At 45.0% G+C, this 144,179-nt stretch overlaps 1 protein-coding gene across 1 annotated transcript; it reads right to left on the reverse strand.

The window, feature by feature from the left end:
• Nucleotides 1-30,338: 30,338 nt before the first annotated feature.
• On the reverse strand, nucleotides 30,339-77,648 carry DNMT1 (DNA methyltransferase 1). The gene is made up of 34 exons (XM_073622546.1): nucleotides 77,076-77,648; nucleotides 69,338-69,380; nucleotides 67,874-67,981; nucleotides 64,082-64,283; nucleotides 63,804-63,876; nucleotides 62,637-62,727; nucleotides 62,354-62,397; nucleotides 61,771-61,819; nucleotides 61,610-61,693; nucleotides 60,715-60,824; nucleotides 60,510-60,628; nucleotides 60,271-60,363; nucleotides 59,667-59,818; nucleotides 59,391-59,578; nucleotides 59,077-59,254; nucleotides 49,894-49,991; nucleotides 49,659-49,809; nucleotides 48,676-48,791; nucleotides 47,762-47,963; nucleotides 47,484-47,614; nucleotides 47,195-47,368; nucleotides 46,861-47,085; nucleotides 44,967-45,159; nucleotides 44,508-44,598; nucleotides 44,283-44,402; nucleotides 43,505-43,787; nucleotides 43,284-43,425; nucleotides 42,602-42,768; nucleotides 40,814-40,991; nucleotides 40,135-40,330; nucleotides 39,885-40,048; nucleotides 38,094-38,210; nucleotides 30,837-30,927; nucleotides 30,339-30,636 (listed from the first exon to the last, which is right to left on the reverse strand). The coding sequence occupies exons 1-34, from the start codon at nucleotides 77,123-77,125 to the stop codon at nucleotides 30,602-30,604; spliced, it is 4,458 nt and encodes a 1,485-aa protein (XP_073478647.1). The 5' UTR covers nucleotides 77,126-77,648; the 3' UTR covers nucleotides 30,339-30,601.
• Nucleotides 77,649-144,179: the final 66,531 nt, after the last annotated feature.

Below are 144,179 nucleotides of genomic sequence, written 5' to 3' on the forward strand. Positions count from 1 at the left end.
ACAGAAAAACACAGAATTGTTGACATTTTTGCAGATTTATTAAAAAAGAAAAACTGAAATATCACATGGTCCTAAGTATTCAGACCCTTTGCTCAGTATTTAGTAGAAGCACCCTTTTGATCTAATACAGCCATGAGTCTTTTTGGGAAAGATGCAACAAGTTTTTCACACCTGGATTTGGGGATCCTCTGCCATTCCTCCTTGCAGATTCTCTCCAGTTCTGTCAGGTTGGATGGTAAACGTTGGTGGACAGCCATTTTTAGGTCTCTCCAGAGATGCTTAATTGGGTTTAAGTCAGGGCTCTGGCTGGGCCATTCAAGAACAGTCACGGAGTTGTTGTGAAGCCACTCCTTCATTATTTTAGCTGTGTGCCTAGGGTCATTGTCTTGTTGGAAGGTAAACCTTCGGCCCAGTCTGGGTTCGTGAGGTCCTGAGCACTCTGGAGAAGGTTTTCATCCAGGATATCCCTGTACTTGGCCGCATTCATCTTTCCCTCAATTGCAACCAGTCCCTGCAGCTAAAAAAGCACCCCCACAGCATGATGCTGCTACCACCATGCTTCACTGTTGGGACTGTATTGGACAGGTGATGAGCAGTGCCTGGTTTTCTCCACACATACTGCTTAGAATTAAGGCCAGAAAGTTCTATCTTGGTCTCATCACACCAAAGAATCTTATTTCTCACCATCTTAGAGTCCCTCAGGTGTTTTTTTTAGCAAACTCCATGCAGGCTTTCATGTGTCTTGCACTGAGGAGAGGCTTCTGTCGGGCCACTCTGCCATAAAGCCCCGACTGGTGGAGGGCTGCAGTGATAGTTGACTTTCTACAACTTTCTCCCATCTCCCGACTGCATCTCTGGAGCTCAGCCACAGTGATCTTTGGGTTCTTCTTTACCTCTCTCACCAAGGCTCTTCTCCCCCGATAGCTCAGTTTGGCCGGACAGCCAGCTCTAGGAAGGGTTCTGGTCGTCCCAAACGTCTTCCATTTAAGGATTATGAAGGCCACTGTGCTCTTAGGAACCTTAAGTGCAGCAGAAATTTTTTTGTAACCTTGGCCAGATCTGTTCCTTGCCACAATTCTGTCTCTGAGCTCTTCAGGCAGTTCCTTTGACCTCATGATTCTCATTTGCTCTGACATGCACAGTGAGCTGTAAGGTCTTATATAGACAGGTGTGTGGCTTTCCTAATAAAGTCCAATCAGTATAATCAAACACAGCTGGACTCAAATGAAGGTGTAGAACCATCTCAAGGATGATCAGAAGAAATGGACAGCACCTGAGTTAAATATATGAGTGTCACAGCAAAGAGTCTGAATACTTAGGACCATGTGATATTTCAGTTTTTCTTTTTTAATAAATCTGCAAAAATGTCAACAATTCTGTGTTTTTCTGTCAATATGGGGTGCTGTGTGTACATTAATGAGGAAAAAAAATGTAATATAACAAAGAGTGAAAAATTTTAGGGCATCTGAATACTTTCCGTCCCCACTGTATGTACTCCATCTGGTCTTGTTCACGGTGTTTGAGAATCAGACCATTGTTTTCTGATTTAGTCCTTTGATCGTTCCACCGAAAATTCACACTGCAAAACGGCGATGACCTTCTCCAAAATGAGGTCCTTTTGGCTGTTGAGCCTTTCGTAATAGCGCAGCTTGCAGTCGTAATCGTGCTTCTGTAGGATGTACACCATCTCCATCATCTCACCCTTGCTCATGGGGGTTGCTTTGTGCCTCCTACGAGCTCCACCACCGTGGGGCTGCCTGGAATCCGCCATATCCACCATGTTGTCCCTCCGGAATGTTCCGCCATGTGTGTTGCATTCAGAAGAGAGATGGTCACACCCCAGCGTCATGACGCACTGAGAGTGGAGTTTCACGCATGCGCAGTGTATATAAAGCCAGAACGCACTGTCGATGGAACGGCCATAGGAACGATCTTGGAGGACGAATGATCGCCAACGCAAGAAAGGAGCCATAAAACGAAGGGACAATTGGAATTTTGGGCATAAGTGGGTAGTTGTCAGGGCTGGGCTCAGCCCTTCCTTCTCTGAGCTGGCCGTTCAGCTGTCTGCTAATTGCCAGCTCCCATCTCTCTCCACAATTACCCAGCTGTTGTTGATTCTGCTCGTCAGTCCTGCCTACTTAAAGCCGTCTAGCTCACTTGATCTCTGCCTTCGCCTTGGTCACATCACAAGAAACCATCTCCTGCGTTCCTGTTTAAAGACCGTCTTTGCTGACATTCCTTCTGGCTCCTTATCCTGCTTGCTGTTCCTCTACTTGGATCCCTGACTTCTGGCCTGGCTGATTACCCGATCTGGTTGCTGAACTCTGGCTTGGCTGACTACCCGATCTGATTACTGGACTTTGGTTATGCTTTGACTATGCTTACTCTATTTATCATTTTATTTTTATTAATAAACAAGTGTGATTTTACTGTACTTCTGTATCAGTCTGGTTTATGGTTTCTGACAGTAGTGGCCTTTACTGCTTAGATTGAGGCCTATATTGGGACCAGCTTATGAGTTAAGCCAAACATTATGGTTTGTCTTGTGTTCTGTCATATCATTTATCATGACGGATAAATTTACCTCGTATGATTTTCTACCCCATTTCATTGACCTGTACCGGGAGCTGCCTTGTCTCTGGAAGGTCAAGAGTAGAGACTACTCCAATAACATATTGAGGAAGGCAGCTTTGGAGAAATTGCTCGAGTTGGTGAAACCAGGGTACCCTAGGGCAGACATCAACTATGTCAAGACAAAAATTTCAAACCTGAGGAGTACTTTTAAAAGGGAGCTGAACAAGGTCATGGACTCAGAGAGATCTGGAGCAGCAGCAGATGACCTATATGTCCCCAGGCTGTGATATTACAACAACCTGCGTTTTTTGACTGACCAGACAGAGCCCAGGCCATCGCTGTCTACGCTCCCTTCTACATCTGCTGAGGCCACAGCTCCTGAGGTCCACACAGGTCCTGCTGCATAGGATGAAGATGTGGAGGAGCTCAGCTTGTAGCATTGTTGAACATATTTATATCCAAAAATACAATGATTAAAAACTAGACGTTATTGTTAAAATATTTCTGCCAAAGTGGTTTCCATATCAATAGACAGTAGTGACCAAAAATGATTTGAACAAGAATGAAAAATGCTGGGGTCAGAATGATAGTCTTTTCTATTTCTCCACATTCAATTTGCAACAGTGAGATCAAAATTGTGTGTGATTGATGACCAAACCCTAAATAAGATTCTGATTATGTCCCATTTTAATACACAGGAAAGTGTCAGTCTGGAAGAGCCAGCGGCCAGCAGTCAGAAGGAGTCGCAGATCCCTCCCCTATGCCCTCCTGCTAAAAGGGCCAGGAAGAGCAGGAATCTGGAGGAGGCCACAGCTTCCTTCCTCAGCCAGGCCCCTACTGCGCTCCGTACAGACCGAGATGAGGCTGAGGGATTTGCTGTGGTGACGGCAAATAAATTAAGGCAGATGGCCGGTGAGCAAAGGAGCAGGTGTGAGGAACTCATCCTGCAGCTCCTCAACAAGGGGGTGAGGGGCCAAATTTCAGAAAACACACACCTGTGTGATTTTGTGGCCCTACATCCACCACCTCCACAGCCAACCCACACACCACAGCCACCCCACCCACCACAGCAGCATGGCGGTCAGTGGCAATACCAGCCACAAGACCCCCAACAAGCCCGCTGGACTAGGGATTTTCACCCCTTCACCACTTAGCAATTTTTATTTTTTTGTTATTTAATAATTATTTTATTTGTTATATTTTCTATAGTTTTGAATGCATAGAATGCACTTTTTGGTTAAGTTCTTTGTAATTGGATGGCAGATAGCATCTCTAATTTAATTTTTTTGTGTAGAATAATACTTGGGTATGTGTTTTACTTCAAATGACAGTTATTTTTAAAAAAATACAATGTAAAATTAACAAGGGACACCAACATAGTTAAAAACTCTGGGATAATGGTGTTGTGGCAACTTGCCCAAAAAAAACAAGCATAATAATAATATTCTTGATATCACTAGAAAACAAAAGCTTTTTAAAATATGTTTGCCATAACTCCATCAGTATCACCAGCAAAGTAGCTTCGTCATTATCCCATTAACCCCTTGCCTACAGGGCACTTATATCCCCTTCCTGCCCAAGCCATTTTTCAGCTTTCAGTGCTGTCATACTTTGAATGACAATTGCGTGGTCATGCTACACTGTACCCAAACAAATTTTTTATCATTTTCTTCACACAAATAGAGCTTTCTTTTGGTGGTATTTAATCACTGCTGGGTTTTTTATTCTTTACTAAAAAAAAAAAAAGATCAAAAAATTTTGAATAAAAAAAATTGTACTTAGTTTCTCTTAGTAAATTTTGTAACTAAGTAATTTTTCTCCTTCACTGATGTGCGCTGATGAGGCGGCACTGATGAGGAGGCACTAATATGCCGTACTTATGGACACTGATAGGCTGCACCGGTGGGCACTGATAGGCGGTACTGATGAGCATTGATGGGTGGCATTAATGGGCATTGATCCACAGCAGTGATGGGCATTGATGGGCAGCACTGATAGGCGCCACTGATAGCCAGCACTAACTGGCATTGCTGCCACTGGTGGGCACTGATTGGTGACACTGTTGGCACTATATTGTAATCACGGCATTGATGATCAGTTCCCTGATTACATGTGTAAATGTCCCCCTGCGTGGAGACTCTGTCAGAGTGAGGGGAGGAGTGCCGATTACCGGCATCACCATGTTTACATGTGACCGGCTGTGATTGGACACAGCCAATCACATGGTTAAAGAGCCGTGGACGTGGCTCTTTACAGAGATCGGGGTCACTCCTTGTCCTAGCAACACTGCGCGAGTGCTTGAGAGTGGCCGTTCTGGGTTGCCGTCATATGATGTCGTCTCAGAACGAGAGCCGCACCACCTCACCGTCATTTGACGGTGGGCAGGCGGCAACTAGTTAAAGAAGAAGTGAATGTGCGCTGCATTTTAACATTTCATAATTTGCCGTGTCACGAATGTTAATTCTCCATTACGAACGCAAGTTTACAAGACCGACCGCTTCCGGCTTGTTCCTTGCTTCCAATCATGCGTGTTTGTACTTTGTGTATTGTGTACTGACAATACGAAAATCAGACAACAGACCATTGTCCACCGAAAATTTACAAGCCCGCAATCCAATATTTGTTGGCCGAAAGTTGGACAATTGTCAGAAGGAGTGTACTGTTAGATTTTAGGACAACAGTCTGTCAACAGACAATCCCCTGCTAACAATCGGATCGTGTGTACGAGGCTTTACAGAATAGACACTGGTGGGTGATTTACTAAAAAGAAGGCGCTGCACCAGTTCATACATTAATAGGTGCGCCGGAAAAGTCATTAATTGAACATGCGAACCGGCTTAATTTTTTCCGATCTTGATCTTTAAAGGTGACCATACACTGCAATCAGTTCAGTCAGTCAGATCTTAAATAAATTAGATTTAGTGCAAGAGCCTGTTTGATTTCCTATAATTTGAATTAATTGTTCAAGTGCGTCTTCCTATTACCTATTTTGCCTAAATATCGAGTTGTACAGAGATTGGCCAGTCAGATTGCATAGTGCATGACCATCTTAAGTGCCAAATTTGGAATGTAGATGTGCCATGACCCACTTGTATTTCCTAAATGATATATGGGCATTATACAAGGCACATGAAAACCCACCTTTTTTCAGGACGTGCTAGAGTGATCAGGAATCTTCAAACTACGGCTCCCCAGCTGTTGCGGAACTACACATCCCATGAGGCATTGTAACACTCTGACATTCACAGACATGACTAGGCATGATGGGAATTGTAGTTTCTGAACAACTGGAGGGCCGTAGTTTGAAGACCCCTGTGCTAGACCATTATTATGCCTCCAGAATTGGGAGTGCTGCATCAACCCAACTTCTCTCTGCTGGTGGACACAAGAACCTACATCTATAGATATATCTATATATAGAGAGATATATAGATATATCTATATTTACACACACACTGAAGCAGGAAGCAATATACATTGGCCCGGAAATGAATCTGTACACAGGAAGTAGTTGTGTGTTTTGAGGCCAAATCATTTAGACATACACACATGACCCACACAAACACCACCCCATGTAAAAATAAATAAAAAATGATCTTAATTTGCAAATAAGGATCATCTCTAACCCAGAGAACAGTGAGCTGGGCATGGTGGTGGTAAGAAATTAGCAGCAGTACAAGCAACTTCCTGGAAGGGTGTGATGTCATTCATATACACAGCGGCCGTGCATCTAGCTGTAGGAACCCAATTTTTATGGAAATTAATAGTAAAACAGATGCAGATTTCCAGGACTGGACTAACAAATGTTTATAGTGAAAGGCAACTGGTGTTTTCTATTAAACAAGGTCTAAATAGGCCATTGACATGTATCACAGTTGAACTTAGGAATATGTCTTTGGAAAGTTAAGCTAAATTAAATCCTTTCTTATTTTTGCTTGGGGATAGAGTGCAGAGGGATTAGAAGTCGTGTCAGTTTTTTGGGATGTCTGCACCCCTGATAGGGTGAAGACACCTCCCAAATGTTGCCACTTTCTCAAATTTATTCACTTCCTGTCACATAGCCAAACAGCAAGTGAGGGTAAAACCCTACCAATGTCTTTCCTTGGGGACACACAGGTCAAGCTAAATAGCTTCCCCATTAGGTCAATTGCACTCTAGCATTTTGCTCTGTACACCCCAAATTATTAGGTATCTTGGAATTTGGGGTTTATTTACTAAAGGCAAATCCTGCACTACAAGTGCACTTGGAAGTGCAGTTTCTGGAGATCCGAGGGGGACATCCAAGGAAGATAAAAAAACAGCATCTTTGCTTTTACATGATTGGATGATAAAATCACCAGTGCTTCCCCTCAGATATACAGCGAGTGCACTTGTATTGCAGAGTGGATTTGCCTTTAATAAACCCCCAAATACTTTAGCACTATGTTGTGTACACCCAAAATTATTGAGTGCAATTTGCCTAATGGGGATGCTAGTTTGATTGACCTGTGTGTCCCCAAGGAAAGACATTGTTAGGGTTTTACCCTCACTTCCTATTTGGCTATGTGACAGGAAGTGAAGGCAATTTTCAGAAAAGGGTCACAAAGTCCAACCTAAAAAAGACAAGCAGGGGTTCTAACACTCACTTGGTTTCCCTCAAATGCCCACAATTAGAATAGGATTGTCTTGAGCTATATTTTAGCTCAGTGCTCTAAATCAGTGGTTCTCAACCCTGTCCTCAAGTACCCCCAACAGGCCATGTTAGCAGGTTTTCCTTCATCTTGCTTTAAATCACAGTCAATGGCTTGGTATTTTGGACAGCTATTTTAGCTAAGATAAATTCCCAAAACATGTCCTGTCAGGGTTACTTGAGGACTGAGGCTGAGAACCACTGCGCTAAAATGGAAAATTGAATACTTACCTCTCTGTAATTTTCCTTTCCTGGTGCCTATCCATGGCAGCATAGGCACAATCCATGCATAAGCTGCCATGAAGGCACCAGGAAAGTAGCTTTTAGACAAATCACACTTTTTTTTGTTTTGCATTGCCAATCAGCCTAGTTAAGCTGCAGCTGGGAAATCATATGCATGAAAATTGTTTGGGGGGGGGGTGAAATGCATTACTTGGATTGAGCATGGATCTGCAAAACAAATGATTAACAAAACACATAAAACATAAAAATTTGCTACAAATGTTATTGGTCAACAAAACAGGACTTGGAAAAGAGCAAGGAAAGCAAAAAACACAGGTATGTTAATTTGAGACACTAAAAGAATATGGTTTTGAGGTCTGACCATTTTGTAGAAGAAATGAACAGAAGTTAAAAGGACTGCGCCCACAAATTGACAGTCTCTTAAGGATTTAAACATTTTAGTCACAGCATCTTGAGGGAGATTTTGCAAAATCAAAGTGAAACTAACAACCTACAAACATTGACAACATCGAAAATATTTCAGTGAACCCCCCCCAAAAAAAAGAAACAAAAGTAAAATATACATATCTGTTTTGCAAAGACATAACAAACAAAATACAAAGAGTTACAAACTCTATAAGGGGACACACACACGCTGCAAGTGCACCCAATGTAAAGACAGAACGTCAAAGTGGGTACACCTGTTAAAGATGTCCATAAATTACTAACCCAAAAAACAGTCCCTGATCATGCCCAGAACAACCCAAATGCAGCTAGTACAAAATAAGTCACCCCCTGTCCAAAATTAAGCATATCATCCAGCATCCTACAAAATTACAGATGGGAGAAACACCCCCCAGTCCAGGGGGGCAAAAAAAGAGCCTAACATGAGCAAAAGTTATACAACAAATACCATTGCAGTCTATGGGAATTGACTTGTTAATTTTGCTAGTCCCCACTTGGCTGGCTTATATTCTATTTATTGGCCTTAAAATGGGTATGGGGGTCCAGGTCCCACCCGGAGGGACAAATATATGTGTCACCAATTTGGACAACCCCAAAAACGAAACAAGGAGAAGTGCCTTTAAAAATGCAAAATTGCTCAACAGCTAGTAACTTGGCTTGGCTTACTCTACCTGTAAAGTGGTGCATCTGTAGCATGTATCCAAAATGCTGCTTCAAAGATGTACGGCTTTAGAGAAAACTTACAAATCTGCAAGATTTTAACCTAAAACAAAAAATAGCCTACACCCCCCAAAACATACAAGGCCATTTGGGTCTGTTAAGGCTTAAAATGAGAACCCCCACGTGAAAAATACCACCCCAAACTAAAAAAATATTGTCCCCCTCCCACACACTAACAAACCCCTAGCCAAACACACAGCAAGCCAGCCCATGAAAGGGGGGTGGATGCTTGGGGGCAGGAGGGGCTCGGGCACCCCAAAAGTCAGCCACCTTGTTCCCATATACAGGGGGACAAGGGCCTCGTCCACACAACCCTAGGCTGGGGTTGTGGGAGCTGCAGACAGGGGGCTTTACGGAATGTGGAAAGCCCTTTTAAACTAGTGGGTACAAGGTGCTTTGTGGTTGGTATTGGGCTGAGCCCAACATGTCCCAAAGGCAGCCAGCTCTGTTGAGTACATGTGGCCTTGTTCAGGAGGGGGTTGGGCGATCGCTCTTCTCGCCCCTTTCCTAGCTGGCCCTGTTGTATGCTCTGAAAAAGGATGTGGTTTGGATTGGTGAAGGCAGCTCACAGCCTTTTGAGAATGGAGTGGAGTGTGGCGTTCCCCTTTAAAAGCAAAAGCTAGCCCAAAGAAATCATATGCATTAGAGGAGGAAGGTTGAATGCCCTTTTAGAAGGAGCTAGAGGAGTGAGAGTCTTTTTACATAATTTTAACAAGGTGCATTTCACATGTTGGCAACGTAACTTGCTAACACGACCTGTGTGCAAATCTCCTTAAAAAAATACATGAACCAACGTAAAAAAAAAATTGTTTAGAGGTGCGCCCGTTCAAATGCATGTACGTTGCTTAACATTTACTAAGATTTTGGCTGTGCAGTGAACAAACGCATGTGAACTAGCACAAGAGCCGTTTGCGCATGCGCACTGCTTACATTGATCTCATGCAGTTCTAAATATACTTGCAGGCACAGCAGGCTTTCTCTGAAAAAGTTACTTTCTCATTCAATATTGGGCATATTTGTTACTTGGGCAGTTGTTACTAAACTTCCTCACATCGCCCCATAATATTGGCACCTCCATCTTCTGTCAATATAGATTTGGAGATGCCGTGCGCCATGTCCATAGTGATGCACAGATTGCATTCTCCCGTGCACCGAGATCGATATAGTAAATGGGGGATTCGCGCTTTGTTATTGTCATATGGAAATGTGCGTTGCACCGTGCCGTGCGCCTCTACTGATGGCGCACGGCTTTCGTAAATCACCCCTATAGTGCAGTAGATCTATCTTACAGAGGAGAAGGTTTGCAAGATCGTTTCCTCGGTGGGAAGAACAAAAGTTTTACCGGAGGTATCTTCAACAGATCAGGCCGACCCTAGGGCCTCTGCCTTATGATTGTAGCAATTCCAGGAGTTGTGTGGGCCCAACTTCATTCCAGAAGACTTCAACGTTCTTTGCTGGAGAGTTATGACCGACTGGATACAAGCATGTTGCTTCCAAAGGAAAATTCTCTGCTTCTCTCTTGTGAGAAGATCCATAATCCTCCCCATGCAGGATTACTTTGAATGCCAATTTCTGAGGTTGGGGGCCCATTCAGACAGTGTGCAAGCACAAAGGGTCCGGGAGAGAGGAATTTTGTAGAGCAGTCCCCCAATTACAAAGTTGCTAGCGGTGGGAGAAGCATTGTTATCATGTAAACAATGCATTATGGGGAAAGATGTGTTAATCCTTTCAGATAATGCTACAGTGGTGGCATACTTCAACAGGTGGGGGGGATTACGGTCTGGCACCCTCATATCTCTGGTGCAGGAAAATCTCACATGGCAAAAACAGCACTTTAAGGGGCTGTGGTTAGTCCATATCAAACCTACTTTGAATGTTCTAGCATAGTACCTGAGCACGGAAACTGAATGGAGATCACCGTAAAAATAAGAAGGTGCTACACATGGACTTTTTCACCTCCAATCAAAACAGGACGAGGAGAATTATTTATCGCTGTACAATTTCCTTTAGATTTACCAAAACGATGGAAACGATATACGTCGGCAGAAGGGCATGTACAGGCATATTAACGTACCTGTACGTTGCCCTTTAAGAAGCGGCCCGCCACGAGCTCCGTGTGATCGCGGGTCCCGCGGACTCGATGTCCGCAGGGATACCCGCGATCGTCTCACAGAGAGGAAGAACAGGGAAATGCTGATGTAAACAAGCATTTCCCTGTTCTGTCTAGTGACACTGACACTGATCACCGCTCTCTGTAATCGGGAGCGGTGATCAGTGTCGTGTCACATATAGCTCATCTCCCCGCCCTCCCACAGTTAGAATCACTCCCTAGGACACACTTAACCCCTACAGCGCCCCCTAGTGGTTAACCCCTTCACTGCCAGTCACATTTACACAGTAAGTCAATGCATTTTTAATCGCACTGATCGCTGTATAAATGTGAATGGTCCCAAAATAGCACCAAAAGTCTCCGATCGGTCCGCCATAATGTTGCAGTCACAATAAAAATCGCTGATCGCCGCCATTACTAGTAAAAAAAAATAATTAATAAAAATGCCATAAAACTATCCCCTATTTTGTAGACGCTATAACTTTTGCGCAAACCAATCAATAAACGCTTATTGCAAATTTTTTTTACCAAAAATATGTAGAAGAATACATATTGGCCTAAACTGAGGAAACATAGGATTTTTGTACTCACTGTAAAATCCTTTCCTCTGAAGTTCATTGACGGACACAGCACCTTTAATCTGGACCTTAGGGTTATAGCGCCACCTTCAGGAGAGGACTAGGCAGAACATGTAAAAACAGCAAAACTGCACAGTACCGCCCAGGGGGTCCTACTGGCTATAACCCCACACTCTGCTTCCAGCAGCTCAGTTCGTCAACACAGCACCTTTAATCTTGACCTTAGGGACGTCCCCAAGAAGTGTAAAAAACGAGGGGTGGGAACAGAAAGAAAATAAACTCCACCCATAACAAAAATAACTCCTCAACAGAGGAGTTGCAACCTTAAACAGCCCCCTTCAAAACCTTGTGGCCGAAGCACACATCCGAAGATGCGCTCACATCAACCTTGTAAAATTTAGTGAAAGTGCGAACGGACGACCAGGTCGCCACCTTACACACCTGGGAAATGGACGCTTGATGTTGGAAAGCCCAGGAAGCCACAATCGGCCTGGTAGAATGTGCTGTGACAGGAAAGGGGGGCAACCGCCCCCTTATGGCATAAGCCTGAACCACAATCTGTCTGATATACCTAGAAATGGTGGCCGATGAGACCCCCAGGCCCTTTTTTGGACCAGCCACCGATACGAACAGGGAGTCCGACCTCCAAAAAGGAGCTGTAGCAGACAGATACACCCGCAGAGCCCAGACCACGTCCAAAGAATGCAAAGCCACCTCTTTGGGATGTGACGACTGAAGACATAAGGACGGAAGCACAATGCCCTCATTTAGATGAAAGGCCGAAACAGCTTTTGGAAGAAAACGAAGGCTGCGGGCGCAGCACCGCCTTATCCTTGTGGAGGATCAAGTAGGGAGACTTGCATGACAAGACCGCCAACTCAGAAACCCTCCTTGCAGATGTAATAGCCACTAGAAAGACTACTTTCTGAGAGAGTATCAATAAGGGAATCTCCCTAATGTTTTCAAACGGCAGTTTCTGAAGCACCGAGAGCACCAGATTCAAATCCCACGGAGGCAGCAGTGGTCGAACCAGAGGGGCCACATGTCGAACCCCCTGAACAAACGTACTCACCAATGAATGAGTCGCCAAAGGTCGCTGAAAAAAGACAGCCAAAGCTGATATCTGCCCCTTAATTGTGCTTAATGCAAGTTTCTGATCCACTCCTCGCTGCAAAAACAACAGGATCCTGGAAACTAAAAATGTACGTGGACGCCACACCAGAAGAGGATTTCCGTGCCCTCAGCATAGTGGAGATTACCGAATCCAACAGTCCTCGGTCCCTTAGCACCTGGCTTTCAACAGCCATGCTGTTAAAACCAGCGACGGTAAAGTAGGATGAAGTATTGGAACTTGCGACAGAAGGTCCTCCCGTATTGGCAGCCGCCAAGGAACATCCACCACCATTCTGACTATGTCAGCGTACCAAGGACGTCAAGGCCAATCTGGTGCAATCAGAATCACCGGAATCCCCTCGGCCTCCACTCTGCGTAGCAAACGGGGTAAGAGTCTGAGCGGGGGAAGGCATAAATCAGCCAATAATGCCCCCATGGAGCCACCAACACGTCTGGCGCGTCCGCCCAGGGGTCTCTTGACCTGGCCACAAACCTCTGTACCTTCCGATTGAGCCGAGAGGCCAAGAGATTCACATCTAGTGTGCCCCACCTTAGGCAAATGAGCTGAAATACTTCCAGATGCAGCGACCATTCCCCTGGTCCAGCAGCTGACGACTGAGGTAGTCCGCCTGCCAGTTTTCTAAGCCCAGAATGTATACCGCCAACAGAGCCGGCACGCGTCGCTCTGCCCACTGCAGGATGTGAGTGACCTCTAGCGCTGCAGATGAGCTCCCTGTCTCTCCTTGATGGTTGACATACGCCACCGCCGTGGCGTTGTCTGACTGGATCCTGACCGGATGCCCCTGTAACCTCTGTGACCATGTGGAGAGGCACCACCTGATAGCCCTAAGCACCAGCACATTGATCGGCAGGCGGGATTCTGCGTCCAGCGACCCTGCGCCGACTGTACGCCTCAAACTCCCCCCCAGCCGGTCAGGCTGGCGTCCGTTGTGATCACTGTCCAATGAAGAGGAAGGAACGACTTCCCGGTCCGAAGGACCAGAGACCTCAGCCACCAGAGAAGGGAATCCCTGACTAGCTGGCTCACCCGAATTTGACAATCCAGGGATGTCGGAGATTTGCCCCATTTGGACAGGATCTCTTTCTGCAAGACTCGAGTGTGGAATTGAGCATACGGTACTGCCTTGAAAGTGGCTACCATGAGACCCAAAACTCGCATGCAAAAACGCAGCGACGACCACCTGTGCGACATCAATAACTTCACCACAGATTGAAGAGTCTGCAACTTGTCCGAAGGGAGAAAGATTCTCGCCTCTGAGGAGTCCAGAATCAAGCCCAGGTATGAGGGTACCAACATCGTTTTCTGGAGGTTCAACACCCAACCAAACTCCCGGAGAGTCTGTATGGTGATCGCCACATCCTCCCTTAATTCTGAGGCAGAAGCTGCTCTCAGGAGGAGGTCGTCCAGGTAACCCACAATTGCGATCCCTCGTCGTCTTAGCAATGCCAGAATTGGGGCTAGCACCATGGTGAAGACCCTTGGCGCCGTCGCTAGGCCAAAAGGGAGAGCTACAAATTGGTAGTGCTCGTCCCCGACTGCAAATCATAGAAACCTCTGGTGCCTGACGCATATGGGGACATGCCAGAAATCCCCCTGATGGAGTGCAGCGACCACGGAACAAACCAATTCCATCCTGAACCTTTGCACTTTCACGAAGCCGTTGAGGGCCTTGAGATCCAGGACCCCTTCCTTTTTTGGGACTACAAACAGTTTGGAGTAGAATCCCTGAAACCTTTCCGGCGTTGGTACAGGTACTATCACCCCGCGCAGGTCCTGTGCTGCCACAAACAGGGCCTCCCAACGAGCCGGAAGAAGATGAAGGTTGGAGAGAAAAAATCTGTTTTGCGGACAAGAAACTCTATCTTGTAGCCTGACGAAACCAGTTCACAGACCCACTGGTCGGAAAGGAGGGAGGTCCACCATACTGCAAACTCCCGAAGGCAACCCCCCACCTGAGAGTCGGGCAGGGGAAAACCTTCATGCGGCAACAGATTTGCTTGCAGGCTTGTCTGGCTTGCGAAACCAGGGACGCTTTTGTCCCTCATCGGGCACCTTGTCGGATTAGGAACGCTTACCTGCCGACCCGGGCGGACGAAAAATCCTCTTCTGAGCGGAAAAGGAGGGCCCCTGCCTACGGCGTGGCTCCTTACCCTTTCTGGACTGTGGGAGCAAAGTACTCTTTCCCCCAGTAACATTTTTAATAATGTCATCCAGCGAGGCTCCAAATAGCCTCTCCCCTTGAAAAGGCAAATCCGCCAGCGCTTTCTTAGAAGCCTGGTCCGCAGACCAGCATTTAAGCCAAATCAGGCGACGCAGCACCATAGCTGATATTGAGGCTCTAGAAAGCAAAGGGGCCATATCCAGGGCCGCATCACAGACATACTTCAGGCCATGCACCAACTGGTCTGCCAGTTCCACGCAGACCGGGGAAGCCTGTTCCTTCTCCAACTCGCGGTGCAACAACTTAGCCCATTCATTAAGGGTCTGTGACACCAGGGCCGTGGCTAAAACTGGCCGCAATGCTGACCCCACCACCGTAAACATGGACCGGGCAACCGCCTCGGCCCTTCTGTCGGCAGGGTCCTTGAAAGCAGGGGACCTTTCCACCGGAATCGTGGTTAACTTATTTAACCTGGATACCGGGGGGTCAACAACCGGAGATGTCCATTTTTTCAGGAAACTCTCCTCAAAGGGGTAACGCACCGCCATTCGTCTCGGGACTGAAAAGGCCCCCTGCGGGCTTCCCCACTCCTTGTAAATAAACTTATCAAAATAAGTTAGGTAGGGAAACACCTTAGCAGTGCGGGCCGGCTTGTGGGACCCAAAAGGTACCGACACCTCTGCAGATGCCCCCACCGTATTCTCTATCTTTAGGGTATCCCCCACCGCTGTGATAAGTGCTCCTACTAGCGCTCTTTCCTGCGCTGACCTGGACATGGAGTCATTCTCACTGTCCGAACAGTCCTGGTCTGCATCCTCTGAAACTTCAGAACAGGGGCCACCTTTCACAGCGGGACCCGAGTCTGAGTCAAAGCTGTCCCTAGAAGACGGTAGGGGGAGGGAGCGTTTTTTATCCCCCTTGCGCCCGCACGCCGCCTCCACCCTGGCAACAAAGAACTCCAGGACCACCGACAGAGCGTCCATAGGATCAGCAGGGGAAGGGGAACCGGTTGCAATAACAGGGATGTCTGGGGAAGAAGCACCAGCTTCTGACGCCATGCTGACCCACTCTCGCCTGTCACCACTAGGGACCTAAGGCAAGCCACAAAAAATGCCCACCCTCCTAGCTGCCACAGACTGAGGGGCCCCCCGCAGGACTCACCACCCTGAGCCCTGAGGTGTTCTGTGTCAGTTTTGCGCTGTTCCAGGCTGATCCAGCCGCCCAGCGCTAGAGTAAAACAGCGCTAGAGTAAAACAAACCTGAGGCTACTAAAAAATGGCCGCTGGCTGCCTCAGCAACAAAAGTCTGAAAGCGTTGGGAAAATGGCCGCGGTTAAGAAACTGGCTGCAGCTACAAGAAAATGGCCGCGACTACCAGAAAATGGCTGCGGTTCCTGCGGCGGCCAGTCCCCACATGGCAACACACAGACACTCCAAAAATGGCCCAAAAACAGGGAGAAAACGAGCGGACCACCAACCGCCCAGCGGAGCCCCCTGCCAGGACCCAGAGACCCCCGGCCAGGTACGTGCACCGCACCCCCTATGCCCAGTCACACAGCGACCCCTCAGCATGGGGAGGAGGGAAAGGGACAGGGACAGAGGAAAGGGAGATAGAGAGACCCCCTAGTCGACCTCCCAGGGAATGCCCAGCTGCTCCATCCTGCCGAGACAGGTGGGACCATACTTACCCCTCCTGCGGGGACTGCTGGACGCATTCCACGGACAGTCCCATCACCCCAGCAGTACGGGGTGGCTGTCGGCCACAGCACACTGTGACACGGACAGCAGTAGCCCGGTCATATGTGTGCCCTGGAGCATATAGCTCACAGGCCGCCCCTAGACCAGACGGGGCATGTCGCGGCTGACCCAGCGCGTAGCTAAGGTCTGCACACGCTCGATGGCCAGGCTGGGGAGACTACCAGGATCTATATTATCCAGCCTGTCACCCAGCCCGGCTGTTGATTGTATATCACAGGAATCAAAAAGCAGAAAAAAGAAAAAATTCCAAGGACCATTGGTCCCCATAGGGAGCCAGGTCCTTCTCCTATACTAGGCAGAAAAAAACTGAGCTGCTGGAAGCAGAGTGAGGGGTTATAGCCAGTAGGACCGCCCCCTGGGCGCTACTGTGCAGTTTTGCTGTTTTTACATGTTCTGCCTAGTCCTCTCCTGAAGGTGGCGATAAAACCCTAAGGTCACGATTAAAGGTGCTGTGTCCGTCAATGAACGAAAGAGAAAAATTTTTTTTTAATATATTTTTTGGGGATATTTATTATAGCAAAAAGTAAAAAATAATGCGTTTTTTCAAAATTGTTGCTATTTTTATGTTTATAGCGCAAAAAATAACCACAGAGGTGATCAAATACCACCAAAAGAAAGCTCTATTTGTGGGGAAAAAAGAACATCAATTTTGTTTGGGAGCCACGTCGCACGACCGCGCAATTGTCATTTAAAGCAACGCAGTGCCGAATCGCAAAAAGTGCTCTGGTGTTTTGCCAGCCAAATGGTCCAGGGCTGAAGTGGTTAATTTCTATTTTAAAATGAATGGGTTGTTTTACAAGGTGAGGGTTTGCAATCACTTTAATAATAGTGAAGGCCAGAGTAAACTCCAGGCCAGACTGAGGAAAGGCCAAAATGAACCCACAACATATAAAGGATGAAACATTTGAGCCTTGCACCGGGCCAAATAAGCCTTTCATTTATGGTGGTACACCTTCCTACAGGTCAGCTTCCTTACCCTGAGACTCTACCCTATACATACTTTCCCTGCAGATCAAGACACGTGTCTTCCCTTCTTTTGATAACGTTTACCGAATACATTTGATTATTACACAATTGTAAACTGACATAAAATTGTAATTTGCATTTGATGAATTTTGTTATTTTGCCAACATTCAATAAAAAATGGGTTTAGACACCGATGTTTCCAACGCGCCTAAACGTGGTACCGGCGTTTAGGCGCGTTTTCGTTTAGAGGCGTTTTTAAAAGGTGCTCTATTTTATTTGAGGGTCTCAAAAAGTTATCTTAAATAAACTCTCCTAGACGCGAACGTGGCTAAACGGACGTTTTTAAACGCCGGTTTAAAGCAGTCAAGAAAAATGTTCATAAGAGGTTGCCTGAGCGTCCCGTGTACATTAGGCCTAAATCAATCCATCACTTCTTCTTTCAATGTGTAATCACAGGCTGGGGGAGGAAGAAGACCTGTAGTGTCATTTGTCTGGTAGAGCAGAAGACTTGATTGTTTCTGCTGAAGTTAAAGTGGTTGTAAATACTTTTCATTGGCAGTCCAAGGGCATTACATACTTAGGCGTAACCATACCGGCTAACCTTTCACTTCTCTTTACACTGAACTACATCCCCCTCCTCTCCTGACTCCATAAAGATCTTTCCTCTTGGGGGGGACAAACCCATACCCTGGTTTGGACGTATAAACACCCTTAAGATGGACACATTACCTAAATTGCTCTACCTGTTTCAGACCATTCCGACCGTAATACCCAAATCCTTTTTCTCTACTCTGCGCTCTCTTTCCATCCGCTTTCTGTGGAATAAAGGATTATCGAGAATCAAATTTAAGTTACTCACCCGGCCAAAATTGCAAGGTGGTACAGGTCTACCTGATTTTGAGCTTTATTACAAAGCCACATTAATGGCACGTATCCTTGATTGGTTCCCACGACCTTCCCAAAAAGCTTCGGTTATGGTTGAACAGGATATGTCCCCCGTTGATCTCAGGGCTTTACTTTGGGGCTACAAACGTAACTTATCAGCTTTGGCTGATTCATCACCCCTAACTACAGCTGCCCTTGTACTTGGGTCCGAAGATAGGATCTCGCATAGACCTCTCTTATACCAATTTCCCTTATCACCATTTTTCGATAATCCTGCCTTTCCACAAGGTATAGGGGCTTACGTTATTGGCTCTTTCTCCTGCTCCTCATGGCCCCAAGCACACTCCTTCGTTCGGGTGGACAATGGAACACCAAATATAACTCCAGAAAATCGAGACTGGCTCACTTCTATACACCTTTCCACCTTTACCAAACATCTTTTTACTTCCTCCCATGTCCATCACCCCTTGACTGACTTTGAACACCTCAGCTCTCTGCAATAACTACCTAGACACTTGCTATCACATATCTACAGTCTTATTCAATCTCTTACACAGAAAGACCTACCCACCTACACTAGAGTATGGTCGGCAGACCTGGGAAAGACCATTTCCAGAGCGGATTGGCAAGCCGCGTTCCATTTCACACATAAGTCCTCAATCTCAAGCTACTCTCAAGAAAAAAATGTTAAGGTCATGGCGAGATGGTATAGGGACCCCGCCTCTCTACGGAAAAATTTCCCCTCAACTTCATCTATTTGTTGGCGTTGTTCTCTAACAGGGTCGTACCTGCACATCTGGGGGGAGTGTGATCGGATCCGGCCCCTCTGGAATCAGGTATCCCAGGTTTATGAAAAAATCTACGATGACCCTCTGCACTTGACCCCTGAAATAGCCCTCCTATCTATTCTGCCAGGTTCAATAGCCTCTCAAAAGCGCAATCTGCTACGTTTCTTTCTGTCTGCGGCTCGCCAACTCATACCCTTCTTTTGGAAGACAGCGACTATCCCCTCACTGTCTCTCTGGACTTCCACCATGAATGATATTATGCATATGGAGGAGATGCTGGCGCTTGACAATGACACCTACGAGAAATTCACAATATTATGGTCGGTCTGGCGACGCTTCTCCTCCTCGGATACGCTGTCTTCCTTGCTTACTGCCTCCCAGATTACAGCTTCCCCCACAAATTTGAATACCCGCTGATCTCTTGACCATGTCTAAGGATCTGGGGTCCTTCCTCCTCAACCCCAGCCAGTGGACCCCCCCCCCCCCCCCTCCCCCCTTTTCTGTTTTCTTTTTTCCTACTTATTTTCTTTTCTGATCTTCTATCCTGATACTTGACATGATTTATCTATATTATAATTTACTTAATAACCATCAGCTTAGCTATGGGCGGTAGCCATTTTGTTCGCTAGTTGTTCTCTCAATATGCCATATTTTATGTCAATTGTATTATTTCTTTTGTTGCTTTATAACAATAAAAACATTTTCAACTCTAAAGCGGTTGTAAACCTCACATGAAATATGAGTAAAGCATATCCCTCTATAGTGTGCGCTTGTCTCAATCCAGAGCACTTAGACCCCATTCACACAGGGGCAACACGACTTGCAGGTCGCCTCAGCGAGGCGACCTGCAAACGAATGCCCGGGCGACTTGCAAAACGACTTCTGCATAGAAGTCTATGCAAGTCGCCCCAAGTCGCCCCCGAAGTCGTACAGGAACCTTTTTCTAAGTCGGAGCGACTTGCGTCGCTCCCCTTAGAACGGCTCCATAGTACAGAACGGGAGGCGACTTGTCAGGCGACTAGGTCGCCTGACAAGTCGTCCCTGTGTGAATGGGGTCTAAGTGTCATTTCTGTCTGCTGCCTCGTTCCTCTCCCCTGTGTAAATTCTGCATTTTTAATGTATGTAGGGGAAAGACAGCTGTGCATCTCCTGAGGCCAGTCACTTCACTGGGTATAGGTAAGGGTTTACAACCACTTTAAGGCTGTACCAGGTTGCAGATCAGTGTAAGAGCCTGTGTTGAGAGGCTTTTGCTCATTTCAGAAGTGCTCTTTCCCTTAAGTGTTGCAAATTGATGTTAAATAATGCTGCATTTGTCCATCAAAACCTGATACTATAGGCCCATAAAGCTGACCAGGTATTGTATTTATTGCATAGTTACATTGGTCCAGCGTGGACCAACAGAAGTATGCAAATTCCATACTTGTGGGACCACTGTTGAAGCCGAGAAACTATGTATCCGCGGCAGTCTTCGAGGCCCAGCAGCTGCCCTCCTGCATCATGAACATGTGAGCTGCCACTCACAGAATGCTACGTATTTTTCCAGCCCAGCATAAATTCATTTTTTTAAGCAAGCTTTTTGCAAACTTTTCAGCCGGCTTCAAAAAAGGCTTTGTTGAACACACTAAAGCAAACTTTAGGCTCACTTTGGAGATCTAAAGTCACTAAAAATGGAACCATAAAGATTCCTTGCTGTGCCCTTGTGTTAAAGGCCAAGTACACCTTTTAATAAATGCACATGATTTTTTTGCAGGAATAAAAAATATGCATTACCCATTATCATAATTTGCACATATACTATATTACCCACCCTGGGGTGGGTGTGTTGAAGCATGTTACACCATATATACACGGGTGTAACATGAACTTGGCATTTAAGAACTGCCCATTCAGAAAATTTACTAGATGAAGTAATGGCAACCAGTAAAATGACCTGTGTCAGGTCTAAGGGAATATAAGGGATGGGTTCAAATGAAGAATTCTGCAATACAGAAAGTAGCAAGCTGAGGTCCCATGGAGTCTTAACCAGCGGAACAATACAAGTAACCCCTTGTACAAAGGCACATACCAAGGATGTAAAGCAATAAGTTTCTGAAAGACGACTGCCAAGGCAAAAATCTGACCATTTGTTGTACTCAAGGCCAGTCCCTGATTGACTCCAGATTGTAGAAACACCAGGAGGTGGCCCACAACATACATACCCTGTTTCCCCGAAAATAAGACCTAGCGTGAGTGTCGGTGATGGCTGCAATATAAGCCCTACCCTGTTTCCCCGAAAATAACCCCTACCCTGAAAATAAGACCTACAAGGACTTTAACTAGGGCTTATTTGGGGGGTAGGGCTTATATTGCAGCCATCACCGACAATCACGCTAGGTCTTATTTTCGGGGAAACAGGGTATGAGGATGAAGTGTGAGGCTCACACCAGGCAAAATAAGACTTGAAGGTTCAATGGCAAATCTTCCTCAAAGTTGCCTTCCTAGCCTTCAGCAGGGCAGGAACTACAGAATCAAAAACTCCCATCTTCAGCCATGTCAATAAGGCCAGGGACCGTAAAGAATGGAAGTTCGGATCTTACGACAGGAAGTAGAGTCAAGCCAATCTGGAAGGGTCCAAGGTTAGTTTACCAACAAGTTTGCGTTGGTGTACCACATTCTCTTGGGCCAAGCCAAGGCAATCAGTGGTAGAAGGTGCAAACAGAGGAAAAATAGGATTTTTAAAGCAGCTTACCTGTAAAATCATTTTCTTTCAAGTACATCACTGGACACAGAGCCATAGTAGTTACTATGTGGGTTATAGGCCACCTTCAGGTGATGGACACTGGCACGCCCTAAGACAAAAAGTCCACTCCCTATATAAGCCCTCCCACTACTGGGAGTACCTCAGTTTTGTAGCAAAGCAATACACATGTATACCAAAAAGAAGGGAGGGACATCTGTGTCCCGTGATGTACTTTAAAGAAAAGGATTTTACAGGTAAGCTGTTTTAAAAATCCTATTTTCTTATCGTACATCACGGGACACAGACCCATAGTAGTTACTATGTGGGATGTCCCATAGCAATGCCAACTGAAGGGAGGGAGACACAACAAAAGTAGGGCACTAAGACTAGAGGACTTATACTGCAGCACACTGCGCCCAAAGGCGATATCCTCATGACCTTTTACATCTATTTGATAGAACCTGGTAAATGTATGGACTGAAGACCAAGTTGCGGCCTTGCAGATTTGAGCCATGGAGGCTTGGTGATGCACTGCCCAGGAAGCACTAGCAGCCCTGGTGGAGTGCGCTTTAATATGAAAAGGTGGAATTTTCCTCTTTAAACCATAAGCTTGAACAATCACTTCACAAATCCATTTAGAAATAGTAGATTTCGACGCTGCCTGTCCTCTCCTACGACCCTCTGGCAACACGAACAAAACATCTGTTTTACGAATCTGAACGGTCACCTTCAAATAGACCTTGACTGCTCTCACCACATCAAGAGAATGTAGTGACCTTTCTTCCGCAGAACGAGGTTCTGGAAAAAATGAAGGCAGAACAATGTCCTGGTTTAAATTACACTACCTTTGGTAGGAAATTAGGATGAGGACGCAATACAACCTTATCTTTATGAATAATCAAATATAGCTCTTTACAAGAAAGAGCAGCCAACTCTGATACTCTTCTTGCAGAAAATATGGCAACCAAAAAAACTAATTTCCTTGTCAAAAGGACCAAGGGAATATCTCGTATCAGCTCAAAAGGCTGTTTCTGTAATGCTGACAGGACTAAATTCAAGTCCCAAGGGTTCAGGGGTGACCCAACCGGAGGATTAATCTGTGTTACCCCTTGAATAAAGCTACGAACCAGAGTGTGTGAAGCAAGTGGTCGTTGAAAAAACACTGATAAGGCAGGAACCTGGCCTTTGATAGTACTCAAGGCCAGCTTCATTTCTAATCCCATCTGTAGAAATTCAAGGATCCTACCTATGACATATTTCCTGTGGTGCCAACCCCTGGATTCACACCAGGAGACATATGCCTTCCAGACTCTATAATATATGACTCTGGAGGCCGGCTTGCTAGCATTAACCAAAATAGAAACTACTGAACCTGACAGCCCACGGTCTTTCAGAATGTGGGTCTCAATAGCCAAACCAATTTAGCGTTAAGGTAGGATGGAACACCGTACCTTGCAAGAGAAAGTCTGGCTGCAGTGGTAGGATCCATGGGTCCCCTACCGCCATCTTTACAATCTCTGCATACCAATATCTCCTGGGGCCACGCCGGGGTCACAAGAATCACCTCCTTCCCTTCCTGCTTGACCCTGCGAAGAAGGCACGGAAGCAGAACAGGAGGGAATGCATAGATCAGTGAAAACTGATCCCACGGAAAAACCAAGGCATCTGTTCCGCGTGCCAGCAGATCCTTTGTCCTTCACACAAAGTTGTCGATCTTTTTGTTGAACCTGGACGCAAACAGATCCACATCCGGAATTCCCCATCTTTGACATATTGACAGAAAGATGTCAGGGTGAAGAGACCATTCTCACGGGAACAACTGTTAGCGACTCAAGTAGTCCGCCTGCCAATTCTCTATTCCCGGAATGAAGACTGCCGATAGGCAAGGAATGTTGTCTTCTGCCCAGGAGAGGATATGATTCACCTCTCTGATCCGCACGACTTCTCGTGCCCCCTTGGTGCTTGATATAGGCCACTGTTGTGGCATTGTCGGACTAGATCTTGACAGGACAATTCCGTAATCTGAGCTTCCAGATCTTCAGGGCCAGGCGTGCTGCCCGAATCTCTAGAATATTGATGGGCAAGGTCATTTCTGTTTTGGACCATTTTCCTTGGACAGATGCTTCTCCCAGGACTGCTCCCCAGGCCAGAAGGCTGGCATCTGCTGTCACCACCTTTCAAGTAACTAGTAGGAAGGACTCTCCTTTCTGAAGATTCTTGGATATCAACCACCAACTGAGGCTTTGACGCACTTTGGGGGATAAGTGCATCGGAAAGTCTAGAGCTTGGACCTTCTTGTTCCAAGTTGACAGGATACTGTTTTGCAGCAGTCTTGAAGGAAACTGTGCATAAGGAAAGGCCTCGAATGAAGCTACATCTTTCTCAACAATCTCATGCAAAGTCGAAAAGAAGGATTCTTCTTTGCTTTGACCACCTGAATCAGTTCCCTTATGGAACTGATCTTTGCCTGGGGGCAAGAACACCGTCTTCTGAGCTGTATCTATGATCAGGCCCAAGTACTGCAATCTCCTTGATGGTTTTAAGGAGGATTTCTCTAGGTTGAGAATCCAACCTAGGTATTCTAGGTAGCTGACTGTGGTGACCAAACTCTGGTTTAAGCGGGCTACCGACTGATCTATCAAGAGTAGATAGTCTAAATAAGCTAGAATCGTTATACCCTGAGCCCTTAATCTGGCTAAAGGGGGAGCCTGAACCTTTGTAAACACCCGAGGTGCAGTAGCTAGACCAAAAGGCAGAGCTACAAACTGAAAATGAAGATTTTCTATCTCGAGGCGTAGATATATTTCTGGAGAGCGGGGAAAATAGATACATGTAGATAAGCATCCTTGATGTTGATTGACGCTAGCAGTTCTCCACCTTGTAGAATGGAGACCACTGACCACTCCATGCGAAAAGAGCAGATATTCAAAAATCGGTTTAGATCTTTGAGATCTAAAATGGGTCTGACATCCCAGTTTGGTTTTGGTACCGTAAAAAGGTTTGAATAAAACCCTAACCCTTTCTCTTCCATGGGGACCACCGATATCACTTTGAGACAAGAGATGATCCAAAGCTTTTTTTTTTTTTTCTGCGTCTCTGGGAACGTTTGATCTGAGAAAATGAAGAGACGGGAACTCTAGTCTGTAACCTAGAGATATTGAGGAAGCCACCGATTTGTCTCGACACTGTTCCTGCTAGACCCTTGAGAACTGCAGAAGTCTTCCCCCACTCGAGCGAGCGGGGGCACCCCTTCATAAGGAGGCTTTAGTATTTTGTTTAGCAGGTTTCCTCCACCAGGGCCTCTTTTGACCCTGGGGTTGACCCTGAGGTTTACCTCTTGAATTTGACAGTGGAGGCCGTTGTGACTGCCTGGAGGCAGATGCTCCTGGCACTGGAGAGGAAGCTCGTTTAAATGAAAAATGCTTAAACTTCTTAACTGGTAAAAGGGAACTTTTTCCATTAGAAATTCTTTGGATGTATTTATCCAGATCGTCTCCAAACAACCGTGCACCATGAAATGGAAAACTAGCCAAGAGCTTTTTGCATGGCGCTTTGGCTGACCAATTTTTCAACCATAGAACTCTACGCACATGTACCAGGCAGAGCATAAGCCGTGAGGCTTGGAGAATAGAATCTTTCATAGCGTCTACTGTAAAACATAACACCTCTGATATCCCGGCCAAATCTTGGGCCTTCTGATCAGGAATAATCTTGAGCACCTCTTTAAACTGGTCTTTTAAGGACTGACATACCCCGATCATTGCCAGCGCAGGCTGAACCACTGAATCTGCCAGAGAAATATTGTTTTTAAATAGGAATTCTAACTTCTTAGCTGTTGGATCCTTCAGTATTTGAGCATTGTCTACAGGACAAGTCAAGTTTTTGTTCAGAGGATATAGCAGCATCAATTGCTGGAATCCCCCATTTCTTATTAAACTAGGAAAAAACTGTTTATCTGGATGCTCCCACTCAGAATACATAAGCTTTTTCAGTAGTGAATGGATGGGAAAAGCATGAATAGGTTGGGGAGGCTTTAGCGACCCCAAACAAGAAGTGGCCTCATCAACTGACTCCACTACTGGCAGCAAAAATGTGGAGCGGACCAATTCAGTGAGAGATTGTACCAACAACCTTTCTTGTGAACCCGATCCATCCGTATTAGACTCCTCAGAAGAGGAGTCATCAGCCTCTTCCTGGTTACCTGAGAGAAAAGCGTCATCTCTCGCCCCGTTCCTCAGTTTGAGGGCCCTGGGTAATGGATGGGGACCTATTACGCTTAGTCCCACTCTGGGATGCGATTAAGGCATCAATTTTTTGTTTCAAGCCTAAAATGGTTGAGGAAAAAACCTCTTCAGTAATATATACCGGGGCTGCAGTGCTAAAAGCAGCTGCAACACCCGACGTCCCTGATGGCTCACTTTGACCAGCCATAACACTCAGGGGAGGATGCCATTTTTTTTTTTTTTTTAGATGTTTTTAGGCTTCCTAGTGGCTGTAGAAGTCTTTCTAGAGCCCTTTTTTGAGGTGTTTAACCCCCCTTCCGACCATAGCCCGATGCACAAAGCAGAGGTACTACCAGAAGGAACGCATCCACTGCTTGAGCAATAATCTAGCCCTGCCGCTGCTATTAATGCTCAACCTGATGCAATAGTAAATGTGTCAAAAAGAAATGCCTGTGTCACCAAACCGCTTTCATGCCCCTCTTGCTTGTGTCCCTCCGTCAGCTTTGCAGCAGTAAAAATGGTGCTTTAAAAACACACACATTCCCACGCTGGACGTTGCAGGACGCCAACGCCGCGCTAAGCCCCACCCCCTCCTCTTTAAAAAAAAACAAAAACTATTTTCCCCGCGAGCATGGGCCTCTGATCCTATGGGCTCACTCTGAGATGGGGAAAAAAAAAAAAAAATGGCGAGGAGAGCGCCTGGAAACTGCCGAGTAGGGAGGCGTGCCGATCGTTTGTTTTTTCCGTTTTTACCCTGACGCTCTTCCTCGTGAAGAGGGGGAGAATACAGCACAGGTGGGGGTGTCTGGTGAGGAGGGAACCCCCCCCCCCTAGACTTACCGGAGGTCTGCTGCTGGCGAGAAAGGAAGCCTGCTGTTCCGGACACATGGTGATCTTTTGAGGAAGCATGAAAAGGTATGTGCTCCATACAGCACCCAGTGGTGAGACATAGGCATAACAACTTAAAGGAGACATTCATAAGAAAATGCAAAAATTTTAGAAAACTCCACTTACCTTTCCAACCGCAGGGTTTTCTGCGGTAAAACCAACAGACCCAATCTTCACGGTGGGTTCCGTTAACAAACCATCAGGAGCTGGGGACCCTCGGTGAACCCACAATCCTGGACCTGTAATAGCACCACCGCCAGTAAAACTTTATGGCCTTAATACCAAAAGTACTGGATCCCAGGGTCCAGCTCTCTAAAAAGAGAAGCGTTTACAGGCAAAAACTAATTTCTTCAGTCACGAGGCCCAGGTACCATTCAATTCAGCCTAAATGACACTTTGAATGGATCCGGTTGCATGGCTAGCCCCAGCAAGGATACTCCCAGTAGTGGGAGGGGTTATTTAGGGAGTGGACTTTTTGTCTTAGAACGTGCCAGTGCCCATCACCTGAAGGTGCTCTATAACCCATAGTAACTAAGGCTCTGTGTCCCATGATATACGATAATAAACGCATAAATTAGGGAGAACCGATCCCACTGCATCCACTATGAACACTTGACAATCCCTGGTCCCGAATATAAATCTGTCCAGCTTTGCATTGACCTTGGATGCCAGAAGATCCACTTCTGAGGTTTCCCACCATTCTCTAACTAAAAAGTGCCACTTCTACTTCCAAAAAGCATTCCCTTTTGTCAGCCACAAGCCTCAGGGATGTTCATGCTATCCTAGATCTCAAGAGACAAGTTTCTCTACATTCAGAAGTTCTGGAATCTCTACAGTCAGTGGTTGCCTCTCCATTGGCGTTTATTATTTTTTGCTGGATGCCTTGAAGGACACCAACTTTCTCACCTGGGCATCCTGTCAAGTACATATGTGCAGGATCTTAATGGCTGAAGTGTAGGTCAGTAGTTGATTCTATTTTGGGACCACTGTCATTTATACATCGAACGATGCTATAAAAAAGGCACAGGGATTACTGTGTAAATGACACTGGCAGTGAAGAGGTTAACCACTAGGGGGCAGTGAAGGGGTAAGAGTGTCCTAGGTAGTGATTCTAACTGTTAGGGGCTGGGCTTTAACACAGGACAGTGATCAGCTTTATCCTGAGTGCGCCGTATAAACCCCATCTCTGCTCTAGATAGAGAGCTGTGATCTGTTCTGTCACTAGGCAGAATGGGGGAAATAGTTTGTTTACAAAGCATCTCCCCATTCTTCCTCTCCGAGACACGATTGCAGGCACCCGGCGGACAGAGTCCACGGTCACGCGCCACCGCTTCTTAAAAGGGACGTACCTGTACGCTCTTTTGCCTACAAGCGCCATTCTGTCGACATACATCATCGTGCGCTGGTCAGCAAGCGGGGAAAAAAAAAAAAAAAAAAAAAGTAGATCTCCCTTTAAGAGCTATGGGCGGAAGCAACGTCGCTTCCGCCCTGCAATATGGAGACGGGTGGGGGCCATCTTGCCCTCACTCGTCTCCATGTCAGGCCACAGGAAGGATCAGATTGCCTCCACCAATGTCTTGGGTAAGCAGCGGAGGAGCAAATCTGCTCTAGAGAACACTTATCTTAAACCGGGGTTATGGCAGCTAGCTGCTGCCGTAACAATATTCCTCTTCAAACAGCCGACATGCTATTGTGGGCGGTCCGGAAGTGGTTAAATGCAAGGACTTTATCTACTGTAACCACAAGGGTCTACAGATGAGAAAGCTGCCAGGTCAACCACAAGCATACTGCAAATTTTGGATATTGTGCAAATAATTTTTTGGGGAGACAAACCTCAGGGTGAGCCCAGTCCACATGTTCAATGAGCAAACATAAGTTTGGGAATGCTGTGGTGATGTTCCAAGATCACAATCCTGGCAGAGTGCTCAGGAAGTGGAAGTTTTAAATTAGTCCAAACAACTTCAACCAAAAAAACCACAAATGCCTTTTGGGTCTGAGCTATACAGCAATGCTTAAAGTCAAACCCAGCTGCTGTATTAGAATAGCTCCCATTATTAAAATTGCACAACCCCCCCATTATCTCCTTTTTACCCATCACGTCAATTATATACATCCCTGATGAAAACGCAGGGCTAGGCACAAAACATACCACACGGTACCTGTTTGCATCCAGCAATAGCGGTGTAGACAGCGTTTCATGAAAAGATTAATGTTCAGTGCTGAGCTTGGCACATAAAAATGTGAGCGATTTAGGTTTTACACTATTACATTTACCTGAGCAGGAGGAAGAAAACTAATGAAAGTGGGCTGGCTTGGCAGCTTATAAAAGGAAAAAAAAAAAAAAGTGGAATACGCATTTAAATAAATGGTTTGAGAAGAGTATAGAAAACAGTGTATATTATATGGTAGGACGTTGCACAGAGAGTTAATTCAATATCTGGGGAGAATTGGGAGAATTGTAGGAACTGGATTTTTGGATTCTGCTGACCTAGCTCACAATGTCTGTATCAGGTTCTGCTAACACACACAACCCTAAGGGGTTGTCACATAATCAGAAAGCTCCTGATTACAGGCAGCAATTGGGAAGAGTAAGAAAAATATTCCCATGCTACTTGTGGCTATAGGGATAAATATACTAGCTGCAGCAAACACCCAATTGGACAACCAAAACAAATAGATAAAAATAAAAAATTTGGTGTTGTGCTCTAGGTAAAAACTAAAATGGTGATATATCGAAAGTGTTGTAAAACCAAAGAAGGTAGAACGCATCTGAAGTCAAGTCCTAATCAAATAACATAAACCTACATATGTTTGAACATATAAAGTGCAAGTGATAAAATGACAAGTGCCATAATCTTCAGACTGAATATATAAAGTGCTCCATGAGCATAGTGTCCATATAGACAAGTAAACTGAAGCTGTAAAGTGCTGCTCCAGTTAGCACTCTGTGCTGAGAATATAAACAGTGACTCAGTGGTTGGTTTTGCAAGTGCACCTTTGTGTGAATTAGCCCCTTACCTTACTGCTGTAAGGTAACAGCGTTGGGGGAGAAAAAGAAAAAAAAAAAAAAAAAAACGCATCCAACAAAATCCAAGCTCTTGTAGTGGATAGCTGGTGGTTTCTCGTCTGTGCAGCTCAGCAATGTTTGAAAAACGAAGGGGAAGGTTTCCAGGTCCATATAGGCTTGTAAACTGAATACATTGGCCACTATTCACTTGAAGCAGCAATTGGGAGTTTTCCCATGAAACGCTGAAACCACACTCACAGCACTGCTGCCGCCAAGTGGCCGCAAATTTGCGTGCAAAAGGCCCAGCCACTGAGAGGCTGCAAATTAGCATGCGGCTGGCGCAAAGTTAAAATTCAGCATCAGGTCATGAATTTTAGATTTCCAAGCGGGTGGGTTATATGTAATCTGTATCCAGACACAAATACATTACCCACAAAAGCCATACGGCACACAGAAATAATAGTACATAAATTACAAGACAGTTTTTTTTATTTGAAATATTACAACATATAAAACCTACATATTATGTTCCATGAGTACAAAGTGGATAAAATGTATTACAGTGAATAAAATCAACGATCTTAAAAACAGTTTATCAAAAAGACATTTAAATTGCCTTGAAAGCTGATATGAAGATCAGAGTCTCAACAAAGTTGATGTTGCATTGCACAGATGTAAAGACTTTATACGGATGGAGCTTGAAGTGCTGTAGGAGGTAGCATTCTGGATGACTATTAATCCATTTCCATCTTCTCTTTCTTTACAAACTCTGCCAAAAAAAAAAAAAAAAAAAAAAAAAATTTAGTAAAAAACATATCCTAGTGTATACAGACTCAGGCGGCAGCAAGAGTCATGGTAGAAGCTAGTGAGGTAGAAATCTCTGGGGCTAAAGCCAGACAAAAAAAAAAAAAAAATAAAATAAAATGTGATGAGTAGGTGTTATTTATGAGCAGCAGGCTAAATACACACCTGTTTCCTTCTCTTTAAGCCTTGCCACGACACAGGCCTTTATCTCTAAACCAATGGCTTTTGCTAATGGTGGAGGTACAGCATTACCAACCTGAGGAGGGAAAAAAACAAAAAAAAAAATATAAAATTATATAGTGTTAAGCAAATGATCCTTACAAACCCTTGCATTTTGTGGTGTGGCCAATATATTTCACACTTTCCTAACTAAAAAGACATTTGCACCATTTTTCTTGACAGCGAGAATGAAGAGTCCGGTAGAGCTCAGGAAGGGAGGGAAAAAAAAAAAAAAAAACCCCCCCCAAACAAAAACCACACACTATATAGACTAAACAAAAATTTATTTCAAAAAAGTTAAGTTGATTTGCATTTAAATGAGTAAAATAATAATTTGAGCCCCATCAGCAAGATTTCTGGCTCCCATGTGTCTAGACAGGTAGTGAGCTGAGATTAGGAGCACTCTTAAAGGGATCAGATTCCAATCTCTCCACCATGGCCAAGACCAAAGAGCTGTCCAAGGATGTCAGAGACAAGATTGTAGACCTATACAAGGCTGGAATGGGCTACAAGACCATCGCCAAGCAGCTTGGTGAGATTATTCACAAATGGAAACACAAAATAACTGTCAAACTCCCTCAGTCTGGGGCTCCAGGCATGATCTCACCTCGTGTAATTTCCATGATCATAACAGTGAGACGTCAGCCCAGAACTATGTACATACCCATAATCTGTCAATGATCTGCATGTACAAGCCCGTCTGAATCGGTCAGATGTTCGTTGGCAAGCTTCAGAGGAAAACTGGGTGAAAGTGTTGTGGTCAGTTGAGACCAAAATAGAGCTCTTTGGAGTCTACTTGCCGTGTTTGGGGTCATGGGCAGCATTCCTTCAAAAACACCATCCCAAACATGAAGGTGGAAACATTATGCTTTGGGGGAGTTTTTCTGCTAAGGGGACAGGACAACTTTACTGCATCAAAAAGGACAGGGGCCATGTAGTCAAATCTTGGGCGAGACCCTCCTTCCCTCAGCCAGGGCATTTGTCATTCTGGAATACCCATCCATGACCCATGTTAATTACCAAAAAGACACAGCCAAGGCAACAAAGGAGTGGCTTAATAAGCACATCAAGGTTCTGGATTTGACTAGCCAGTCTCCAGAACTTAATCCCAAAAGAAAACATGGAGGGAGCTAAAGGTTCAAGTTACCAAACGTCAGCCTCGAAACCTTAATGACATTGAAGGGATTTGTCCCACTTTGCAGATCCTCTGAGAGGTGTGCAAACCTGGTGGCCAACTACAAGAAACACCTGACCGCCAAAGGGTTTTGCCACCAAGTAATGTTTTGCAAAGGGGTCAAATTAAAATGCAAAATCAATTTTTAAACTTTGAAATGCATTTTTCTGGAATGTGTTACTCACCTGTTAAAAACACAAAAAATAAAAAACCACCATTAAAATTAGACTGATCATTTGTCAGTGGGCAAACATACAAAATCAGCAGGGGATCAAATATTTCCCCCCCCCCCTCACTGTACATGAGTAAAAAAGCAACCAGTTCAGTGGGATTTCAATGAATGTATAAACAGGGAGGTTATACAGAGGCAGTCAGACTTTGATTCCTCCCCCGATCAGCACTGCTATCTATAGTCTCCCTTCAGTGTCAAAATACAACTCAAGAGGAAGGAGAAAAAAAAAAAAAAAAAAAAAAAGCATTTGTTTAAAACTGGAAACCAGGACGGCGAGTTTTTTTTTATAAAAACTCATTCCTGGTTTCCAGTTTTAACCACTTGACAACTGCCTCACGCCGATTTACGTCGGCAAGGTGGCACGGACAGGCAAAATCACGTACATATACGTGATTTGCCTTCCGCGGGTGGGGGGGGTCCGATAAGACCCCCCCCCCCCGGTGCCCGAGGCAGTCGTCTTTTGTCCCACGGTGATCGGAGATGAGGTGGAGGCCATCCGTTCGTGGCCCCGCCCTCGCGATCGCCGCCGGCCAATCACATCATTCCTTTGCTGCTGTATGCTAAACAGCAGCAAAGGAAACAATGTCATTTCTCCTCGGCTCGGTAATTTCCATTCCGGCCCGAGGAGAGAAGACAGGTATGTGAGTGCACCAACACTACACAACACAGTAGAACATGCCAGGCACACTAAACACCCCGATTCCCCCCCCCCCCCCCCCCGAATCACAAACTGACACCAGCAGTTTTTTTTTTTTTTTCCTGATTACTGCATTGGTGTCAGTTTGTGACAGTTAGTGTTGGGGACAGTTAGTATTACCCCCCTGTAGGTCTAGGATACCCCCCTACCCCCCCTAATAAAGTTTTAACCCCTTGATCACCCCCTGTCACCAGTGTCGCTAAGCGATCATTTTTCTGATCGCTGTATTAGTGTCGCTGGTGACGCTAGTTAGGGACCTAAATATTTAGGTTCGCCGTCAGCGTTTTATAGCGACAGGGACCCCCATATACTACCGAATAAATGTTTTAACCCCTTGATGGCCCCCTAGTTAACCCTTTCACCACTGATCACTGTATAACTGTTACGGGTGACGCTGGTTAGTTTGTTTATTTTTTTATAGTGTCAGGGCACCCGCCGTTTATTACCGAATAAAGGTTTAGCCCCCTGATCGCCCGGCGGTGATATGCGTCGCCCCAGGCAGCGTCAGATTAGCGCCAGTACCGCTAACACCCACGCACGCAGCATACGCCTCCCTTAGTGGTATAGTATCTGATCGGATCAATATCTGATCCGATCAGATCTATACTAGCGTCCCCAGCAGTTTAGGGTTCCCAAAAACAGTGTTAGCGGGATCAGCCCAGATACCTGCTAGCACCTGCGTTTTGCCCCTCCGCCCGGCCCAGCCCAAGTGCAGTATCGATTGATCACTGTCACAAAACACTAAACGCATAATTGCAGCGTTCGCAGAGTCAGGCCTGATCCCTGCGATCGCTAACAGTTTTTTTGGTAGCATTTTGGTGAACTGGCAAGCACCAGCCCCAGGCAGCGTCAGGTTAGCGCCAGTAGCGCTAACACCCACGCACGCACCGTACAGCTCCCTTAGTGGTATAGTATCTGATCAATATCTGATCAGATCTATACTAGCGTCCCCAGCAGTTTAGGGTTCCCAAAAACGCAGTGTTAGCAGGATCAGCCCAGATACCTGCTAGCACCTGCGTTTTGCCCCTCCGCCCGGCCCAGCCCAGCCCACCCAAGTGCAGTATCGATCGATCACTGACACTTACAAAACACTAAATGCATAACTGCAGCGTTCGCAGAGTCAGGCCTGATCCCTGCGATCGCTAACAGTTTTTTTGGTAGTATTTTGGTGAACTGGCAAGCACCAGCCCCAAGCAGCGTCAGATTAGCGCCAGTACCGCTAACACCCACGCACCGTACACCTCCCTTAGTGGTATAGTATCTGAACGGATCAATATCTGATCCGATCAGATCTATACTGGCGTCCCCAGCAGTTTAGGGTTCCCATAAACGCAGTGTTAGCGGGATCAGCCCAGATACCTGCTAGCACCTGCATTTTGCCCCTCCGCCCAGCCCAGCCCACCCAAGTGCAGTATCGATCGATCACTGTCACTTACAAAACACTAAACGCATAACTGCAGCATTCGCAGAGTCAGGCCTGATCCCTGTGATCGCTAACAGTTTTTTTGGTAGCTTTTTATTGAACTGGCAAGCGCCAGCGGCCTAGTACACCCCGGTCGTAGTCAAACCAGCACTGCAGTAACACTTGGTGACGTGGCGAGTCCCATAAGTGCAGTTCAAGCTGGTGAGGTGGCAAGCACAAGTAGTGTCCCGCTGCCACCAAAAAGACAAACACAGGCCTGTCGTGCCCATAATGCCCTTCCTGCTGCATTCGTCAATCCTAATTGGGAACCCACCGCTTCTGCAGCGCCCGTACTTCCCCCATTCACATCCCCAACCAAATGCAGTCGGCTGCATGAGAGGCATTTTTATGTCCTCCCGAGTACCCCTACCCAACGAACCCCCCCAAAAAAGGTTGTGTCTGCAGCAAGCGCGGATATAGGCGTGACACCCGCTATTATTGTCCCTCCTGTCCTGACAATCCTGGTCTTTGCATTGGTGAATGTTTTGAACGCTACCATTCATTAGTTGAGTATTAGCGTAGGGTACAGCATTGCACAGACTAGGCACACTCACAGGGTCTCCCAAGATGCCATCGCATTGAGAGACCCGAACCTGGAACCGGTTACCGTTATAAAAGTTACAAAAATAGTGTAAAAAAATATAAAATAAAAAAAAAATAGTTGTCGTTTTATTGTTCTCTCTATTCTCTCTCTTGTTCTGCTCTTTTTTACTGTATTCTATTCTGCAATGTTTTATTGTTATGTTTTATCATGTTTGCTTTTCAGGTATGCAATTTTTTATACTTTACCGTTTACTGTGCTTTATTGTTAACCTTTTTTGTCTTCAGGTACGCCATTCACGACTTTGAATGGTTATACCAGAATGATGCCTGCAGGTTTAGGTATCATCTTGGTATCATTTTCAGCCAGTGGTCGGCTTTCATGCAAAAGCAATCCTAGTGGCCAATTAGCCTCTAGACTGCTTTTACAAGCAGTGGGAGGGAATGCCGCCCCCCCCCCCCCACCGTCTTCCATGTTTTTCTCTGGCTCTCCTGTCTCAACAGGGAACCTGAGAATGCAGCCGGTGATTCAGCCAGCTGACCATAGAGCTGATCAGACCAGAGTGGCTCCAAACATCTCTATGGCCTAAGAAACCGGAAGCTACGAGCATTTTATGACTTAGATTTCGCCGGATGTAAATAGCGCCATTGGGAAATTGGGGAAGCATTTTATCACACCGATCTTGGTGTCAGATGCTTTGAGGGCAGAGGAGAGATCTAGGGTCTAATAGACCCCAATTTTTTCAAAAAAAAAAAAGTGTACCTGTCACTACCTATTGCTATCATAGTGGATATTTACATTCCCCGAGATAATAAAAATGATTAAATAAAAAAAAAAAAAAAAAAAAAAAAAAAAACACCCGTCGCCCCCTGCTCTCGCGCTAAGGCGAACGCAAGCGGCGGTCTGTCGTCAAACGTAAACAGCAATTGCACCATGCATGTGAGGTATCGCCGCGAAGGTCAGATCGAGGGCAGTAATTTTTGCCGTAGACCTCCTCTGTAAATCTAAAGTGGTAACCTGTAAAGGCTTTTAAAAATGTATTTATTTTGTTGCCACTGCACGTTTGTGCGCAATTTTAAAGCATGTCATGTTTGGTATTCATGTACTCTGCCTAAGATCATCTTTTTTATTTCATCAAACATTTGGGCAATATAGTGTGTTTTAGTGCATTAAAATTTAAAAAAAAGTGTGTTTTTTCCCCAAAAAATGCGTTTGAAAAATCGCTGTGCAAATACGGTGTGAAAAAAAAAAAAAAAAAAAAAAAGGAAACACCCACCATTTTAATCTGTAGGGCATTTGCTTTAAAAAAAATATATAATGTTTGGGGGTTCAAAGTAATTTTTTTGCAAAAAAAAAAATAACTTTTTCATGTAAACAATGAGTGTCAGAAAGGGCTTTGTCTTCAAGTGGTTAGAAGAGTGGGTGATGTGTGACATAAGCTTCTAAATGTTGTGCATAAAATGCCAGGACAGTTCAAAACCCCCCCAAATGACCCCATTTTGGAAAGCAGACACCCCACGCTATTTGCTGAGAGGCATGTCGAGTCCATGGAATATTTTATATTGCGACACAAGTTGCGGGAAAGACAAATTTTTTTATTTTTTTTGCACAAAGTTGTCACTAAATGATATATTGCTCAAACATGCCATGGGAATATGTGAAATTACACCCCAAAATACATTCTGCTGCTTCTCCTGAGTACGGGGATACCACATGTGTGAGACTTTTTGGGAGCCTAGCCGCGTACGGGACCCCGAAAACCAATCACCGCCTTCAGGATTTCTAAGGGCGTGAATTTTTGATTTCACTCTTCACTGCCTATCACAGTTTCGGAGGCCATGGAAAGCCCAGGTGGCACAAAACCCCCCCAAATGACCCCATTTTGGAAAGTAGACACCCCAAGCTATTTGCTGAGAGGCATGGTAAGTATTTTGCAGCTCTCATTTGTTTTTGAAAATGAAGACAGACAAGAAAAAAAACTTTTTTTTTTTCAATTTTCAAAACTTTGTGACAAAAAGTGAGGTCTGCAAAATACTCACTATACCTCTCAGCAAATAGCTTTGGGTGTCTACTTTCCAAAATGGGGTCATTTGGGGGGGTTTTGTGCCACCTGGGCTTTCCATGGCCTCCGAAACTGTGATAGGCAGTGAAGAGTGAAATCAAAAATTTACACCCTTAGAAATCCTGAAGGCGGTGCTTGGTTTTCGGGGCCCCGTACGCGGCTAAGCTCCCAAAAAGTCCCACACATGTGGTATCCCCATACTCAGGAGAAGCAGCTGAATGTATTTTGGGGTGCAATTCCACATAGGCCCATGGCCTGTGTGAGCAATAGATCATTTAGTGAAAACTTTTTGTAAATTTTTTTTTTTTTTTTTGTCATTATTCAATCACTTGGGACAAAAAAAAAAAATTTAAATATTCAATGGGTTCAACATGCCTCTCAGCAATTTCCTTGGGGTGTCCACTTTTCAAAATGGGGTCATTTGGGGGGGTTTTGTACTGCCCTGCCATTTTAGCACCTCAAGAAATGACATAGGCAGTCATAAACTAAAAGCTGTGTAAATTACAGAAAATGTACCCTAGTTTGTAGACGCTATAACTTTTGCGCAAACCAATAAATATATGCTTATTGACATTTTTTTTACCAAAGACATGTGGCCGAATACATTTTGGCCTAAATGTATGACTAAAATTTAGTTTATTGGATTTTTTTATAACAAAAAGTAGAAAATATCATTTTTTTTCAAAATTTTCGGTCTTTTTCCGTTTATAGCGCAAAAAATAAAAACTGCAGAGGTGATCAAATACCATCAAAAGAAAGCTCTATTTGTGGGAAGAAAAGGACGCAAATTTCGTTTGGGTACAGCATTGCATGACCGCGCAATTAGCAGTTAAAGCGACGCAGTGCCAAATTGGAAAAAGAACTCTGGTCCTTAGGCAGCATAATGGTCCGGGGCTCAAGTGGTTAAACAAACGCCTTTTTTTTTCTTTTTTTTAAAATGTCAAATAGGAAAGTACATCCTATCACTAGCAGCATAAGGATTAAAAATAATCAATGTTGAACGAGAATAAAGTTCCACTTTAACATGAGACCTACTTGTCTGTGTTTATCCAAGATGTTTCCAAAGAATCTGTAGGTATCTGGAAAGCCCTGAGACCGGGAACACTCCCTTACACTCACCACACGGTGCTGCTCTGGGTGAAGAACACGGCCCTGTGGAAAAAACAAAAAGCAAACACATTAGATATGAGATCAATGCCATGAAAAAATTGATTTCTATACAGCTTTGAGTCTATTGAGTGACAGGGAGCCATTAACCTTTGCTTTATACATCATAAAAAGAATTAGATACTGGCAAACTGTAGGCCAACCCAAGATAAGCCCTTCCGCTAACAGCATGCCTCAGTTTTGTAATGAAGCAGTAACAAGAGCATGTTCAAAACCAAGGGGGTGGGGCAACCACGTGCCTTAATTGACCAAGCAAAAGGATTTCATGGAGAAAAAAAAAAAAAAAAAAAAAAAAAAAAAAAAAAGGGGGCAGAAGTTCCACATCACCTCCTTACCCTTGCATACTTTGAGGTTTATACTAGGTACCCACTTCTGCTCCAACCGCTGATCAGAGTGGAAGTGTCTCTTCAGGATACCCAAAAAGACGAGGAGTAGGAAACGCAACATGAACAGGCCAAAAAACAAAAACCCACAGTGGTTCCCACCAGCAGAGCAGTAGTTGCCTACAGGAACTGATGCTTTAATCTGGCATCAGATTGAAACATGCACCTGGAGGAATTTAGGCCTGTGTGAACAGAAGACCAGGTGGCAGTCTTGCAACAGTTACTTGATCCTGAAAAGCCCTGAGACCCAGTAGAGTATACTAGATCAGCTTTCACCCTTTCAAATGGTCTGACTCACTTAGATATGGTGGCACAAGAAGCACCCTTGCAGTGTTTGAGGGAAGCACAGCAGTGGAGGAAAGTGTCCTTTTGGTGAGCTAGAACCATACAGAATCAAGGTCCTCCAGGTTGAGGTTCGAGCAGAAACTTATGCTAGAAGTCAGTCCTGGGCCTTGTCAGCCTGCAAGGAACTTTTGGTTTTGCAGAAAATAGCTAGCAAATAGTCAGGTTAGAGTAAAATGGAATGTCTAATGGGTCAAAATGGTGGTTTAAGTGTATAGAACCAGGATTCAGAAGTCAGTGGAATAAGAGCTTGCGGGAAGGAGACGTCCTAGCCTTTAGCATGGGAAAAATCAGATTGATGCCAGTCTCAGAACCACAGCAATACTGTTAAAGTCAGCCAACATGAAGAAAGGAAACACTTGTAGTCCTAGGCAAAGAAAAATGATCTGGCAGTGCTCATGGTGTCTGCTCACAACAGGTCTTTTTGACTTCTGGCAATTTCAAAGCAGCTTAAGTTTCAGGGAAGGCAAGGCATAGATCAGGTTGTATAGGTCCTGAAAATACAGCCTGTACCTGGAGGCAAACCTATCCAGTTTTAGCCTGAAGTCTCCACCTGCAATAGAGGACCTGTAATACCTCAGGGTCCACAAGAAGTCTGCCTGTCAATGTCTAGTGTACATTACTGACATATACAGGATGTTCCAACTAGAACAAGGTCCAATCCACCTTTACTGCTGTGTAGAGACTTGGTTTCTTCCCTGACTGAATGATCCTCTGCCGTAATGTTCCATGTTAAAGAAAGCCAATCCACCACCCCTCAGCCTGTTGGGTCTCTTCCCCTCCCCCACACACTTGCAAAATTATGGCCAATTTTGTATATAGAGCTTTCCATTCCCTTTTAAAGCTTGCTCCACATTCAGGGTGAAAGCCCATCAAGATAAAATATTTTATGTACTGCACATAGTTAAACCATTCCTTGGCCCAATCCTCTCACCTGCTTGCCCATAGGCTCAGGGTTAGTTACTGTAGTGCTGAAGAAGCCATCCCACTCCAGTCTGCCATAAAGACCGGCCCAGTGATTGTGCCTGTTCCCTGTGTGTGGCAGACACCATGGAATAAGTGTGCCAAACTGCCGGTCTGCTGGATCACACGATTTACCTGGGGATTAGAAATTACACATGCTGCAAAGTTCTGAAAGTCAAGACAGCTTTTGTAAATCAAGCCAAAATAGGTTCTGGGAATACCTTCAGCACAGCTACAAACACCCCTTAGAGCACCAGTACTACTACGCCCATTCTTCTTGTCGTTGTGAGTGTAACGTAGCTTCCGTGTGGTTGTACCATCAGATAAGCGAACTTCGATGCTTGGCAGGTCTCGCCAGTCAGAGCCAGGTGCAAGAGGTATGTGTCTCATTCTAGCAGCCACCAAGGCGCTCATATCCTGCAAAAAGATAGGTTTTACCAACATGCCAGAATTGTGCATTCACCATTTGGGCAGTAAACTCAAATAAAACTTACTGCCAAGGGCAGGCCCCACATCTGTTTGTGTTAAACTAGATTCTACCTTCCATTTACAAAAAAGGGAAAGCACGGCTCCCTTGCTAAACACCAAGCCTATAATCTGAACTGTCAAGCCTCAGTGGACAAGATGTTTAGGCTATGACAGAAAAAAACAACATCTAATAAGTGATAGTCCAATACATTCTGGCACCACAAGATGCCAGAAATTATTAGATAGCACTGCTGGGAACCAAATATTTGGCCTTTGAGGTATGGAGGATTTTGTGTTTGCATAGTACTCATGCTAAATTTGAGTTGGGGCATGCCAACTTTTCAGAAAGTTGAAACATTCAACAGGACTCTTCGCTATTGCTGGTAGAAAGATAGCTGACAGATTGAGGGAACCAGGGGCATGCAATCTCACCTTACATATGTGATCCCTGAGGATAGGCTGATACTGTGAGCCCCGAATCTGCCTCTGGAACCAGGACTGGGGTTCACCATTGTAGGAGATCTCAAGAGCCGATGCACCATTGCGGATCTCTGGAAGGTCTGACATCGAATCTCGCACAGTGATTGTTCTAAAGAGGCTGGAGTTTGTCCTGCAATAGAAAAACAGATTTCATGTTTAGGGCAGCAGCCAACTCAGATTCACAATACTGACTAGAACGAAGGACATGAAAGGTCCTCAAAAAGGAGCTGTAAAGTCTCAAGGTTTTTCACCTTAATGCATTCTAAGCAGTAAAGGGTTACTAAAAACTTGCCATACTTGCAACCACTGTGCAGTTACTTTTGCACAGAGTGGTCCCAATCCTTCTGGGGTCCCTCAGCAGCGTTAGTAGATCCTCCCTGCATAGTGTCCCATCAGGGTAGCACTCTTTGGGACACCTGGGTGGGCATGCTCCCAAGTCCTGCTTCTGTGTCCTGGTGATAAACCATGAGGGGGTTTACAACCCCTTTAAAAAGGTGAAAGACCTGTGCTGCAGCCTGCCACCCAGAGCAGTCCCTTTCTTACCCAAACCTGATCTTTCCAGCAAGGCGCATGAGCCCAGCAGCTCCAGCCGCTGTCACGAGTCCTCATTGGATATATTGGCTCCTGCCGCTGTCAATCAAATCCAGTGACACAGGAGCCGGGGCCAAGTCCTGCTGTCAAAAGATGCAGCAGGACTGTTAAGCACCCGCACAGGTGCCCCCTATGGAAAGCTCTCATTAGGGGGGAGGTCACCCAATAAAAAAGGGGCTAGGAGCATTTCAGAAAAGGATTGGGGCTGCTCTGCAAAGCCCTTACACAGAGCAGGGAAGTTAACAGGAAGGAAGGGGGGAAAAAAAAAAAAAAAAAAAAAAAAAAAAAAAAAAAAAACACAACACACACCCCACACCAAAACTTTAGGCTGCGTTGCGGGTTTCTCTGCATTCAATTCGCATAGCAGAAGAATGTGACTGGCTCTCTATGGAGCCAGTTCACAAAACTATGCAGCAGGACCGGTGCGATTTGCTGGAGAAATTTGCCTTTTTGGTCCGTGTCGGGTCCGAATGCAGCCCAAAATAGGACCTGAAACTGAACTAGCATGCACCGGACCCCTTCTGTATGACGGATCTGGCGATGGTGTGAACCCAGCCTTAGTGTACACAGGATGTTTTAAAACCTCTCCTGAACGATTTAACCTGACCAATGGCAACCAACAGACCCTGTTCCTGTGCAATTCCCACACACATTACCAAAAGTCCTGTCCATAAGTTTTCCTGCTCAGGATACTATGCAAGAATAGAAGTTGTTACAACCAGCTGGGACAAGCAGAGTTAAAAAAAAGCCGCCACATGTGCAAGCTGCTCGCATCCTCAAAGGGTGGCAAGGACACCCAGGGCTGTTTGCAGCTGTGCCAGAGCGGCTGCCATTAAGCCTGATCAACCCTGCTGCCAAAATCCAGCTCAAGGAGACAACCCAGAGGTCAACATGAACAGAAGCCCACTGCAAGGGGTGGTGCGTCTAGTGCCCACAGGTCTGGAAACTGCACAAGATGTTGCCATAGCTGTAATGCAAGAAGACACTAACAAAATAAAATCCTCAGGAGGGGGAGACACCAGCAAAGCACTTATGTTTGCTGATGGAGGAGTTATGGTAGTCTTTTTTGCTAATGTTCAACCTTCTAATCTCCTGAAGGTACCTACCTATAATACAGTAGTAGTATAATGAAACACTTGTCACACCCACCTTGTGATGTTGCTCACATATTTCTTTTCATCCACTACAACATTCAGCTGACAGGCACGGGGTGCAAACACATGCAGAGGCTCAGGGAACATGGGCAGCTTCTCCCCTGGAGCAGCAGCAAGTACAATTGCTCGTCTACGTGTCTGAGGTACACCATACTGACCAGCCTGCAAGTCAAAAGGGAAAACATTAATTCTATCAAGGAAAAGCCATCCAATACAAAATATCCTGTTCAGGTTGCATTCTATGCTCACATAAGAACTACATATCCAGCACGCAAGAGGGAAAAAAAAAAAACCCAAAAAACCATATAGTGTAATATCATTTAAAATATTTATTCCAAAGTCAGGACAGCCACTCTTCCCCCAAATGGGGTACTCACATTTTAAGGGTGCGCCAGTGCACCACTCTAAACAAGCATGTAGTTGGATAAAGCAGTAAGGATATGGCGTCCGTCCCAACACCTACAGCTGACTAACACTGCGTCCTGGCCCCTCCCCAGGCGAGTCAGTTAGTTTTATGTGATATAGTATTTAGCGTGGTATACGCACCATATCTTTGTGCCGTGACAGGGGCACATCTAGCACATCATCATCTTTTATTTGTTGTTTACAACCTCAAAAAATAAATAAATAAAAAATTCTCATAAAAAAAAAAAAAAAAAAAAAAAAAAAAAACTTACTTGGAGCACTCCAAAAGTACACTGGTAACCCATTTGTACAAGGCAACGCAGGGTCAGTTTGAGCACCATGGAGCTTTTGAAGGACACGAAGTTTCTGACGTTCTCCAGCAGAAAGAATTTAGGCCTATAATAATCACAATAGCTGCAAGAGAACACATGCAAATGAGTAATGAAAATGTATAATTATATGACGCAGCATCATTTCTATCAAAGATGCTCACCTGAGATAAGAAACCACTAGGGAGTTCTTGAACTTTGAGTAGGTTCTGGAGTTAAACCTGTTCATACCACTGAAACCTTGACAAGGTGGACCACCACACAGCATTTCAACATCTCCTTTCTGTGGTAGCTTTTGGCCCAAGGCGTTAGTCTTCTCCCCTGCCATTACCAGCTTCAGCAGAACATTACAATCTTCCGTAAACACTGTTGTGCCAGGATTGTTTAATCTAAAGGCCTGAGCAGCTGGTTCCCACATCTCTATGGCCCATTTAGTCTCTGCTATACCTGTTAAAAAAACCATGAAGATCATAAGTGAATCCACAATTATCTGCAACCAAGTTGGAGGAATGCACTGCAGAGTGGTAAAAGGTTGACCACAGGTCATGTTTTCACTGCCACCTAAGGTTCTAGCTATATAAACTCTGCTAAAGTTTAGCATCTGTGTTGCCAGTGAGATCTTGCTAGTGCACTCATGTATGGTCAATGGAGGACGAGAGGCATCACCCACCCTCCCTTCACTCAAACCTGACAGAACAAAATGGTATATCAAAAAGGACATTTTGTATGGCAAGGGGTTGTGTCAAGGACAATTAAACCAAACCATTCTGACTGACACCAGCCACCCATGTGAATGAGCACATTCCAAATTATTAAGTCCCATTACTGAGCACCTTCAGAATGTTGTTCACCCAATAAGTATTAGGCTTCATTTCACCACTACATTTCAATACTTGACTGACCAGTTTCAGAATACAATACAATACAGGGTGTCATCCTCACCTGCTTGATGGAAGCCCTCTGACAATCCTCCACAGCCTGAGAACACATCAAGTGTACGGAGTTTAGGCAGTTGGTCTGCTGGTTTTCGGTCTTCAGACTGAGCAGAAGATTTTCCCTTTCCTAATAAAAAAAAAAAAAAAAAAAAAAAAAAAAAATCGCAAAGATGTAGGCATATTATTATATACATCAAAAATTTTGAAGAGGGAATATGCAATTAGCCCATACCTTTCCCCTTGCCCTTTCCTTTCCCTTTGATTATGGCACTACGAGCATGATTGGGTGGGTCTTCAAAGCTTTTCGTTTTTGCACTGTAGGCCTGGAAAAAGGTGAATTAAAATTGGCGATTGCTCCTAAAAAGGTGCACAACCCATACATATCTAGCAGACATAGTACATTTAAACTTCCCCCTCTAGGTGCTAAAGTGTTTCTACCCAAATATGGGACATCAAATTATAGTTACATAGGTAGGAGAAAATAAAAAAAAAAAAAAATATAATATAAAATATATATATATATATATACACACACACACATACTGTACCCAAAGGTCAGTTTTAGGTTTAGCGTCCATATTCTCTAGCTACAGAGCTTATGCCATAAAGGTCTGGGTCCACAACCATGAGTAATGAACCCAGATGGGTGCATCTTTTCCTGTATTGATGCAATTTTAGGTCTTCAAATTACCTCCAAGAAGTAAAACCTGTCTGCTCCACCATCAGAGTACTCCTGAATAGACTCCGTCAAATCCTCTCCATATTCTACCATACAACGGCCCTGGACATCTTTGAAGTCTACTGTTGCCTCTTCATCACTCCAGTACACCAGGTTGATATCTGCATGGTAACTGGCTTTGTTTCCTTTATGTGTATTCTCAGGCCTTGGAGGGGCAGAAAAAAAAAAAAAAAAAAAAGTCAGAGTTCTCATTTCAAATCTTCATATCTTAAATAGCAGCATTAAAAAAGTCACATAAAAATTATGGATATCCAAGCTGGGAAAATGGATTCACACTTCCACAAAGCACAAATGTTGTATTGCTTTTTCTTAGAAGTGAAACAAACCTGCTCTGCACCATCACAACTGGGATGAGATGTAATGTGTTGACATGCATGCAATTGTACCTGGCCTGAAAAAAAAATAAATTTGTAGGTTGCCCTCAAAGTTCTGCATTCCATTACCACTTGTACACCACAAAATACAGAATGTGCTGCATTGTAGGTGCATCGTCCACTACTTTATATAGCATTGGGGTGCCAGTCACAATTAATGGCACTGCAAAAGTGGATGTACACCCACATAAATCCAGTGAAGTTAACAGCCCCAGATGAAACAAATCCTCCTACATAACATGCCTTCAGCTTGCTATATTCTTTAGAAAGTGTAAGTGTTAGATTTTTCTCTTACTGTTCAAAACTGGGTGTAGATTCTTGGCACACACTCCCACTCCAATTAGGCAGAGGAAGGACGGTACATGCAGAGCTGTGAATAGACCAGCTCTTTGCTAGTTTGTAGCACCCACCCCGACAAAAATTCAGGCTGGTTTTACCCGTCGAAAGAACGTGTCTGAAGTTCTCATGCTAATAAAAGAACAAACGGAGCAGCAGATGGGACTTAGAGAGATAAGAAAACACTGCAGATGTGTGTCCATGTCAAATTTCATGAATCAGGTTTACACCCACCCAAGTAAAAAAAAAAAAAAAAAACAAAAAAAACAAAAACAAAAACGTGAAGCCGCATGAATCACCATATAAAATTCAGTGATCCAATCAGGAGGACCAGCACTACTAATCATAGAAGACTTAAACCAGAGTCCCAAATTCACACCTGTAAACCAGTAATTTCTGCCTTTTTTTTAAGCCAGCAAAATCGTTGAACCCTTGGCACCAACCGTATGCAAATATACGGCCTCTTAAAGCGGAGTTCCGCCCTAAAATGGAACTTCCACTCATCGGATTCCTCCCAACCCCCTCCCCCCCCCCCCCTCCGGTGCTTCAATTGGCACCTTTCAGGGGGGAGGGGTGCAGATACCTGTATAATACAGGTATCTGTAACCACTTCCGGGAATAGGTAGCTGCAAATGCCCGCCATGTTATGGGAAACACACAGTTCCCACAACACAACGGGGACCAGTGTAGACGCTCAGAGACCAGGCAGTGAAGCCGCAATGCTTCACTTCCTGATTCCCTGACCAAGGATGGTGATGGGGGCAGCCGAGAGAAGAGTGATTAGCTTCCGCTGCCGACATCGCTGGACCCTGGGACAGGCAAGTGTCCATTTAGTAAAAGTCAGCAGCTGCAGTATTTGTAGCTGCTGGCTTTTAAATATTTTTTGTTTAAGGTGGAGCTCCTCTTTAATAGGCGATTCTTGGACGCTGTGTACCAGAATGTAAATACAGTTGTGCCAAGAGTGCGTGTCCCCAGCAAAGTTACTGGCAGCTAATGGAAAGCTCCCGATTGCTACTTGCCAATCACATGATCATAAACTCAACCACCCCCCTCCCAGCATCTGAAACACCTTAAAGGGCCAGAAAAGTGCTTTAAATTGATCAAAGACCCTCTTCTGGTTCCATTTGTAAACCTACCTGTAGAACTTGTACACTCGCAGCTTGATATCAGACTCATTTGGTTTCCCATTGCTTTTCTTGTTACAGTAGATCTCCTTAATGCGACCTATTCTATATGGGTCAGGGGCATCCAAGTTGCTGCCTTTGATGTAGTCAGAAGACTTGCGGTAATATTCTGGATACAGATCTTCATCCACATCATCCTTTTTATGGGAACGTTTAACAGGACTGCTCAGCTTAACACTTAAAATTAAAATAGATAATGGTTTCCATACTTGTACTTTAAACTTGCAAAATAAACAAACAGAAGCCTATTCGGTCTACCTTTATTTTGACTAAAGCTAGGAAATACCTGAACGTGAAGGCATCAGGCAGGAGCAGAACACCATCACCAATCTTGTATTGAGTGCCATTTTTAGTAGCCATGTTATAGCAGACTTTACCCGCAAAATCTTCAGCAACGTCAAAAACTTTGGGAATTTCCTTCTGTCTTATTTCATCTAGTCTGGCACAGCTGGTGCAGAATCTACAATAGAAATAGGAACATGCCAAAAAGGTCACTTAACTTTTTTTGAAGAGGTCCTAAAAACAAAAACCAGTGAGAACAGATAAAACGTTAGTACAGGAAACCAAAGACTCACTTATGCTTGTTTTCATCTGTTGGTTGCAACTTTGGAGGAGTCTCAAAGCGGGCATACTCTGGATCGTACCACAACTGGTAGAAGTAGGATTTGCCATCATCTTCCACCACATTATCATCCTCCACTCCTCCCTGGAAGATATACAAGAAATTCAACCAACTTCCAGCATCTTAATATATGCATGGAGAAGTGCAAGTTAAAGAAAGCCATATATTTAGGACTAACCAATATAGATGTCCTAGCTATTCATCAGAATAATTCACTAGATTCCAGCTCACCTCCATAAACCAGTTCTCAGATGGTGCTTTGTAGACCACATTGACCTTTCCATGAATATAGGACAGCTGCATGTCCTCACACTCATCCACAAGAAAGAGCTCCAAGGGATCAGATGTGGCACCAAGAACGGTGTCTGAGCCCAGGCAGAACCAGTGAGCGTGGAACATGGGACCATTGACATCCTCCCACATAGATGTGATCCTGGAAAAAAAAAAAGTCAAATTTTATATCTACATTTATTAAATCACTTGCCGACTGTCCCATATCAGTTTTACCGCTACAGGGCAGCTACACAGGAATATTTACACACACGATCCTGATCTTCTGGGTGGCAGTGCATACTGCAGGCTTCACTCGCTGATCATTCTGTACACAGGCAGAACAGTGATCTGCCTATGTACACAAGGCAGATTGCTGTTCCATCAACACAGAAGGCATGGATTCTGTAAAGCAGGAACACCATGCTTTCCACTAGTAAAAGCACCTCCCCCACTACACTGAAACACCAGCTAGGCACACAGTTGGCCCTTTGATTTGCCCCAATTATTAACCCCTTCCCAGACAGTTTTACTACTACAGTGAATGTGCATATTTTTAGCACTGATCACTGTGTCAGCGTCCAATTTGTCCACCACAATATTGCCAATCACTGCCATTACTAGGAGGGGGGGGGGGGGGGGGGGGGGGGGGGGGGGAAGCCTGGTCAGGCAGGGAAGCTGAAGTGGTTAAGAAACTAATACAATAAGGCAGAATGCGTACTGCCTGCTGCTGTCAGAGCACTGACCAGGACATTCCCATTTATGGAGGATAGACCAGTGATCTATGTAGATCGATCGGAGCGCAGCAGTCCTGATTTAGTGGTAAAGTCAAACAGAATAGAAGGGAGAGAAATGACTGCCAAGAACATACTAACCTTGCCAAATACACAGGCTCAGTGGGATTATCTGGACTCACAGATACACAATCTCCAACTTCAAGGATTTGATCATCAATAGATACTTCAAGATAGTACTCCTTCTTCCCTTCAACCTTGAACAGAAGAGTAAAAGTATGCAAAATTTGTGTATGACAGCAGCCATTCATCTCTGCAGATTAGCACAGACTTTTGGTAGCAGTGCCGTGTGGCATGCAGCATGAGTGATCTGTTTGAATGCCAACCATGACACCATCTGTATGAAGTTTGCATGTTCTCATGTGCCACGACTGGATGGTAGGTTACGTGGCTCCCAAGGATGTACATATTTATACAAGGTTTAAGTTAAACTTGCACACATGGTTTGCTCTATACAAGTTGGGTACAGTCCTCCCAAAGACAGCATGAATTCAGACAACGTTTGCTTGAAGGGCACAACCACATACACCCCCAAACACACCTGACCCATGTATGGCAGCCTTTAGTCCATTATGAACATCCACTGCTGTGACGTGTGGAAGTAAAGTCCCAATAACGACTTGCTGCCAAGAGCATAGTGTACATCTTGATATTAATCACTGGCAATCAGCTGTGATTGGCTTAGTAGTGGTTATTTGAAAGGGATCGGGGGGGGGGGGGGGGGGGGGGGGGGATTAGTGTACATAATGTACTTCCAGTGCATCAAATCCTCCTGCTCCCCCACTGCCTTCTGGGACATGTGTCCCAGAAGATGAGGGGGCCATAGAGAGTGTTGGGACTGGCGCATACACAGTAGGAAACCAGCAGTGATGCCTGAAGGCTCCACTGCCCTTTCCTTTAGAGTGGCGGTGCCTGCACCAAATTGATGGATTGGCCTGGGTGGGCGCCGCACCCCCCCCCCCCCACATCATGCTTCCAGGAACGGTAAGTGTTATTTAAAGTCTGATGTTTGTAGCAAAAAAAAAAAAAAAAAAAAAAAAAAAAAAGCACAAGTCCTAGATTACCTTGATAGGGTCGCCTCGCCAACAAATTCTGTTTTTCTTCTCTTGTTTCTTTTTCTTTCCCTGAAGTATCTTCTTAGGAGAAGGCATTTCTGGAATGTTATCATCTAATTCTTCATCTTCATCAGCTTCTTTAACAGCCAAGTTTGGACACCTGTCCAGCCCAAGAGGTCAGAATGTCAGAAAGTCCCAACCAATATCGGCCAACCCTGTTGCAACCACATCAAAACTGCGTTACCTTCTCTGCAGGCAGGCCTGCTTATTACGGCCACTTCCGCCAAACTTTATCATGTCCTGGCAGGCTCTGCATTTGCCACAGTCTGGCTGCTGACAAACCTGTGAAAACATGAGGGCACAGACCTGAAGTCAAAGTACATAAAATCAATCAGTTGAGGGAAAGACTGCACATTGGCATGTTTAATTTCTTGCAGCCTGTAAAGCATTGCACCGGCGTGCATGTTTCCAAAAAGGTGAACTTATCTTTGAAGTTTACAGGCAAGCCATTTTATGCAGATGCAATGAGCCCATCATGGTTAATGTTGTCAACGAAAACATTTGTTAAAGTTTGTCAGTGGCTTTTTTTACAGTGACGAAAACTACAGCACATTTTCATCCGAAAAAAAAAAAAAAAAAAAAAAAAAAAAAAAAAAAAATCAATTTTTCATTAACGAACGAACACATCAAGGAGGAAAGTTTACCCTCGTGAACTTCTGGTTGCCCACACAAGTGTCTGCTTTCTGTTCTTAACCGCTTGCCAACCGCCTCACGCAGATATACAGCGGCAGAAGGGCTCGTACAAGCAAAATCACGTACCTGTACAGTGCCCTTTAAGAGGTGGTCAGCGGGCGCGCGCCAAGCTCCGTGGGTGGGGGTCGTGGGTCCTGCGGACTCGATCGCCGCGGGGATACCCGCAATCACCTCACGGAGAGGACGAACGGGGAGATGCTGATGTAAACAGCATCTCCCCGTTCTGCCTAGTGACAGCGTCACTGGATCTCTGCTCCCTGTTATTGGACACAGTCCACCCCCCTGACAGTTAGAAATCACTCCCTAGTACTGATTTAACCCCTCCCCGCCCCCTAGTGGTTAACCCCTTCACTGCCATTTACACAGGAATCAGTGCATTTTTTATAGCACTGATTGCTATATAAATGACAATGGTCCCAAAAACGTCCGATATGTCACAGTCAAAAAAAAAAAAAAAAACCTGATCGCCGCCATTTAATAAAAATGCCATAAAACTAACCCTTATTTTGTAAACGCTATAACTTTTGCACAAACCGATCAATAATCGCTTATTGCGATTTTTACCAAAAATGTAGAAGAATATGTACAGTGGCTTGCGAAAGTATTCGGCCCCTTGAACTTTTCAACCTTTTGCCACATTTCAGGCTTCAAACAAAGATATAAAATTTTTATTTTTTGTGAAGAATCACCAACAAGTGGGACACAAAATTGTGAAGTGGAACGAAATCTTTTGGATTTTTGAAACTTAATAAAAAAAATGAAAAGTGGGGCGTGCAAAATTATTCGTCCCCCTTGCGTTAATACTTTGTAGAGCCACCTTTTGCTGTGATTACAGCTGCAAGACGCTTGGGGTATGTCTATCAGTTTTGCACATCGAGAGATTGAAATTCTTGCCCATTCTTCCTTGCAAAACAGCTTGAGCTCAGTGAGGTTGGATGAAGAGCATTTGTGAACAGCAGTTTTCAGCTCTTTCCACAGATTCTCGATTGGATTCAGGTCTGGACTTTGACTTGGCCATTCTAACACCTTGATACGTTTGTGAACCATTCCTTTGTAGATTTTGCTGTATGTTTGGGATCATTGTCTTGTTGGAAGATAAATCTCCGTCCCAGTTTCAGGTCTTTTAAAGACTCCAACAGGTTTTCATCCATCTGCCCCTCAATTTTAACCATCTTCCCTGTCCCTGCTGAAGAAAAGCAGGCCCAAACCATGATGCTGCCACCACCATGTTTGACAGTGGGGATGGTGTGTTGAGTGTGATGAGCTGTGTTGCTTTTACGCCAAACATATCGTTTTGCATTGTGGCCAAAAAGTTGGATTTTGGTTTCATCGGACCAGAGCACCTTCTTCCACATGTTTGGTGTGTCTCCCAGGTGGCTTGTGGCAAACTTTAGACGAGACTTTTTATGGATATCTTTGAGAAATGGCTTTCTTCTTGCCACTCTTCCATAAAGGCCAGATTTGTGCAGTGTACAACTGATTGTTGTCCTATGGACAGACTCGCCCACCTCAGCTGTAGTTCTCTGCAGTTCATCCAGAGTGATCATGGGCCTCTTGGCTGCATCTCTGATCAGTCTTCTCCTTGTCTGAGCTGAAAGTTGATGGACAGCCAGGTCTTGGTAGATTTGCAGTGGTCTGATACTCCTTCCATTTCAAAATGATCGCTTGCACAGTGCTCCTTGGGATGTTTAAAGCTTGGGAAATCTTTTTGTATCCAAATCCGGCTTTAAACTTCTCCACAACAGTATTACGGACCTGCCTGGTGTGTTCCTTGGTCTTCATGATGCTCTCTGCGCTTTCAACAGAACCCTGAGACTATCATAGATCAGGTGCATTTATACATAGACTTGATTACACACAGGTGGATTCTATTTATCACCATCAGTCATTTAGGACAACATTGGATCATTCAGAGATCCTCGCTGAACTTCTGGAGTGAGTTTGCTGCACTGAAAGTAAAGGGGCCGAATAATTTTGCACGCACCACTTTTCAGTTTAATTGTTAAAAAAAGTTTAATATCCAATAGATTTCATTCCACTTCACAATTGTGTCCCACTTGTTGGTGATTCTTCACAAAAAATTAAAATTTTATATCTTTATGTTTGAAGCCTGAAATGTGGCAAAAGGTTGAAAAGTTCAAGGGGGCCGAATACTTTCGCAAGCCACTGTAGCGTCATAAACTAAGGGGAAAAAAAAAAAAAAAAATTGTTTATATATTTTTGTGGGATATTCTAGCAAAAAGTAAAATAATGCCTTTTTCAAAATTGTTGCTCTATTTTTGTTTATAGCGCAAAAAATAAAAACCGCAGAGGCGATCAAATACCACCAAGAAAGCTCTATTTGTGGGGGGAAAAAAAAGCTGAGTTAGACTTACCGGTAACTCCTTTTCTGAGAGTCTTCCAGGACAGCCCATGAGACCTTGGGGCTCCTCCTACCAGGACAGGAAACACGTCACCCCCACCAGATAAAAGGGCGGTCCTCCAGGCCCATGTCAGTATTCTCAAGAACCGTAGGACCCTGCAAAACATATGCATAATACACATAACTTCAGACAATACCGGGTGGGAATCCGGCTGTCCTGGAAGACTCTCAGAAAAGGAGTTACCGGTAAGTCTAACTCAGCTTTTCTCCAAGCGTCTTCCAGGACAGCCCATGAGACGATGAGCCAGAACTTACCAGTCTAGGGAGGGACAACTGCCTGAAGGACCTTACGACCAAACGCCTGCTCCTGAGCTGATAGGAGATCCAGGAGATAATGTTTAATGAAGGTCGAGTAACTGGACCAAGTGGCAGCCCTGCAAATTTGTTCCGGTGAGGCACCAGCCCTCTCAGCCCAAGACGTAGACAAGGCTCTAGTTGAGTGCGCAGTAACAAAAGGTGTAGGGACCTCCCTAATTTTGGAAGCTTCCAAGATGGCTTGCTTTATCCATCTAGCCAATGTGGCTTTAGATGCACTATTCCCCTTGTGAACTCCAGAAGGAGGACAAACAAGGCATCAGTTTTCCTAAAGGTCTTCGTGACCTCAAGATAGACCAAGAGAATCCTTCTTACATCTAGGAAACTAAATTTTCTTTCTAAGTCGCCCTGTGGCGAACTACAAAAGGTTGGCAATACAATGTTCTGAGATCGGTGGAATGTACTTGCCACCTTGGGCAAAAAACCTGGATCAGTTCGTAACACAACTCGATCCTCAAAAATCGTGAGGAAGGGCTCCCTAACTGATAGGGCCTGCAACTCACTTACCCTACGAGCTGAGGTAACAGCTATAAGGAACACAGTTTTTAATGTAAGTAACTTAACTGACATACTTTCCAGAGGTTCAAACGGAAATTCTACCAGAGTTTGAAGTACTAGGGACAGATCCCACGTTGGACAACTTCTCACCACTACTGGTCTGGCCCTAGAGATAGATTTGAAAAATCTGGCTATAGTGGGATTTTCCAGGAGAGAAAACTGGAGGAACACACTAATAGCTGCCGCCTGTACCTTTAAGGTACTAACAGAAAGACCTTTGTCGACACCCTCTTGGAAAAATTCCAAAATAGACGGAATATCATGAGCTAATCTATCATTTTCAGATAACCATGAGTTAAACCTTTTCCAAACTTTGGAATATATGGCTCTAGTAACTGGCTTCCTGCAATTCACGAGAGTCCTGACTACTTTGTCAGAGAACCCTTGGGCGCTCAGTATCTTTTCTTCAGATACCAGGCCGTTAAGTTTAAGGAAACCACCTGAGGGTGTGATACTGGACCCTGCAATAATAGGTCTTCCCTTTTCGGAAGACTCCACGGAGGCTCTGAAACCAGAGACTGTAGCAGGGAAAACCATGGCCTCTTGGGCCAAAACGGGGCAATTAGAATCAGATCTGTCTCTTCCAGCCGAAACTTCCGGAGGACTACTGGAATCAGCCCGATTGGCGGAAAGGCATAACATAGGCCTGGAGGCCACGGGTTTGCCAGAGCATCGATCCCCAAGGCTTGGTCTGCCAGGTTCATGGAAAAGAATATCTCCGTCTTGCGGTTGTTTCGGTTTGCGAACAAATCCGCTACCGGATAACCCCATCTCTTGGTGAGGTCTGCAAAGACTTCGGGATGAAGGGACCATTGTCTCGGTCTATCCTGTGACGGCTGAGATAATCTGCCAGGCAATTGTTTTTCCCCTTCAGGTGTACAGCAGAAATGGAGGCTAGATTCCCCTCTGCCCATGAAAGGATCTCCTGGGCAATGGACTGAAGCCTCCGGCTTCTCGTGCCTCCCTGCTTGTTGATATACGCGACTGTCGCTATATTGTCTGACAGGATTTGGAGGTTGTGACCCCTGACCTCCATCTGAAAAGACTGGAGGGCTCTCTGGACTGCAAGCAGCTCTCTTTGATTGGATGAGGCCCTTGCCTCCTCTGGGGACCTCTCCTTGTGCTACTGCATTGCTGAGGTGGGCCCCCCATCCCCAGGAACCCGCATCCGTGGTAATCCTTCGGGAAATGGGAAAGGACCATGGGAGACCTCCTGCTAGGTGCTGACCAGCTCTCCACCACCACAGGCTTCTTTTTATCCTGTTGGGAAGCCAGATCCTTGACTGCAGGGACCTTACGTCCCCGTTTCTTAAAAGAAACCTTTGTAACGGACGCTGACGGAGTCTCGCCCATGGTACTGCGGGAAAACATGAGGTCATAAGACCCACTGCCCTCGACACCTGTCTCAGAGAGACCGACTGGTTGGTCTGCAATGTTGACATAGTCTGGAACACTTTGGTAATCTTCTCCTGAGGAAGAAAAACTCTTTGGTTCACGAAGCAAAAATCGTAACCCAGATAAGTTACTTTCTGGGCCGGAATCAAGGATGATTTTTCTTTGTTTATTAGCCAGCCTAGGGACTGTAAGAAGTCCTGTACAGCCTGGAGATCTTCCAACAGCCTTTGGTATGATTTTGCCACTATCAGGAAGTCATCTAAGTAAGGGATAACCGTTATTGCCTTTAATCTTAGAGGAGCCAGCGCTTCCCCCAACACCTTTGTAAAGATGCGTGGGGCCGAGGAAAGACCGAAGGGGAGGGCCTGAAATTGAAAATGTCGGGTCCCCATACCCGTCTTCACTGCCAATCTCAAAAACTTTTGGAAGGCTGGATGGATAGGGATGTGAAGATAAGCATCCCTTAAGTCCAACGTGGCCATAAAGCAGTTTGGGTATAGTAGGTTTTTGATTGTAAAAATAAAAACCGTCTCCATACGGAAATGCTTGTATCTGATGGACTTGTTTAAGGTCCGGAGATTCAGGATAAGTCGAAACTTTCCTGCCGGCTTTCTGACCACAAATACATGGGAATAGAATCCCTTGCCCCGCTCCGATCGAGGAACAGGAATCAGGACTTTTTGATCTAATAAGTCTCCGATCTGGAGACCCAGAGCCCTCGCTTTCTCCCGATCTTGTGGAGGAAATGTGACCAACAAACGTTCTGGTGGTTGGTGAACAAACTCCAGCCTGTACCCGTTGGTCACTAGGTCCAGGACGAAGGGGCTCAGAGTGACTGCTGCCCACTGTGGGATGAAGGCCCTCAATCTCCCTCCCACCGGGGAACACGAGTCACTGTGGCTTGGCGGGCTGTTGAGGAGGGTTAAATAGCACTCCCCCTTTGCCTCTGCCTTTGTGCCCTGTCCAATGCTTTTTCGGCCTGCTGTCCTTTTCTCTAGGACTCTGTTGCCCGTTTTGGCCACGAAAAAAATTTTCTGGCTGTCTGAACTCTCTCTCTGGAAACGCCTTTTTCTTATCAGCCGTGCGTTCCAGTGCCTCCTGTAGACCTGGGCCAAATAAATGATCGCCAGTTAAAGGAAGGCCGCAAAAGGCGCAACTTGGAGGCCGAGTCCCCTGACCAGGTCTTAAGCCAAAGGCTTCTCCTGGCCGAGTTCACTAGAGCCGAAGTCCTGGCTGACATTCTTCGACTCAGCGGAAGAATCTGCCAAAAAACCCACTGCCTGAAATAGGAGAGGAAAAGACTTTAAAATTTGCTCTCTGGAGGTACCTGCTGACAGATGTGACTGAATCTGAGTCAACCAAACCTCCAGATTTCTGGCCACACAGGTGGAAGCCAAAGCTGGTTTCAGGTTTCCAACTGCTGAGTCCCAGGCTCTGTGGAGAAGGATATCCCCCCTCTTGTCCATCGGATCCTTAAGCGTACCCATATCAAACGCCAGGTCTGAGTTTTTTGAAACTTTTGAAAGGTGCGTCTAGCTTGGGATTCTTATTCCATGGCTGCGCAGTGTCCTCATCAAAAGGAAACCTCCTTTTTAGGTTACTAGAGAAGAATGGTTTTCTCAGGATTATCCCATTCCAGTTTAATAGTATCAACCAAAGAACTATGAACTGGAAACACTCTTGATTTTCTCTTATGTAATCCCTTATACATAAGATCATGTTTGGATAACTGAACCTCTTCCTCTTTTAATTCAAGGGTAGTATAGATAGCCTTTAATAAGTCATCTACATCCTCAACAGATAACTTAAATCTTGAGCCTCGAGTGGATTCTCTATCTCTGGGCTCTGTATCTGACCCTGATTCTTCCAGAGAAGAACGGGTAGATCTGACCTCAGCCTCAGAGTCTTCACTCTCTGCCTGCTGCGGAGTGCTTACTGACGCCTTCAGTGAAGACGGACTCTCTGCTGGAGTCTGGAGCTTGTCAATAAACGTTCTAAAGGAACTGAAGGGGACGCAAGCTCATCCCTAACAGAAGTAAGCATCTTCTGGCACGAGGCAACCGGGTCATCCTTTACTAGGCCTTCTATACAGGTGCGACAAACTGCTTTGCTCCATGAGGAGCTCAATTTGTTTGCGCAAACCGCACATTTCCTTTTAAGTGGCTGTGCTTGGGCCTTGTCCTGAGTCTTGGTCTGCAAGACAAAATAAATGACCCACAATGTAATTAAAGCCACACAATCACTCCGTAACACCACGTGCAGGAGGGAGGAAATGTGTCCCCTTACACCCACTACTACAGAGGGGGGAGGGGAAGGGAACACTCACAGGGATAGTAAGGTGGTGACAGAACACCCCAGGCTTACCTGTGAGGTGCTGGTGTTGGGAACTGCATCCGCTGCCTGTGCAGGTACTGCAGGAGGATCCATTCTGCCCCTCTTGGTCATCCACAGCCTGGCTACTTAACACCAAGAAACACCAGCAGCCAGCGTTCTCTGTTCGCGCCGTTTATGAAGACTGGAACCTCATCTCCGGCGCCCGATGATGTCATATGCCCCGGAAGTAACCCTCTCCAGGCACTTCCTGTGGGCCAGCTTGGAGCGCAATAGCTCCGCCCCCTCGAACGCTGCGGCTTCCTCCATTCCTTGCTCAGATCAGCCAGGCTGTCGGCAGGGAAGGACAACCGAAGCTCAGCTGAGCTAGAGTGCAATGCACTGCGCTAGGGGCACGACCTCACACTGGTCCTGGCCCTCTCCAGGCACTGAGGACAGAGAACAGCAACACCGCCAACCTCCCCAGCGGTGTGCTGCTTCTGGCAGAGGAAGAGGTAAGTGATATGCCCCAGAAAAAAGCCATACAAAGCCCCTGCTTATAAGGCCTATGGGAGCAGGTTCCATGAACATGTTACCCCCCCGTCCGGAGGAAACACAAATAACTGACATGGGCCTGGAGGACCGCCCTTTTATCTGGTGGGGGTGACGTGTTTCCTGTCCTGGTAGGAGGAGCCCAAGGTCTCATGGGCTGTCCTGGAAGACGCTTGGAGAAAAAGTCATTTGGGAGCCACGTCGCACAATGGTCAGTTAAAGCGACGCAGTGCCGAATCGCCAAAAAGGGTTTGATCGCTGTTTGAAATTTTCCTGCCCACATATCCTCTTCACAAGCAGATGAAATATGAAGGTGGGGGATTGAGTGAGCGAGTAGTTCAGAACTGACCGTAGTCCCATTTCTACTTCAATCCCTTCCTGCCATCTCCCCCCTTATGTTGCCCCCAGCAGAACCTTTCCTTAACTGAAAGCAAAGCTTTTTCTTCAGGCTAGAATTGTACTACGTGCATTTAAGTGGGCTCACCATGCCATTAGAGGATTGGCATTTAGGAGGTTAAAACAGGTAGTGAGCAAACGTGAACACCTCCTCACTGCCTAATCAGGTTTCAGTGGAGCGAATGTTTGCTGCTGCAAGGGTGAACAACCCTTTGGTTCACACTGGTATGCTGTGGCCACTGTGGTGGTATACCTGCAGTATTCCTGCATGTTACTCCTGGTTACAGCTGCAGTCCCATAGACTACCAGTAGGTTGCAAAATTTCTGAAAGCGCACCAGAAGTCCTGTATGCTGCATCTTTGGTGCGCTATCAGAGAAAACACTATAAAAATGTGCAACCTAATAGTCTATTGGACTGCGGCCACCACCACCACAGATCCAGAGCGGCTAAGTTGGTTTGTTCAAACCTCAATACCATAAAACAACATTATATACTTTTGAGTAAATTCTAAGTTTGGAAATTCTAGAGACCTGCAAGTTAACTAAACCCATTTTATTTTAGGCAACTATTTATTCAACTAAAGCTATTGTAGAGGACTAAAACTGCATTTTAGTCAAAAGACCAAGTCGAAGTTAGCTGCTAAAATGAACACTGGAGCCCATGAGATTAGAAAAGCAGGTTCTGTTGCAGACCCGTTTTCGCATTTGCATAATGTTAGAACGTACCTCACAAACCCCACAGCGTCTACGCTTCATGTTCTCCTTCTCTTCATTATTCTCAATCTGTTCTGAGAAGAAGGTGTCAAAGATCTGGTAAACCAGTCTAGTGGTTGTGGCTTTTGTGGGCCCTTTATCCTTTATGATCTTTGTAGGATGTCGTATGGCTTGCTTCCTCACAGCACGTCTGTAATGAAATTTTAGTCACTTAGCTCAGTCATAAGGCAATGGCTAAAACAAAAGTGCAGGGTACTCCCCTCTGTTCAAAACTGAGGGACTATGGAGAGAAAAAAAAACCCACCACAGCCAAAAACAGCACCCACCTTTTACCCAGTGTAACGCCAGCCAACTTGATGAGGTCTCTCATGCAGGGAGTTATAATTATTGGTTGCTCATCACTGTCCGCAGCATCATCATAACTTTCCACTTGCTCAACAACAAACTGGGCATGTCTCAGTAGAGAATCTTCTGTGAAGCGGTTGAAGTTCAGACCGGCTGGTGGTACAGTGGTCTGTAAAATAGATAGCCTGGTCATAAATCTAGCTAGAGACAAAAGCATTTGCCCTCCGCCCCACACACACACACACACTTTGACTCACTTCTATCCGGTTCAGTAGATCCTCATATGTTGAGTCTGGATTATGCTGGAGAAACTCAACTACAATTTTACTCATATAGATCTTCTCCTGCATCACAGCAAATGTTGGACTGTACTCTTCACTGGGATCCATGAGGAAGTAGTCTGCAAAGGCTACATGGAAAATAAGAGTCAGTATGTATTGAAATACATTTTTTTTATTTTATTTTTTTAATGGGTGGGCTACTTTTCTCTTTGGATATCGAAGTACTGTCAAGGTGGACTCCCAATCTTCCACCAATTAAAAAAAAAAAAAAAAAAAAAAAAAAAGTCAGGACACAAACTCCAATGCAATGCTTTATCTTGATTTTCAGAAATATGTACAACACATGCAAGCCACTGTACAGTTGTGAGTGATACTGCTCTTCATCAGGCTTATCTGGCTGTACAGTGGCTTGCATGTTTTGTACATATTTCTGAAAATCAAGATAAAGAATTGCATTGGAGTTCGTGTCCCGACAATAAAAAAAGGATGCTGAGGAGGGGGTGTTGTGGCCAAAGATATGAGGATGTTCTCACAAGAAGACACAATTCAATGCAGTGTTCAGTTGAGAAAGGAACTTTACCTGTTGTGAAGCCAATCAAAGCCTTTTCTCCTCCATCAAATCCAGTTATCCACCAGGCATTAATAGGACCCAACTTCTTTGCCCGTACGCCACCTATGAGTAGATGGAAAAGCATTAGACGTTCAGCAAACTAATCAGTGCAAATCTTTAACTCCCCCTGTGCAATTTGTGGGAATCGGCAGCCAATTCCAAAACTTCTGAAAGGAAAGTGGAGCAACCAAACTTACAACACAACTCACCATCTAGAGAGGGATTGTCTTCGTAGATTGGCTTTACAACACCACTAAAATATAGCTCAACGTTCTTCTCAATCAAACCAGAGTCAAATGGACACAAGTGTCCCCTTTTGTCATAAATACTGCAAAGAAAGGACAAATGCTTAGTTCTTATAAACTCTGGAAAAAGGCTTTGACTGTATGACATTTTCCAGCCAGGAACACCTACCTGAAACATGTAACTTTGTGCTGAGGGAGGTCCTCATAGCTTTCAAAGCCATCCTCATTTGAATCAAATAAAGACAAGCGCTCATCAGTCAACATTTCTGGCTCATCCAACTTGGAAGGGGGAAACAAAAAAAAAAAAAAAAAAAAAAAAAAAAAGGCACATACTAGTTATCCCATGAGTGATGTTTATAATACTTTTCTATGGAAGATCGCATACAGTCTGATCTTTGAAAAAAAGCTAAAGCCATTAAAGACCAAGTGTACACGGACATACGGCAGGAGGTAGTTAAATACCACAACCTTATAGACAAATGCTGTTCTGGGACAAAGTCATCCCAGTCTCACTGTGACCCCGATCTTGGTAATGAGCAGATGCGGCTCTTTAAATCATATGATCAGCTGTGTCCAATCACATGTAAATAAGGATATGCCAGTGAGGAGAGCTGATCAGTGGCATTTCCTCACAGGGGAGAACTTTACAGATAATCAGGGTACTGAACTATGCCCATCAGTGAGGCCAATCTGTGTGCGCACCCCCCCAATCAGTGCCACCTTAATTTCATTTGGTTACAGCATTGTATGACAGTGCTGAGAGGGGCATCTAGTTCCACTAGACAGAGATTAACTACTTAACAGGGAGGTTTTTCTTTACATTCTAACCAAATCTAGACATTAAATACAGAATATAAGGCTTGGTTACCAGCTTTTAAGAGTATAACATTTTAAACACTGGAACTTAGTTGGGACATCCTAGCATGACGAATTAAGCCCAAGTTTAAATTTTATGAAACAGGAAAGTGACAAAATCCAGGCGCAAGGCCTTGTAATCCCAATCTCATAAAGCCACCAAAGAGTACAATTACAATCCAAGGAAGAGGAAGTTATTTTTTACTTACAGCATTATCTGGATCTCCTTGAAAGAATTTGAGATCAGGATCATCCAGGTACTGCCTGCAGTCAACACACTTTGGAGGAGGGGTCTGCAAGGAAGACAGCCATGTTTACCTAATTATAAACTTAGAGGAAAAAGTTGAGGGTGCACACCTCAAATTTTTACCTTTGGCGTCTGAACAAGTTTTGTCTTGGGAGTTTCCGTTTTCACTGTCCTGCAAAAGGGGAAAAAAAAAAAAAAAAAAAAAAAAGTGTAAATTCTACACTTGCTCTACACTGCCTAGTTAAAGATAAGTCTCCACCTTAACTAGCGAGACTCATGCTGGCCCAAAATTAGCTTTCCTTGCATTAACATGTGCACCCCTGAAAAAAAAAAAAAAAAAAAAAAACCCCCACACAGCCTCAGCAACATGCAGCGCTGCATTCTGGCAATAGGATGTGAACTTCCCATCCTACACCCAGAACAAAATGGAGTCAGGCTGATCATAGGCAGGTTTGTATTTTATGAATACAGTGCTTCCTCTGATTGGCAGAGAGCACATTAAGCCATGATCTTCAAATCAGCTATAGGAATCTTTGGGTAACAAGCTGTATCCTAATCACATCCCTATATTACAGCTTCACATTTGACTGAAGTCATTTTTAAACACAAATTTACAGAACGGCTCATATTTATCCAATCAGTCTAAGACTTCTAACTGCAAAGTCTCCTGATGCCAGCATTCTGTAGTTTCACAAGAAAAGCTTACCCCACTTCAATGGTTTCAACCTTCAACTTCTTTTCCACCTGCTCCTAGAGAGATTAACAAAATCAGAATACTAGCAAAATTTAAAAAAAAAGCCAAAAGTTAACCCCCTCCCACCCAACAGCCCTCATCTCAGTCTACATGGGGGGGGGGGGGTCCTGACAGCTCAGTCATCACATAAGAAACTAGTATCTGTATTAATTGTGCAGCAATCATGCAGTGAGCACAGAAATCTCAACCATTATAATTGAAAGCCCAAAATAAATTTTACAGGGCATTTCCATACCTGCTCTTTTGTTTCCTCTACTTCATTGGGAGGAGCTTCAGGTTCAGCTTTTATGTCACCATTTACATCATTTGATTTACGTTTGTTAGACCTGTGTACAGGAAGTCACATGTAAGCATTAGGAAGTTCTAAAGATTCAACGTATTAATATAGGTTCATAAAGTGAATGCACATTAGAAACATGCTCACTGTAGAGAAGGAACAGTAAAGCCCATCACTGTATATCAAGGAAAGTTATAAGAGCCTGTACAGATGATACACAAACTCACTTCTATATGGCAATATATTTATATAAAACACAATACATTTCTTTGGGAATAGATTCATGCTGTCTAACATGCACAGAAACACTGACTTTAGCAAACGCACAGCGCTGCCACATCACATCTTCAAGCAAGCCAAACCGCAAGGTCACAGTTCAGCAAGATTTTTTGGGAAAAGGGTCAGATACTTTTCTGCATTCCTCATGCAGTGGGTAGTGCTGGGCTGTACCTGTAGGGTGTGAACCTAGCAATAAAGAAAAGCATAACACCCCCATTGCACCCCCTCACCATCACAAGACTGCTGCAAAATTTCCCTTGCAGCACCAGCTCATGGTATAGTAATAAGAGACCATCCGCTACGGTGGCCAGTGTTGGGTGTGGCCACATTGAGACAACACTAGGAGAGTCTTAAAGTGGCAGCTAGAACTGACACATGCCACAGTCCTTGTACCACAAGACATGCTTCAGCTACTGTGCAACAACCAAATCTCAGACCATTAGCACAATCATTCCAGATGCTCCACCTGTGTACCCATCTACACCCCCCCCCCCCCCCATTCTACTACACAAGGTGCGAGCAGCAGTACATGGCCTACGCTGCCTGTACACCAACTCAACCATAGGCACTGGTATTAGAAAGAGGCAGAGAAGAAATGTGGGCAGTAGCAGCCTTTGCACCCAGTAAGAGAAGGACATCTACACCAGGTGCCCAATGCCAACAATGTCCCAAAAACTAGCAATCTATAGTTCGGAATTGCTGCACAAGACAATGGTCCAGAATCCAATGTCACAGAACAGACTGTACAGTTTAGTAAAGTAGTAAGATATATTGGGTCAATGTAAGCAATTAATGAAGTCGCCATTGGCACACACTAAAAACTATAGCAGTTGAGATTATACCAACCCTTTAGAAAACATTGACATGATGGTGGGCTGCTTGCCTGCAATTCTTGTGGGGTGTGACCGGCCAGAGGATTCTACAGTGCAAAAAAAAAAAAAAGTCAAAAACAAACCATATAAAAGAGACTGATCACCATCTAAAAGCTAGCAAGAAAAAAGGTACTCCTGCAACTTCAGGTGTTACCAACTTCATGCAGGTATAAGATTTCCTGCCTAGCAACGAAACATTAACAGTTTGGCAAAGAAAGGAGCAAAAGCAGCGAATCATGTTTTGATACTCACTCTTTGTCTCCCCATTGGTCTTGCTTTTCCTGCTTCTACGGCCTTTTGTTCCAGGTGTTACCGCTTCCTCCATTTCTACATCTTCGTCTTCACTGCCGCAAGTGCCATTTGGAGAACATCCATTGGTCTCGCCATTTACTGCTCCATTCTCAAAGCCAAACTCTTTTTGCAGCAAGGCTTTCACTTTTGTCAGATAGCCATCCTGATATAGAAAGGAGAAAAAAAAAAAAAAAAAAAAAAAAAAAAAAAAGCGCATGAATTAGTCGATATGATCCAACTAGGTTGAATTAGGTTATAAGGCTTAGCTCCCCCATGTCAGAGGTAAGAAAACAGGCATTTTCCCAAAAAGCCTATAGGTTTAGACTAGAACCTATTCCTTTTGGTACAACATACATAGGTTGGCAAGGCATTAAGCACTTCTGGAGCGCTCACCATTGATACTCAATACAGTTATGGCAGCAGATAACTGCCATAACCCTGGCATCTTCAACAGCAGACCGTCAGCTTAAAATAGAAAGAAAAAAAAAAAAAAAAAAAGTGATCTTGCAGAGAACACCTTTATCAGCGGCAGGAGAGGTGCCCACCCCCTGACGCTTACCGGATCTGTCGGTAGAAGCGGAGACGAGCCGATGCTGTCCCCTGAGAGCCAGGAAGTAGAGAGGGAATGATGGCCCACACTCTACTCAAAGCCATTGTATGACGGAAGCAATGTCACTTCCACCCAACGGCCTTTTCCGTTCAAGTATAAAATCTGAGGTCTTTGACCCCAGATCTCACATTAACCACTTAAGGACTAAGCCTTCAAGAGAGATATATACACACACACACCTCTATTTATATAGTGAGCAATAATTCTAGCACTAGACTTCCTCCAACTCAAAAACTGGTAACCTGTAGAAATTTTTAAACTTCTCCAATGGAGATGCTCAAGCACCAAAGTTTGTCACCATTCCACAAGCGGGCACAATTTTGAAGCATGACATGTTGATATCAATTTACTCAGCATAACATTAATCTTTCACAATAGAAGAATTAAGCTAACTGTACAGTTTTAGTCAATGGGCTTTTTAAAAAATTATACGCAAGACCTCTGTGCAAATATGGTGTGAGGCAAAGTATTGCAATGACTGCCATTTTATTCTCTAGGGTGTGATAAAAGACCACACTTACACTTAAATGCAATATTAAAAAAAAAAAAAAAAATTTGACGATGCTCCCGTCATCCAATGTTATGGAGCCGAGTGGGGGGACTCTTAGCCATTTGCAACCATCTGGCAATGGTTCCTCTGGCAGCTTGTCTTCCTTTCTTACTACAAGCATATGAAACAAACAATGCATCTGAAAGCTTAAAGTCCAAGAAGTCAAGCTGTAAGTTTTAGCTTTGTTACCTCCTGATGGAAGGTGCCAAAACGGTTAGAGTTGCATCTGAAGTGATTAAACCAAGCTCTTGGGGGGGGGGGGGGGCGCTGCGTAACAGGTGAAACCTCTAACTGCGCCAGAGCATCTAATCCCAGGGATAGCTCTGTTCAGGGAGGAGTGACACCTGTGCATTTTCCCGAGTTGCAAAGAGATCCACTTTTGGCTGCCCCCATTTCTTCACGATCATATGGAAGGTTTCTGGTTCAACCATCACTTAGCTTTGTAAACTTGGTTTCTGCTGAGGGAGTCGGCTACCCAGTTTAGAGCCCTTTTAGAGGGACTGCCGGCAAGGATAGAATATGGAGCTCTGCCAATCTTAGAATACTCCCTGCTAGGCACTGAAGAGCTCTGCTTTTGGTGCCCCGTCTGTTTATGTAGGCCACTGCCATGGTGTTGTATGACAGGACCTGAACATGAAGTCCCCGCACCTCTCTGGCAAAGGTCAGTAAAGCCATTTTTATTGCTTTTAGTTCCCTCCAATTCAAGGATCTTACTGATTCTCTTGTGGACCACGAGCTCCATGACCACTCATGTGAGCCCCCAACCCCAGGAGCTGGCATCTATTGTTAACCTTACTTGGAACAGGACGACAACAGACCTGTTGAAAACCTTGCCTGGTTCACTAGCTAGTCCAGAGAATCTTGCTGGTGATACCAACAAGAAACCTTGCAGGGATCTGAAGTGAAGTCTTGCCCATTGAATTGCAGTTATGGAAGAGGTCAGGGTTCCCAATGCTGACATGATCTTTCTGATGAACAGGAGCTGACTGGACTGCAACAACACTTCCTTCCAAGAAAAAAGCTGGAAGATCTTTTCCTCCACTGAGTTAATACAATACCCCAAGAATAACACCTCCTGCAAGGGAATCAGATTCGACGTCTGGAGGTTAAAGATCCATCGTATGGACTAGGTGGGCACAAGCTCTGACCAAGTTCTGCTGAAGCTTTTCTCTGGTTTGAGCGAAACACAGGTCATCCAGATAAGGAATCAGGAGATTCCCTCTAGATGCAAAAGGTGCCAATGCTTCAGCCATTACCTTTGTGAACACTCTTGGAGCCAACAGGCCAAAATGGGAGTGCTCTGAACTGCAGGTGTACCACCTTCTTTCCTACTTTCAATGCCAACCGCAGATATATTTTTTTGAGACTGGGCAGCAAGAGGCATGTGGAGGTAGGCATCCTGTAATTCTATTGATGCCATGTAGCACCCTTGGTTCAGGAGGTTTGACCGAGAAATGGAATCCATACAAAATCTTCTGTATTCGATCAAGCACTTTGAGACTTAGGATGAGACAGGACTTTCCTGAGGGTTTCTGAACGAGGAATACATGCGAGTAGAACCCCTGGAAGAACTCCCTTGTAGGGACTGGAACAATGACTGAGATCTCAGTTCCTGGATTAGGGAACTAATGGCAAGAGCCTTGGCTGGATCCCTTGGAGAGTTTGTCACCAAAAATCATTTGAGGTTCTTCCATGATTTTGATCATATTCCTGGGAGAGCGTGTTTAGAATAAACTGGTTTGGTGCAATTCCTCTTCATTGCGGAAGAAACTCACGGTCAGAGGAAGGAGTCACTGAATTTCCAGTCGCAGGAGGATTAAAGAGCACTCCACTTAACTTTGGGCTTTTGGAAAGACCATGGCTTCTCCCTGTGTTTACCTTCCTGCTGTCCTGAGGCTGAAGGGGGGAGGGGAAAAAAAAAAAAAAAAAAAAACCTCCTCCCAGACTAAATCCAAAATACAATCTGCACAAAGACTTTGTCCAAGCCTCGCTTAATTTCTTTGCGACCCCTTCTCATGACTGGTTGAACAGCTTTTGGCCGGGAGGGGGGGGCCCTGAGATCGTGACTCCTACAAGGTGTTCCTCCAGCTGGAGTAGGCCAAAAACTGAAGTTGCATGGATGCCGCCTGTCAAAGCTTTGGATGAGGAGTTTCCCCATTTGGGGAGGAGCCAGGCTCTCAGGTGCGGTCCTGAAAGACATTTTGGGACACACCCCCATCATATCCAAGAACTGATAAGCTGCAATATAATAGTTTACCTTTGGGTTTAACACAATGTTACTTAGCTTTAAAATGTGCAATTCCCATGAAAACTGTACATGCCATTTAGAAGGTTAAAAAATGGCCACAACTTGGCCAACAGCTGCTCCTCATCTGCATCTCAACCCACACCACTGAGTGGCCATATCGGCTGCACTCACTTTACTCCTCTACTGTCAGATTTAGTATTGCAAGCAGAAATGGTGAACATAACACATGTTCATAGGTCTCCATAAAAATGCAAGCAGGGAGTATTATAGAATAGACAAACTTTGTCTATTGTGCAAAAGAGGCTCCATAAAAAAAAAAAAAAAAAAAAAAAAAGGGGTACATACTTCAGACAGCTCTTCTTTGTTCAGCTTGGTCTCCAAATCAGTCAATTTATCTTTAGCCTCTGCTTCCAGGTAGTCAGTCACCAAATTCAGTTTCTGTTCTATGCATTCCTATGAGAAAGGGGACAAAATGGTGTTACAAATTTGGACCACAGACCAAATCATGAAAACTTGACTGAGCAAAACTGAATTCTGTCTTCAGGGACTAGTGGATGTAGGTCCAAACCACTACCAGGTTCACCAGCTGAGTGAGTACTTAACTAAGGCAAACCATCAAAACCACCTATAACTGGCTCAGCTTGTATAGGTGCAGAAGCTCAGTTCACTTGAACGGGCATCAAGGCTCAGCATCTACTCCCTGGACTATAAAGCCAACCTACAATTAGAGCTCAAGTTTCCCCATTCATAGCACAAACCTACTTCTGCATAGCAATTCTGACCTTGTGAGTAAGGGCTCAATCACATGTATGCTTTGAAGTAAAACTTGCATGTCACCATAAGTGGTGCGATGCCCATTTTGAATGGCACCATTATCGTGGGAATTGTCAAATTGCAGCATACATGCCATTTTGTATTCCACTATCTGTGGAGCTGCACTGCCAGAATATTCAAAATGTGCTGCCTTAATACACATTAAACATTGTAAAGGGGACCTAACGTGTTACCACTTTTGAAACCAAACTGCACTGACTACATAAAAAAGCCACCCCGGAAAAAGCATTAAGGCGAGACATTTTGAATAGCATTTCTGGGCACTTGTTCAGTAAAAACACCAAACAGCTAAACACTTGTTACATCATTTAGCCATGTTTTTTACAGCTCAACAGCCTGTCCAGTTTAATGGGCAGAGTTTACTTACATTGTGATATCACATCATACAAACATGTAAAGTTCAACAGATCCACTTTGAGTCTAGGTTCACACTACTGAACACAGACGTAGCATGCGATTCACACCACATTGCTGTGCAGATCACATGCAATGTGTGTGCGATGCAAATTCAGCCAGTTTGTATGGCTGAACATGCACAAAAATGCTGCAGGAACCCATTTTCCTCCTGCACTGTAATTGGATAGCATGGGAGTTCACACCAATATGATCCGATTCTCATCCGAACCGATCTGGGAGTGTCATAAACGTTGTACTGACACCTACAGCAGTTCACAGAGAGCAGTGTGAACTCTCTGCGAGGGAGATCCGATGCGGGAAACGGCACTGGTTCCAACATCCCAATATTGTGAACCGGGGCTTAAGGCCTCTTGAGCACTGCAGCTTAAAAAAAAAAAAAAAAAAAAAAAAAAGGAAGGAGGAAAGCTCAGACAGGAGACCAGGCCTACATGCGAAAAGCCAACTAAAGCACAAGCTGATTTTCTACACAGGCATTTTATTTACACTATACTTTGAGCAATGCAAATAAAACAGTCTGCTTTGTTTACATACAATCTCAAGCTAACAGATCATTCTTACCTTTTCGGTTAGCCCATCTTGTTCTTTATCCATTGCCTTCAGCCTGAAAGATAGATAAGAGTGTCACAGCTGAACAGAGATACAAGCTCATCTATGCAGCAGAAACAAAGTCAGGAAACAGCTGCAAACCCCCCACCACAGTAAACCAAAACGTTACCCCAGCTGGAACAGCCAGTGTCATGTGTTCGCATATTAACCACTTGCCTACCGAGCACTTCCACCCCCTTCCTGCCCAGGCCAATTTTCAGCACTGTTACACTTTGAATGACAATTGCGCAGTCATGCAACACTGTACCCATATGACAGTTCAGCATTTTTTTGAAAAAGAGCTTTCTTTTGGTGGCATTTAATCACCACTTGGGTTTTTATGGCTTGCTAAACAAACCTGAAAATGTAATAAAAAGTTATCACATTTTCTAAATACTGCAATTCCCCCTTTCACGGATGTGAGCGGATGAGGCTGCACGGAACTGATAATCAGGACACCAATGATCAGTGTCGATGTGTGAATTTGCCAGTTGACAGCACGCCTCATGCCGTCAGCGTGAGGAAGACTGGTGATAACCAGCGACTCCTGTTTACACCGATTTTCAGATTTGTATGGGGATTGACAGTTTTACTGAACTCAAACTGAATTTTGGGGGATGCACTTTATACGATTGTGCTTCATGGTTATTATGACATGTTCGTTCCCCCCCCCCCCATTTTGTGGAAGTCTGTATTTTAACCACTTGCCAACAGTAAATTTACTGCTGATGGACCACTCCCCCAGGCACCACAATGTACTTGTTACTTTGCAGTGCTCATGTGCACCAGCGTGCCCACTCCAACCACTGTTTGCCCAACAGAAGGCTGCTTTGAGTTTTCCAGATACCATGTGATCATAACAACTATGAATGGAATCCTGTCATGACATTTGTTTACTGTGGTGTGATCAGTGACAGGTCAGTGATCATATGGTACCTGGGCCAATCACAGCATGCTGTATCATGTGATGCTGTGGGCCAATCACAACAGTAAACAATGAGCCATGCATGAAATCTACTCACTGTAACAGCAATCTTTTGAACTGTCACTGTAAAAATCCCCCCTGATCACCGCAGATTAGTACAGTGTCATTCTGGTGACAACAACATTTAATACTGTCAGTATCCCTGATCACAGCCACACCAGTCAGATGCTGTACTGCACTGGTAACGGGATTTAAAACCCCACATTGTTTTCTTTACAAAAATTTAATACAAAACACCAAAATACTTGCCATGCCTATTTATACAGTGGACTGTTGCCTTTCCAAAAGGGGGTCATTTGGGACTCAGTAAATGATAGGCATGAGTTCATCAGGTGTGATCAATTTTCAAAAAAATGTTGATATCTGGAAGGGCCCCTGGAGATTTTACCCACTTAATTTCTGACCTGCCCAGTCATTAAAGTTCTGGGAGAGGGTACTCCTACACATCTAGTCACCGCCATTTCTTTACAATCCTCTATGTGTCTGCATTTTGGGCTTAATTGAACAACCAATACCCACAGAGGCAGGACAACTTTAGTCAGCCTACTCTTCTTTTAAGCCAGGAAAAATATTGCACTTTACTGAAGAAAACTGCATCCCATCCCCCACCCCAAATAAACCAGTCAACAAAAGATCTGGTCCAAATGGTTAGCAGAGCCCTTGAGGCTTCTGACATGCCCATTGGTTTAATGTGTTGCATTTCAAAGCTATTGTCAGAGATCACCATGACAATGCCAATTTTGTTTTAGTGGTTTTTGGAATGTATGTTAATGCTTGTGCAACATGTCGGCTTCTTCGCACAAGGCCGACAGCGTAGGGCTGGTCAGGTCTGGATGGAATATGGGAGCTGCCTAAGGTTAAAGTGAGTGGTTGCTAGGATGAATGGCAGTCTTAGCAACCAATCATTTTCAGCTCCCACCCTCCATCCAGACCTGCTGTGCCTCATGTCCTCCGCTCTTCGTAATGTAGCACAGGGATGGGTTTAAAGGTGGCTGTGATGACACTACAGTGAAAATGGTGAGGGGGGGAGTTCAGGACTGGACTTCTGTGAAGTTTTTTTTTTTTATATAAATACCCTTTTTTAGAGCTTAAAGTTAAAAACGCACAAATTATAAGATGTGACCCTCGCAGGGAACTCAGAGTACGTTACACAGCAGAGAGGTTTTTAGACTGCTTAAGAGGACCTTGACAATAGCGAAAAAAGTAAAAAAAAAAAAAATATAAATTCACAGAAGTCCAGTCAGTAATATTTTCTTCCCGCAGAGGTCCAAATCTCATGTCAGCACCTGGGGTGCATTTTTACAGCAAGATGCAGCAGGGACTTTGTGTTACTTGTGCAGCCCAGTAAAATGAATGGGCTAACCTACTCACATGTGCACAGGTCTGAACCCATTCTTACACCAGTGTCCTCAGTCCCTACTGCACATCAGTTCCCTTCCACATGAAGATCCCCTCTTGAGTGTCCTCAACCCCCCCCCCCCCTCACCACTTTCACTGTAGTGTCCTCACAGCCACCTTTAACCCCCCCCCCCATCCCTGTGCTACATTACAAAGAGCGGAGGACATGAGGCACAGCAGGTCTGGATGGAGGGTGGGAGCTGAAAATAATCATTGGTTGCTAGGACTGCCATTCATCCTAGCAACCACTCTAACTTTAGGCAGCCCCCATATTCCATCCAGACCTGACCAGCCCTACGCTGTCGGCCTTGTGCAGATAACAGCTGGAGGAAGAAAAGGCTCCATAAAACAGCACAACTGCAGCGGTCTGGATGGGACAGTGACTTGGTCTGCCATTTAGTAATGCACAATATACTGCATACCATAGTTTGTAAGCCAACTTTCACTCAGACCAAATATACATAGATTTGGATTATTTCTACCAAAGAATTGTAACAGAATACAATTGTGGCCTAAATTTAAGGAGAGCTAGTACTAGAACTATTGACCATAATCTAAAGGGTCGCAGGGACACTTTACACGTGGTGCGATTAATGTTTACGTATGATGCAGGATCAATGCCTGCACTTTTACACTGTACCTTTAATTTTTTGATCACTGTAACAAAGAATGAAAACATCTTGTGATGCAATAGGCAGCGACAGGCCCTCTTTACTGAGAGAGATCCATCTACAGACCCCAATTTGTTGATATAAAAAGGTTATGCCAAATATGCCCAAAATATCACGCTTTGAAAAAAAAAAAAAAAATGCATACGGCTGTGGAATGACACTAAACTACAGTACCTAAAAATCTTTGCAACACTTTAAAAGCCTTTACAAGTTACCAGTTTGGAGCTACAATTATTGCTAGCCGTTCAAGGCACTACCTCATGTGCAGTGCAATCAGTTTACATATGCATGTGTTTACGCACAAGCACAGGAGGTGGTGCATTTTTATTTATCTCAATTTTTCACACCAACTTTTTTTTTAACTGTATTGCTTTCACAAGGAATGAACATTACATGTCTTCTTTATGGAGATATTCGAGGATCATTAAATCCCAAAATCTCTCTGGAGACAGATAGGCCTGATCGAATGGCCAGGTAAACAGAGCTGGAAGCGACAAACCTAGTCACTTCTGGCTTCCTGGGTCAGAGAGGAAGGAACGTCAGTCAGTTCCTCTGTAGTACAGCCGTCAGTCGCATTGCTCCTGGGCTCCGTGATCAGACAGCAGAGCCTGCAAAAGGCGATGCCATGGGAGGGGACCCCCTTCCACATTTGTGTGGCTGGATAGCCACCTGATTACTAATCACTTCTCCCTAAAATAAAAATCACAGGCGGCTGAAAATGTTCCTACAGGTGTGGGCATCTCTGTATAATCACTTCAACCCGAGAACCTCATACAGGTGTGGGAAGTGGTAAAGTGTTAAATCATACCAAGATTTTTTTTTTTTTTTCCCAGACCCCAATAGAACCAAAGTTGGGCAACGTACAGGTACGCTGCCCGGCGGCAATCAGTTTACCTGCTGCTAGCAGCAAAAAGACGGGCTTTAACAGAGAAGCAAGGGTTTCTTTTGTAGATTTATACTTGCCTAGGTGGATGCAGCATCGACCCGATGCTGCATCTTTTTCCCTTTCGCCTCTGCACTGAAAACCGTGCCGTCGAACACCGCCGATCACCCGGTTTTCAGAGCTCTGAGCAGAGAGCTGCAGACAGTCAGTCACAGCTCTCTGCTCCCTCCCGGCTCATTGTTGGAGAGCTGGGCTATGGAGGGGGCGCAGCAGCTGGCTCGCTGAGAGGCTGAAGCAGGCAGAGCCAGACTGTCTCTAAGACGCGGTGCCTGGACTGATATCGGTGACGTCAGCAGAGAGCGGACTTCAGCCTGCTCTCTGCTGAAGACGGGTCACAGGTGTGCAAAACAAATTGCACTCCTGTGATCCATAGGGGAAGCCCAGCCAAATGAGCTTTGGCTAGACTTCTCCTTTAACCACTTCAATACCAGGCACTTAGACACCTTCCTGCACAAGCCAATTTTCACCTTTCAGCACTGTCCCATTTTGAATGCCAATTGCGCGGTTATGCTACACTGTACCCAAACAAATTTTTTATAAATTTTGTTCCCACAAATAGAGCTTTCTTTTGGTGGTATTTGATCACCTCTGGGATTTTTATTTTTTGTGCAACAAATAAAAGACCGAAAATTGAGGAAAAACAAAACAAAACCAAACAACAACAAAACAAAAAACACCTACACAAGTTTTTCTTAGTTTGTTAAAAATTTGTAAATAAGTTCTTGTTCAATGATGGGCATTGATAAGGTGGCACTGATGGGCACCACTGATGCCTGTTAGTACATACTGATTGGCACAGTTGACATAATTTGCACATGTGGATGGCCATGGGGTACATACCTGGCCATCCACATGTTGCCCCTTCCCTGGTGGTCCTAGTGGCATCCCTGGTTGTCCAGTGTGGTCATCTGAGGGGGGGGTCTGCACTGATAAACAATCAGCGCAGAACCCCCCTGTCAGGAGAGCCGCCGATCGGCTCTACTCACGTCTGTCAGATGCAAGCGAGGAAAAGCCAATCAACGGCTCTTCCTCTTTACATCATGATCAGCCGTGATTGGACACAGCTGATCATGTGGTAAAGAGCCTCTGCAGGAGGTGTGTCAGACTGACACCGCTCCACCAATCGTGGCGGCTGTTATCCTGAAGGACGTCATATGACACCCAGTCAGGATAACAACCACCGCCCAGCCATCATTTTGCTATAGGCCAGACGGGAAGTGGTTAACATCCGCACATACATGTTGCTGGGCAGGTGATGCTCTGGACACCGTGCATTCACAGCAGACTAAGACCCCATACACACCATTAGATTTTCTGCAGATTTTTGTCTTCAGATTTACCAAAATCATATAATGTGAGGTCAAACCTTAAGAGTTTCACTTTGTATGTAATCAGGCAGGCCCTTGTACTATATGGTTTTGTTAAATCTGAAGACAATCTGCAGAAAATCAAATAGTGTGTATGGGGCTTAAGTCGTCAGGGACAGCTCTCAGCCCGGTCAAGCGATAGGTAGGACAATTTCCCTGATCATGTCACCAATACGACAGCCAATAAGAGTCCACATGACTGTCAATCATTCCAAAGCATTCAGAACTTTATAAAAAGGAGTGGGCAGGAAGGGGTTGAATCCACTCAGTTTTCATGGCCGATGCCGAGATATAAAGAATGCAGTCAATGGTAGCAGCGCAGTGTCACCATAAACTCCTGTGATTCTGAACGACTAAAGGCCGAGGTCATCCTTCCTCATATAAATGGCTCATTGAGGGGAGAGAGGTCGGTTTATGCTCTGGCGGTGCAGAACACAGGACACATCACATAGCAGTGGGGGGGAGATTTGTAGGAGCTAACATGCAGTCCAGATTTTCTCTTTACACGCAGCATCCAGCAACGTCCAACATAAATACTCCACAGCTCTGTGTGTAGCCTCAATACTTTTTCAACATTATGGGTTAGAGACTCCAATTAGAAAGTCTCCCAAACTTTATTCTGATATTACTTAGGTAGCCAAGGGCCGACCATACATCTCACCCAACACATTGTACTGAGGGGGAAGTTCCAGGAGAAATATAAGGGGGTCTCAAATGAAAACAGACATGATTGATGGGATGAGAGAATGCCCAGGGTGGACCCCTACAGGTGACAACTGGGAGACATCTACAGGGGGGGCGCAACCCCTACAGGTGACAACTGGGAGACATCTACCCGGGGGGGGGCGCAACCCCTACAGGTGACAACTGGGAGACATCTACGGTGGGGGGGGGCGCAACCCCTACAGGTGACAACTGGGAGACATCTACGGTGGGGGGGGGGGGGGGGCAACCCCTACAGGTGACAACTGGGAGACATCTACGGGGGGGGGGCGACCCCTACAGGTGACAACTGGGAGACATCTACGGGGGGGGGGGGCGACCCCTACAGGTGACAACTGGGAGACATCTACGGGGGGGGGGGGCGACCCCTACAGGTGACAACTGGGAGACATCTACGGGGGGGGGGGCGACCCCTACAGGTGACAACTGGGAGACATCTACGGGGGGGGGGGGCGACCCCTACAGGTGACAACTGGGAGACATCTACGGGGGGGGGGGGGGCGACCCCTACAGGTGACAACTGGGAGACATCTACGGGGGGGGGGGGGCGACCCCTACAGGTGACAACTGGGAGACATCTACGGGGGGGGGGGGGCGACCCCTACAGGTGACAACTGGGAGACATCTACGGGGGGGGGGGGGGGCGACCCCTACAGGTGACAACTGGGAGACATCTACGGGGGGGGGGCAACCCCTACAGGTGACAACTGGGAGACATCTACGGGGGGGGGGCAACCCCTACAGGTGACAACTGGGAGACATCTACGGGGGGGGGGCAACCCCTACAGGTGACAACTGGGAGACATCTACGGGGGGGGGGCAACCCCTACAGGTGACAACTGGGAGACATCTACGGGGGGGGGGGGGCAACCCCTACAGGTGACAACTGGGAGACATCTACGGGGGGGGGGCAACCCCTACAGGTGACAACTGGGAGACATCTACGGGGGGGGGGCAACCCCTACAGGTGACAACTGGGAGACATCTACGGGGGGGGGGCAACCCCTACAGGTGACAACTGGGAGACATCTACGGGGGGGGGGGCAACCCCTACAGGTGACAACTGGGAGACATCTACGGGGGGGGGGGGCAACCCCTACAGGTGACAACTGGGAGACATCTACGGGGGGGGGGGGCAACCCCTACAGGTGACAACTGGGAGACATCTACGGGGGGGGGCAACCCCTACAGGTGACAACTGGGAGACATCTACGGGGGGGGGCAACCCCTACAGGTGACAACTGGGAGACATCTACGGGGGGGGGGCAACCCCTACAGGTGACAACTGGGAGACATCTACGGGGGGGGGGCAACCCCTACAGGTGACAACTGGGAGACATCTACGGGGGGGGGGGCAACCCCTACAGGTGACAACTGGGAGACATCTACGGGGGGGGGGGCAACCCCTACAGGTGAGGACCAGGATACATCTTTGGGGGGGGGGGTGGCACAGGTGAGATCTGGGGTCCCCAGATATGAGGGGTGACATGGGCCTCATACCACCAATTAGTGAATGTAAACCTATGTACAGGTATGTGCCCCCCCCCTCCATGGACATATGGGGGAGGTATGACCCCCGTGATGACCTCATCAACGAGCCCCGTGACGTCACTCGGCCACTTACCTCTTCCTGACATCAGCAGGCAGGGCGGGAGAGGCGGCCTGGGCCGGCATGGCTCCGGGATTCCACGGGTAAAACGAGGGGAAGTTGCTGAAGATAAAATCTCCCCGGACCGCTGACAGCCAGATAAAACCGCGGGAAATACCGCGCTTCCCGCCAACACAGGGATGAGAGCCGCCGAGGGAGTGTGGAGCCGGAGCACAGAACACCGAGACTGACCGCCAATAATACCGAGCGAGAACACCGGACACAGAGACACCCGGCAACACGCGACCGCCTCAGCTTTTCAAATGGCCCCGGGATCACGTGACTCCGCCCCTCCGCAATCTCCCGCGCTTTGTGTTTACGCGCGAAGGTAGAGGAGAGGGAGAAAAAAAATGTGTGAATGACAGGCTGACGTGAGGAAGGGGGCGCAGCTCCGAGCCCGGTCCGCCCTCCCTCCGGGGAGATTTACATGGCGGCAGGGCGGGTTCGCAGGGGGAGAATATTCATAAGGCCGCCCACTTCTCCCGGTCCTCTGGAGCCTGGCGGTGGCGCGCTCGTCGGCCGTGACGTCAGGTTTAAAGGTCAGTGTGGCGGGAAAGACGCGCAGGCGCGCTGAGGAGTGTCTGCAAAGGGCGAGCGCGCCCCCTGCTGGAGACGTCAGGCGGGAGTTGTTCTCGTTCTCTCAGCTGCTGTGTGAAGATTACAAGTTAAAAACATTTTTGTTTTGCTAGAAAATTACTTAGAACCCCCAAACATTATACACCGTAGAGAATAAAATGGCGGTTGTTGCAATACTTTCTGTCACACTTTATTTGTGCAGCGGTCTTACAAGTTTTGGAAAAAATACACTTTTTTGATTAAAAAAAATAAGACAACAGTAGTTAGCCCAATTTTTTTAACCACTTGCCGACCGCCTCACGCATATATAGGTGAGCAGAATGGCACGGGCAGGCAAAATCACGTACCTATACGTGATTGCCTTCCCGCGGGCGGGGGGTCAGATCGGACCCCCCCCCCCGGTGCCAGCGGCGGTCGGCATTTGTCTGGGAGCGTTGAGAGGCGAGGGGGAGGCCATCCGATCGTGCCCCCCCCCCTCGCGATCGCTCCCAGCCAATGAGAAACATCCCCTGCCTCTGTATAGTACACACAGGCAGAGGATGTGATGTCATCTCTCCTCGGCTCGGCAGTTTCCGTTCCGGCGCCGAGGAGAGAAGACATGTGAGTGCACAACACACACACACAACACAGTAGAACATGCCAGGCACACATTACACCCCCGATCACCCCTCCCTGTCACACTGACACCAAGCAGTATTTTTTTTTTTTTTCTGATTACTGCATTGGTGTCAGTTTGTGACAGTTAGAAGTGGTAGGGCAGTGAGTGTTAGCCCCCTGTAGGTCTAGGATACCCCCCCTAATAAAGTTTTAACCCCTTGATCACCCCCTGTCACCAGTGTCGCTAAGCGATCATTTTTCTGATCGCTGTATTAGTGTCGCTGGGGACGATAGTTAGGGAAGTAAATATTTAGGTTCGCCGTCAGCGTTTTATAGCGACGGGGACCCCCACATACTACCTAATAAATGTTTTAACCCCTTGATTGCCCCCTAGTTAACCCTTTCACCACTGATCACCATATAACCGTTACGGTTGACGCTGGTTAGTTCGTTTATTTTTTATAGTGTCAGGGCACCCGCCGTTTATTACCGAATAAAGGTTTAGCCCCCTGATCGCCCGGCGGTGATATGCGTCGCCCCAGGCAGCGTCAGATTAGCGCCAGTACCGCTAACACCCACGCACGCAGCATACGCCTCCCTTAGTGGTATAGTATCTGAACGCATCTGTCACGGAACGTCCCACACTCCGCTTGAGTGCTTCCGTCATATACCACTTCCTCCCAGTCTGTATACAGATATCAGATATTCCAACCTCTCTGAGCAGAAAACAAGGCGACACTTGCTTCACTGCTAACATGGACTGTTTATTGTGAATCAAAGTTACAAGACTTTATATGCTGTTGGAACCTCCTCTAACAATACAATTGTAACTTAATTAACATGAGCTAATTATCTAATCCTTTATACAGCCTAGGTGACTGAGACATGACCTTTCGCCCAGACTTGTGGTCACCAAGCTTCACACAGTTAATTAACACAAACAACAATGGGTGAAAAGACTCTTAGAGCCGGTTCACACGGGGGCGACTTGTCAGGCGACTTAGCCGCCTGACAAGTCGCCTCCCGTTCTGTACAATGGAACCGTTCTAATCGGAGCGACGCAAGTCGCTCCGACTTAGAAGAAAGGTTCCTGTACTACTTTGGGGGTGACTTGCATAGCCTTCTATACAGAAGTCGTCTTGCAAGTCGCTGCGGCAGTCGTGTGCAGGTCGCCTCGGTGAGGCGACCTGCAAGTCGTGCCGCTTCTAATGTGAACCGGCGCTTAGAGCCACACTAGACTTATTTACAATAAACACATTATAGCAGAATTGATGACATTAGCATTTAACAGTACGAGTCCCAACGGTATAAATCAGTCACCATTCTAATATGGCATATAAAGGGTTCCCAGAGTCTGTGTGTTTTTGGGGGGACATGGAGCTAAATCCAAAGTAACACCAACCCCAGGGTCCCCAGGCATACAGCTCACAGAGAGCACCATTCCCCCAAATGCTAGGGCCCATAATCAAAAGGCAACAGGCCCGCACCCAGTCCTCTCCAACAGCTTCTGTCCCGGCCAGGTCCGTCACATTTCTCCCCTTTCGGCAGGAGACTAACACAGGAGGAGACCCCAGACGGGTTGACTCCGAAGTTAGTCCATAGTTCCAGTCCTCTACTGCCTGTACCCACACAGTACCCCAAACAAATTATTCCAACCAGAGTATTACTCACCCAGCCATCCTCTGCCTCTCTCAGAGAACATATCCGCCGCTGGGGAGAGGCCCGGACTGGCCCTTCTCCCTGGAATCCTTTCTGCCGCTGGAGAGAAGACAGGGGGACTGGGCTCACTCCATCCTGCTGTTGGGGATCTGGGCCGACTGCCCAGCATCCCTTGGGTATACAGGTGGGGACTGAAGCCCCATCAACCGACACCAGATCAAGCTGCAGTTGAGAGGTGATGACTGCATTCTCTCCTTGGATCCTGATCTGCTGCTCACGATAGACTGCCACCTCCTCACCTTGGGCCTCCACAATTGCTGCAGGTGTGGGGCAGAGGCCTTGGACCCTCTGTCCGGTTGCCAGCACTTCTGCTGGGGGTTTGCCAGGTGGTTCCTCCTCTACAGAAACGTCTATTAAATCCCCAGTCTCTGGAATTGGTAAAAGTGTGGGACAGAGGTCTTGGACCCTCTGTTCAGTTACCAGATCTTCAGCTGGAGAAGTTTGTTTTAACTCCATAGATGCTGCTGGCAGAAAATCACATGTCCCTGTCAGTGTTGTGGGAGAAAGGCCGACTACCTCTTCTCTCAAGAAGGCTGAAGCCACTGTTGGTGCAGGGTAGAACGCAGTGAACTTTGGCCCTGATAGCAGCTCTTCTGCTGGAGGCTCATCAGGTTGTTCTTCCTCAGCAGAAAAGTCTATCAAATCCCATGTCTCTGCAACTGATGTCTGGGGATAGAGGTTCACCATCTCCTGTCCGTGGAACTCAGAAGATGCCATCAGTGCTGAGCAGAGCGCAATGAAGTTTGGCCCTAATCCCAACTCTTCTGCTGGGGGCTCACCCGATGGTTCTTCCACAGCAGAAAAGTCTATCAAATCCCCTGTCTCTGCAACTGGTGTCTGGGGATGGAGGTTCACCATCTCCTGTCCATGGAACCCAGAAGATGTTATCAGTGCTGGGCAGAGGTTAGCAGAGCTCTGCCCTGTTGTCAGCACTTCAGCTTTGGGGATGGCAATCTCCAGATTTTCCACTGCAGATTCTCTGGCATGCTGCTGGACAGGCACATTCCTCCATCCAAGATCATCCCATGCAGAAACAGGATCATCAAGGTCAGTCAGCACTTGCTGCATCCGCCATAAGACCTCCACCTCCATAGCTGTGGGGCCAGGTTGGCAAAGCACACTATTGCTCTGCCACATTGCCGACTCTTCAGCCAGGATTTCAGGGTTGTCAGCTGGTATTTCCTGATAGTTCCAGGCAAAGGGAGCCCAGCCCTGGCACTGAGCAATGTCTAGCAGCCGTCTGTAGGCGATCTCTAGCTCCCATTCCTGAACGGCCAGAAACTCCAAATCTTCCTGTGCCCAGTGCACTTCCGAAATGTTCAGTAGCCCTTCTCTGAAATCCATGATTTCATCCATCCGCCGCTCCAAATCACTCCCAAAGTTAGGGTCCCCTGTCAGCTTCACAAACAACAGTCCCAAGCCGCCGTAGCTTAAGCCTTCCGTTGGGCTGTCATCCGCTATCCAGGGACATGCTTGGGATACATGCCACCGGAGGGCTCTGTAGCCCTCATCCAGCTTTATCTCTGCCCAGACCAGCCTGCTTAATTCAGCTGTCTGCTTCTTGTGTGGTTTTTCTCCCAAAAACCGCACCCGCAGTCCGTACTGCGACCAGTACCTTTCCTCGATGGAGGGGAGAACTTTTCCCTGGTGTCGCTGCTCACGGGCTAGCGCTTCCTTCTAGAGTTTGCAGCGAATAGAATCACACCATCCCAGCAGGACCTGCTCTGATACTGGTCCTCTGTGCTGTATCTGCATCTCTCGCAACCTCCTTCTGAATTCCTCATCCATGGCGGCTGGTATTTGTACCTCTCCTCTCCTGCTATCTGGACCTTGGATCCAGATGGAAGTTTGGATGTCCCAGACTGTAGGAAGCTTTCCCGCTGCTTGCCACCAATGTCACGGAACGTCCCACACTCCGCTTGAGTGCTTCCGTCATATACCACTTCCTCCCAGTCTGTATACAGATATCAGATATTCCAACCTCTCTGAGCAGAAAACAAGGCGACACTTGCTTCACTGCTAACATGGACTGTTTATTGTGAATCAAAGTTACAAGACTTTATATGCTGTTGGAACCTCCTCTAACAATACAATTGTAACTTAATTAACATGAGCTAATTATCTAATCCTTTATACAGCCTAGGTGACTGAGACATGACCTTTCGCCCAGAATTGTGGTCACCAAGCTTCACACAGTTAATTAACACAAACAACAATGGGTGAAAAGACTCTTAGAGCCACACTAGACTTATTTACAATAAACACATTATAGCAGAATTGATGACATTAGCATTTAACAGTACGAGTCCCAACGGTATAAATCAGTCACCATTCTAATATGGCATATAAAGGGTTCCCAGAGTCTGTGTGTTTTTGGGGGGACATGGAGCTAAATCCAAAGTAACACCAACCCCAGGGTCCCCAGGCATACAGCTCACAGAGAGCACCATTCCCCCAAATGCTAGGGCCCATAATCAAAAGGCAACAGGCCCTCACCCAGTCCTCTCCAACAGCCTCTGTCCCGGCCAGGTCCGTCACAGCATCAATATCTGATCCGATCAGATCTATACTAGCGTCTCCAGCAGTTTAGGGTTCCCAAAAACACAGTGTTAGCGGGATCAGCCCAGATACCTGCTAGCACCTGCGTTTTGCCCCTCCGCCTGGCCCAGCCCACCCAAGTGCAGTATCGATCGATCACTGTCACTTACAAAACACTAAACGCATAACTGCAGCGTTCGCAGAGTCAGGCCTGATCCCTGCGATCGCTAACAGTTTTTTTGGTGGCGTTTTGGTGAACTGGCAAGCACCAGCCCCAGGCAGCGTCAGGTTAGTGCCAGTACCGCTAACACCCATGCACGCACCGTACACCTCCCTTAGTGGTATAGTATCTGAACAGATCAATATCTGATCCGATCAGATCTATACTGGCGTCCCCAGCAGTTTAGGGTTCCCAAAAACGCAGTGTTAGTGGGATCAGCCCAGATACCTGCTAGCACCTGTGTTTTGCCCCTCCGCCCGGCCCAGCCCACCCAAGTGCAGTATCGATCAATCACTGACACAAAACACTAAACGCATAACTGCAGCGTTCGCAGAGAAGGCCTGATCCCTGCGATCGCTAACAGTTTTTTTGGTAGCGTTTTGGTGAACTGGCAAGCACCAGCGGCCTAGTACACCCCGGTCGTAGTCAAACCAGCACTGCAGTAACACTTGGTGACGTGGCGAGACCCATAAGTGCAGTTCAAGCTGGTGAGGTGGCAAGCACAAGTAGTGTCCTGCTGCCACCAAAAAGACAAACAGGCCCGTCGTGCCCATAATGCCCTTCCTGCTGCATTCGCCAATCCTAATTGGGAACCCACCACTTCTGCAGCGCCCCATTCACATCCCCAACCAAATGCAGTCGGCTGCATGAGAGGCATTTTCTTTATGTCCTCCCGAGTACCCCTACCCAACGAACCCCCCCAAAAAAGATGTTGTGTCTTCAGCAAGCGCGGATATAGGCGTGACACCCGCTATTATTGTCCCTCCTGTCCTGACAATCCATTCAATAGTTGAGTATTAGTGTAGGGTACAGCATTGCACAGACTAGGACACACTTTCACAAGGTCTCCCAAGATGCCATCGCATTTTGAGAGACCCGAACCTGGAACCGGTTACAGTTATAAAAGTTACAGGTACAAAAAAAAGTGTATTAAAAAAAAAAAAAAAACACATACAAAAATATAAAATAAAAAAAAATAGTTGTCCTTTTATTGTTCTCTCTCTCTCTATTCTCTCTCTATTGTTCTGCTATGTTTTACTGTATTCTATTCTGCAATGTTTTATTGTTATTATGTTTTATCATGTTTGCTTTTCAGGTATGCAATTTTTTATACTTTACCGTTTACTGTGCTTTATTGTTAACCATTTTTTTGTCTTCAGGTACGCCATTCACGACTTTGAATGGTTATACCAGAATGATGCCTGCAGGTTTAGGTATCATCTTGGTATCATTCTTTTCAGCCAGCGGTCGGCTTTCATGTAAAAGCAATCCTAGCAGCTAATTAGCCTCTAGACTGCTTTTACAAGCAGTGGGAGGGAATGCCCCCCCCACCGTCTTCCGTGTTTTTCTCTGGCTCTCCTGTCTCAACAGGGAACCTGAGAATGCAGCCGGTGATTCAGCCAGCTGACCATAGAGCTGATCAGAGACCAGAGTGGCTCCAAACATCTCTATGGCCTAAGAAACCGGAAGCTACGAGCATTTTATGACTTAGATTTCCCCGGATGTAAACAGCGCCATTGGGAAATTGGGAAAGCATTTTATCACACCGATCTTGGTGTGGTCAGATGCTTTGAGGGCAGAGGAGAAATCTAGGGTCTAATAGACCCCAATTTTTTCAAAAAAAAGAGTACCTGTCACTACCTATTGCTATGATAGGGGATATTTACATTCCCTGAGATAACAATAAAAATGATTTAAAAAAAAAATTTAAAGGAACAGTTTAAAATAAGATAAAAAAGCAAAAAAATAATAAAGGAAAAAAAAAAAAAAAAAAGCACCCCTGTCCCCCCTGCTCTCGCGCTAAGGCGAACGCAAGCGTCGGTCTGGCGTCAAATGTAAACAGCAATTGCACCATGCATGTGAGGTATCCCTGCGAAGGTCAGATCGAGTGCAGTAATTTTAGCAGTAGACCTCCTCTGTAAATCTAAAGTGGTAACCTGTAAAGGCTTTTAAAGGCTTTTAAAAATGTATTTAGTTTGTCGCCACTGCACGTTTGTGCGCAATTTTAAAGCATGTCATGTTTGGTATCCATGTACTCGGCCTAAGATCATCTTTTTTATTTCATCAAACATTTGGGCAATATAGTGTGTTTTAGTGCATTAAAATTTAAAAAAGTGTGTTTTTTCCCCAAAAAATGCGTTTGAAAAATCGCTGCGCAAATAATGTGTGAAAAAAAAAAAATGAAACACCCACCATTTTAATCTGTAGGGCATTTGCTTTAAAAAAAATATATAATGTTTAGGGGTTCAAAGTAATTTTCTTGCAAAAAAAAAATAATTTTTTCATGTAATCAAAAAGTGTCAGAAAGGGCTTTGTCTTCAAGTGGTTAGAAGAGTGGGTGATGTGTGACATAAGCTTCTAAATGTTGTGCATAAAATGCCAGGACAGTTCAAAACCCCCCCAAATGACCCCATTTTGGAAAGTAGACACCCCAAGCTATTTGCTGAGAGGCATGTCAAGTCCATGGAATATTTTATATTGTGACACAAGTTGCGGGAACGAGACACTTTTTTTTTTTTGCACAAAGTTGTCACTAAATGATATATTGCTCAAACATGCCATGGGGATTTGTGAAATTACACCCCAAAATACATTCTGTTGCTTCTCCTGAGTACGGGGATACCACCGAAACCCCGAAAACCAAGCACCGCCTTCAGGCTTTCTAAGGCCGTAAATTTTTGATTTCACTCTTCACTGCCTATCACAGTTTCGGAGGCCATGGAATGCCCAGGTGGCACGAAACCCCCCCAAATGACCCTATTTTGGAAAGTAGACACCCCAAGCTATTTGCTGAGAGGTATAGTGAGTATTTTGCAGACCTCACTTTTTGTCACAAAGTTTTGAAAATTGAAAAAAGAAAAAAAAAATTTTTTTTCTTGTCTTTCTTTATTTTCAAAAACAAATGAGAGCTGCAAAATACTCACCATGCCTCTCAGCAAATAGCTTGGGGTGTCTACTTTCCAAAATGGGGTCATGTGGGGGGGATTTGTGCCACCTGGGCATTCCATGGCCTCCGAAACTGTGATAGGCAGTGAAGAGTGAAATCAAAAATTTACACCCTTAGAAATCCTGAAGGCGGTGATTGGTTTTCGGGGCCCCGTACGCGGCTAGGCTCCTAAAAAGTCCCACACATGTGGTATCCCCATACTCAGGAGAAGTAGCTAAATGTATTTTGGGGTGCAATTCCACATATGCCCATGGCCTGTGTGAGCAATATATCATTTAGTGACAACTTTGTGCAAAAAAAAAAAAAAAAATTTGTCACTTTTCCGCAACTTGTGTCAAAATATAAAACATTCCATGGACTCAACATGCCTCAAAGCAAATAGCTTGGGGTGTCTACTTTCCAAAATGGGGTCATTTGGGGGGGGTTGTGCCATCTGGGCATTTTATGGCCTTCAAAACTGTGATAAGTAGTGAGGAGTAAAATCAAAAATGTACGCCCTTAGAAATCCTGAAGGCAGTGATTGGTTTTCGGGGCCCCGTACGCGGCTAGGCTGCCAAAAAGTCCCACACATGTGGTATCCCCGTACTCAGGAGAAGCAGCTAAATGTATTTTGGGGTGCAATTCCACATATGCCCATGGCCTGTGTGAGCAATATATCATTTAGTGACAACTTTTTGTAATTTTTTTTTTTTGTCATTATTCAATCACTTGGGACAAAAAAAATGAATATTCAATGGGCTCAACATGCCTCTCAGCAATTTCCTTGGGGTGTCTACTTTCCAAAATGGGGTCATTTGGGGGGGGTTTTGTACTGCCCTGCCATTTTAGCACCTCAAGAAACGACATAGGCAGTCATAAATTAAAGGCTGTGTAAATTCCAGAAAATGTACCCTAGTTTGTAGGCGCTATAACTTTTGCGCAAACCAATAAATATACACTTATTGACATTTTTTTTTACCAAAGACATGTGGCCGAATACATTTTGGCCTAAATGTATGACAAAAATTGAGTTTATTGGATTTTTTTTAGAACAAAAAGTAGAAAATATCATTTTTTTTCAAAATTTTCGGTCTATAGCGCAAAAAATAAAAATGGCAGAGGTGATCAAATACCATCAAAAGAAAGCTCTATTTGTGGGAAGAAAAGGACGCAAATTTTGTTTGGGTACAGCATTGCATGACCGCGCAATTAGCAGTTAAAGCGACGCAGTGCCAAATTGTAAAAAGTGCTCTGGTCAGGAAGGGGGTAAATCCTTCCGGGGCTGAAGTGGTTAATATTGTGAAGGATGATGTTGCGCAGAGTAAATTGATACCAAACATGTCACACTTCAAAATTGCGCCCGCTCGTGGAATGGCAACAAACATTTACCCTTAAATAATCTCCATAGGCGACGTTTAAAAAATTCTACAGGTTGCATATTTTAACCACTTGCCGCCCGCCATATAGCAAAATGATGGACATCATATGATGTCTTCAGAATATTAGGGCGCGCATCGCGGCTATCATTGTTGCGGGGTGTCAGTCTGACACACAGCAACAATGATCTAGGTATAGAGTCTCCGTCAGAGACTCTTTACCACGTGATCAGACATGTCCAATCACGGCTGATCACAATGTAAACAGGAAGAGCCAGTGATCGGCTTTTACTCACTCACATCTGTCAGACGCGAGTAGAGGAGAGCCGATCGGCTGCTCCTCTGACGGGGGGGGCTGTGCTGATCGATTATCAGCGCAGCCCCCCCAGGATGCCCACACTGGACCACCAGGGATGCCACAAGGACCACCACGGATGTCACCACCAGGTATGCCACCCTAGACCACCAGGGATACCAATCAGTGCCCACAGTGGATGCCAATCAGTGCCCACAATGGATGCCAATCAGTGCCCACAATGGGCATCCCTGATTGGCAGGCATTATTGTTTGGCATTGATTGGCATCCATCAGTAACATACATTACAGTACATCAGTGCCCATCCGTGCTGCATATCAGTGTCACCTATCAGTGCCGCACATTAGTGCCCATCAATGCCACCTCATCAGTGCCACCTCATTGGTGCCACCTCATCAGTGCCCATCAGTGCCGCCTTATCAGCACCCGTCAGTGCAGCCCCATCAGTGCCCATCAGTGAAGGAGAAAACTTACTTATTTACAAAGTTTTGTAACTGAAACAAAAAACTTTTTTTTTTTTCAACATTTTCGGTCTTTTTTTATTTGTTTAGCAGAAAATAAAAATCGCAGAGGTGATCCAAAAGAAAACTCTATTTGTGGGAACAAAATTATAAAAATTTAGTTTGGATACGGTGTAGCATGACCACGCAATTGTCATTCAAAGTGCGACAGCGCTGAAAGCTGAAAATTGGTCTGGGCAGGAAGGTGTATAAGTGCCCTGTATTGAAGTGGTTAAGTTACAGAGGAGGGCTAGAATTATTGCTCTCGCTCTACCGATCGTGGCTTCACATGTGTGGTTTGGACACCGTTTTCATATGCGGGCGCTACTCACGTATGCGTTTGCTTCTGCGCTTACCTTTTATTTTTTATTTTTACACTGTTCTTTAAAAAAAATGTGTCACTTTTATTCCTATTACAAGGAATGTAAACATCCCTTGTAATAGAAAAAAAGCATGACAGGACCTCTTAAATATGAGATCTGGGGTCAAAAAGACCTCAGATCTCATATTTACACTAAAATGCAATAAAAAAAATGTAATTTAAAAAAAAATTAAAAAAGAAAACATGGGCCTTTAAGAGCTATGGGCAGAAGTGACGTTTTGACGTCGCTTCCACCCTGCAATGGTATAGAGACAGGTGGGGGCCATCTTCCCCTCACTCGTCTCCATACCCAGCAAGGAAGAGGATCTGATCGCATCCACCGCTGCCAACGGCTCCGGTAAGCGGTGGAGGGCACCGGGGCGCAGCGGGGGGAGGGCCTCTCCCGCCGCCAATAAAAGTGATCTAGCGGCGAATCCACCACAGAGACCACCATTATCGGAAAGCGGACCGCCGGCCGAACAAGAGGATACTGGGGTTATGGCAACTAGCTGCTGCCATAACAATGAGGAATATATATATATATATATATATATATATTCCTATAGTTAGGATGTATATCGGCATTCTGGAAGTGGTTATAGACTATTGTTTTTAGTACCCACCAAGGCGTCTGAAATAAAGCATAATATAGTGCTGTTATAGACCCAATAATAATAATAATACACACATAATATAGTGCTGTTGTACACACAATAATAATAATACACACATAATATAGTGCTGTTATACGCTCAATAATAATAATACACACATAATATAGTGCTGTTATACACCCAATAATAATAATACACCCAATAATAATAATACACACATAATATAGTGCTGTTATACACCCAATAATAATAATACACACATAATATAGTGCTGTTATACACACAATAATAATAATACACGCATAATATAGTGCTGTTATACACCCAATAATAATAATACACACATAATATAGTGCTGTTATACACACAATAATACACACATAATATAGTGCTGTTATACACACAATAATAATAATACACACATAATATAGTACTGTTATACACGTTGTGCAGACATACTACACCACAAAGCATTGCACTCCATAGGAATGAATGAAAAGTAATTTTGTGAGATTTAAATAAAGTTAAAAAATAAACAAAAAACATTGTGATGCATTGTAACACCACAGCTGACACACATTATACAGAGCATAACACTCACCTACAGGGGTGACTGGGCCCTAATTATTATTATTATTATTATACACAATTTATAGCACCAACAGTTTGCACTAGACGTGCCGTTCGTTTCATTCCGAATCAAAATTCGGCCAAAGTTCAAATCAAATTAGAAAACAAGAGTAAAGTAAAATAGAGTAGAATAAAAAATAGAATAGAAAATAAAGGAATAGGGTAGAAAAGAATAGAGAAAAAGAGAACAGAATAGAAAATAAAAGAATAGAATAAAATATAATACAATAGAAAAGAACAGGATAGAAAATAAGAGAATAGAATAGAACAAAATAGAAAGAATAGAACCAACGTTTTTTCCGAATTTCAAATAGAATAAATACAAATTTTTCCTAATTCTGTCGAATTGAATTCAATTCAACCAAAATTTGGAAAACACAAATTGAATTTGAAAATGAATAAACGAAACAAATCCTGAAAACTAATTTAACCGCTTGCCGCCCGCCCAATGTCATATGACTTTGCGGACTTTGAGAGGTGTACAGCTATACATGTTTGTTGTGAATAATGTTTTGCTGGTATCAGTATACAAGCCATTACAATTTGACACGTGTTTTTAATATTTTATTGTTAAAATAAAGATTTTGAACATATTTTTTCTTACATTATTGTACTTGTGTGATCACTGGAGAGGTATTTAACCACTTAAGCCCAGGACCATTTGGTTGCCCAAAGACCAGAGCACTTTTTGTCGCTTTAAATGACAATTGCACGGTCGTGCGACGTGGCTCCCAAACAAAATTGACGTCCTTTTTTCCCCACAAATAGAGCTTTCTTTTGGTAGTATTTGATCAACTCTGCCTTTTTTATTTTTTGCTATAAACAAAAAGATAGCAACAATTTTTAAAAAAACGCATTATTTTTTAATTTTTGCTATAATAAATATCCCCAAAAAATATATAAAAAAACATTTTTTTTCCTCAGTTTAGGCCGATATGTATTCTTCTACATATTTTTGGTAAAAAAAAGCGCAATAAGCGTTTATTGATTGGTTTCGCAAAAGTTATAGCGTCTAGAAAATAGGGGATAGTTTTATGGCATTTTTATTAATTTTTTACTAGTAATGGCGGCGATTTTTATCGTGACTGCGACATTATGGCGGACACATCGGACAATTTTGGCGTGATTTTGGGACCATTCACATTTATACAGCGATCAGTGCGATTAAAAATGCATTGATTACTGTGTAAATGTGACTGGCAGTGAAGGGGTTAACCACTAGGTGGCGTTGTAGGGGTTAAGTGTGTCCTAGAGAGTGATTTTAACTGGGGGGGGGGCTATATGTGACATGACACTGATCACCGCTCCCGATGTAAACAAGCATTTCCCCATTCTACCTCTCCGTGAGACCATCGCGGGTATCCCCGCGGACATCGCGCCCGCAAAACCGCTTCTTAAAGGGCAACGTACAGGTACATTAACCTGCCTTACGTGCCCCTTTGCCGATGTATATCGTCGTGAGCCGGTCGGCAAGCGGTTAAAATACTACTACCTGGGGGGCGTGGTCTGGACATGGCCGAGTGAAGACGTGTGCTTGAGGAGCTCCCGGTCCGACCCGTCCTTATCCAGCTTTTATTCAACATATATCTCCTCGGTACACCTGGAATGTACTCCGCTGGGAAGCGGAGAGGAAGGCAGAGGAAAAAAGAATCCCCCAAACCGCACAGAAATACCGACATACAGCGGTACCTTCTAAACAACCAAGAGGCCTCCCCGATCACCAAGATGGCGGACGCCACGAGGCCTGGTCCATCTGCTACTGCACAGCTGCGGGCCTCCCCTACCTCCCTATCGGGACCAGATAGCCTGGATGTGGAATGTAACATACCGGAGGTATTCCGATCGGGCACCACAGCACAGTCACAGCAATCCCCCATGCCACTGATCCTACAGGCTGACGCTGAGTTGAGAGCTCTACTGCAGGCTCTCCCGACCCGTTCGGACATAGAAGCCATAATCAACAGAATGGAAGCAACTCATCGCAAGGAGATAGCTGAAGTGAGACAAGAAGTGCACTCACTATCAGAACGAGTGGAGACTGGAGAAGCCTCAATGACGGCAATGGAGCGGAGGATGTCGGCGGTGGAGGCAGCACAGGCATCCCAGGCTGACATCATCCTCAACCAACAACTCCATGTGGAGGAAATCGAGGACCGCAGCAGGCGCAACAATCTGCGCCTGAGGGGCCTGCCAGAGGCCACTGGATCAGAGGACTTGGCGGCGTCTGCCCTCGCCATCTTCAGAGACTTAACAGGAACCGCACTTCCTCCTAACTTGTCCTTCGATCGAATCCACAGAGCCCTCGGCCCGCGCTCCGCTGACCCAGACAGACCGAGGGATGTCATCTGTCGAATCCACCAGTACTCACACAAAGAGCTAATACTCCGTTCGGCGTGGGAGAGAGGAGACCTGGAGTTCGACGGCGCTGCTGTGCGTATTATGCCGGACTTATCTAGAGCGACACTGCAGCGGAGGGCCCTATTGAAACCAGTCCTGGAGGCTGCCAGGCACAACGGTCTTACATACCGATGGGGCTTCCCTATTTCGGTTACGTTCAAGAAAGCCCAGCACTCTTTCACTCTCCGGACCCCTGCAGACCTCCCTGCTCTGTTCTCCTTTATGGACATGGAGCCCATCGCAGTGCCTGATTGGCTACAGCTGATACAGCGCCCTAACCTCCGTCCCGGAATGTCGGGCATAAGAAGAGCCAGATCACCCAGACCACAGAGGAGCCGGAGCCAACGCAGATCTCGTCTCAACCCTGCTGAAGCGCCAAGGGAGGACTGAACAGTACCTGTATTGCGGTGAGATACTAAAGACCTGCGTCCTCCCTGATGTTACACTTCCCCCGTTTATACTGGGCTGGATCTAGTGAGCCCTTTACGTCCCCTGATGGTCCCTCTTTACTGGGGTGATAAATCATTACTACCGCCTGGGAACTTCCTTAGTGGTTTGGCTGCCCCCCCCCCCCCCCCTGGTTATGGTGTACGTTATCACTAGTCGTGGAGAAGCATTGGCGGCTGGCGGGGGGAGGGGGGGCTTGATGTATGGGACTCTTACATGGGCGGAGGGGTGTTTGAGCGCTTCCCACATCTCCATCTGTATGGGTACACATGCTGCTGAACTGATCAGTGGGGGATTCTGGAGGGGGGAGACCATTTCCTCTTGCTCGCTATACACACTGGGGGAGAACATGCACGTCTCCCTGGAGAGATTGCCCATCCCCCCACCCCGCCCGGACTAGCCCCAACCGGAGCCTGCTGTCACAGGACGTGAACACACTTTCCTTATGCAGATGGGCCGAGGGGACACTCTGGTGGTCACTCAGGAGACCCTGGTACATAATCTGGAAGACTTCAGGTGTCCCAGCTTACCCTACCATGTTGAAGACATAAGGAATATATGCTTGATCCAGTAGACTAAAATAGAGGAACTTCATGGTTGGTTGCCATATGTACTTACCTAACACTGAGAGCTGAATTTATATGGGGTGAACCATGATGTGGGAATGTAATGTGATATACTGAAGCTACTGTAGTTGTATAGCCTAGAGATTGTCCACTGTAGAAAACTAGGATTTGAGCAGTACCCACCAGAATGAGCCGTATTCACAATACCACTGGGGTGCCTAGGGGTCCTTGGGGGACCTGCGGGGGGGGGGTGGCGGAGTGGGGACCGTCCGGAAGAGGGGGGAGCACGGCGGTGTTCCTTACTGCTGATCCTCAGGTTCATTTTAACACAGGTGGACGGGGGGATGGATAACTAACTGGGTCTAAATAGATCACTTAATATATCTCATGTTTCCCCCCTTTGGGGGGGAGAGGTTAGTTTTTTCTTCTTTTTTCATGAAGAAACATTTAAGTTGTTATGGAGTTAACTATTAATTTACGTTATCAAGCTGGGTGGCGTGGAGGGGATCGGGAGACTCCCTCTCGGTCAACTCTTACCACTTCCCAACTAGGACGGAGCACCTCCCTGGTGTAAACAGGGACTTGCTTCTAAGCAAATAAGTTTATTTGCATTTAGGTATACGACAGTCAAATTCAACTGTCAGTTATCTGTCTTTCTAGACAGTTAAGTACTCAACTCTTCTATTTCTTCTCTCTTTCTTTCTCCTCCTTTCCCCCCCCTTTTTTTTTTTTTTTTTTTTTTTTTTTTTTTTTTTCCTTTCTCTTCTCTCCCTCATCTACCCCCTACTTTACCCAACTAATACTGATATCTACTTATCTCTTTCCCCCTTAATTCTCCCCCACCCCCTCCCTTCAGCCCACTCTCTTCACTAACGCCCTTGGGCCCGGGCGACAATGGACACCATTACAATCCTCTCACTGAACACAAAGGGCTTAAATGTACCAGAAAAGAGACGCATGCTATTACATGATCTTAAAAGAGCACACGCAGACATAGCGTTTCTCCAGGAAACGCACTTTAAGACTGGTAACCCACCCTGCCTGAAAAACAGGTACTTCCCACATTGCTATCATGCCACCAATGTAGCAGCCAAATCTAAAGGAGTATCCATATTACTATCGGGAGTGATGCCATGGACATGTGGTGGCACTTTAGCGGACGCTGACGGCCGCTACATGTTCATTAAGGGCTGGATAGGTGACAAAAAGGTCACGTTGGCCAATATATACGCCCCTAACGACAAACAGGATACCTTCCTACACCGTATACTTGAGTTATTGGCAGAATTTAGAGAGGGTCAACTAATCTTGGGGGGTGACCTTAACATACCCCTAGTCCCCACGGTAGACACTTCCTCAGGCGCCTCATCCGTACGCAAGAGCACACACAAACGCATAATCCGAGATCTACACGATGCCCAACTATTGGACATCTGGAGATTACACCATTTAGGTGACAGAGACTACACTTTCTACTCGTCTCCACACAAAGTGTACTCGAGAATAGATTACTTCTTTATCCCCCACAGCCAACTAGAAGCTGTCCACAATGTAGAAATAGGCAATATAACATGGTCGGATCACGCGCCTATCACTCTGCGCTATAACCTGACATCTACTCTGAACATTAGATCCAAATTTTGGAGACTAAATGAAAGCTTGCTCCAGACACCAGAGGTAATGACAGACGTCACAAATGAATTGAAATGTTACTTTCAAACTAACGACACCGAAGACTGCAATCCTAGTATTCTATGGGAGGCCCATAAAACTGTGATGAGGGGAGTATTAATTAAACACGGCGCCCGCATTAAAAGAGAAAGGGAACAACAACTACTTCTACTCCTTCGTAAAATTCATGTACTTGAATTACAACACAAACAGACTCCAGTTCCTTCATTAGAAGCAGAATTACTCTCCCTCAGAAGACAGACAGTAGATCTACTACACTATAGAGCTAAAGCGGCATTACAAAAATGTCAAAAATTCTCCTACGAATCCGGGAACAAGTGCGGGAAATTGCTGGCCAAAGCAGTTAGAAGTCATAAATTAACCACATATATCCCCCATATCACAGCCCCATCGGGACAGAAAAAGACCACTCCAACTCAGATAGCGAAGGAATTCAGGGACTACTACTCTTCCCTATACAATCTTCCAGTTCGACCCCCGAACAACACGACGATAGATGATTACATATCGACAGCTCAAATGCCCCACATATCGACGACAGTAAGTACAGACTTAGAAGATCCCATTACCGTGGAGGAATTACAGCGAGCGGTGGGCGGGATGAAACCCGGCAAAGCCCCGGGCCCTGATGGGTTCACTCTACAATATTACCAAACCCTCCTGCCGCTCCTGGCTCCTCATATGGTTCGGATGTTTAACTGTCTGGGAGAGGGAACCCCCCTACCCAGAGACACTCTGAGGGCACACATCTCCCTTATACCGAAAGAAGGTAAAGATGCGTCAGCATGTGGAAGCTATAGACCTATATCCCTGTTGAACGTAGATCTTAAACTCTTCACAAAGATTCTGGCCAATAGATTGACCCAACACATACCGGAATTAATTCACGCAGATCAAGTGGGGTTTGTCCCTGGCCGAGAGGCGAGGGACAACACTACTAAAGTACTCAATCTCATCCATATAGTCTCGACTACTAAAACCCCATGCGTCTTCCTTAGTACAGACGCGGAGAAGGCGTTTGACCGGGTTAGTTGGGCTTTTATGTCTTCAGTCCTCAAAAAGATCGGCCTGGGGCGTAAGATGCTACAATGGATCCACACCCTATATTCTAACCCCACCGCCCAGGTCAAAGCCAATGGAATACTCTCAGACCCTCTCCCTATATCAAATGGTACCAGACAAGGCTGCCCGCTCTCCCCTCTCCTGTTTGCCCTGGCTCTAGAACCCTTTTTGTGCACTATTCGAGCTAATCCGGATATCTCGGGCGTGACAGTGGGGGATTCCCAATATAAGATCTCAGCATACGCTGATGATCTGCTGTTTTCCCTAACCAACCCAGTAGTTTCCCTGCCAAACCTACTCAGGGAATTTGATAGATATGGAAGCTTAGCCAACCTAAAAATCAATTTTGATAAGTCAGAGGCCATGGGGATTAATATCACATCGTCTAGATTGAGCTCTCTAAAATCACAGTTTAGATTTAAATGGTCCGATACCTCCCTCAAATATTTAGGAACCCAGATCCCTAACGATCTCAAACACACCTTCGGACTCAACTTCCCACCATTACTAACAAAGACTCGCGTGCTTCTGGAAGAATGGAGCAAGGGCCTACACTCCTGGTTTGGCAGGTGTAACTTGCTAAAAATGTCTATACTGCCGAAATTTTTATACTTATTACAGGCACTACCGGTCAGGATCCCACCCCAATACTTTAAGCAAATACACTCCCTTTTTATTAAATTTGTCTGGGCGAACTCAAAACCTAGGCTACGCAGGAGTTACCTGACATTACCCAAACAATTCGGTGGACTAGCTCTTCCAGACTTGCGGAACTATTATCGGGCAGTTCACCTAGGTAGAACAATAGACTGGAACAGACATGGCCAAAACAAACTCTGGACGCAATTAGAACAGGCTCAGTCCACAGTCCCCTTGAAAGGTGCGATATGGTGCTTTGACCAGCTCCCATCAGACTTGAAGACACACCCGGTAATAGGCACAACCCTCAAAATAGGCACATATATTATTTCTACTACCTCCATCTCCTCTAGAGACTCCCCTCTCTACCCGATATTGGGAAATCCGTCTTTCCCTCCTGGTCTAGAACAATCAGGATACAGGACACTCGCCATGTCCGGTAGGGACCGAGCGTCACGTTTTCTGGTTGAAAACAAATGGCCCTCTATCTCAAACCTAACTGATGTGGAGGGACAATTCCAACTACCGTTCTGGAAAGCAATTAGAATACACCACTTCTTACACTCGATCCCTAACCCAGCACAATTTAACCGAGATTTAACAACATATGAAGAGTACTGCACAGACGAGGGAACACTGCCACGGGTACTATCTAAAACATATGAATTGCTCAATTCCCCTACTGAACAACCTGACTTGGCATTTATACAACAATGGGAAACAGATTTACAATGCAAGTTTACTAACACACAAATTCAAACGATTATTAGATTCTCCCTAAAAACATCTGTCTGTACAAAAATACAAGAACTCAATTATAAAATCCTGACCAGATGGTACTACACACCTCAAAGGCTGCACACGTACTTCCCTAACACTACAGACAGATGCTGGAGATGTCAGACTGACATTGGGACGCTCCTCCACATCTTCTGGTCTTGCCCTCTGCTTCAACATTTCTGGACAACAGTCCGGACGATCACCCAAAAATTTACTGACCATGTGATAAGCGATGACCCAGCTTTCATTCTGCTCCATGCCACCTCAATACCCGCACGGAGATACAAAAAGTCCATAATCAGACACCTACTGGATGCAGCTAAATATTGCATCCCACTGCTGTGGAAGAAATGCACGCCGCCGACCATTGGGTTATGGCTACGCAGAGTGGAGGAGATCAGGAGGTTGGAGGACTTAGTCATGACGGCACATAACAAACAAGAACAACATTCAAAGACATGGAGGCTATGGATGATGTTTATATTCTCTGATGAAGGGATGGCGCTACTTACCACATGAATAATAAAACCCTATAGATCTGAAGTTGGTGGGCCATGTCGCCCGGGTCCAAAACTCCCTCCTCACCCTCCCTACCTAACCCTTCCCCTTACCTCCTCTCTGATTCCCCTTTCCCCCCTTCCCTTTTTTCGATACTACCTCACTGGAATCTCTACACTCTCTTCTTTTCCTTCTCCACTTTAACCACCATACTTTAACTTGCCTTGCCTCTCTCTTAACATAATTCTCACCTATGATTATATGTCCCCTGGTCACTCAGGGAATGGGCAGTAGAGACAGATGTGCAACCGCAAGGCCGTGGTGAGACCTACTGTACATCGTTCTATCTTGTAGATGGAAAATATGGAAGACGTCAGTCCTATTCTTGATTATAACTGGTACAGATGTTAGGATTACCAATGTCGCATCTTACCAGCTGTGAACACCAGTTGTTAAGAGTGGCACTGTACAGCAGTATCTGTTGCTTCCAACCTCTTATTTATTTGAATTTTGCTTTATCTTTCCGGTCTTTATTCTTTGTCTTTATATATTTTTGTATACTTTTTGTTGTTGTGTTTTATTCTTTGGAAATAATAAAACTTATATTTGAAAAAAAAAAAAAATACTACTACCTTTTGTTGCAATATATTAACTATAGGGATGATACCCTCCACTGGCACATCTTTCTAGTTGATCACCTCCCCTATATATACCCAACAAACACACAAAGAAAACATCTTAATACAGTGATCAGTGATAATAATATGCACTGTCACTGTACTAATGACACTGGCTGGGAACGGGTTAACACCTAGGTGCAATCAAAGGGTTAAATGTGTGTCTAACAATGTGTAATGTGTGCTGCTTTTTCTAAGAGATGTGGTTGTTTTTTTCTCCCTATTTTGCAGAACTTATTTTCTCCTTCAGACAATCGAGTTTGTTATACCTGAAGGACCATTCAGGGCTAAAGACCTTTCTGCTCTGACAGGTGACTCCTCATTTGAGCAGATGTATGATACCTTCCTGGGTATTACCTGAGACCTTGTGTATGGCAGCCAGTTGGACTTCAGTAATAGATATGTGTTCATATAACCTCGCTCCCTAATTTTAAATCATCAACAATTTCCATCAACAATTTCATCAAAATAATTCATCAAAACAAACCAAGTGTTTAAATGTATAAATAAGCGTTCAAAATAAAGTGAATTCTGAACTACCCTATGCTATAATTGTTGGAAATTATCAGCAGTAAAATTAATTATTAAAAATTTAAAGTTAAAAAAATAAAGTGCATTCTGTGCAATGTCCATATACAGCCACCAGATGTCTCCAACTGGATGCAAATGGTAAATGATCTGCTGTCTTCTTATCAGCTCCACATCACAGTGTTTTAATGTTCTCCTCCACCAACCCCAGACACACAGCCCACGCACCAGATTCACATGACCCCCATTACAGGTAGTCACATGAAGCGGAATGATGATGCCGTTTCTAGTGCTCTTCTCAGACGATCAGCGGGGCCAGCAAACTTTGACACAAAGTAGAGCTCCCAAAAACGGTATAAAAAGAGGAAGATGCCTCCCATGGTGAAGAAGGTATTGTTTTTTTTAAAATACACGCTATACGAGTTGAACTTACAGTGGATAAAATGTGACAGAGCTCACAATTTTGCAAGGACGCTGATATGCGCTTCACCTGCATATCGCTACTGGCAGAAGTGAGGTGTTACGCTAGATCCCAACAAACGCGTTTCATCAGCACGTCTGACGTCATCGGGGTCAGATGACCGGACACGTCCCTTCCTCTTTTAAACACTAGTGCCATCTTAGGATATCCAATCCAGTTCAATCCTTGGTTATCACAAATAAAACCCTCAAGAACTCTCTATCTGGTTTACAACCATTTTTTATGTTTTATAATCTATAATCATTTTTAAAATTATGTATTAAAATATATGTTTTAAAATGTATAAGTATATTGAAACAGGGATTCCCATCCTTTTACTGCCCCCTTTGGTGGAGAGCAGGGACTACCATTATATCTTAATGGGATCAATTTATTCTCCCTCTATTGGTAGGAGAAACAAATTAATAGGGACATACTCAACTACACCATCTTGTGGTAGGTTGAAATCTTAGGTAAAAAAAATCCCAAAAATATCCTTACTCACTCAAACTCACCAATGGATTGAATCCAATTGGAACACCTTAATAGTGCTAAAACGTCAATAATTGGATATGAAGCAATTTAAATCAATAGCCACATTAATACCTACAGGATTTAACGTATTTAATTCAAAAATCCACTCAGTTTCATTTTTCAGAGTCATGTTACCTCCTCTCCAGTGTGGTTTGACCTTGTCGATCCCACAAAAGGACGTCAAACTAGGATCCCTATTATGATGTATTCTAAAATGGTTTGAGAGGCTATGCTTTGGAAACCTCTTTTTTTATATTGTTTAGGTGCTCATTGATTCTGACACTCAATTTTTCCTCGTACGACCAACGTACTGTAACCCCCAGGGACATGTTATAAGGTAAGTTACATGGGTGGAGTGACATGTTATAAACTTCCTAATATTATATTCTCTTCCTCTACTAAATGATTTAAGATTTTCTACCTTCCTTTTGTTCTTTCTTGTGATTTTACATGCTTTACATCTTCCACAATAATAAAAACCAGTTTGGTCCAGAAAGGTCACTTTTTTCTTGGGTGGATCATGAATGTTAGGAGCTTTTCTATTTCTTAGGTTTGGTGCTTTTCCATATATGAATTTTGGTTAATTGGGTAGAATACTGGATGATGTTTTATCCCTTAAAGGTATTGACTAGTGTTTTTGTAATAACTTGTTCGGATGATTTATAATCCCGATTAAAGTTGGTCAAAAAAGCGAGACTATCCTTGATATCTTTACTCTTTGGTTTATCTTCCAACAGATCATTCCTATCCATATCCATCACCTGACTTTTTATGGGTAGCATGCTCCCGTCATGATACCCTTTTTCTTTAAACGTATTCACCACTAGCTTGGACTGGTGCATATAATCTTCCATGTTATCACAATTCTGACAGATTCACATTAACTGACCTTTTGGAAAAAACCCCAGCCACTTAGGATGGTGGCAACTGGCTGTGGAGATATAACTATTCCAGTCAGTTTCTTTAAAAAAGGTCTTAGTGTTGATTTGTATATTCTGTTTTACTAGAACCAAATCCAGAAAACTGAGTTCTTTTGAATCCCAGCTACCAGTGAATTTTAATCCATATCGTTTTATATTGAGACCGGCTACAAAAGTTTTTAAATTATTCTCAGTGCCATCCCACAAAATGATCATATCGTCAATGAATCTCTTGTAAAGAGATATCTCAGGTATATGTCTACCAAATATATTGTGTTCCTCCCATTGGCTCATCAGAATATTGGTCACCAGGGATGAGCTTCAAGTTCGAGTCGAACTCATGTTCGACTCGAACATTGCCTGTTCGACCGTTCGTCAAATTGCGAACGTTATGGGCCGTCCGCGCCTAATTCGAGTGGCGCGTCATGGCCCATAATTCACTGCAGCATCATAGTGCATTGCTGGCTGATGATTGGCCAAGCATGCACTATGACCCGCATGCATGGCCAATCACAGCGCCGTCTGTACAGAGAGCCGTAATTGGCCAAAGCCAGGGTGGCTTTGGCCAATTATGGCTGAGGGGGTTTAGTACACGCCCCACACTATATAAGGCCGCCTGCGTGGCGGCCTTGTGTAGTGTGTTGCAGCGGCGGAGAGATAGACAGAGAGACAGTGTCATTTGATTTAAGTTAGATAGAGTAGGCAGGCGAGTCAGTTAGCTGCACTTACAGTGTATTGTGTATATATATGCATCCTAGGTATTATATATATATATATATATATATATATATATATATATATATACACACACTGTATTCAGTTTAGCTAGGTCCGTTCCTGTTATTCTCTTCCTACTGACAGGCAGGAAGGTGTTTTTACAGTATTTACAGCTACCTGAAGAAATTGCTGGTGTTCTTCTTATCCTATTAGTACCACAGGCAGGCAGCTACAGTATTTACAGTTAGTGTACTGTGTCCTCTGCACAGTGTGCACCTAAAGCTACCTGAAGAAAATTGCTGGTGTTCGTCTGATCCTGTTAGTACTACAGGCAGGCAGCTGCAGTATTTACAGTTAGTGTAGTGCGTCCTCTGCACAGTGTGCACCTAAAGCTACTTGAAGGCAATTGCTGTTGTTCTGATCCTATTAATACCACAGGCAGGCAGCTGCAGTATTTACAGTTAGTGTAGTGCATCCTCTGCACAGTGTGCACCTAAAGCTACCTGAAGAAAATTGGTGGTGTTCTGATCCTATTAGTACCACAGGCAGGCAGGCAGCTGCAGTATTTACAGTTAGTGTAGTGCGTCCTCTGCACAGTGTGCACCCAAAGCTACCTGAAGACAATTTCTGTTGTTCTGATCCTATTAATACCACAGGCAGGCAGCTGCAGTATTTACAGTTAGTATAGTGCATCCTCTGCACAGTGTGCACCTAAAGCTACCTGAAGACAATTGCTGTTGTTCTGATCCTATTAATACCACAGGCAGGCAGCTGCAGTATTTACAGTTAGTATACTGTGTCCTCTGCACAGTGTGCACCTAAAGCTACCTAAAGAAAATTGGTGGTGTTCTGATCCTATTAGTACCACAGGCAGGCAGCTGCAGTATTTACAGTTAGTGTAGTGCGTCCTCTGCACAGTGTGCACCGAAAGCTACCTGAAGACAATTTCTGTTGTTCTGATCCTATTAATACCACAGGCAGGCAGCTGCAGTATTTACAGTTAGTTACTGTGCCATTTGCACAGTGTGCACCTAAAGCTACCTGAAGAAAATTGCTGGTGTTCTTCTGATCCTGTTAGTACTACAGGCAGGCAGCTGCAGTATTTACAGTTAGTGTAGTGCGTCCTCTGCACAGTGTGCACCTAAAGCTACCTGAAGGCAATTGCTGTTGTTCTGATCCTATTAATACCACAGGCAGGCAGCTGCAGTATTTACAGTTAGTGTAGTGCATCCTCTGCACAGTGTGCACCTAAAGCTACCTGAAGACAATTGCTGTTGTTCTGATCCTATTAATACCACAGGCAGGCAGCTGCAGTATTTACAGTTAGTGTACCGTGGCACCAACCTCCTCTCCGCCCTCCGACAGGGACAACTGACCCATGTGCCCTGTTTGGCTCACGTCCTTAACTTGGTGGTGCAGAGGTTCTTGGGCAGGTACCCGGGCTTACAGGATGTCCTGAGGCAGGCCAGGAAAGTCTGTGTGCATTTCCACAGGTCATATAATGCCAGTGCTCGGCTGGCTGATCTCCAAAAGGAATTTAACCTGCCCAAGAACTGCCTTATCTGTGACATGCCCACCAGGTGGAACTAAACGTTGGCCATGCTGCAGCGGCTGCACACGCAGCAGAGGGCCATCAATGAGTACCTATGCGACTATGGCACCAGGACTGGGTCAGGGGACCTTGTTTTTTTTTTTCCCCACGCCAGTGGGCTATGATCAGGGATGCATGCACTGTCCTGTCACCATTTGAGGAGGCAGTGACAGTGCATGCATCAGTGACACTGTCCCTCTTGTCCACCTGTTGGAGCACACGTTGCGTCCAATAATGGACAGGGCACTTGAGGCAGAACAGAGGGAGGAAGAGGGGGACTTCCTTACCTCTCAAGGCCCCCTTTATCCAGACAGTGTTCCTGCGTGCCTGCCGATCACACAGGAAGAGGAGGAGGAGGAGGATTGTGTCAGCATGGAGGTGGAGCCTGGCACTCAGCATCAGCAACAGTCTTCAAGGGATCATTTACAGTCCGAAGAAACCCATGGACTTGTACCTGGCTGGGACGAGGTGGCTGCGGATCATAAAAAATTGATAAAAAATTGTCTGAATGCATCGGTCAGACCTTCTCCACCGCTCCTTCTGTGACTGACCGAAGCCTCAGCAACACGTTGTCCAGGAGGACCAGGAAATGGTAACTTCCCAGGGTCTGGAAATGCATTACACAAACCTTTCTTCAAGGCCTCCTGAAGATATTTTATCCTCTGTTCCCTCTGCAAAGGCAGGATGAGTTCTGCAACTTTACCCTTGTAACGTGGATCAAGAAGGGTTACCAGCCAGTAATGATCCCTCTCTTGATACCACAAATCCTAGCGTCCTTTTGCAGGCTTTGCAGAATCAGGGAGGCCATGCAGCGTAAGTTTGCAGAGTCATTCGCTTCAGAGCCCTTTGGGTCACTAAGGATCACATTACCGGTAACTACCTCCTCCCAGCCACATACAACTCCTTGGGGTTCTGAGGACTGAAAACCATCCCTTGAAGACTGCTGCTGAGTGTTATCCTCTACATCCATGCTGACACAATTCTCCTCCTCTTCTTTCTGTGTGTTTGGCAGGCCCACAGGAATGCTATCTGGATAAAGGGGGCCTTGAGAGGAAAGAAAGTCCTTCTCTTCCTCCCGCTGTTCTGCTTCAAGTGCCCTGTCCATGATTCCATGAAGCATGTGCTCCAACAGGAAGACTAGAGATACAGTGTCACCACTGCTCCTTGTGGCCTCCTCAAATGGTGATTAGACAGTGCAAGCATCCTTGATCAGTAGCCAATGATGTGGCGAAAAGAAGCCAAGCTCCCCTGACCCTGTCCTGGTGCCATACTCGCACAGGTACTCATTGATGGCCCTCTGCTGTGTGTGCAGCCACTGCAGCATTGCCAACATTGAGTTCCACCTGGTGGGCATGTCACAAATGAGGCTTGGTAGGCAGGTTGCATTCCCTTTGAATGTTAGCCAGCCGAGCACTGGCATTGTATGACCGGCAGAAATGACCACAGACTTTTCTGGCCTGCCTCAGGAGATCTTGTAAGCCTGGGTAACTGCTCAAGAACCACTGCACCACCAAATTCAGGATGCGTGCCAAACATGGAACATGGGTCAAGTGTCCCTGTCGGAGGGTGGAAAGAAGGTTGGTGTCATTGTCGCATAAAACCATTCCTGGCTGAAGCTGGCATGGCGCAACTAACTCTGAGCCTGCCCCTGCAGAGCTGACAGAATCTCTGCCCCAGTGCGGCTCCTGTCCCCTAGGTAGAAAAACTCAAGCACTGCATGGCATCTTTTAGCCTGACTGTTTACGTAGCCCCTTGAACACTTACAAAGCACTGCTGGTTCAGAGGACAAATCTGCAGAAGAGGCCATAGAGGAAGAAGAAAAGGAGGGGGTGGAGGCGAGAGCTGTGACAGAATCACCACTAGCATTTTGGAGGCATGGTGGCGGAACAAGCTCCAACAACACTGAACCCTGTCCTGCATCCTTCCCAGCTGCCAGCAGAGTAACCCAGTGCGCTGTGAAGGAAAGGTAACTTCCCTGCCCATGCCTGCTGGACCATGAGTCAGCGGTAATATGTACCTTACTGCTGACCCCCCCTGTCCAACGAAGCCAAAACATGGCCTTCCACATGCCGGTAGAGCCGGAATGGCCTTCCATGAAAAGAAATGGCGTTTTGGAACCTGCCACTGAGATACAGCACATTCCACAAATTCATGAAAGGGGCAGAGTCTACCAGCTGAAAAGGCAGCAGTTGCAGAGCTAGCACTTTGGCCATGCTAGCATTTAGACGCTGAGCATGTGGATGGCTGGGACCAAAATTTATTTTTACGGTTCGGCAACTGGGGTAGGGAAATTTGCCTGCTAAAATCAATTGGTGGTGTACTGCCAGCAGATTGGCTGCAAGTACTCTTAGTACAGGTTTTTGAGAGGACTGGATGTATAATAGGGTTGGAGATCCAAGATTAGGAGCAAGGAGAAGTCCGCCTTTTTCTATGATGTGGGTCTTTCAAGTGCTGTTGCCAACGGTCTGCATGGCCGTTTGTCATATGTCTGGTCAAGCATGTGGTGCCCAAGCAGCTGCTGTTCTGGCCACGCTTGATCCGCTTCAGACATAGGTTGCTGCACACGTGTCAAAAAAGGCCCATACCAAGGAACTTTTAAAAGTCAGCGGGGAGTCAGCAGTGCCCTGCACCTGCGGAGCTCTGCAGTGTGATGCAATAGGGTGGCTGCCTTTAAACTGCCTCCTAGAGGACATCCTGCCTCACTGGATGTCAGGGGAATAATTCCTCCAGACGCTTTGGCCGCGTTCCTGAGCGGATGCGCGGCGGAACGGCGCTCCGGGGCATGCGCATTCGCGCTTCGGCGCATGCCCAACGTGACCCTTTCAGCTGGCCTATATAAAGGGCCCTGGTACTCAAACAAATTGCTGGTTCGTCTTCAGCTTCCTGTTTTGAAAACTTGATCTTGTCTCCTGTGCCTGTTTACCCGTTGTGACCCGGAATGCTACCCGACTACTCTTCTCTTCTCCTGGATCTGACCTCGGCTTGTTTAAATGGATCTCCAACTATCTTCTGTGTTTGACCCTCTGGCTGTGACCCGGATTTGTCTCCTATCTCTTTCCCTTGACCTCCTGCCTTTAACCTGGACTTACCATGTGTCTTCCTGACACCATCCCTCAGCCTGCAGTTGTATTGCTGATTCTGGTGTTTGACCCTCAGCCTGGTTCTGGACTTTCTGTTTGTTCTCTTCCAGCTAAGAACTTCTGTTACCAAGTTCCTGCACAGCGGCTCCTCCCTTCAAGGACCTCCACCCAAGTCTCCTACGGTCCACTGGGTAGCCTGTGCCTCTTTGTGCCATTCACCCCCTGTACCACCTCCAGGGGGCGGACTGCGCTTAGTTGCAAGGGTGAACCGCTCTCGGCATCTCGGCCTCGGTAAGTACTTTCCTGACAGTACGAACCAGCCATGTCAGAGGCCGACAGAGCGCGTTCCCCGCTTGAGATCCTATGTCAGCAAGTCTCAGCACTCCCCGATGCAGTTCAGAAGTTGCAAGAGGGATACACCCAAATTGACAATCGTCTTCAGCAACTCTCTGGGGCAACCCCATTAGCAGCCGTAGCTCCTGCTCCTCCCAGAGGGGCCTCTTCTCAGGTATCACCCAACCCTACAGTGATTATGGCTTCCCCTGAACCCAGGGTTCCTATACCGGAGCGATTCGCTGGAGACTGCAAAAAATTCAGAGCCTTCAAAAACGCCTGTTATCTGTACTTAGCTCTGCAACCCAGGACTTTTTCTTCTGAAGTAGTCAAGGTCGGCTTTATCATCTCCCTCTTAGCCGATGAACCCCAAGCTTGGGCCCATAGCTTGATGGAACAGAGGAGCCCTGTGTTGAATTCAGTAGATTCCTTTTTTGAAAGTATGGCACAACTTTACGATGATCCCCAACGCATGGCTACGGCTGAGGCAACATTGCACAATCTATCCCAAGGGCGAAGGCCGGTAGAGGACCATACTGTGGAGTTCCGGAAATGGTCAGCCGATACCGGCTGGAATGAACCTGCCCTTAAGTACCAGTTCCGTCAGGGACTGTCTGAAACCCTGAAAGATGAGCTGACCAGGATAGAGACTCCCGACACTCTGGAGGATTTGATCCAAGCAGCCACCAAATTGGATTGGCGTATGCGGGAGCGACGCTCAGAATGCTTCCAGGTTCTTTGTCCCAGCTGGATGCTCCCCAAACCGACTCCCATCCATCCATCCTACCCGGCTCCTCCAGTCTCCATCACTCCTGAGGTTGAGCCTATGCAATTAGGACTAGTCCGTTCTCCTCTTACCCCAGAGGAAAGATTACGTAGGCGTCAGAGTAACCTGTGCCTTTACTGTGGGGGTTCTGGACATTTCCTTCATTCCTGTCCTGTGAGACCCAGTAAGTCTTACCCTCGACCTGCCTTAAACTATCAAGTCTCCAGTATTTCACAGACTTATGTTACCCTCTTTGTCTCCTTACAGGAGGAAACTCGCCTGCCAACCATAGTTGATTCTGGAGCTTGCAGTTGCTTCCTGGATGCTTCATTAGCTGCAAGATTGAACATCCCTCTGTTGACAAAGAACCAAAGCCTCCAGGTTCACTTAGCTGATGGGTCTCTTCCCCGCTCTGGACTTATCACTCAGGAAACCAGACCCATCCTTACCACCACTGACTCCGGTCACCAGGAGTTCCTACGCTTTGACATTATTCCTTCCCCTATGTTTCCCATCATCTTGGGGCTTCCCTGGCTACAGGTTCATGAACCTCAGATTAATTGGAATAAAAAAGAAGTCTCCTTTTCCTCCCACTACTGTTCTCAACACTGCCTTCTTCCAGCACCAGCCTCTTGTTCAACCATAGTACCAATACCTGACAATCTTCAACATGTAACTCCAGTCTATCTGAAATTCAAGGATGTTTTTGATAAACAACAGGCCGACCGTCTACCACCTCATCGGTCTTATGACTGCCCTATAGACCTTTTGCCCGGCTCTGAAATTCCCTTTGGCCGCATCTTCCCCTTGTCCGATGACAGAATTAAAGGCTCTCAAATCCTACATAGATGAAAATCTTGAGAAAGGATTTATCTGTCCCTCCTCATCACCGGCTGGAGACGGTATCTTGTTCGTAGAAAAGAAAGATGGCTCTCTCAGACCATGCATTGATTATAGGGAGCTAAACAAAATCACCATTAAAAAGCAATACCCGCTTCCTCTCATCCCAGAGTTGTTTCAACGATTCCAATCCGCCCGGATCTTCTCCAAGTTAGACCTTCGTGGTGCCTACAGCCTTATTCGAATTTGAAATGGCGATGAATGGAAGACCGCCTTCAGGTCCAGGTTCGGGCACTACGAGTACCTGGTAATGCTGTTTGGGCTCTGCAATGCTACTTTTCAACACCTGGTAAATTACATTTTCCAAGAATATCTTCATAACTTCCTAGACGTTTACCTGGATGACATCCTCATTTTTTCTGCCACCATGGAACTACACCAGACACATGTCAAACAGGTCCTGGCAATCCTCAGGAGACACAAATTATACCTCAAAGCAGAAAAATGTGAATTTGAAAAGACAACTGTGCAATTCTTGGGGTTCATCATCTCCACCAACGGGGTCGCAATGGACCCTCAGAAGGTCAAGGCAATCCAGGAGTGGCCGGCTCCTGTGGATAAAAAAGGAGTTCAACGATTTATAGGTTTCTAAAATTTTTACCGGAGGTTTATCGCTGGCTTCTCAGCTATTGTAGCTCCCATTCACCCAACTCACACGCCAACATAACCGTTTTTAATGGTCTTCAGAAGCACAGGAAGCTTTCATTAAGTTAAAGGCCCTATTTTCATCTGCACCAGTCTTAAGACACCCAGATCCAGCCCTGCCATTTATACTGGAAGTTGATGCTTCAGAAACAGCTACTGGGGCCATCCTTTCTCAAAGACAGGACCCCAAGGCCCTCCTGCATCCCGTAGCCTTCGCATGCCGGAAATTGAGTCCACCGGAAAATAATTATGACGTGGGCGATAGGGAGTTGTTGGCCATCAAGTTTGCTCTGGAAGAGTGGAGATACTTGCTAGAAGGGGCATCTCATCCTGTCATGATCTTCACCGATCATAAAAATCCAGATTATCTCAGGACAGCAAAACGTTTAAAAACCCAGACAAGCCCGATGGGCCCTCTTCTTCTCCAGATTTAATTTCCATATTTCTTACAGACCCGGTTCGAAGAATGGGAAAGCGGACGCACTCTCCCGGATGTTCCATGAAGCCTCTCAGGTAACTGAACCCAGTACCATCTTGTCTCCACAAAAATTTTTTCTTGTCACTCAAGCTGACCTAATAACCTCCATTAAATGAGCATCCAGTCAATGTTCTGATCCTGACATGTCCTCTTTGGAGAAACATGATGACTTACTCTGGCCCCACAGAAAAATTTTTGTCCCGCTGGAGTCAAGGCCTCTAGCTTTAAGGGCCTTCCACGACCATAAACTGGCAGGCCACTTCGGGACACAAAAGACTATTGAATTAATTTCTCGCTCTTTTTGGTGGCCGGGTTGGAGGCAGGACTGTAAGAATTATGTTGCCTCCTGCATCCCATGCCAATGCAGTAAGGGTCCAAATAATAAATCTTGGGGTCGACAAAAACCTTTGTCCATTCCTGAACGGCCATGGGCAGAAATCTCCATGGATTTTATCGTGGACCTACCTCCCTCGGGGGGGGGGGGTTCATCACCATTCTTGTTATCGTTGACCGGCTTTCAAAGATGGCACACTTCCTGCCCATGGTGGATACTCCCTCTGCTTCTGCTACAGCCAACGTGTTCTTTAAAGAAATTATTAGACTGCATTGTGTACCTGTGAGCATTACCTCGGACAGAGGTGTCCAATTCACTTCTAAGTTTTGGAGAGAATTATATAAATCTCTGGAAATAAAGGTCTGTCTCTCCTCTGCATACCATCCCCAAAGCAATGGCCAGACGGAGAGAACGAACCAAACCCTGGAACAGTATCTCCGATGTTTTTGTTCTGACTCCCAAGATGACTGGTCCATTCTACTGCCATACGCGGAATTTGCATATAACAATTCCATCCATACTGCCACCAATCAAACACCTTTTTGGTCTAACTTTGGTTTCCATCCCTCTTTCCTTCCAGATTTGGTTCCTGAGTTGTCTGTCCCTGCGGTACAAGACCGAGTAGCTTCCATCCAGCTGAACTTTCGGAGAATTCAGGAAGCCATGCAGAAAGCCCAGGAGGATTACCAAAAGCACTATAACAAGGGAAGGAAGGAGAATCCAGCCTTTAAGGTAGGCAAAGAAGTTTGGTTGTCAGCCATTAATCTCAGGTTGCCAATTCCCTCACAGAAACTAGGGCCAAAGTTCATAGGTCCCTTCAAAATCAAGAGGGTAGTCAATCCTGTGGCCTTTGAACTAGTCTTACCTAATTCTTACATCCAGTATTCCATGCATCTCTCCTGAAGCCTGTTGTTCCCAGCCCTTTTCCTGACAGGGAAGGACCACCTCCTCCACCAGTTATGATAGATGGGGAAAGTGAATTTGAAGTGGAAAGAATCTTGATTTGCAGGAAAAGGGGAAGACAACTCTAGTACTTGATTAAGTGGAAGGGGTATCCCCCTGAAGATAACTCCTATGAACCTTCCAAAAATGTACATGCCCCACGTCTGGTCTAGGCCTTTCATCGAGAACATCCAGAGTTAATGTCTAGTTTGGGTGTCCAGAGGCCATCCCTTGGGGGGGGGGGCACTGTCAGGGGAATAATTCCTCCAGACGCTTCGGCCGTGTTCCTGCGCGCATGCGTGGCGGAACGGCGCTCCGGCGCATGCGCACTGGTGCACACCCAACGTGACCCTTTCAGCTGTCCTATATAAAGTGCCCTGGTACTCAGACAAATTGTTCGTCTTCAGCTTCCTGTTTTGAAAACTTGATCTTGTCTCCTGTGCCTGTTTACCCGTTGTGACCCGGATTGCTACCTGACTACTCTACTCTTCTCCTGGACCTGACCTCGGCTTGTTTAAACGGATCTCCAACTATATCCTGTGTTTGAACCTCTGCCTGTGACCCGGATTTGTCTCCTATCTCCTTGCCTTTACCTCCTGCCTGTAACCTGAACTTGCCTTGTGTCTTCCTGACACCATCCCTCAGCCTGCAGTTGTATTGCTGATTCTGGTGTTTGACCCTCAGCCTGGTTCTGGACTTTCTGTTTGTTCTCTTCCAGCTAAGAACTTCTGTTACCAAGTTCCTGCACAGCGGCTCCTCCCTTCAAGGATCTCCACGCAAGTCTCCTACAGTCCACTGGGTAGCCTGTGCCTCTTTGTGCCATTCACCCCCTGTACTACCTCCAGGGGGCGGACTGCGATTAGTTGCAAGGGTGAACCGCTCTTGGCATCTCGGCCTCGGTAAGTACTTTCCTGACATTGGAGTTCTGCCTCCTCCTCTCTTCTCTCAGGCACCCAAGTATAGTCAGTGACCTCATCATCTCCTCCCTCCTCATCACTGGAGCAAACGTGGCAGTATGCTGCAGCTGGGAGAACATGACTGCCAGTTTCTTGTCCTTCTGTGGCACCCCCTCTCTCTAGGCTCACGTTACTCCCTTCCCCAACCTGGGAACCAACATTGGAGCCTTCAAATCGCTGCACATCCTCCAGCAGCATGTAATCGACACTGTGGTCGAATAATTCTGGGGACTCAGTGGAATAGGCTGCTTTGACAGCTGCACTGGAAGGCAAACTACTCTGCACCTGGGTGACAGAGGATGAGGAGGATGAGGATGGATTTGTTATCCAGTCCACCAACTCTTCTGCATGTTGTGGCTCAATAACACGGCCAGCAGCAGAAAAAAAGGACAAGCGTGCCACACGGCCACCTGCAGAGGATGCACCATGTCCCCGACCACCACTGTTGACTGTAGACACAGAGGCTGCTTACCCTCTTTTAGTGGCCTGTGAGCATCTGCCTCTCCTTGGTAGCCTTCCGGACATGGTGTATTTTTTGCTTTGCAACACCACACTACACTGTATTATATACTGTGTACACCACCTGAAGTGTATTAGAAACTATACACCCCGAATGCACTGTATATATAAGCAATACTGAATGCAGAGTGTATATATATATATATATATATATATATATATATATATATATATATATATATATATAAATATTAATACACCGCCTGAAGTGTATCAGAAGCACTACACCACCAAATGCACTGTAGATATAGGCTACACTGAATGCAGAATGTATATATATATATATATATATATATATATATATATATATATATATATATATATATATATATATAAAGTATCTCACAAAAGTGAGTACACCCCTCACATCTTTGTAAATATTTTTTTTATATCTTTTCATGTGACAACACTGAAGAAATAACACTTTGCTACAATGTAAAGTAGTGAGTTTATAGCTTGTATAACAGTGTAAATTTGCTGTCCCCTCAAAATAACTCAACACACAGCCACTAATGTCTAAACCACTGGCAACAAAAGTGAGTACACCCCTAAGTGAAAATGTCCAAATTGGGCCCAATTAGCTATTTTCCCTCCCTGGTGTCATGTGACTCATTAGTGTTACATGGTCTCAGGTGTGAATGGGGAGCAGGTGTGTTAAATTTGGTGTTATCATTCTCACTGTCTAATACTGGTCACTGAAAGTTCAAAATGGCACCTCATGGCAAAGAACTCTCTGAGGATCTGAAAAAAAGGATTGTTGCTCTACATAAAGATGGTCTAGGCTATAAGAAGATTGGCAAGACCCTGAAACTGAGCTGCAGCACAGTGGCCAAGACCATACAGAGGTTTAACAGGACAGGTTCCACTCAAAACAGGCGCCTCGCCATGATCAACCAAAGAAGTTGAATGCACGTGCTCAGCATCATATCCAGAGGTTGTCTTTCGGAAACAGATGTATGAGTGCCGCCAGCATTGATACAGAGGTTGAAGGGGTGGGGGGTCAGCCTGTCAGTGCTCAGACCATACGCAGCACACTGCATCAAATTGGTCTGCATGGCTTTTGTCCCAGAAGGAAGCCTCTTCTAAAGATGATGCACAAGAGAGCCCGAAAACAGTTTGCTAAAGACAAGCAGACTAAGGGCATGGATTACTAGAACCATGACCTGTGGTCTGATGAGACCAAGATAAACTTATTTGGTTCAGATGGTGTCAATTGTGTGTGGCATCAACCAGGCAAGGAGCACAAAGACAAGTGTGTCTTGCCTACAGTCAAGCGTGGTGGTGGGGGTGTCATGGTCTGGGACTGCATGAGTGCTGCCTGCACTGTGGAGCTACAGTTCATTGAGGGAACCATGAATTACAACATGTACTGTGACATACTGAAGCAGAGCATGAGCCCCTCCCTTCGGAGACTGAGCCACAGGGCAGTATTCCATCATGATAACGACCCCAAACACACCTCCAAGATGACCACTTCCTTGCTAAAGGAGCTGAGGGTAAAAGGTAATGGACTGGCCAAGCATGTCTTCAGACCTAAACCCTATTGAGCATCTGTGGGGCATCCTCAAACAGGAGGTGGAGCAGTGCAAGGTCTCTAACATCTACCAGCTTCATGATGTCATCATGGAGGAGTGGAAGAGGACTCCAATGACAACCTGTGAAGCTCTGGTGAACTCCATGTCCAAGAGGGTTAAGGAAGTGTTGGAAAATAATTGTGGCCACACAAATTATTGTCACTTTGGGCTTAATATAGACATTTTCACTTAGGGGTGTACTCACTTTTGTTGCCAGTGGTTTAGACATTAATGGTTGTGTGTTGAATTCTTTTGAGGGGACAGCAAATTTACACTGTTATACAAGCTGTACACTCACTACTTTACATTGTAGCAAAGTGTTATTTCTTCAGTGTTGTCACATGAAAAGATATAATAAAATATTTACAAAGATGAGAGGGGTGTACTCACTTTTGTGAGATACTGTATATATATATTAATACACTGCACTGACTGAATATAGAGTAAACACTGAATATAAAGCCTATGCTAAATGCAGAGTATATATATATATATATATATATATATATATATATATATATATATATATATATATATATATATATACACACACACACAGTTGTGCTCATAAGTTTACATACCCTGGCAGAATTTATGATTTCTTGCCCATTTTTCAGAGAATATGAATGATAACACAAAAACTTTTCTTTCACTCATTGTTAGTGTTTGGCTGAAGCTATTTGTAATCAATCAGGTGTGTTTACTCTTTTTAAATCATAATGACAACAGAAACTACCCAAATCACCCTGAGCAAAAGTTTACATACCCCAGTTCTTAATACTGTGTATTGCCCCCTTTAACATCAATGACAGCTTGAAGTCTTTTGTGGTATTTGTGGATGAGGCACTTTATCTTCTCAGACAGTAAAGCTGCCCATTCCTCTTGGCAAAAAGCCTCCAGTTCCTGTAAATTCTTGGGCTTTCTTGCATGAACTGCACGTTTGAAATCTCCCCAGAGTGGCTCAATGATATTGAAGTCAGGAGACTGAGATGGCCACTCCAGAACCTTCACTTTATTCTGCTATAGCCAATGACAGGTTGACTTGGCCTTGTGTTTTGGATCATTGTCACGTTGGAATGTCCAAGTACGTCCCATGCGCAGCTTCCTGCCTCTGAATGCAAATGTTCCTCCAGTATTTTTTGCTAACATACTGCATTCATCTTGCCATCAATTTTGACCAAATTTCCTGTGCCTTTGTAGCTCACACATTCCCAAAACATCAGCGATCCATCTCTGTGTTTCACAGTAGAAATGGTGTCTCTTTCATCATAGGCCTTGTTGGCTCCTCCCCAAATGTAGTGTTTATGGTTGTGGCCAAAAAGCTCAATTTTGGTCTCATCACTCCAAATGACTTTGTGCCAGAAGGTTTGAGGCTTATCTCTGTACTGTTTGGTGTATTGTAAGCGGGATACTTTGTGGCATTTGCGTAGTAATGGCTTTTTTTTGGTGACTCGACCATGCAGCCCATCTTTCTTCAAGTGCTTCCTTATTGTGCATCTTGAAACAGCCACACCACATGTTTTTAGAGAGTCCTGTATTTCACCTGAAGTTATTTGTGGGTTTTTCTTTGCATCCCAAACAATTTCAGTCGTGGCTGAAATTTTAGTTGGTCTACCTGACCGTGGCTTGGTTTCAACAGAACCCCTCATTTTCCACTTCTTGATTAGAGTTTGAGCACTGCTGATTGCCATTCTCAATTCCTTGGATATCTTTTTATATCCCTTTCCTGTTTTATACAGTTCAACTACCTTTTCCCGCAGATCTTTTGACAATTCTTTTGCTTTCCCCATGACTCAGAATCCAGAAACGTCAGTGCAGCACTGGATGAAAGAGGCAAGGGTCCGTCAGGAGTCCAGAAACTCATTGACCTTTTATACACACACATTAATTACAAGCAAACAGATCACAGGTGAGGATGGTTACCTTTAATAGCCATTCAAACCCCTTTGTGTCAACTTGTGTGCATGTTATCAGGCCAAAATCACCAAGGTACGTAAACTTTTGATCAGGGTCATTTGGGTAGTTTCTGTTGTTGTTGTTGTTTAAAAAAAACACAGTTGATTGATAATAAGTGGCTTCAGCCAAACACTAACCATGAGTGAAAGAAATGTTTTTGTGTTATCATTTATATTCTCTGAAAAATGGCAAAGAAATCATAAATTCTTCCAGGGTATGTAAACTTATGAGCACAACTATATATATATATATATATATATATATATATATATATATATATATATATATATACACACACACACACATACTAGACACACTGTATACACAGTTGTGTGAAAAAGTATTTGCCCCTTCCTGATTTCTTTTTTTTTTTTGCTTATTTCTCACCCTTAAATGATTCAGATCACCAAACAAATTATAGTATTTCACAAAGATAACCCGAGTAAATCCAAGAGGCAGTTTTTAAATTATTATTTTATTTATTGAGGAAAAAAAGCTGTTCAAACCTGCCTGGCCTTATGTGAAAAAGTAATTGCCCCCTCCCATGCCGAATAATGTATGAACTGTGATTAACCACAATTTTTTGGAAAGCTGAGTTAAATTTCACTTGCCACACCCAGACCCGATTACTGCCAGACCTATTGAATCACGAAATCACATAAATAGAAGCTGTCTGACAAAGTGAAGCACGCCAACAGATCACAAAAAGCCAAACATCATGCCACAATCTAAAAAAATTCAAGAACATATTAGAAAAAAGTAATGTACATGCCTAGGAAGGGTTTCAAAGCCATTTCTAAGGCTTTGGAACTGCAATGAACCACGAGGAGAGTCATTATCCATGAATAGAGATAACTTGGAACAGCGGTGAACCTTCCCAGGAGTGGCCGGCCTACAAAAATTACTCTAAGAGCATGACGATGACTCATCCAGGAGGTCATAAAAGAATCCAGAACAATATCGAAAGAACTGCAGGCCTCACTTGCCTCAGGTAAGATCAGTGTTCATGATTCAACAATAAGAAAGAGACTGGGTAAAAATGGCATCCATGGCAGAGTTCCAAGGTCAAAGCCACTGCTGACCAAAAAAGAACACAAAGGCTCATCTCACATTTACCAAAAAAACAACTTGATTATCACCAAGACTTTTAGGAAAATATTCTGTGGACTGATGAGACAAAATTTTACTTTTTGGAAGGTGTGCATCCTGTTACATCTGGCATAAAACTAATACAGCATTTCATAACAAGAACATCATATCAACAGTCAGACATGGTGGTGGTAGCGTGATGGTCTGGGGCTGCTTTGCAGCTTTAGGGCCTGGACAACTTACCATAATTGATGGAACCATGAATTCTGAGCTCTACCTTGAAAATCCTAAAGGAGAATGTCCGGCCATCAGTTTGTGACCTTAAGCTCAAGTGCACTTGGGTTATGCAGCAGGACAATGATCCGAAACACAACAGCAAGTCCACCTCCAAATTGTCCAAACAAAGCAAAATTTTGGTTTTGGAGTGGCCTAGTCAAAGCCCAGACTTAAATGCAGTTGAGATGCTGTATCATGACCTTACACAGGCTGTTCATGCTGGAAAACCCTCCAATGTGGCTGAATTAAAACAATTCTGCAAAGAAGAGCGGGCCAAAATTGCTCCACAGCAATGTAAAAAACTCATTGCCGGTTATCACAAACGCTTGTGTCATAAACCGGATGTGACCAGAACTGTGTGACTGCGACAGATTTATTAAAGATAAGTGAATAAATATAAACACAAACTCCTCCAATAACACTCAGTGCACAACAACCAATACCAAACAGGAACCCACAAATAATAATAGTAACAGATAAATATATATAAGTAAAGGGGAATACCAAGATCATAAACAGAGCCAGGCCAGGGCCGTCAAAGGGAGGTCAGCAGCTGGGGAAGGGAAACAAACAGGACAATGAGAGGATGGATGGATAACGGGAGGGACGGGTCAGATACAAGGCTCAGGGACCAGGGTTCAGGTAACAGACAGGGAACAGGATAAACAGGTTCCAGGAATCAGGTTTCAGGTTCAGGATTCAGGTTTTCAGGATCAGGGTAACAGGATGCAGGCTGCAGGTCAGGGCTCAAGGACAATACCAAGGCAAGGTGTGTCTGCACTTGCCGGGTATTTATACTACAGCTGCTAATTAAAGTCAGGTGACACCTGTCTGCAGAGGGTAATACCTGCTCCATACTGCCAGGATCCCTCCGCTGGTGGACGCCAGTACTGCGACCAAAAGATGACAAAATACCAACAGGAAAAAGCTCTCCTGACAGCTCCAAACTATCAGGAGACACCTGCTGGTGGACCTCAGTACTGCACTCCAAATGATCGATATTACCAGCGGAGGGGACCTTTCCTGACAGCTTGATTGCAGTTGTTGCCGCCAAAGGTGGCACAACCAGTAATTAGGTTTAGGGGGCAATTACTTTTTCAAATAAAGCCAGGCAGATTTGGACAGCTTTTTTGCCTTAATAAATGAAACCATCATTTAAAAACTGCATTTTATATTTACTCCGGTTATCTTTGTGTAATAAGAAAATCTGTTTGATGATCTGAGGCATTTAAGTGTGACAAATATGTAAAAAAAAAAAAAATCAGAAAGGGGAAAATACTTTTTCACACAACTGTATATATCAAACACACAGCCACTAACTGAATAACCTGCCTGCTTAACCACTTCAGCCCCGGAAGGATTTACCCCCTTCCTGACCAGAGCACTTTTTACAATTTGGCACTGCGTCGCTTTAACTGCTAATTGCGCGGTCATGCAATGCTGTACCCAAACGAAATTTGCGTCCTTTTCTTCCCACAAATAGAGCTTTCTTTTGATGGTATTTGATCACCTCTGCGGTTTTTATTTTTTGCGCTATAAACGGAAAAAGACCGAAAATTTTGAGAAAAAAAAAATATATTTTCAACTTTTTGTTATAAAAAAATCCAATAAACTCAATTTTAGTCATACATTTAGATTAAAATGTATTCAGCCACATGTCTTTGGTAAAAAAAAATGTCAATAAGCGTATATTTATTGGTTTGCGCAAAAGTTATAGCGTCTACAAGCTAGGGTACATTTTCTGGAATTTACACAGCTTTTAGTTTATGACTGCCTATGTCATTTCTTGAGGTGCTAAAATGGCAGGGTAGTACAAAACCCCCACAAATTACCCCATTTTGGAAAGTAGACACCCCAAGGAAATTGCTGAGAGGCATGTTGAGCCCATTGAATATTCATTTTTTTTGTCCCAAGTGATTGAATAATGACAAAAAAAAAAATTACAAAAAGTTTTCACTAAATGATATATTGCTCAAACAGGCCATGGGCATATGTGGAATTGCATTCAGCTGCTTCTCCTGAGTATGGGGATACCACATGTGTGGGACTTTTTGGGAGCCTAGCCGCGTACGGGGCCCCGAAATCCACTCACCGCCTTCAGGATTTTTAAGGGCGTAAATTTTTGATTTCACTCTTCACTGCCTATCACAGTTTCGGAGGCCATGGAATGCCCAGGTGGCACAAACCCCCCCAAATGACCCCATATTGGAAAGTAGACACCCCAAGCTATTTGCTGAGAGGCATGGTGAGTATTTTGCAGCTCTCATTTGTTTTTGAAAATGAAGAAAGACAAGAAAAAAAATTTTTTTTTTCTTTTTTCAATTTTCAAAACTCTGTGACAAAAAGTGAGGTCTGCAAAATACTCACTATACCTCTCATCAAATAGCTTGGGGTGTCTACTTTCCAAAATAGGGTCATTTGGGGGGGGGTTGTGCCACCTGGGCATTCCATGGCCTCCGAAACTGTGATAGGCAGTGAAAAGTGAAATAAAAATTTTACAGCCTTAGAAAGCCTGAAGGCAGTGCTTGGTTTTCGGGGTCCCGTACGCAGCTAGGCTCCCAAAAAGTCTCACACATGTGGTATCCCCGTACTCAGGAGAAGCAACAGAATGTATTTTGGGGTTTAATTTCACATATTCCCATGGCATGTTTGAGCAATATATCATTTAGTGACAACTTTGTGCAAAAAAAAAAAAATTGTCTTTTCCCCGCAACTTTTGTCACAATATAAAATATTCCATGGACTCGACATGCCTCTCAGCAAATAGCTTGGGGTGTCTACCCACTTCCCGACCGCCGCACGACTATGTACGTCCTAAGTTTGAACGGGGATATCGTTGTTATGGCAGCAGCTAGCTGCCATAACCCCGGTATCCCCGTTTTCGTGCGGCGGCCGGCTTTCAGATAAAAGTGGTCCCTGCGGCGGATTCGCCGCGAGATCACTTTTATCGGTGGCGGGAGAGGGCCCCCCCCCTCCCGCCGCGATCCGGTGCCCTCCGCCGCTTACCGGAGCCGTCGGTAGCGGCGGAGGCGATCGCGTCCTCTGCCGTGGTGTGTATAGAGACGAGTGAGGCCAAGATGGCGCTCACTCGTCTCCATGACACTGCTGGGCGGAAGCGACGTCAAAACGTCACTTCCGTCCACGCCTCTTAAAGGCATATTTTTTCAAATGTCATTTTTCTAAATTACTTTTTTTTTTTTTATTGCATTTTAGTGTAAATATGAGATCTGAGGTCTTTTTGACCCCAGATCTCATATTTAAGAGGTCCTGCCATGCTTTTTTCTATTACAAGGGATGTTTACATTCCTTGTAATAGAAATAAAAGTGACACAATTTTTTATTTTTTTTTTAAAAGTGTAAAAATAAATAAAATATTGTAAAATAAATAATAAAAATAAAAAAAAAATTTTAAAACCCCCCTGTCCCGACGAGCTCGCGCTTAGAAGCGAACGCATACGCGAGTAGCGCCCGCATATGAAAACGGTGGTCAAACCACACATGTGAGGTATCGCCGCGACCGGTAGAGCGAGAGCAATAATTCTAGCCCTAGACCTCCTCTGTAGCGCAAAATATGCAACCTGTAGAATTTTTTAAACGTCGCCTATGGAGATTTTTGAGGGTAAAAGTTTGACGCCATTCCACGAGCGGGCGCAATTTTCAAGCATGACATGTTGGGTATCAATTTACTCGGCGTAACATTATATTTCACAATATAAAAAAAAATTGGGATAACTTCACTGTTGTTTTATTTTTTCATTCAAAAAAGTGAATTTTTTCCAAAAAAAGTGCGCTTATAAGACCGCTGCGCAAATACGGTGCAAAAAAAGTATTGCAATGACCGCCATTGTATTCTCTAGGGTGTTAGAAGAAAAACCATATATAATGTTTGGGGGTTCTAAGTAATTTTCTAGCAGAAAAACCTGTTTTAAACATGTAAACACCTAAAATCCAAAACGAGGCTGGTCTTAAAGTGGCTACTTTCCAAAAAAGGGTCATTTGGGGGGGGGGGTTGAACTGTCCTGGCATTTTATGCACAACATTTAGAAGCTTATGTCACACATCACCCACTCTTCTAGCCACTTGAAGACAAAGCCCTTTCTGACAGTTTTTGTTTACATTAAAAATTTTTTTTTTTTTTTGCAAGAAAATTACTTTGAACCCCCAAACATTATATATTTTTTAAAGCAAATGCCCTACAGATTAAAACGATGGGTGTTTCTTTTTTTTTTTCACACAGTATTTGCGCAGCGATTTTTCAAATGCATTTTTTTGGGAAAAAACACACTTTTTAAAATTTATTGCACTAAAACACATATTGCCCAAATGTTTGATGAAATAAAAAAGATGATCTTAGGCCGAGTACATGGATACCAAACATGACATGCTTTAAAATTTCGCACAAACGTGCAGTGGCGACAAACTAAATACATTTTTAAAAGCCTTTAAAAGCCTTTACAGGTTACCACTTTAGATTTACAGAGGAGGCTACTGCTAAAATCACTGCCCTCGATCTGACCTTCGCAGTGATACCTCACATGTATTGTGCAATTGCTGTTTACATTTGACGCCAGACCGACGCTTGCGTTCGCCTTTGCAGGGTGTTTTTTTTTTTGCTTTTTTATCTTATTTTTAAACTGTTCCTTTCATATTTTTTTTAAATCATTTTTATTGTTATCTCAGGGAATGTAAACATCCCCTATGATAGCAATAGGTAGTGACAGGTACTCTTTTTTGAAAAAATTGGGGTCTATTAGACCCTAGATCTCTCCTCTGCCCTCAAAGCATCTGACCACACCAAGATCGGTGTGATAAAATGCTTTCCCAATGGCGCTGTTTACATCCGGCGAAATCTAAGTCATGAAATGCTCGTAGCTTCCGGTTTCTTAGGCCATAGAGATGTTTGGAGACACTCTGGTCTCTGATCAGCTCTATGGTCAGCTTGCTGAATCACCGGCTGCATTCTCAGGTTCCCTGTTGGGACAGGAGAGCCAGAGAAAAACATGGAAGACGGTGGGGGGGGGATTCCCTCCCACTGCTTGTAAAAGCAGTCTAGAGGCTAATTAGCCGCTAGGATTGCTTTTCCATGAAAGCCGACCGCTGGCTAAAAAAAGAATGATACCAAGATGATACCTAAACCTGCAGGCATCATTCTGGTATAACCACTCAAAGTCCAGCAACATACCAGTACGTTGCTGGTCCTTGTTGGGCATATATTGTAATCTTTTTTTTTCGTGCAGCCTGTGGGCTGCATGAAAAAAAGAGATTGATCAGTGGATATGTAGCATACCTCCCTTTAACCACCCACTTCTAATGATGGGCATACATGCACCATTTATATATGCCGAAGCATGGGGGCATCCGCCCCAAAAGTTAGGAGCTCCTCCGCCCCTGTTGCCCCCATGCTTCGGCATATATCACCTCCGCTAGAGTCACGGCTTTATATATCGTGGGAGCAAATGCTGTTGCTGTCAAGATAAATAAATCCACGCTGCAGCTGAATGGCGTACCTGAAAACAAAAAAATGGTTAACAATAAAACACAGTAAACAGTAATGTATAAAAAATTGCATACCTGAAAAGCAAACATGATAAAACATAATAACAATAAAATATTGCAGAATAGAATACAGTAAAAAAGAGCAGAACAATAGAGAGAATAGAGAGAGAGAGAATAGAGAGAGAGAGAACAATAAAACGACAACTATTTATTTTTTATTTTATATATTTTTTTGTGTTTTTTTTTTTTTTTACACTTTTTTTTGTAACTGTGACCGGTTCCAGGTTCAGGTCTCTCAAAATGCGATGGCATCTTCAGAGACCCTGTGAAAGTGTGCCTAGTCTGTGCAATGCTGTACCCTATGCTAATACTCAGCTAGTGTATGGTAGCGTTCAAAACATTCACCAATGCAAAGACCAGGATTGTCAGGACAGGAGGGACAATAATAACGGGTGTCACGCCTATATCCGCGCTTGCTGCAGACACGACATCTTTTTTGGGGGGGTTCGTTGGGTAGGGGTACTCGGGAGGACATAAAGAAAATGCCTCTCATGCAGCCGAATGCATTTGGTTGGGGATGTGAATGGGGGAAGTACGGATGCTGCAGAAGTGGTGAATGCAGCAGGAAGGGCATTATGGGCACAACGGGCCTGTGTTTGTCTTCTTCTTGGTGGCAGCGGGACACTACTTGTGCTTGCCACCTCACCAGCTTGAACTGCACTTATGGGACTCGCCAAGTCACCAAGTGTTACTGCAGTGCTGGTTTGACTACGACTGGGGTGTACTAGGCCGCTGGTGCTTGCCAGTTCACCAAAACGCTACCAAAAAAACTGTTAGCGATCGCAGGGATCAGGCCTGACTCTGCGAACGCTGCAGTTATGCGTTTAGTGTTTTGTAAGTGACAGTGATCGATCGATACTGCACTTGGGTGGGTTGGGCTGGGCCGGACAAAAAGCAGGTGCTAGCAGGTATCTGGGCTGATCCCGCTAACACTGCGTTTTTGGGAACCCTAAACTGCTGGAGACGCTAGTATAGATCTGATCGGATCAGATATTGATCTGTTCGGATACTATACCACTAAGAGCCCTTTCACACCGGGCCACCCATAGTGTCAGCGGTAAAACGCTGCTATTTTAGCTGCATTTTACCGTCGGATTAGCAGCGCATTTCGGCCGCTAGCAGGGCGCTTTTACCCCCGCTAGCGGCCGAGAAAGGGTTAAAACCGCCCGCAATGCACTGCAATAGCGGAGTTTTGCCAGCGGTATCCCAGCGCTGCCCCATTGATCTAAATGGGGAGCAGCGGTGGAGGAGCAGTAAACACACCGCTCCTTCACCGCTCGAAAGAAGCTGCTGGCAGGACTTTTTTTCCTGTCCTGCCAGCGCAGCGCTCCGGTGTGAAAGCCCTCGGGCTTTCACACTGGAGACAATGCTGCAGCTGTTTGAGGGCGGATTGCAGGCGCTATTCTTAACGCTATAGCGCCTGCAAAACGCCCTCAGTGTGAAAGGGGTCTAAGGGAGGTGTATGCTGCGTGCGTGGGTGTTAGCGGTACTGGCGCTAACCTGACGCTGCCTGGGGCGACGCAGACCCTATCTGACCCTAAAACCTAACTTATATCACCGCCGGGCAATCAGGGGGCTAAACCTTTATTAGGTAATAAACGGCGGGTGCCCTGACACTATAAAAAATAAACTAACTAACCAGCGTCACCCGTAACAGTTATACGGTGATCACTGGTGAAAGGGTTAACTAGGGGGCAATCAAGGGGTTAAAACCTTTATTAGGTAGTATATGGGGGTCCCTGACGCTATAAAACGCAGACGGCGAACCTATATATTTACCTCCCTAACTAGCATCACCAGTGACACTAATACAGCGATCAGAAAACCGATCGCTTAGTGACACTGGCGACGGGGGGTGATCAAGGGGTTAAAACTTTATTAGGGGGGGTTAGGGGGGTACCCTAGACCTAAAGGGGGCTAACACTAACTGCCCTACCACACTGTCACAAACTGACACCAATGCAGCAATCAGAAAAAAAAAACTGCTGTCGGACCCCCCGCCCGCGAGAGGCAGATCATGTACCAGGTATGTGATTTTGCCTGCCCGTGCCATTCTGCCGCAGTATATCGGCGTGAGGCGGTTGGCAAGTGGTTAATCTAACTCAAGCTATCTCTCTGTCCATGCCAACAACACTACACACGGCCGCTATTTAAGTAGCCTTATATAGTGTTGGGCGTGGACTTAGTCCCCCTGAGCCATGATTGGCCAAAGGCACCCTGCCTTTGGCCAATTATGGCTCTCTTAGCAGAGCGCGCTGTGATTGGCCAAAGCATGCAGGTCAGGAGCATGTTTTGGCCAATCATCATACAGCAATGCACTGCAATCTCGAACGCCCCATATGTTCGGTTTGTTTTAGAACAAACGAACACCCGATGTTCGAGTCGAACTTAAGTGTGCTCATCCCTAGTCACAATCAATGTGTTATCACTAATGGGGACATCTTTCAAAGTGTTCACTAGGTGTTTGCTGTCTTTCAAGTAGGAAGGATATGTTTGCACGATAGGCTGTAAAAAACAATCTACATATTCACCTACTCGTGAGTACAGTGAGTCAATCCCACTTATTATGGGTCTCTTCAGAACTTACCGAACTCTTCAGCTGGGTTTGGCATTTTTTTTTTCCTACCTCAGAGAGCTGTTCCTCCCATTCCACAGCACGCTGCTGGATGGGCTCCTTCTCCCTCTCCATATGTACTCAGGGAGAGTCGAGGCTGCTGTGGGCATCACAGGCGGCGGTGAGGTGCAGGCGGACATCGTTTTTTTTCTCTTCCTTCCTCCGCCTGTTTCCCCTAACACCGCCGTCATCTTGGGGATGGCATGCTGTGACACCATCCGCCGGAAGTGAGGTATCCGGAGGGGGTGTGAAAAAGAGGGGATAGGTATGGCGCTGCTCTTATTAAGAGGTGACCTACAACCTCTAAATACTTGAGGGGTGTGTGTCACGGGTACATTTAGTGCAAAAAGCGACAATAAAAGTGCAGAGAATAAATATTTATATATTCACAAAAATCCACAAAAAAAACGTCCTAACCGCTTATATATAATGCATATTGTTATGTTCAAACGAAAATAAAATAAACACAATCCTGTGCAAAACCTGCAATTCAAAGTGACATTTCTGTGCAAAAAAATTCAACATATATGACTGGTGTATATTGTTGCTGTGAAACTGGGTTCAGAAATATTCATATACCGTCCTTAAACCCTGGTGTATAAAAAAAGTCCAATAAAGTGACAATGTCAATGACACTATTATTCACCCCACAAGGAGGTATTTCACCTTCACACTATGAGCCACTGTGCAGCCTGTGGAGTGGGGGAAACTTCCTGTCAGGAAGGACAGGAGAAAACTTCCTGTCAGGACAGGAAGTTTCCTCCCACTCCACAGGCTGCACAGTGGCTCATACTGTGAAGGTGAAATACCTCCTTGTGGGGTGAATAATAGCGGTGAGTGCGTTTCTTATGGGGCACTGTTTTCCAAGAAGCACAGAACAATTTGAAGGAGCACATTGCCACTTTATTGGACTTTTTTTTATACACCAGGGTTTACGGACGGTATATGAATATTTCTGAACCCAGTTTCACAGCAACAATATACACCAGTCATATATGTTTGATTTTTTTGCACAGAAATTTCACTTTGAATTGCAGGTTTTGCACAGGATTGTGTGTATTTTATTTCATTTTCATTTGAACATAACAATATGTATTATGTATAAGCGGTTAGGAAGTTTACATAGTAGGATTTTTTTGTGAATATACAAATATTTATTTTCTGCACTTTTATTGTCACTTTTTGCACTAAATGCACCCGTGACACACACCCCTCAAGTATTTAGAGGTTGTAGGTCACCTCTTAATAAGAGCAGCGCCATACCTATCCCCTCTTTTTCACATTTCTTCTAGATCCACCTTAGGATGAATTTATTGATAGAGGCTGCTGCTCCTCGTTTTTCATTTTCACCATAAGCGCGGGGGTCTAATAATTCTTTCATCCGGAGGGGGTGGCGCCCACAGAGCAGGCATGCAGCGTCAGTTCCACCGGAAGTCGCAGGGGGAGAAGGGAGGCACGGGGCTGGTGCTTATTTACCGGTTCCGGTCCGGTGCAGTGGCACTATTGGAGTCCGGAACCAGCGTCCAGCCACACACACAGACAACTCAGCGCTCCTTGATGGAATCCATGGCGGCAGCATCTGGGACAGGCACAGGCACCAGCAAGGCCCAGGTAAGGGGTAGATCTGATACTGCCCTCCTTTATTATGGGGTCTCTCTCTTACCCTTTTCTCTCCCTCCCCCCCCCCCCCCTGGTGGCAGGGAGAAAACTTTGTGTCAAGTTTGCATTGATTCGCTAGTTAAAGAAGAAGCTTCTTTCGCTTGTAGCGATTTGATTGCATCAGTTAAAAAAGAACTGAATGCTACCATTCAATCATTTCGCTCTTCATTAGCAAACCCATGCCTGAGCCAGCCACCTACCTCACAGTCCTCTCAGGGCTCACTAATAGTCCTGGCGGTGGAGACTGAGGCATCTCTTAGCCAAGAGGGACATTCCCCCTCCCATTCTAAGAAAGAATTGAATGAGGAGGAGGAGGAAGGGGAGAATGTACCTTCAAAATACAAGTTGTCTTTGTCTTTGGAACAGGTAGATGGCCTGTTAAAAGCCATTTACACCACGCTGGGTCTGGAAGAGGAAAGAAAGGAAGTATCTCTGCATGACAGAATGTATGAAGGACTCAGCGAGCCTAAAAATTGCACCTTTCCTGTGCACTCAGTAATTTCTGAGGCTATTAGGAAGGAATGGGCAGAACCAGAAAGAAAACCTTTCTTTCCTTAAGCCCTTAAAAGGCGTTTTCCTTTTGATGAGGACCCAGCGGCGGTTTGGAATTAAAAACCCCAAACTGGATGCCACTTTCTCCCAAGTCTCGAGACTGGCTTAGCATTCGAGGATATGGGTGTATTAAGTGATACCATGGATAAAAGAATGGATCAGCAGCCTAAAAGGGCTTGGCAATCCATCATGGGCAATCTCAAATCAGCTATGACGAATACTGTTGTCTTCAGGAACATGGAATTTTGGCTGAGTCAACTCAAAGCCCATATTACGGCAGACTCACCAAAGCAAGAAATTCTGGATTCTTTCTCAACCCTTTCAGCTGCTGTGGCCTTTATTTCAGATGCCTCAGCGAAATCAATTAAAATGACAGCAAGATCTGCAGCCCTAACTAACTCAGCCAGGAGGGCTTTGTGGTTAAAGACCTGGCCGGGGGATGCGGCATCCAAAAATAAGCTTTGTGGGATACCGTTCTTGGGGGATTTGCTATTTGGGCCTGACTTGGATTCAGTCCTAGATAGGACTGCTGATAAAAAGAAGTAATTTCCTGTTAAAAAGAAAAAACAGCCATCGTCCGCCAGAAAGATACTTTGTAACAAACCTAACAAGGGACTCAACAAAGGCCCTGGCTATGAAGAACCTTTTAAAGGATCTGATGCATCAGAGGGTTGTGATACCTGTATCTCCAGAGGACCATTATCAGGGATTTTATTCTCACATATTCCTGATAAGAAAACCATCCGGAAACTTCCGGTTGATTCTCAACCTGAAACCATTGAACAAGTCAGTCCTATACAAGAAGTTTTGTATGGACTCGATTTTTACGGTCAAAAATATGCTGACCAAGGAATGCTTTATGGCATCAATCAACCTGAGAGATGCTTACTTACATATTCCTATAGGACCTCAGTCCCAGAAATTCCTGAGGTTGGCGGTGAATATGGGGAAGGAGGTGATACATCTACAGTTCAGGGCCCTTCCCTTCGGCCTCTCATCGGCCTTGCAGGTTTTTACAAAAGTAATGGTGGAAGCCCTCGCCACTCTTCGACTCCAAGGGATTGCTGTAATCCCATATCTGGACAACCTCCTCTTCTTTGCCCCGTCCGGGAAAAAATTGCAAGAAAATCTGGGCAAGGCCCGCAGTCATTTGGAATCCCTGGGTTGGATAGTGCATATTCAAAAAACGATAACTTGTTTTCCAGGACAGCACCTGAGAGAGTGTGGCTCCTCCCCTTGCCAATAGAAAACACCTCTTCCACCAGACTTTAAAAGGAGGCTCCTTCCTACATATTGTCAGTAGTAGTAGTAGTAGTAGAGAACCTCCGGCCCCGAGCTGGAACACATAATCGAGATATGGTTAGTCACAGCATATATTTAAAAAAAAAACACAATAGGGCAGGATGCTGCTGTCCTGAAAGACTCCTGGAAAACAAGTTACCGGTAAGTCTAACGTGAATTTTCCCTTAACGTCTTTCAGGACAGTACCTTTTGAATATTTTGTAATATCTTTTCATGTGACAACACGGATGAAATTACACTTTGCTACAATGCAAAGTAGTGAGTGTACGGTTTGTATAACAGTGCAAATTTTCTGTCCCCTCATAATAACTCAACACACAACCAGCCATTAATGTCTAAACCGCTGGCAACAAAAGTGAATACACCCCTAAGTGAACGTGTCTAAATTGGGCCCAAAGTGTCAATATTTTGTGTGGCCACCATAATTTTCCAGCACTGCCTTAACCCTCTTGGGCATGGAGTTCACCAGAGCTTCACAGGTTGCCACTGGAGTCCTCTTCCACTCCTCCATGACGACATCACGGAGCTGGTGGAAGTTGGAGACCTTGCACTCCTCTACCTTCTGTTTGAGGATCCCCCACAGATGCTTAATAGGGTTTAGGTCTGGAGATATGCTTAGCCAGTCCATCACCTTTACCCTCAGCTTCTTTAGCAAGGCAGTGGTCGTCTTGGAGGTGTGTTTGGGGTCGTTATCATGTTGGAATACTGCCCTGCTGCCCAGTCTCCGAAGGGAGGGGCTCATGCTCTGCTTCAGTATGTCACAGTACATGTTGGCATTCATGGTTCCCTCAATGAACTGTAGCTCCCCAGTGCCAGCAGCACTTATGAAGCCCCAGACCATGACACTCCCACCACCATGCTTGAATGAAGGCAAGACACACTTGTCTTTGTACTCCTCACCTGTTTGCCACCACACACATTTGACACCATCTGAACCAAATACGTTTATCTTGGTCTCATCAGACCACAGGACATGGTTCCAGTAATCCATGTCCTTAGTCTGCTTGTCTTCAACAAACTATTTGCAGGCATTCTTGTGCATCATCTTTAGAAGAGGATTCCTTCTGGGATGACAGCCATGCAAACCAATTTGATGCAGTGTGCGGCGTATGGTCTGAGTACTGACAGGCTGACCCCCCCCCACCCCTTCAACCTCTGCAGCAATGCTGGCAGCACTCATACGTCTATTCCCAAAGACAACCTCTGGATATGACGCCGAGCACATGCACGCAACTTCTTTGGTCGACCATGGCAAGCCCTCTTCTAAGTGGAACCTGTCCTGTTAAACCGCTGTATGGTCTTGACCACGTTCTGCAGCTCAATTTCCGGGTCTTGGCAATCTTATAGCCTAGGCCATCTTTATGTAGAGCAACAACTCTATTTTTCAGATCTTCAGAGAGTTCTTTGCCATGAGGTGCCATGTTGAACTTCCAGTGACCCGTATGAGAGAGTGAGAGCGATAACACCAAATTTAACACACCTGCTCCCCATTCACACCTGAGACCTTGTAACAGTAATGAGTCACATGACACTGGGGAGGGAAAATGGCTAATTGGGCCCAACATGGACAGTTTCACTTAGGGGTGTACTCACTTTTGTTGCCAGCGGTTTAGACATTAATGGCTGTGTGTTGAGTTATTTTGTGGAAAGTTTGACAGCTCCAAGCAGGACACTCACTTTACAAGACAGAGCCCCCATCCCCCTCCTCCCATCAGCAGCACATCTCCCTTCTTCCTCTGAAATCCTCCAGCAAAGTCAACGTGAGGGAAATTCCATCGGCATCTCTGCTCCTGCACACTCCGGGGAATCAGCCCTCAAGGTTGCTGCAGACACAGGTTGCCTGACATTACGAGCATGGACTTGACAAGTGCCTCCTCCATACAGCTGCATCAGTACTGAATGCCCTTTGGGGGTGGGAGGGAGAGAGCATTTAGCAGTGAAGCCACAGCCGGCAGCATTCATTAGCGGCTCTGAATTGAAGACATACAGGGGGTTTAGCCTGCAGTGGAGGTGTTAATCCCCCACTGAGTTCCCACACTGGATAGGACTAGAGGTATGCTGCTGTGCCCGGGTTTCAGGAGGACAGAAACCCGGGCAGGAGTGTCAAAACCTGTGACTGTCCTAGTCATTCCTGTACAGGTGGCAACCCTATCTCCCAGGGGGGCACTCTTTGTTTTTATGGATTTTGGGGAGTTGGTATATTACTGGTAGTCAGGCCCGGACTGGCCATAGGGCACGTTGGGCGTTTTCCTAGTGAGCCAGGGCTGCCGGGCCGCATTTCTTAGGGAGACTTGACATGCAGGGCCGTCCGCGGGTGTATGGGCGGATTGCAGGGCCGGCCGAGGGTGGATTGTAGTGCCGGCCACGGGTGGATGGATGGAATGCAGAGCTGGCTGCGGGCGATGTGCTCCATATGCGGGAGGAGTGGAAGGAGTCCCACCATTTCCTCGCCCACCAAGCCGCTCCATAGCAACCTAGGCCACTACTGAAGCGAAGGTCCTGGTTCATGCATGCACCTTGCAGCCGCTGGTCACCTGGCAACCAGGACGCCAGGGGAGAAGGAGGGACGGAGAAGCTGAGGCCTTCCACACCGTCACCTTCTGTATACACAACTGCAGGATCTCAGACCCGTATCCTGTACATGTAAGCTTGCTAGGTGCTGCCTCCGCTTATGGGGAAAGCAGTGCAGCTGGTGTACACTGTTGTGGAAATTTTTTTATTTATGTTGTCAGATGTCCCCCAGTGTCAGTTTTGCTGTAATACGCTCATGTGAGGGTATTCGCACATACAAACGTTGGTGGAAGACCATTGACTGCGGAAACCTTCCCGTGGACACGGCAGATCTGTTTGCTCTTTTAACCACTTCCCGCCCGCCCTATAGCGGATTGACGTCCGGGAAGTGGTTCTGTTATCCTGACTGGACGTCATATGACGTCCAGAAGGATAACATGCCGCAGCGCGCCCCCGGGGGCGCGCATCGCGGCGATCGGTGGAGCGGTGTGTCAGTCTGACACACCGCTACACCGATCTTGGTAAAGAGCCTCCAGCGGAGGCTCTTTACCACGTGATCAGCCGTGTCCAATCATGGCTGATCACGCTGTCAATAGGAAGAGCCGTTGATCGGCTCTTCCTCACTCGCGTCTGACAGACGCGAGTAGAGGAGAGCCGATTGGCGGCTCTCCTGGCAGGGGGGGTCTGCGCTGATTGTTTATCAGCGCAGCCCCCCCGCAGATCACCACACTGGACCACCAGGGATCGCCACTAGGACCACCAGGGAAGGGGCAACATGTGGATGGCCAGGTATGTACCCCATGGCCATCCACATGTGCCCAGTGTGCCAAATCTGTGCCAGTCAGTGCCCACAAATGGGCACTGATTGGCACCATTATGTTGCAGTGATGCCCAGCAATGCCACCCTTAGGGGCATCACTGCAAACAAGCAGTGCCATCAGTGCCACCCATCAGTGTCCATTCATGCCACCTGTCAGTGCCCATCCGTGCCCATCAGTGCCCATCTATCAGTGCCCATCCGTGCCCATCTGTGCCAACTATCAGTGCCACCCATAAGTATTCATCAATGCCACCTATGAGTGCCCATCAATGCCACCTATGAGTGCCCATCAGTGCCACCTATAAGTGCCCATCTGTGCCACCTATGAGTGCCCATCAGTGCCGCATACCAGTGCCACCTATCAGTGCCCATCAGTGCCACCTATCAGTGCCCATCAGTGCCACCTATCAGTGCCCATCATCAGTGCCCGTCAGTGCCACCTCATCAGTGCCACCTCATTGGTGCCACCTCATCGGTGCCCATCAGTGCCCGTCAGTGCCCATCAGTGCAGCCATATCAGTGCCCGTCATTGAAGAAGAAAACGTACTTATTTACAAAAAAGTTTTAACAGAAACAAAGAAAAACTTGTTTTTTTTCAAAATTTTCGGTCTTTTTTTATTTGTTGCGCAAAAAATAAAAACCGCAGAGGTGATCAAATACCACCAAAAGAAAGCTCTATTTGTGGGAACAAAATGATAAAAAATTTGTTTGGGTACAGTGTAGCATGACCGCGCAATCGTCATTCAAATTGCGACAGCGCTGAAAGCTGAAAATTGGTCTGGGCGGGAAGGTGTCTAAGTGCCTGGTATTGAAGTGGTTAAGGATGTTTGTTTATGCCTCACCAAGGGACTGGCTACTCCATGGTGACTGCATCTAAACTCCTAAGTAAGCAGATCTGCGTACATGGGAACCATAGCATAACCATACAAAATCATGGCCCACTGAGCCATGATAGAGTATGGCTCGCGTCATTGGTAGCAGTTGGAATGTGCACATGATCGTGTTTAGGGCCATGTAGTTAGTGTTCAAATTGTGAGTCCTTTGTGACTCACAAGGGACTTGCCGCATGGCCCTGAACACAAGCGTCTGCACACGTCACTACTGTATTTCTATTTGAATATATACATGTGTGTGTGATTGGTTCTTTTGAAAGAATACAAGTGTCCAGCTGATTATGAAGCCACCTCCTTCCTTTGTTTATTCATGTTGACAGTATAAATAAAAGGAGTAAAAGCATTCAAGGCAGGATTCTGCTGAGCTCAACGTGATACCAGCGTCTGTCTTTATTACTTGGAGTGAAACAAAGCGCGCTTTCTGGGCATTATATAAGAGAGCTGTATTTGTGCTTTTAAGCGCAAAGAAATGATATGCTTATAGGGAGAAGCTTAAAATTTCCCGGACAACACCCACCTCTCTTCCCGCCCACTTCTTTTCCCGTTGGTGAAGGGATTTGGATCTGATGTTCCAGGGCCAGAGAGTGCTCCTTTGATAATGGTAATTATGCTATTTTTCTCCGCTTATGTGACTGCAGTCTTTTAATCAGCCAGCTCATGGCAAGGCTTTTTTAATTAGTGTGCACCTGCTGTCTGGACAGTGGCGTAGCGGGGGGGGGGGGGGCTTTGCAGACCGGCTATGGCCCTGCAAATTACCTGCCTTGCCCCGGACGAACCCACGCTATGCCACTGTCTCTGGGCACTCCTCTCCTCCTCTCCCTCAGCTGAAGTGGAGACCATTCTACCCAGAAAAGTGTATAGTGTATACACCACTCCCGCACCGCCCGAAAGACGCTGCTTGCAGGACTTTTTCTTACGTCCTGCAAGCACACCGCCCCAGTGTGAAAACACTCGGCGCTCAAAAACTGGGGCTGCAGGGGAAGCGTTTTTCAGGAGTTTTACAGGTGCTATTTTTAGCCCAAAAATGCCTGAAAAATGCCCCAGTGTTAAAACTTGCTCTGTGAGTAATGCTTTATAACTGGCATTGCAGTACTCACAAAGCCATCTGTAATATATTACTCACAGAGACAGTTATAAAACATTACAGAGCCAGGTATAAAGGAGTTTTTCTTAATAACTGGCTGTGTGAGTATTCCATTATATCTGGCTTTGGCCCCAATCTGTCACATTAAACTAAAAAAGTTACCGTAACCGAATCCACACATCCTGGAACCCCAAATCCCGTTACCAACAGCCCCCAATGCCTATTTCCCTCCCCCCCAGTACCAGTCCAGGCCCAGGCTGGCCATAGGGCATACTGGGCATTTGCCCGGTGGGCCGCTGGGCCACATTTTCTAAATTCTTTCCCATGCCTCCACACCTCTCCCTTCTGTCATCTTCTTCCAACTCCTGGTGGGCGAGGCAATGCCGAGCGAGCGCCATTCAGCGTTGGCCGTGATTGGTTGGTGATAGCTGCAAGGCCCGCCCTCCAGGGATGGACTGACCATTCAGGCTCTCGGGCCAAGGTCAGTAGAGGGACCTATGAGAGGCTCCTGGGTGGACGGGGCAGCATGGATGGTGTCCACAGGGTCTTGGTCCTGAGAGGAGAGAGGGGGACTGAGAGAGCCAGGGGAGGAGGATGACTACAGTTTCTGGACTGGGTAAGTATTATTTGTGACGGTGGGAGGAGGGACCGGCGAGCAGCTAAGAACTGGAGTGTGACAGCCCACCTTCTACACAGACAGGGGTGAGACCACTTCCTACATCCCCCTCTTTCACTACCCCCCACTTCCTGCACCCTTCTCCCCCCTCTTTCACTACCCCCCTCTTCCTACACCCCCTCCGCCTCTCCCCCCTCTCTCACTACCCCTCCACATTATACACCCCCCTCCCCCTCTCTCACTACCCCCCCACTAACCCCCCCTCTCCCTCTCTCACTACCCCCCCACTTTCTACACCCCCTCCCCCTCTCACTACCCCAAACCTCCCAACATTTTGAGATGGGAATGAGGGACACCTACTAGAAAACATATGTAGGCATAGGACATGCCCCCTGCCACAACCCTTAAAGGAGAATTAACCCCAAAAAGGTTTATTAAATCTACAAGTGCTTTTTTTGTTTACCACTACTATTTCATTATATTCAAATAATGTAACTGCGCTGTTCAAATATTGACACCATGTTTCCACTAATACGGTGTTTGTGCGTTACATACCAGCCTAACTCTTTAAATGTATAAAGTGCAAAGTGACAAAAAAGTGCCAATTAATATAAAGTGCATCTATCACAATCTTAGAATATAACCTATGCTATTAATCTCCAATGCCATTAGTCATATGCATTCCATATGGTCATTCACTACAATTTTCATCCGTGCTTTTAAAATGATGTTTCACCGCTTCATGTGCCACTGCCACCTTCTAAAATGGTCACTCACCAGAGCCTAGAAAAAGTTTTGCCTTTGGTTCATATAGGGATAACCACTCCACTATCCTGGCGTTCCTCCACCTGGTTAGTCACTAGACGCTCCTTATTCCTCCATATCAAATGTTGATATCCCATAAAGAATAAATATACATCATTGCGCAGTATGTTTATGAAAGGGGGTTTATTTATAGCCTATAAAATGCTCACTCACACGTTGTAGTGACTTAGACCGGCACTAAGTCTATCCAGTGTTCTGCTATGGGGCTCTATTGCGCCGCTTACTTCCTCGTTCCTGGTGTGCGCTCCAAGCCTCGTTTTGGATCGGGCTAGTGACAGGAAGTGACGTCCGTAACTACTCAGACGCCTCTACGCATTTCGCATACACACATGCGTCATCAGGAAGCTGGGTATGCTATTTTTGAAATTATATTTATGCCCTTCGTGGTAATTTTTTGGCCAATCCGATCGTATAAAAGGAACGGACCCGCCTACTCCTATTATTCCCAGTCTAATCTTGCCGGACACACAATATCCGCCATTTTTTCTGCTGGCAATCCTGCCCCACCTTGTTTTGGGGCCACTAATGATCACTCACGTTATTATCTCTTTAGTTATAATCTTTACATACTTTAGATACCCAGAACAGACAGCTGGAAAGACCTTACATTTGTTATTCAATATTTTTAAAAACAATCCATTTTAATGATTAAATGACTCACTATCCTAAAGCTATACAAAACTACATAAAAAATTTCCTTACATTTTTGCTTATTAATAATTTTTTGCACATACATTTCAACATCCATATTTAAAATGAACTTAAAATTGAAAAAAAATATTGAAAAATAAAAATAATAGATAAAAAGAAAAATAAACAAAATAATATAAAAATACAAATAAAATAAAAATAAAATAAAAATAAAGTAAAAATAAAAGTAAAATTAAAAATAAAAATGAAAATAAATAAAATTAAAATTAAAATTAAAAATGAAAATAAATAAAAATCGAATAATCCTCTATAAAGCAGTTAATATCAAGTTCTACGTTCCACCCATTTGGTTGCATAGTATTCAATTTAAAAAGCCAATGGGTTTTACTCCTCGATATTTCTCTCCTCAGATTTGAATTTTTCCAGTTTCGATCTAACTTATCTATAGTGTAGAATTTTAGATGTTTAGAATTTTAGATACTAGTAAAAATAAATAAAAATTCCAGTGTATATATCCCATAATTTGTTGACACTATAACTTTTATGCAAATCGATCAATATACACTTATTGTGATTTTTTTTTTTTTACCAAAAACATTTAGTAGAATACATAGTTTTGATTTATTACATATGTTTTATAGCAGAAAGTAAAAAATATATATATTTTTTTTTCAAAATTGTCGGTCTTTGTTTATAGCCCAAAAAAACACACAGAGGTGATCAAATACCACCAAAAGAAAGCTCTATTTGTGGGGAAAAAAAGAACATACATTTTATTTGGGTACAGCATTGCATTACCGCGCAATTGTCAGTTAAAATAACGCAGTGCCATATTGCAAAAAATGGCCTGGTTATGAATGGGGGTAAGTCTTCCAGAGGTAAAGTGGTTAAACCTGGAAGCGCCCAACACCTTCTATGGAAAAAAGTCGGGAACTTCCAGCAGGCTGTTCTGCAGTTAATTTTTAAATGTCCGCTCTATGCAGCTTAGCTGCAATATGTAGGTGGAGTTTGTGTAGCTGTGGCTTGAGTGTGGGCGGGGACACAGGGGACCCTGTGATCTCCTATTGCCCCGGGGCCCCATGAGTTGTCAGTCTGTGCCTGGTATGGGCTGCTCCATCTAAAATGCCCAGGCCTATTATTTGTCCCAGTCAGGGCCTGTCCCAGTCCGAGCCTGCTGGTAGTCTAAGTGCATCAGTAATGAGGTACGTAGCTTCTCTTTTGTTTAAAATACCTTTTTCTTGTGCTTTTTTAACAAGTCTTTGTAGAGATGCTTTGAGCTTGTTTGTAGGGTTACCATACAATTTCTTGTATGTGCTAGTATCTCCTACCAATCGATTTAACTCCTTCTTATAATCATCCTTTTTTAACACCACAATTCCTCCTCCTTTATCGGCCATCCTAAACACAATGTGTTTCCTTTTCTCAAGCGCTTCCAAACCCTTTTGTATATTTCCCTTTTTTTCCCTACCTTGGTTCTAAGTAGTCTAATGTCTTGCTCCACCATTGATTTAAATACCTCTAAAAACTGGTTGGACCACTTTTTTGTATTAAATGTGGACCGATTCCTCAGACCACAATCTTTAAAATTACTGTCAATGATGTTCTCTGATGTGGGTTTTTCCACAAAGTGTTTCTTAATGTTTAATTTCCTGATAAATTTATCGGTGTCACTATAAGGGTCAAATGTATTAGGGTGTTTATCTGGGACGTACTTTAGGCCTAATTCAAGTACCGTATTTATCGGCGTATAACACGCACCGGCGTATAACACGCACCCCAATTTAGGAGGGAATTTTAAGGAAAAAAAACTTTTAGGAGGGAAGTTGAAGGGAAAAAAACTTACATTTAAATGCCCATCATTGCAGCCTTCTCAGTGCAGCCTTGCCCCAGTGCAGCCTTGTCAGTGCAGCCTTCCCCAGTGCAGCCTTGTCAGTGCAGCCATGTCAGTGCAGCCTTGTCAGTGCAGCCATGTCAGTGCAGCCTTGTCAGTGCAGCCTTGTCAGTGCAGCCTTGTCAGTGCAGCCTTGTCAGTGCAGCCATGTCAGTGCAGCCTTCCCCAGTGCAGCCTTCCCCAGTGCAGCCTTCCCCAGTGCAGCATTGCCCAGTGCAGCATTGCCCAGTGCAGCCTTGCCCAGTGCAGCCTTCCCCAGTGCAGCCTTTGATCCCCTGTCTTCAAAATTGCCGACCGCGATTTGAAAATGGCGCCGCCGGCGCCGAAATACACAGAGCCGGTCCTCGGCTCTTTCCGGCGGCTCTCGTTCACTTTCGGCTCCACTCGTAGTCCCGAGCGGAGCTATCCGAACCTAGCCGCCGGAAAGAGCCGAGGACGGGCTCTGTGTATTTCGGCGCCGGCGGCGCCATTTTCAAATCGCGGTCGGCGATTTTGAAGTTGTGCAGCTCGGGATCGGCGTATAACACGCACCTGCGACTTTCCCCTGATTTTAAGGGGAAAAAAGTGCGTGTTATACGCCGATAAATACGGTACCTTCAATTTATTGGTGGTAAATACCTCATCGCTAAGTTTGAAAATCCCTGGCCTAATTGATCTCTCTTTCTTTTTGTTCTTTCTTCCTCCTCTCTTTCCACTGGGGCGTTTGTTTGTGTCCCATATTGTTGCCATATAAGTTTGACGCTTATATTGACACAGAGAAGTTTATCAGGAAATGAAACATTAGGAAACACTTCTTTATCAACACTTATGCCGCGTACACACGGTCTGACTTTTCGTCTACAAAAGTCCGACAGCCTGTCCGACATACTTCCAGTGTACCTTCGGCGGACTTGCGGCAGACTTTCTAACGAACGGACTTGCCTACACACGACCACACAAAAGTACGACAGCCTAGTACGCGGTGACGTACACCAAGTCCGACGAGACTATAAAACGGAAGTTCAATAGCCCGTACGACACCCTTTGGGCTCCTTCTGCTAATCTCGTGTTTATCTCGTGTTAGTAGAAGTTTGGTGAGAGACGATTCGCGCTTGTGAGACTCGTATTTTTCAGTTCGTTTTAACTGTTGTTCAGTCTGTGCTTGTGAGGTTTGTATCTGCTTTTCAGTGCGTTTGGTCAGTTGGCATTGAGAAATCTTTGTTTTATTGTCCGCTGGTTCCTGATTTTCAGGTCGTTCTTCACAGGCCTTGCTGTTCTTCAGTGCGTTCTGTTTAGTGCGTTCTGACCAGCCGTCCGTTTTGAAACCATGTTACCTGTACGTACTCGTCGTCGAGCTCGTGCATTGTATGTGTTTGGTGCTGTAGTTTATTCTTCAGACCAAGACCAGTCCATGAACAGGGCGAGGAGGAGTTCATGGACCAAGAATTGGTTGCTCCAGCGTGACCAGTTCTGTCACATGCCATTGCTCCGTGAGATCCGTGAGAATAATCCTGAGGATTTCAGGAACTTTCTCTGGATGACGGACCCCGTTTTTGACCGTTTGTTGGCTTTGCTGACCCCCTATATCAGCAGGCAGGATACCTGCATGAGGCAAGCCATCACTCCGGAGCAGAGGCTAGTTGCCACGTTGCGGTACTTGGCGACAGGGAGAAGCCTGCAGGACCTCAAGTTCTCGACAGGCATCTCCCCCCAGGCTCTGGGGATCATTATCCCAGAGACCTGTTCTGCCATCATCCAGGTCCTGCAGAAGGACTATATTAAGGTAAGATATTTTTCTTTTATTAGCATCACATGTTCTTTTATGTAATCTTTGATAATGTAATGTATTTCTTGCTTCAAACACTACTTACCATCATTGCAATATAGTGTGAATGTCCCCTTTTTATCCTCACACATGCTGGATTTTTTTCCTGTTATTTTTTGTCATGCATGTATATTTTCCTTCAATAACATTGAACATATCCACCTAGTCTACTCATTTTGAATGTATTTTGTTTGAGTGTATTTAGTGTGCTTATAATTAGCAATTAGCTAGATTTACCAACCCCCCCCCCCCTAAACTCACTCCAAATAGTGTGCTGATAATTAGCAATTAGCTTGATTTCCCAAACCCCCCCCCACACCCCACACCCTCGTAAAAATTTGCTTGAATGTTCTGTGGTGTTGATTTGTCTAAAGCAAATATATGTTGCACTTTGCAAAATGCATGTGCACTCTACAAGTGCATTTGTTCCAGTGCTTTAGTAAATGAGCAGAAGCTCTGCTGATTTCCATCATCAAATCATATGCAAGCCACAAAGTGTTTTCATTAATTGCCCTTGCATGTGATTGTGTACTCCTTGCAACATGAATGCCTTTTTACCTTACCTCATTTACTGTAAGCTGGTTAGCAACTGCACCTGCAGAGTGCGACAACTGCAGTCTTGTAGCCTTTTTAGTCCCTAAATTCCTGCGTGTCCTAAAAGTAATCTTTTTTAGGGATTTCACAACCCCCTAAAATGTAATCAATGTTCCATCAGAGGGGGTGAGCAATCTGATAAGTGTGCCTTTCCATATTAGTTATTCCAGAAGAATTAAATTATTTAATGTTATACTGATGCTGGGGAATAATGTTTTTAATTGTATAATTTTCTTGCAATGTTAGCTTCCAAATTAATGATTTTGGTTTTCTTGTTTGATTCCCCAGTTTCCTTCAACGCCACAGGAATGGCAGACTGTGGCATCCCATTTTGCCAGCCGTTGGGACTTTCCCAATTGTAGAGGGGCTATAGATGGGAAACATGTCCACATCGTGCCACCACCCCATTCGGGGTCATAATATTTTAATTATAAGGGGTTCCACAGTATTGTTTTAATGGCGGTGGTGTCGGCACACTATGAATTTTTATATGTGGACGTGGGGAAGAATGGCCGGATGTCGGATGGAGGAGTATTTGCCCAGACGGAGTTCTGCCAGCGTCTCCAGAGTGGTGGCCTGGGATTGCCACCTGATGCGGATAACGTGGAAGGACTCCCCTTTGTCTTCATTGCCGATGAAGCCTTCGCTCTGAGCAAGCACCTCATGAGGCCATTCCCCCAAAGAACCCTCACCCCGGAGAGGAGGGTTTTTAATTTCCGGCTGGCCAGAGCTAGAAGAGTGGTTGAGAATGCGTTTGGAATTCTGGCCAGCCGGTTCCGCCTGTTTCAAACATCCATTAATTTGGCGGAATACAAACTTAATTTTATCATTTTATCGTGCTGCATTCTGCACAACTTTTTACACAAACATTCTGTAAATTATATAGGAACAGTTGGGCCTGAGGCCGGACTTATAGATGACAACCTTACGGGCCTGGATACTGTCCGTACTGGCTTGGCCCCCCAAAGTGCCCGTCAAGTTAGACAGCAATATGTTAATTATTTTATGGGTAGGGGGGCCATTGCAATGGGCCAGGATATTTAATTTTTTTAAATAAAAAAAATATTGATGAAATCTGGAATTATATTTATTGCTTGCCTTTCTTTTGGGCTTTCTCCTAGGTTATGGTCGAGCAGTTGTAGTGCCAACTGTATTTTCCTTTTAAATGTCTAAATAAGCTCCATTGCCACTGTAAACAACTTTTTTACAATTATAACCAAACTGATACTGAGCATTGAAATAACAAACCACACATTTATTTAATTCCTATAAGGAGATGTTTTTATTAATCGTTGTTATGCATTCAGTTATGCATTTAGTAGAAAATGTTCATAGACAAAAATATAATGATATCTTAATAATTTGCAAAAATATTATTATATTTAAATATTTCTACATAATCCACAAAAAAATTTTTTTGCCTTTTTGATTTTCGCAAACAGGCTTTTTTTTTTTTTTTTGGAAATCCTTTTTTGTTTATTTTTTTGGTTTTTTAAAATCCTTTTTTTTTATTTATTTTTTTTTTGGTTTTTTGGAAAATCAAGTTTTTTAATTTTTTTTTTTTTTTTTGAAAATCAATATTTTTTTTTTTGGTTTTTTTAAAATCAAGTTTTATTTTTTTTTTGGTTTTTTTAAAATCAAGTTTTATCTTTTTTTTGGTTTTTTTAAAATCAATATTTATTTTTTGTTTTTTTTAAAATCAAGTTTTATTTTTTTTTTTGGTTTTTTTAAAATCAAGTTTTATTTTTTTTTTTTGTTTTTTTTAAAATCAAGTTTTATCTTTTTTTTGTTTTTTTTTAAATCAAGTTTTATTTTTTTGTGGATTTTGTATGTATTTTCTAGAAACAGCCCTCCTTTTTTAAATTATGTTAAACAGCCATATATGTTCAGCCAAAAAAATAAAGAGAAGGCCCAGAATGGGGTCAGCAAAACAGGAAATGAAGGACATGATCGATGTTTTGGGGTTTCAAAAAGGGCATTTAGATTCTACCCAAAACATCAATCATGTCCTTCATTTCCTGCTGCATACGATCCAGCCGATTACGCATTTCATCGATCTCCCTGTTCCAGGCCATTATTTGACCAATTAGCCGTTGGGCACTGTCTGAGGTGAAATAGTCACTTCTTGTACCTAAAGTGGAATGAAACCAAAAAATGTGTTTAGAAATATGCACACATACATAGTTTACCTTACCATAATAAAGCTGTTGTCTCAGACACTGACCTGGTGGGGTGCCCATGTAGCATAATTCCTCCACATCCTCGGGGGTGGCACTGTTGCTTGAATCAAGCACAACCAGATCCCCTAAAATAGAGTAGAAAAATTACATTAAAGAAAAGGCAGCCATGCATAGATTACCGTAAGCTGGTGTGTCAGACACTCACCTGGTGGGGTGCCCATGTCGCCCACCTCTCCTTCCTCCACATCCTCAGTGGGACTTGGGCTGATTTCCCAATCATGTTGTTTGGCTTGGGGTGGACTGTCTTCTTGTTGGCTGAGTGATTTTTCCCCTATGTGAAACAAAAAATTAGTAATCTACTTAGCACACAGATATTTTAGTACATAGTAATTTTCAAACATTTGTAGTGAAGTGGTTTGTGTAGAGTTCCTATTTTACCTCAATATTTAAAATTATAAAGACATATCGGATAGATAGATATCTAGATATCAATATCTCGAAATATAGTTAATAATCTTTTGATCTCTCTCTCTCTCTCTCTCTCTCTCTCTCTCTCTCTCTCTCTCTCTATATCTGGAACAAAATCTAAATATATAACTAAATGTAAAGAAAAAAAAAAGATAACTTAAAATATTCCAAAAGAATGTTTTACATTTCTATATCTATCTATCTATCTACCTATCTCTCTCTCTCTCTCTCTCTCTCTCTCTCTCTATATCTATATATATATATATATATCTATATCTATATCTATATATATATCTATATATATATCTATATATATAGATATATATATATATATATATATATATATATCTATATATACACACATATATATAGATAGTTATATCTATAGATATGTAACGAGGTTTATTAAAAGATCGTTTGAAACGATGAGCAAAAAAATCGTATAGGAAGGAAAAGCACATGGAGCAGTATACAAGGTAATAAACACAAGAGAAAAACACGACAAGTACTTACTTTTTTTCAGCACTTTAAGGATCCGTCTGTATTGATCCGGCTCCCTGAGCTTGAGGTCAGACCATCTTTTGCGAAGTTGATCCTTGGAGCGCTGGACCCCAAAAGAAGCCTGTAAAGTGTCCACCACCTTTGCCATTATTTTGGCCTTGCGCAAATTTGGCCGTGCGTACGGCCCATACTTCCCATCATAGTCCTTTTTTTGAAGAATGGCCACCATCTCCACCATCTCTTCAAAACTCATATTAGAGGCCTTAAATCTAGGCCTCACAGATCTGGTTGACGTTCCAGCCTCCGGGCTTTTTTCGCTACCTGAGGTAGATAACATGTCAGGTGTCTCCGCCATTATTTACCCCACTACGCGCCGTAACTAAAAATGGGCGGAGAACATGAGTTAAAATCGAACGTCAGGGGCGGGCGACGCAGGCGGAGTTTCACACATGCGTAGTGTATAAAGAGGGGCCTTGCGCACGTGTCGTACGTACGTTCTGTGCGTCGAATTAGGGGGCGGAGAACATGAGTTAATTTCGAACGTCAGGGGCGGGCGACGCAGGCGGAGTTTCACACATGCGTAGTGTATAAAGAGGGGCCTTGCGCACGTGTCGTACGTACGTTCTGTGCGTCGAATTAGGGGGCGGAGAACATGAGTTAATTTCGAACGTCAGGGGCGGGCGACGCAGGCGGAGTTTCACACATGCGTAGTGTATAAAGAGGGCCCTTGCGCACGTGTCGTACGTACGTTCTGTGCGTAGGTGATAGTGGACCAGGACGTTACAAAACGAAGGTAATTTTAAATATTTTTTTGGTTTTAGGTCATGACT

Source organism: Aquarana catesbeiana, linkage group LG03 (genome assembly GCF_042186555.1).
Source record: "Aquarana catesbeiana isolate 2022-GZ linkage group LG03, ASM4218655v1, whole genome shotgun sequence".
NCBI lineage: Eukaryota > Metazoa > Chordata > Amphibia > Anura > Ranidae > Aquarana > Aquarana catesbeiana.

Excerpts from the sequence above, each read along its gene's own strand:
- DNMT1 (XM_073622546.1), bottom strand. The coding sequence starts at position 77,125 with ATGCCGGCCCAGGCCGCCTCTCCCGCCCTGCCTGCTGATGTCAGGAAG. Across the intron at positions 45,160-46,860 it reads CGAGTGTACAAGTTCTACAG|GCCTGAGAATACACATAAAG; the intron begins GTAGGTTTACAA and ends TGCCCCTCCAAG. Across the intron at positions 44,403-44,507 it reads AGGAAAGGGCAAGGGGAAAG|GAAAGGGAAAATCTTCTGCT; the intron begins GTATGGGCTAAT and ends TTTTTTTATTAG.